The sequence below is a fragment of the Sorex araneus genome, chromosome 1 (assembly GCF_027595985.1).
Source record: "Sorex araneus isolate mSorAra2 chromosome 1, mSorAra2.pri, whole genome shotgun sequence".
In the NCBI taxonomy this organism is placed as follows: domain Eukaryota; kingdom Metazoa; phylum Chordata; class Mammalia; order Eulipotyphla; family Soricidae; genus Sorex; species Sorex araneus.
Window position 1 is genome coordinate 222,875,505 of NC_073302.1, and position 126,242 is coordinate 223,001,746.

A 126,242-nucleotide genomic window follows, 5' to 3' on the forward strand; every position below is an offset into this window, starting at 1 on the left:
CCATATAGTTCCCCGAGTCCTGCCAGGAGTGATCCTTGAGCACAGAGCCAGGAGTAAGCCCTGAGCACTGCCCAGTGTGGCCCAAAAACAAAAAGCAAAAGCAAACTGAGAAAGTATTTTATCTTTTAGAAGAAATACTTGGGGGAGGGGGAAGTTAGGGGCCACACCTAGCAATGCTCAAGGCTACTCCTGGCTCTGTGCTCTGGAGTCACCCCTGTAGTGCTCGGGGACCATATATGGTCCTGGGGATAGAACCTGGGTCAGTTGCAGGCAAGGCATGGCAATTGCATCTCCTGTACTATCTCTCTGGCCCTAGGAAAAATTTCAATTTTAATTTCTTTAATTAAGCATGTGACAAAATAAAGCAAGCATACATAGGAATCTGAAAGGCTTTTATAGATCAGAATATGCCTTTTTTTTTCCTTTTTGGGTCACATTTGGCGATGCACAAGGGTTACTCCTGGCTCTGCACTCAGGAATTACTCCTAGTGGTGTTTAGGGGACCATATAGGATGCTGGGAATTGAACCCGGGTTGGCCGCATGCAAGGCAAACACATTACCTGCTGTGCTATCCTCCAGCCCAGCATGTGCCATTTTGAAAGTTCATGAAGGCTGCTCTGCGGTAGAAAGAGTTAATCTTACAAAACCAGAGGTTTGGGGAGACAAAACATTTACTTGCTTACTGAGAACTAAAATATCAGTCCAAGTGCAAACTTTCAATTATGACTTGTTTTACCTTATCCAACAGTGGGAAAACATTTTAGGAGATCCAAAACATTTTAGACCACAAAAGTTTTATCTTCATTTAGGAAAATTTAAATTTTTACTTATGCAAAAATTAATTGTACTTTTAAAAAACCTCTATAGAATACATAAAACTTGCATAGCAGAAATGATGAATACTACTAGAAGTGTTCTTTTCTCCTAAAGATCTCCAATTTGGGGATCACACACAGTAAAGATCAAGGGTTTCTCTTGGCTCTGCACTCAGGAATTTCTCTTGGCAGTGGTTAGGGACCATTTGAGATGTTGGGGAGCAAATCCAGGTCATCTGGTGCAAGAAAAGTACTGTATTGTCTCTCTACTCCTGAAGATCTTAACTTTAAAAGATTGAAAACAATAGTGCTAGCAGTAGAAATGACATCTGTACCTATATGTTCATTGCAGCACTGTTCACAATAGCCAAAATCTGAAACAACCCAAATGCCCTAGAAAAGATGACTGGTTAAAAAAACTTTGATACATCTACACAATGGGATACTATGCAGCTGTGAGGAGAGATGAAGTCATGAAATTTGCTTATAAATGGATAGACATGGAGAGTATCATGCTAAGTGAAATGAGTCAGAAAAAGAGGGACAGACATAGAGGGACTGCACTCATTTGTGGAGTATAGAATAACATCACATGAGGCTGACAACCAAGGACAGTAGATACAAGGGCCAGTGGGATTGCCCCATAGCTGGAAGCCTGCTTCATGAGCGGAGGGGAGAAGGCAGATGAAATAGAGAAGGGATCACTAAGAAAATGATGGCTGGAGGAATCAGTTGAGATGGGAGATGCATGCTGAAAGTAGATAATGGACCAAACATGATAAACTCTCAGTATCTGTATTGCAAATCATAATGCCCCAAAGTAGAGAGTGTAGGGGAATACAGTCTGCCATGGAGGCAGGGGAAGTGGGGAAAGGGGAGATATACCGGGGATATTGGTGGTGGGGAATGTGCACTGATGGAGGGATGGGTGTTTCATGTTTGTGTGATTGTAACCCAAACATGAAAGCTTGTAACTATCTCATGGTGATTCAATAAAATAAAATAAAAGAGTTCTAATCACTGTCACTATTATACCATTGCACATCGATTTACTCAAGTGGGCACCAGTAACGTCTCCACTGTAAGACTTCTTGTTATTGGGCTGGAGTCATAGCGCAGTGGGTAGACATTCGCCTTGCACGTGACTGACTCGGGTTTGATTCCTCCGCTCCTCTCAGAGAGCCCGGCAAGCTATGGAGAGTATCTTGTCCCCACGGCAGAGTCTGGCAAGCTACCTGTGGTGTATTCGATATGCCAAAAACAGTAACAACAAAGTCTAAAAATTAGAAAAAAAAGAAAGAAAACAATAGTGATAGGCACACAGAGGATGATGTTCCAAATCTGTGCAGAATGGCTTGCTCAAAACAAAGCAAAAGAAAACAAAATATAAAAGCCTCATCTCCCTGGCCAGGTTATGTGAGACCATGGGGTCAGCCAGGCCAGATCAACTACCACCATCTCATCTCTTGGGCCAGGTTATGTGGGACCACGGGGTTAGCAAGGCCAAATCAACTACCACCATAGCAAGCCCTTCAAAACAGTGGGGGAAAGTGGAGAGAATTATCCAAGATAATCAATTATCTTACTATTTGGATTATATGACAAGCCTGTGTTCGAGAATAACTAAACGTTCCTTCAACTCTAATTGGGGCACAGAGCTCTGAATGACCTGTATAGGGAGAAGAATCCCAGAGTCCTGGGTGCACAGAACTCGTCAGCAGAAACCAAAGGTCTCTAAAGCCACTGAAGATCTAAGCATAGGGTCCTGTGTTTAGCATCAAACTAAACACAGCCCGATGGCTTTTCTCCACTGTTTTCTGAGTATGTGGCAAGGAATTATGCATAATTATGTCACTGTGTGCTGTTCCCCCTCACAGTCTAGATACTTTGTCTAGGACAGGACTCAGTATGTGGACTTTGACCTCATCCTAACCCTCCTTGACCTAAAGCCAGACTCCTCTAACTCCTCTGAAGTCTCCTCTGTAGCCTGAGATGGATGGTCAGAATGACTCTCCAATCTGCAAGTCTGTCTCTTTCTTGCGTTACTGATTTGTCAACAAAGTCCTCTTTTTTATAAGCAGTCCCTGTGGCTTCTGGATAATACCCATTATCAGGTATTAGCATAGAATAATCCCCCAGGAAATTTGTTTTATTATAAGTATTTAATACATCAGAAAGTATTTTAAATTATTTGAACCCCCTAAAATTGCAGTTTATAGATAAATATCTTACTTTCCCAGATTCATCAAGTACCATTTTGAAATTTCAAGATGTCCAAGTTGCAGAGAAAATTTATAAAGCAAATCTAAAATGTCTACTATTTTGTTTATGATTAATGAACATCAGAAAGACTCATCAGTTATGTTAATTCCCCACATATATAAAAGCATTTGGAAAACCATTAAAAAATTCTGATCAGGGGGCTGGAATGATAGCACAGAGGGTAGGGCATTTGCCTTGCACGCGGCTGACTTGGGTTCGATTCCCAGCGTCCCATATGGTCTCCTGAGCACCACCAGGAGTAATTACTGAGTGCATGAGCCAGGAGTAATGCCTGTGCATCGCTGGGTGTGACCCAAAAAGAAAAAAATTCTGATCAAATTATGATATATACATACATATATACATATATACACATATATATGCACATACACTCCCTGAGGTGCACAGGCTTACTCCTGGCAGTGCTTCGGAGACTATAAGCAGTGCTAGATATTGATCACGGGTTGGCTGCATGCAAAGAAAATGCCCTGCTAACTGTGCCATTTCTCCAACCCCTATGTCAGAAAATTTCTAAAAACTGGTTAAAGTGGAATTAATATTCCTTTTTTTATTTCTTATTAACACATTTATTTAAAGATTTATCATGATCTTCTGATTGTGAACTTTAAAAGTTTATAATCACAATAATTGTGATTGAAAAATATCAGAATTGATTTTGATTCAGCTCTTCCAAAATAAGGAAAATAAATAGATGGCCAACAGAGGTACAGATAAATCCATAGGGATGCAGCTTTGCAGAAAAGTTTTCCATTCATCATGTAATAAAAGCATAAACATCTTTATACCTGATCATGGACAACGTGGACCTGGAAAAATCATGTTATTTATTAGAAGAAGAAGGAGAAATAAAATAACACAGTGGGCAGAATGTATAAAAAACACATGTGAGATTTTTCAGATTACACTCTTCCTGCCCTTGAGAAATTTTTTTCAGACTGAGCCACATGGAAGAGTGAGTCACAGTCCCAGATGCGCTGGGGTGGGGAAATGGTTGAAAGCCACTGGTTTAGATAAAAAAAAAAAAAAAAGTTAATAGTGGTCATCCTTAGGAGCTAGAATTATGGTTTGCTTTCTTTTCCTCCTTCATGTTTTTCTGACTTTTCCAAATAATAGCACAATGGAATTTTAGCCTAATGCTTAAATGCCAGGGCACTGGAACCAGAGCACTAGATTTGGAATCGGGTAGTATGGCTTGATGGCTTGTCTTAATCATGTTCCACCATTGAACTCTTGTTTTTTTTTTTAAATCTTAGTATAATGTGAAATATTATAAAGCTTACTTCAATTTTTTTTGTGATGATTAGTGAGATGTTTGCAAAGCACATATTGCCTTGAGAAGTAGTCATTCAATATGTATTAATTACTTTAGAAAAATTTTGTACGTGCACATAATTACATATGTTTACATACAAAAGTATACAGAAATACATATATACAAAAGTATGTACATATATGCATATCTGTGTTTATGTACATATATATGAATGCATATATACACAGTTCACATCTGTATGTTTTTATACAGAAATAGAAAAATGAAACTACTAAGTTTCATAGGTGAGCTGATATAATGCTCATATACTGCATTGCCTGATCTCCCGATTTAAGTGAATATTGCTTACTGTTCTTTCTGTACCCTGGTTCCTGTATTTTTCACTCACAACACCCATGGAATCGCCTGAGGATGGGGGTTGATTGTTAAAAGAATAAATCAAAAGATTAGAGGGTGGCACTTCCATGCCAACCACATGGGCAGGGGAAAGGGCCTGACACTGAGTTTACTTGTCAGTGAGGCCAGCAGCCATGCTATGGAAAGAACTACTGTGAAAGTCTCTCAAAAGGTGTGTGTGGGGGCCCTCTGGAAAACTTCCCTGTTAATGAACATGTGCAGACTTGGGGTCAGTGGCACCCTGAAAAATACACAGACTGAAAAATACACAGACTCTCCACCTTTCCCGACACCTTACCTTCTGCACCCTTTCTCTAAGGCAGCTGGTTTGTATCCTTTAGAGTCTTTATAATGAATCAACCTAGTAAAACAGGTTTCTTGAGTTCTACGAACACCCATTCTAGTAAATTAATTGTACACCAAGTAGGCGTCCTGGGAACCCTGGTTCATAGCCAGTTTACCAAAATCTCAGATTACTCTCTGGCCCTCTCAAGGGTATCTGATGCCTGAAGGAGGGCTCAAGAGAGCCTCTTGTGGAGGCTTACCTGGGGCTTGTGACTGAAGCTTCTGACTGAAGTCAGAACTGAGTTAAATTCTTAGAGATCCTGTGGAGAATTTCTCCTTGTACGGCGGGGGCGGCGGGGGGGTGCATACTGCTGTTGAAGGGCTCTGGGACAGCAGACACAGAAAGTCATTTGCTGTAACTAAACATACAACTAAGTTCTAGGCTGGTTTTTAGTGTTGTGTTGGTAAAATGTAAGATTCCTTGGAAACCGACAGGATTATGAAAATAAAACCCATTATTATTTCCCTGAATAGCTCCATTAGTTTGAGAAAGAAGCAATTGAGCATGTTTGGATTTCTTTAAGAATATTTTATTTTTAATTTCCAAAATCAAAATATTAAAAGGCATATATGACTAAGTCTGTCCTTCATTGCTTCCCTTTCATCTGTTGCTCTCACTCATGGCAATCATTTTCAATTGACTTCTTGCTTGTATTTTCTTTATGAGAACTGAAGTACATGTATAGGTCTTTCTCCTGGTCTTCCACAAAAGACAGTATGTGTATTGTTCTGCATTCCCCCCTACACTTCATTTTTCTCCACAATGAAACCTGCTACTTTTTTTGTGTCAGTATATAAACTCCTCATTCATTTTATCAATGTGTATTTTTTAAATGTAGCATATCAAAGATGACCCCAAATTCTTTGTTCCTTTTTGCAGTGAGAGGCTCTATTTCCTGTTTCTGAGTAGACACTTGTCTGACTCACAGAATCCAGTGCTCACGAGGCTGCACCTATGTTCAGGAAGGTGTATTTTAAGTCAAAAATTCATTTTTGAAAAACACATTGGCTTACAACTTCCTGAGGTGTGGAATCTCAAAGTTCAAGAATGCCCAAACTCAGGGTTCCTGTGGATCGGTGTGTCCTGAGTTAGTAAGACTACCCAGGACGTCCCCATCAGAGAAGCAATCAGCAGCAGGAAGACTATGAAGAACCTCCCACCCCAACTTCCCCCCCTAAAAAAATTAAATCAGGAAGCAAATAAAGGATGATCAAATAAACCCACCCAACCAGATTCTTTGCAGTGACCCAGTGCACAGAACATCTCTAGAGAGTACTCTTTCTCTGTCACTCTTTCCAGTTTTGATTATCCTGACTGAATTCTCGCTCAGGAGATAATGATGTCGGTGGGCCCCACGGGTGACTTTCGTGAAGCGGGGAGGAGAAAGACGGTCACTTTTTCTCCAACCGCCTCAAACACCCGGGACCCAGGGTTACTGGGTTCTTGTCTCGCTCGCGGAAAAGAATTTCAGGAGTAGACAAGCAGTGAAGTAGCAGATTTTATTTAGAAGGTCTTAGGGAAGGAGGAAAGGATAAGTGGAAAAAGAAAACCAGTAGGAGTAACGCGCTCAAGAAAGAACGCGGGCTCCTCTGAAGATGGAGAGAACCTTGAATGGACTATTGGGCTGTCTTTTATAGGTTCTTTACAGCTCGTCTCGATCCGGGATGTTCTGGAGTCTCCTTGGAGCTGGGTCACTGAAGTTGATCAGGTTAAGGGAGAGGTCAGAGGGAATGGAGGAACTTCATGGGGAGGGGTCCAACCTCCTCAGGGTCTGCTGACGGTCTTATCCACAGGGTGGGTCAGTCTCAGGATTCTCCTCCCCGGAGACTTTGATAATCTAAGTTTCATTGCCAAGGGCCTTTCCCCATCTACCTGCCTACATCAATAAGAACCCAGATCAAACTGTAATGGTTTAGCATCAGGGAGACCATCTTGTCCTCAGACCATCATGCTGCCTTTTCATTTTTTGCCTTAGAGCAGACTCCAGAAATGGCTGCTTACAGACACGTTTTAGGATTGTGACCAGTGATGACACTTCACGAATACTGGAACTGAAACTATAGCACTCAAATAATCTTTCAACCCAGTGCCAGGGGATTTCCTGAAACAATGGACTGTAGAAATAATCACTTATTGAATAAGACCAGAGACAGGAATATATAAATTGCTGACTGCAGTGAGAATATCCACGCCTCAATTGTGAACGATTGTGGGCAAACTGTAACACTGACCAAATTGCTTGTCTGCTTCTGTACATCTGCTACCCAAGTATCTGACTTCCTGATAGAAGGATGCGCTAAACCCTTTAAAAGGCTGAGAAAACTGATCAGAGGCGCATCAATTGGGTCTGGGATCCCATGCAGTCACTGGCTAATAAATTCTTCAAAGTTTCTTTTGGTTCTCTGAGTCCTTGATTCCCACCCCAGAATAGAATTGTGATTTCACCAGTAATACTTGCATTAGGTATAGCCTGACCTTATATGTTCCAGCTAATATACTTACTTTATGAACTCCCTTGGTCTTATAAGCTAGTTGGCAGAGCAAATGAGATATGGGTTACTGTAACTGCTTGTCTGACCTACAGAATATAGTGAAAATGAGGCTGTACCTACAGATTAGGAATAAATATTTTTTAAGTAAACAATTCATTTCCTAAAAATGTATTTCTTACAACTTTTGCTTTATAAACTTCCTTTTCCATATAAACAAACTTGTGGGCAGAGCAACTGGGAGTAAGTTTCCTGAAACTATAAGCCCACCACTCTTTTTACAAGTCTTTCTCCATGGAAATGTAAATGCTTGTGCTGGATGGATGAAAGGGCAGAAGAGATTAAGTACTCAGTCAGCAATTAACTACCTCTGGTAGGTTTGTTAACAACGGAAAGCTTACTTCATTGGCTTTGCCACCTTTTTTCACACCTGGGTGAAGGAGGTCTCCAGACTCAGTTCAGGCCTGCCTGGGCCTGCTCCACCCTACAGCACCTAAACAGGCTCATGGGTGCATTCGAATCTCCTTGGAGCACAGGTTCCAATCAGAACCTACCTGGGAATTTTCACTGCCACCTCTAAGTCACAGAGAAAAAGTGAATTATTTAACTAAGAGATTACCCAAAACAGAAAAACTGGGTATCCTGAATTCTCCTGAATTTCATGGCATAGCATTTGTCTATGACCATGCTTTCAACTTATAGTTGAGTATTGTGGCGCTTTGGCCTGGCCCATTTTGATGCCAGGGTAGCTCACAGCTTGCCTTGCCCTGGGTCCATTCCGTACCTCGTTGGGACCCTGCTTTTGGGGTGCTAGGAACTAAGGGCAACTGAGTTGAGAAAGCAGATGCCCAGGAGTAAATATTATTAAAGTCAATCAACTCCCAAGTTACAAAGCATAGTATTAACTGTCTTCCTGTGTCCATACAGAAAGGACATTGCTTTAAGGTAAACTAAGTTCCCTTCAGCAAGGCTGAAAGGACACACCCAATGTTATCCTATACCATGACAACCAGAAAGTGACCAAATATCTCTAGAATCTGGGTGTGCTTTATTTCTGAGAAATCACCACCCAAAAGCCCTGCTTCTTCTCTAAAATTCCATGCATGCTCTGCACTTTATTAACTGACCCCATTTCTATACCTCTGGAGCCCAAAAGTGCATGCTCTTTTGAGCACTTGGACTCGAGTGTGTACTTTTCATTTTCTACAAACAGCCTGTTGATCCAACAAACAATGCCATTCTCTTTAGGTCACACTTACACTTTGATTCTTGAGTGTACGCTTTGCTTTAGTGCTACATTTCTGACTTGCTCTTGAACTTCCCTGTGGCTCAGTTAAGAGCCTTAGGTTCTTGGAGCAGCACTAAGGGCTTTTAAAACTTTGATCGGGCTTTTCCTACAACTTTGCAGGATCAGATGGGCCAATGTAAACACACAGCAGAGAAGACAGGAGGTATGGAAGCTGGGGAAAGGTTCTAGTCTATTGCTCAGTTCCTTTCCAGGCCCCGCCCAGCCTCACTTGCATAAGCAACAAAACTCATCTTAGTAAGAAAAAAATTAGAATGGTTTTTGACCAAGCTAAAGTTACCGAATCATTTTTTATTCTGATCAGGGTAGTGGGGCTAGGTGGAGGTGATATATTCTTTATTTGGCTTATAGAGTTGTAGATATACGTTTCAGTTATTTCGAGAATTTTCTCAGGGTAGACTTAGCCCTAGCCTCCACTACTTATTAAGTAGCAAATACTTTGTAAGTTATGAAGAGAGCTTGTCAGGGCATCTCAACCTTGAGATGTTAGGGCATCTCAAGACCACTCTCATGTTTGCATATTTGCTGTAAGGACTCAAAGGAATTGTATCCAGAGATTTATTGCAAAGATAGAGTACGGGACAAAAGGTACATCTGGAACAATCATGCACAAGTTCTCTGATGGTTCCTTTCCCTCTGGTGGAGGGGGGCAGAGAGTGCACGCAGCAGCAAATGTAGCAACATGCATGCAGTGCCAGGGAAGCCAGCAGAGACACCTGCTCCCAGGTAATAACTGGGCACTGGTCATGGAAGCACCTTCTGACTAGCATGTTCCAAAATTCCAGATCCCCAGAAAGGAAGGTATAGATTACACTGCAAACTGCAATCACATCCCTCAGCATAAATCACATTGTAAAAAAAAATCTAGTGAATTACTCAGATCCTATGGAATTTAAGGAACTATTTGTCTGTCAGATCCCCATCAATCAAAGCCAACCTTCAAGAAGGCCTTTCTAAGTAATCTTGGTCCTGTCATACAAGCTCTTTGTATTTTTATACAAATGGTAAACTAAAAGTGTCTACCTTCTTGAAGTTATCTTTGGGTTATTAGGGAGCTAAAAATGCGGTAGCTATATCTTCAAATTTAAACATGCTTCTGATAGACCCAGGGAGGGAACCATGGGAACCACTGGGAACCATGAAAGCTCTTAAAGCAAGACTGGATAGACTTGGATCTCCGGGAATCTCTTAACCATCCCCACTCATTCACCAGGTAAATCAGGGAGAAGTAGAGTGGTAGGTAGATCAGGGCTTTCCTAAAACAGCTCTTGCAAACATTCCACATGAGGAAACAATGTAGGTAATAGCCAGGGTAAGCATGGTAGGAGTGAGGATTTTTTTTGTTGCTTTTTTTTGTTTTTGTTTGTGGGGGGCAGTGGCAGAGGGGTGGGGGTGGAGACTTTCCTGCGGTGGTAGGGGACCCCAGTGCTATAGTTGGTGGTGCTAGGGAAGCCATGTGTTGCAGGGATAGGACCTGAGTCCGTGCATGCCAGGCTCTGTGCATGTCCGACACTTGGAGCTATCTCCTCAGCATCAGAACTGAAGATTTAGAAAGGGAATGTGACTGTAACAGAAAGGGATGTGTAGCAGCAATAGCATAAAGTCTTCCAGATCATGGGAGGATTATAAATTTCATCTTAAGAGCAATTAGAAATTTCTGAAAGATTTTAAGTGAAACTGATGTAGGGGGTTGGAAGACTACAAATCTTGCCATAAAGCTGAGCTACGGCTAAATATCAACAAATGTGAAACTTCATTTTTCTGTGTTCCTTTTATTTTTATTTATTTCATTTCCCATGATCTATTTATTTTACTTACTTTATTGAATTACAATGAGATCCAGTTGCAAAGTTTTCATGACTGAGTTTCAGGCATACGATGTCCCAACACCCATCCCTCCATTAGTGTACATTTCCCACCACTAATATCCCCCACATCCCTCCCGACAACCCTCACCCCCTCATGGGCAGCCTGCCTCAATGGCAGGCACTTTGTTTCTGTGCTCCTTTTGGTCAGTCATTTCTCCCTACCCCTCACTTCAGTTTTGGATACAGAAATTCTCAGTTCTGATTGTGAAATTCCCCAGAGTATCTGCAATGACTTTTAGTTAAAATTCAAAACTAATTTCATTGTCTTTATTCTTGTCAGACAGAGAAAGATCAAAACAAAACATGTATCTTTGACTGGGTAAGGAGTGTCAAAGTCTCAGTGGATGGGATAAGCAACTGTTGAAAGCTTGAGGCAGAAGAGTAATTATCTGATCACTCACAGTATTGCTTACTTACAGTATTTGCTAGGCTAAGCTCTACTTGAATAATGAGAAATATACATTCTTCTAAGGAACTTACTAAAGGAGACTCATGATTTTTCAAGATTATAATCTTGAAAAAGATATTTTAAGGAACCAGTGGTATAAATTAACAGTGTATTCTTGAATTTTTGTATTAATGTACCAAATAATACAACATTTTATAATAAAAACTTTACACAAGAAAGAAAATAAAAATAAAGAGATGCTATGCATTTAACCTCTTCCCCAATTTGCCCTCCCTACTTAATTTCAGTTTTCTTATGAGAATTTCCGAATTTTAGTATTTGATTCTTTGATAAACAAATGAAGTAGATTTCATAAAAAGTGACTACAGAAATGTTGGCTAGAAAAACAGCAGAAACTAGATATTGGGAATTGGATAACTAAAGAAAAAGACCTCATGTAATTTGAGGAGCATGGGAAGGGTAGCATTGGGAATTATTTTTTGTTTCTCTCTTAATAACTTTACTTTTGCTTGTTTTTGCTTTGGGACCACACCTGGCTGTGCCAGGGGTCACTCCTGGCAGGCTCAGTGGATCGAAACCCCAGTTGGCTGTGTGTAAGGTAAGTCCCACCCGATGCACTACCCCTTTAGCCCCACCTCTTTCTAACATCTTGAAGTATGTAAAATGAATCGTGTAAAGAGAAAGTAGCTAATGAATTTTTTTCAGTTTGCATTGAAGGAATTAGTAATTCCTCAAAGTTGAGAGGCCAGTGGACTGGGAGTTTGGGACCCAAATAAGAGAATGGGGGCTCCTAATAACCTCTGAGTCATGATCAGGGTTTAGTGGCTTTAGAGTAATGAGTGTGTGTGTGTGTGTGTGTGTGTGTGTGTGTGTGTGTGTTTGTTTGTACGGAGGAAGGTGGAGGGGAAGAGGAAGAGAGAAGAGAGCCAAGGTCATGGGTAGTAAGGGTTAAAACAAATATTCTGAGAAGTCTTTCTTAGGCCTTGGACCTCTGGCAGGTGAGCACCTTCTGGGTACTCACCCAAAGGTCTCCCGGAGGTCCATCTTCTGAAGGAGTGAGATTTAGGGGCTTGCCAGTTCTGCCCCAGGATGGGTGCTGAGATACTAACCAGTTCGCTCAAGGTCACACTATACTTCACTCAGTAGAACTCGTGTTGGCAACTCATGGGTGTGAAAGTCCACACTGACCTCTGAGGGCAGTGGCGGGGGTGATTTGAGGAGAGGAATGTCTGATTTTAGCCCCATAACTGTATGTACCATGCTTTCGATCCACATCCCAACAGCCTGGATTTCAAACAGGTCATTTCTGTGGGCTGCTGTCTCTGAAAGCCTGAGTGACATGCCTGAGTTCCACCTGACCTCTGGATCAACTTCAGAAGCACAGGCAATGAGGTGTTCTCAGAGGATAATGGAGATGTCTACCTGTGGAAAGGCAGTTTGTAGATTTCCCTGAATCAGGTTCTGTTTCCTGTTGGACTTTAAGAGGGCCAATTATCTCCTGAAGAAGAGGTTTGGGATCCTGTCTGAAGAAGGAAGACCACCTGAACAGCCAGGTGAGCTGGCATGTCAAAAGGATGAGACCACTCAAAGCTCCAAATACTTTTGCATGCTGCAGGCTGTCCTCCCCTCCCCCACCCCCTGGTTCCCCTTACATTTACTTCCTATATCTTGCAATTCCCCACTAAATTGCATCTACTTCCAACCCTCCTTCATACCTTATACTTTGAACTCCAAAATTCTTTTTATTCTTAAAAATAAATCAATTTTTATATGTGCACTGTAGCACTGTCATCCCGTTGTTCATCGATTTGCTCGAGTGGGCACCAGTAACGTCTTCATTGTGAGACTTGTTGTTACTGTTTTTGGCATATCGAATACGCCACAGGGAGCGTGCCAGGCTCTGCCGTGCAGGCAGGATACTCTCGGTAGTTTGCTGGGTACTCTTAGAGGTACAGAGGAATTGAACCCGGGTCGGCTGCGTGCAAGGCAAATGCCCTACCCACTGTGCTAGATTTTAAGACTATTGGTCATCAAGATAGTGAATAAAAGTAATTGCTATGAGCCAAGAAACTAATATGATAAGTCTAGAGTTAACCCAGTTATCTTAGTGTTTTCCAAATCTATGACAGGGATGAAACTATATATGTATATACGTGTGTGTGTTGAGATAGTGCCTCTAGTCCATTGTGCAACTTTCTAAAACACTTCCATAACACACAATTTTAGACAGAAACAAGTCAACCACATAGATGCAAATGATAACCTGTCCTAGGGATGACAGGTGAAATATGTAAGGGTATTTAATGACTGAATCATGTTTAAAAGAGTAAGATATTCATAAAAAGGAGATTGGAAATATGGAGAGGCTTACATGAAGAATAAATATAAAACTGTGCCACAATATAGCATCTGTGTTATTTCACCATGGACAATGAGCAAGCACCAGAGATGAGAGGGAGAAATAGTGGCTAGACCTTGATCAGGACAAACTTATAATGTAAAAGTGAAATTTGTTGAAATTCCACTTCTGTCTGAGACAGAATAAGTCTGTCAGGTATTATCAATTAGAAGCTGCCAAAATTGTTAAAGAAAGATTAGGTAAGTTTTTTCCTTTAAAGCAAGGCAAAAAGTTGTAAAAGGAATCAAATCCTTAGTCTCTGCGTAGATTAAAAGCAGAGTCAGTTGGGAAAGCAGAGGTCAGCATGGCCAGACTTAACTGAGCAAAGACCTGAGCTGTTCATGTGCCTTCGCCTCTGTTTTGAAATGGGAACCACGAACCCCAGACGTGGCACCTGAGAAGGGGAAGAGCTGAGGGGGCGGGAGGGCACAGAGGGCAGGTTCACACTTGGGGTGGGGGTTGCTGCCAAGTTCCACGTGAGAATCCCCTCCAGGGAGAAGCGCAGCCGCGAGCTGGTGGTTCATCAGAGCAGCGAGGCATGCACAGCTAGGCTCAAAAATACATCTTTTGGCATTTGCTGATATCTCTGGCAGGTGCTCAGATGTCACAACCCTTTGGGAATGTGAAGATGCAGCGAAGCCTTGCACATAACTGCTGTCACTTGTCCCTTTTCCGTCTTTGTGCTGCCACCTAGAGAGAAAAGAAAAATACACTTTGTATCCTGCTGAGAGTCACCTGCAACCTCCATGACTAGCCACTAGAAGAGAAAAGTCAGGCCGGCTGCTCTGGTCTCCGTTAGAGAGCTCAGGTGAAGGTAATGGCAGCCTGGTAGACTTAAGCTAAACCTGATTAGAATTAGGACCCTGGAGTGTGAGTAAAAGTAAGCTTTCCCGTCAGTGCTCACAGGCAGCAGGATTCAGAAAACATTAGGCTGCCCAGTGAATGCCATCACTTAAAAAAAATACAAGAAACACATTACAGATAAGTTTGAGGACGAATTACTCTTAAGCCTCTTTTCTTTATGTTTCAATTTTTGGGAGGGTGGGGGTTTGGGCCACACCTGCAGTGCTCAGGAGCTTTCCTGACGACCCCTCCCTCGCCCTGCCCTGAGTTCCAGAGTCAGGCCCAGTGGTGCTCAGGAGACCAGGAGACCATGCAGTGCAAGGCCAGGATTCTAACTCATTTCATATTTTTTAATAGGTAAAGGGTCATTCTCCTTCAGGGACACCTCATTTTATTATTATTATTTTGTATAAAAATAGGATATCTTATGTATACCCCAGCTCCCTGTGGCATATTAAATATGCCAAAAACAGTAACAACAAGTCTCACAATGGAGACATTACTGGTGCACACTCGAGCAAATCGATGAACAATGGGACAACAGTGCTAATACAGTGCTGCCCCAGTGTTACTGGTGGGGGTAATCCCAAATATGCCTTTCAACAAGTTCTAGTTCGTATGAACTGCTTGCAACTGAGTGCCAAGTCAAACATAATTTTTGTGGGAGCTATCAGTCACAAAAAAAGAGAAAAAGTTGATAGAAAAATCAGATTTCTCTGCCACCATGTGGATAAGACATGCCGAGCAGGGGTCCCACCTCCAGGCTCAGCTTTCTCACCAGCTCCGTGCTCTCTTCGGGCCTGTCTCTGCTGCCCAAGCCAGAAGGTGTCCCCAGCAGGGATGCTTGTTCCCCGGGCTGCCTGCTGCACCCCGCTGCGGCACTCACATTTGGCAGTAGGGTGCTCATGTATGTCGTTAAAGGAATAAATGAATTCCAGCTTATTCTTCGGCTTCTTTTTCTTCTAAAAGGGTTTATAATAGGGCTGGGGAAATAATTCAGTAGACGGGACACAGGCTTTGCCTTCCAGAGACCCAGGTTTCAGGCCTAATGGTCCCCAGAGCACCAAGTTGGGAGCAGCCACTGAATATCACAGGGTATGGCCCCGACCAACCAAAACAAGCAACAAAACCCCTAACATAACTAACTTAAAATTTTCACCTACTCTGATTAAAGCACAGGTGTAACATAACAGTACTATGAGAGTTTGTGAAAAGTTCTGATTCCTCTGTACATCACTTGGTGCCTTCCAATCTTGTAGGCTATGTGTGAGCCCACCCGAGTAATATCAATGGGAGTCCGGTTGATATGCTCAAGTTTACAACTGGTCGATATGCTCAAGTTTACAACAGCTTTTTGTTGACATCTGGAAGATCTGATATGCAAATACACCAGTCGAGGAAGAGCTTTTCTGAACTCCGAGTCACACTCCTGACCTGCAGTTCATCACACTCAGGAACATAAACCTGGCACCATTAGGAACTCGGGTGGGCAAAGAGGAGGAGACTGGACTTGATGTTGGAGGGAATCCCTGAGGTCCACCTCTGCAGAACAGGGTTAGAGGATGTTCTAAAGATTATATAGGACATAATATAATTATATATAGATGCCTATCTATCTATCTATATATGGTTCTGCGGATATTGTTAAGCACTGCAACTTTAGGTAAGAAATCTTCTCATCAGTCTACTATCATAACCCTAAGGAGTGTATTCAAAAAGTGAATTAAATAATTTTGTTTTGTTTTGTTTTTGGCCCAAACCTGGCAGTGTTCAGAGCTTACCCTTAGCTCTTTACTCAGGGATCATTCCTGGCAGACTCGTGGGGCCATGTGGAGTGCTGGGAATCAAAGTGAGTCAGCCATGTGCAGGGGAAAATGTCCTATCACTAAGGCCCCAAATGGAATTTGTGATTTTTCAAATGATCTCAAAACCTGGAACATTATCCAAGAACACTAAAAATGCCCTTACACATGCCCTCCTAGACCAGGAACTCTGTCTTCCAGAAAGAGGTTGAACACTATGATGTGGAAATGACAGTGGAGATCTCCAAATCTGGGCTTAGTCCTAGAAAAAGGGGTTCCTGTGAGGAAGTGGAAGTATGATCCAAGGTAGCTAGTCAGGACAGGTCAACTTTAAGATTAGAGAAAGTCAACCCTGACCTTGGGACCAGGCTGTCTTTCTAATATGGGAAGGAGATGACATCCTAAGATGCATAGGCCAAAGTTGTTGCTCATGGTAGAAGGGAATTTGGTGTGCCTGCGAGTCAAAGGTCCTAGTTTTAAGTTTTGGCTCAGTTATTTTATCTACCTATGCAATCTTAGGACGGCCCTATTTTTTCCACTGTAAATGGACATAGTATTGTCAGTTGTGTCATAAGGCTTCTGACAGGATTTGATACAAAAATTCATGGAAAAAAACATTTAGAAATTACAAAGTACTGTTATCAGTCCTTGCTATTACTTCCCAATAATTATGCCCCTTGCATTTCTTTCCATTGTAAAGTAGTATGATCCATGGGAAAGAAAATTAAAATAGATGTCATAAATTCCACCATGGCCAGAATAATCACACTGCTATATTTCTTTCCAGACTTTATGTCAAAGCGTAGTTGTGCTAATGCATCTTGAGTCTGACAGGTAGTGAGCACTGAAAAGGTGCCAACAGCACACGCTGCCTTATGGGGGGAAACAGCAGCTCTCCAGGCAGCAGCAAGGCAGGGCAGTGCACACGCCAGCTGGGCTCGTCTCCCCAGGAAGACATGACTGGGTTAGTCAGTGCTAGTGACTCGCCCAAGGTCACAGAGACAAGGCGTGACTGGGACTCCAGTCAGAGATAAGTTGCTACTAAGATCACTGGCCTTTTTAGGTAAATGACTTTTACTTTCGTGTTTTGGAGAAAACTTTTTAGTGTCACTTGAAACATGACTGATCATTTTTCCTTTTATTTACATTAAAAGATGAAGATAGCTGTTTACTGTTGTCAATGAGTTTGCACCCAATACAGAGTGAACATTTAGTAAGGATATTTTCATTTAGCACTTCCGAATACTCTTTGAGCCTTGCCTAGGTCCAAATAAGAGAAAGATGACTCTGGGAATGGACTGTTGCATACTACAAACAGAGTGGAACCAACAAAATACAAATCTAATTGCTGTCCACATCAGCCCTGATGGGGGTGCAGCACCAGAGAAACACAAACCTTGAAAGATGAAAGAGCTAGAGGACTAGGGGAATTTAAACTGAAGATTAACCAGACATAAAAAGGGAAAGAATAATGGTAATCTGAGATCAGCTTCAGAAATATGCATGGTTTGATGAAAATGATGGAGGCTCTTGTCTGTGTACACAAGTGGTTTTATAGTTTGCAGAATTGTTTTTGAAGCTTTCCCCAAACTCAGCACATTAATCAAAAAGAAAAATGATGTAAGGAAGAGAACAAAGGGCCAAAGGATTCATGTAGGACAAGTTGCCTAAGTTTGGTATATTTAAAAAGGCTATAGTTGGAAATTCCTTCAATCATTGAAACAACAGGATATATCTGTGTATGTGTGTATTATATAGGCTGGTTTCCCAAACTCCCATTTAAACTGAAGTTTCCCAAATTTCCATTTAATCTTTAACTAAAACATGTGAGCACCTATTTAAAGGAATTGAATATATATATAGCATGTTAACTATATAATTAATATGACATGGTAACAAGTCTCACAATGGAGACGTTACTGGTGCCCACTCAAGCAAATCAATGAGCAACAGGATGACAGTGATACAGTGAACATGCAGTTAATATTGTGTTGTACACTTGAAATAATGCTGTTGACCCTAAGTGTTCTAATACTATGCCACTTCCCCCCATACATAGTAGTAACTTGGAAGTGATAAATATGTTGGTTAGCTTGACTGTGGTAGAAATTTCAATGCATGTATAGGAAGAGAGCAGTGTGGAAAGCCTTCAAAAGTGTCGAAGTGGTTAAGAAGACGAAGAACCTCCAGCTCCGGGCACGTCTTTTCGATTCCACTGTTCTTCCTGCACTAATGTATGTCTCAGACACCTGGGCCCTACACAAACAGGATGAGAATGCTATTCGGGTATCCCAAAGAGGAATTGAAAGAGCTATGCTAGGAGTATCACGTCTCCCTCAAGTGAGATAAGGAATCCGGAGTTCCGACCTTTGTCGATGGTCAAGAATCAGGGACACTGTCTGGTTTGCCAAGACATCAAAATTGAGATGAGCCGGGGGGCTGGAGTGATAGCATAGCGGGTAGGGCATTTGCCTTGCATGCGGCCGACCCGGGTTCAAATCCCAGCATCCCATATGGTCCCCTGAGCACCGCCAGGAGTAATTCCTGAGTGCAGAGCCAGGAGTAACCCCTGTGCATCGCCAGGTGTGACCCCAAAACAAAAACAAAAACAAAAAATTCAGATGAGCCGAACATGTAATGCGATTCAGAGATGACCGCTGGACTAGAGCTGTTACCGACTTGATTCCACGGGATGTCAAAAGACCACATGGCCGCCTACCAATAAGATGGTCAGACTTCTTCGTCAAAACCCTGAATGAATGGTTTGAGGCTCTTCCTGTTCCTGGAGTGAGCAGGTATCATTGGGCTATACTAGCACGTGACAGGGACAAATGGAGACGTTACTGGCGCCTGCTCGAGCAAATCGAAGATCAACGAGATAACAAGTGACAAGTATATGTAATCAAAAACATTATATTACAAGCCTTGAATATATGCCATTTAAACTTTTTAATCATCCCTCTATAAAGCTGATTAAAAAAATAGCTCCTGGGAAGACAAAGAGTTTGTATAGTTTACCATGAACATGTTCTACATTTCAATAATGTTCAATATAGAAATAAAGCTCTAAATTCAATAAGTTGTGTGCTTGATAGCTTGAATTAATGAATCCCTAAACTGTATAAGTGATTTTATTAATATTAGCATTGCTAAATAGATATAACAATGTATTCAAACTCTGGATTATGACACATCTAAAATAGCTACACCAAGTACAATTCAACTGACAAAACTGATGGCTCTTGAACCTACAGAGATTAAAGACTTTGATCTACGGAGATTAAAGACTATGTAGACTGAATTTTTAATTTTAATGTTCAGCCATGTTCACTGGTGCACTACTTATAGTAATCAAGAGTTAGAAATAACCCATGTTCCCAGAGACTGGTGGTAGGGGTGGGAGTGGGCGGGGGATGTGGGCGGGGGATCTTCATTCTTGGTCTCATTGAACCCAGAGTTCTCAGTCACAAAGTCCTGCATACCTGGGTTTTTTGGGATTCACTCGTGGGTGAAGCTCGGCCTGGATGTGTGGAGAGCGTCCATGAGCATGGTGGCAGTTGAGTTCTGGAGGTTTTCAGTTGCTGGGGTTGGGTCCCTTGGGGAAGGGAGGACTCTCACCCATCCCCCTCTGGGGCTCTTCGAGTAAAACAGCCTGGTGGGGCCTAGTATGGGGTCCATAGCTGGTTATGGTCAGTTGGCCAGTGTCATGTCATGCTCCCTTCCAGGAGAGAAAGACATGAATGGTGGCTGACAATGAGATTATCTGCACCAGCCAGAAGCTGCTTATGGGCATGACTGCTGAGTTGCCAGAAAAGGGGGGGGGGTGGGAGGTGGAGGGGTGGGGGATACGGGCTGATGATCTCTGTTCCTGGTCCCGTTGAACAGAGCAGTCCTGGAAGGGAGCATAGCATGATGCTCACCATAACCATGCCGCCAGACCCTGTACGGCTGCTTCACTTGGGGTACCCAGAGGGGGGCAGGAGAGAACCCTTCCCGCCTCAAGGGACCTAGCCCCGGCAGCCAAAAACCTCCAGAACTCAACTGTAGCCATGTTCATGGCCGCTCTCCACACGCTTGGGCTGAGCCTCACCCATGAGTGAACCTACTCCTGGACTGCACGGCCACATTTGCGGCCGCATGACACTTCATAGGACATACCCTATCCATACTCCAAGAATACCGCACCATATTTGATGCGGTACTCTTGGAGTATGGTACGGGTTCAAAGTAGTAGGCAACCAATATTAGAGGGAAATGTTTTTTTTAACATATATATATGTTTATATGTATGTATATATATATATATATATATATATATATATAAGCACAAAAGGCTCAAACTTTAACAACATGTTAGCTATCTCTTATAGAAGGGCTTAATGGCCCCTGGGTTAATACAACAATCTTCACACTCTTTCCTCTAAGGAAACTTTTTTGTAGTATTTTCAGCATTTTTTTTAACAAACAATATAAAATATATTATTTGGGTTCGCTTTGGGACAGGGATTAGGATTCGGGATGAAAACATCCAAAATATGGTGGTGGGAAGGTATAATGGTGGTGGGATTGGTGTTTGAATATTAAATGTAAAAATATTGTGAACTACTTTATAAAATATTTTTTTTTAAAAAAAGAAATAACCCATGTGCCTATTAGGTTATTATCTGTGAATGGGCACACAGGTTATTTCGAACCTATCTAATCATTCACGGATGATTAGATAAAGATATGGCATAGGGGTTAAGGCACTTGCCTTGTATATGGCTAACTCCTATTTGATCCCCAGCACCACATATGGGCCCAAGAAGTGATCCTTAAGCAGGAGCCAGAAGCCCTGAGGACCAAAACAAAAACAAAAACAAAAAGGTGTGTATAAATCCACATTGACTATAACTCAGTGATATACAAAACAAAACAAAAAACCTAAGGTAGAGAGCTCAGTGGGCTGGGCTCAGTTCCATGAAAAACAGTGGTCATGGTGACCAAACAGAAAGCCAGGAACAGACACTGAGCAATGCCAGGTGTGGCACTCATTTGCAACAACACGGATGAATCTGTAGATAAGCCAGATGGAGAAAAAAAATAAATACTGTATAATTTCACTCATATAGACACTAAAGGCAGAAGACTAGCAAATAAATAAAACAAAAAAAATCTTATACTAAAAGAACAAAACTCGTTATCAGAAGGGATGGTTATGTAGGTTGAGTAAATCAGGTAAAGGGATCAACTGTGAAGGACGGAAACTAGACTAAGTGCTTAACATAATTTAGGACTGATCTAAAAGGCTGCATACCTAAACTCTATGCATTGATTAAAACCAATGGTTATTCCAGGTAATTCCATTAAAAGTATTTATAAGAACCAAGTGGAGAATTTGGGGGCTGCTCCCAAATGTGCCAGGAGTCACTTTCAGTGGTAGCTGGGGTCCTAGAAACTGGGTATGGGAGTGATGAGACAAGAAGGAGATGAAAGAATAAAATTATTTTGAAGAAATAATGGCCAGAAATTTCCAAATTCCATAAAAATTACTGAAAAAATCCAGTAAGCTTAATAAACTCACAAAATAAACACAAAACCATACCAATATACCACAATGAATTTGCTTAAAACTAATAATACAAGATGGGGGTGGAACAACAGTACAGTGGGAAGGGTGCTTGCCTTGTATATAGCCAACCCAGGTTTGAATCTGGCACCCCACAAGGTCCCCCCAAGCACCACCAGGAGTGACCCTAAGTGAAGCACATGGAGTAACCCTTAAGCATCACTGGACATGCCCCCCCACCAAGAAAAAGATAATTTTTTAAAAAAGCCAGAGAGAAAAAGGAAGCCATAACATGGAAGGAATATAAAAATTAGCATAAATATCTCATCGGAATTCAGATAAGGCAGAAGGCAACGAGTTTTTCAAGGATCCAAGAAGTTAAAACTTTAACTGAATCTTTCATCACCCAAACAAAAGAGCAGACACAAATGACCAATATCAAGTATGAAAAAGAGAGTGTCACTACAGATTCAAACATTAAAAGGATAATAAACATGTGGAACAGCTTATGCCAATAATTTCAACAATCTGGATGAAACACAATATTTTAAAAGATTAAATTATGAAAATTGGCATAGAAAAAAGGAGAAAATTACAAAAGCTTTATATCTCATAGAAATAGTTTGAAAACCTTATTTTTTATATTTATTTATATTTATTATTTTTAATAATTTAAAAACCTTGAGGAAAAAAAAATTTCAGGTTCCCAAAAGCTTCACTGGAAGTTTGAAACATAAAAGGAAGAAACAAGAAGAAACAATACAAATCTCACACAAACTCTTATTATTTCTCAGTCATTTTATAACACAAACTACTTCACTTTGATCTTCAAACCAGAAAAAGGAAAAGCACAGAGTAATTCCTCTCATGAACTGAGATACAAAAACCTTCACAAAGTCCACCAGGGCCGTATGTTTCACAGGCAGAAGATCCTGGGTTTGGGGCCCAAGAGGCGGTAGAGTGAGTAGAAGACTTTCCTGCACACAGCGTACCCTGGTTTGGTCCCTGTCCCCTGCCAGAAAGTCAGTCTTTGAATCTTGTCTTTTTTCATTTTGGCTTCCTTGACAGGCAGTGCTGCTACTCACAAGTGTTTCATTAATAACTAGACATCCACTTAAATTACTATGTCCTTGAGAGGCTGTCTCTGGCACAAAGGCAAGAGACCAAATATTGTGACAAAAGGTACTTCTATTGGTATAATCCTGTTGCTCATCAATTTGTTCGAGCGGGCAGCAGTAACGTCTGCATTGTGAAACTTATTGTTACTGCTTTTGGCATATTGAATATGCCATGGGTAGCTTGCCAGGCTCTGCCATGCAGGTGGGATACTCTCGGTAGCTTCCCGGGCTCTCCAAGAGGGGCGGAGGAATTGAACCCGGGTCAGCCACGTGCAAGGTGAACACCCTACCCACTGTGCTATCACTACAGCCCCTACTGGTATAATAACTCGGGAAATTCTAAACGTTTGTGACCTGATACAGGAATTGTGAAAAATGATAATTATATACAATAAATAAACCTTTATAACTTGACCAATAAAGCACGACTCGTAAAGCACACACACAAATAAATTAAAATGTCAGTAGAAAAGATGTAAATATAGGAAATGATTAGAAAAATCATTTCCTATATTTACAAAATATAGGATTAGAAAAATCCTCAGATTATAAAACTTGTAGGTGAGTGATGAGCAATAAGATACTTCCATGTTCCAGGGCATTTATTTACAAATTACTTAGCAATTATAAAAACATAACCCTACACAGTGCATCAACACACCTTAATCAAGTGATCAAAATTACCACTGCTGATGTTAGGCCATCTAACACCAGCTGACTTCTCTGATGGGGCAGAGAGAAATACAACATTAAGCCCCGGGGGGTGCTCAAAAGTCTTCAGTTGGATCTTATCAAGAAATATGATGCTGACCCAAAATGAGAAATACACTACTGGATAATTATTGCTTTGATACTTCAAAAATATCAAGGTCAAGTAGGAAGATAAAGAAGAAAGGAGAAATTATTTCAGGTTAAAGAAGCCTATAAGAAAATAAAACAAAGACTTCATCTTTTCTTAGAGCTTGGTAGTATTCCATGGTGTGTATCTACTACTGCTCATTTATGTGCTCACCTGTTCTGAGCACATGAACAAGTTGTATCAAACACAACTTGAGTTGTTTCCAGATCTCGGCAATTGTAAATAGCAGAACTTCTGTAAAGTTCAAAGTGCAAAAACCTTTTCTGATAACTGTTTTGTGCTCTGGAGGTAGATACCAAAAACTGGAATAATTTTTTGGTTCATATGGAAGCTCAGAGAGTCTTTAAACTTTCCCAGAAGTTCAATATTTCTGTGCACAATTATTTCCTCTAGAATATTAGCAATGGTAAGGTACTATAATCCCAATGTAAAATCTAACATCAATATTGAATATTAAATATCAATATAAAATAATGTAAAATATTTGAATATCAATGTAAAGCTGCTAAGTGCCTTATAAAGATCTGCCAGTGGCTAAACCGGAGAACACTCATGACAGAATCCTTTTTTTAACGCCAGGTGTGATTTATTTTAGGAACTCAATTATAGTTTAATATGGGGAAAACTGCATAGTCATCTCCATAGGCACCCAAAAGATGTTTGATAGTATCTTTCAAAGATCTAATGTATTAATCAATATCAAAAGAAATTAAGTACACAGCAAAGATGATGCTTCCTATCATACTGACAATTAGTGCTAAAATTAATGTGTAAAGCACATTATTAAAATCACAAATTCTAAAAAGATAACTATTATTACTCTTCAACACAGTTCTGGATATTCTCACCCATATACCATGCTAAAAATAGATTAAAAAAATATACAAAGTTTCTTTAACCAGTCATCTGTTCGCAGGCAGCGGTATTGCTGGGTCAAATGGGAGCTCAATTTCTAGTTTTTTAAGAAATGTCCATATTGTTTTCCAAAAAGGCTGAACCAAAAGGAAAGGGAGTAATAGGGAATGTGCCTGCCACAGAGGCAGGTGGCAGAATGGGGAGGGGGTGGCGGGAGGGATACTGGGAACACTGGTGGTGGAAAATATGCGCTGGTAGAGGGATGGGTATTCGATCATTTTATGACAGTAATATAATCACAAAAGTTTGTACGTCTATAACTGCACATCATGCTGATTCATTAAAAAATTTAAAAAATTAAAAGTAAATAAAAAATAACTATGGGCCGGAGCAACAGTGTAGATGGTAGGGCTTTTGCGTTGCACACAGCTGACCCTGGTTCGATCCCTGGTTCGATCCCTGGCTCACCAGCAGTGATCCCCGAGTACAGAGCCAGGAGTGAGCCTGGCACAGCTGCATGTGGCCCCAGCAAAACAAACAAAAAAGAAAAGAAGTATAACTAGTATATAATTTTTAACTAGCATATAATTTTTCAAAGAATGATATCTATTCATTGAAAATTCAATATGAAACTGTTTTAGATAAATAGTTTATAATATTGGTTGCTTAAAGAGATACATTTATAAAAATTAAAAAATTAAATTTAAAAATGAGAAAATTTACCACAAACCAACCAGTTAGAAGATTTAACAGAAAAAGACATCCTTAATAGTTACTGAAGTCCCTAAAGGCACTTCTGAAAAAGAAGTATTTAAAAGATAAAAAACCAAAAGCTAGTAAAAGTATGATTAGAACCTTAAAATAATTAAATATAAGACAGAAAATTACTATTAAGTTAGAAGAAAGGAAGTGATTAACTTTCTTGCTAAGGGAACACTTTCCTTAGTGGAATCTCTATGTAAAGAGGTTCATGCATACAAAAACATCTGCATGAGAAAAATCAGAAACAAAATGAAGGCACATTACACATTTCATCAAATGCCAAAATCTATGAAAGAATACTTTTAGAGTCATTAATTTAAAATGGACACTAATAATTTAACAGAGGACAGAAGTAGATAATTCTTATAAAATGACAAAGAATAACTAAATGTGATAAAAGCACACTATCATTCACTGTCACTGTCACTGTCATCTCCGTTGCTCATCGATTTGTTCGAGCAAGCACCAGTAATTGATTCCTCCACCCGTCTGGGAGAGCCCGGCAAGCTACTGAGAGTATCGAGCCTGTGCGTCAGAGCCTAGCAAGCTACCCATGCGTATTGGATATGCCACACTATCATTAATGAGTAAATTTAAACCACCACAAAATACCATTACCCCCCTTATTTGCAATAATGATATCCTAAACAAGGTGAACCTGATTAAGATAAGAACTCCTATCCCTATACGCAAGAGTAAGGCATCCTATGACCTTTCTGTGAGATATAATCCCATAAATTAGAAAACTTAGTTCTGAACCAATAAAGCTACATCTAAAAGTCTGATCTAAGGAAACAATAAAAAAAGTACATACAAATTTACATATAGTCTGAATGTTTGGAAATAAATTAAATATTTAAAATAGGGTCATAAAAAGAGAGAGAGAGAGAGAGAAAAAGAAAAGTGCCTGCCACAGAGGCAGGCAGGGATGGGGTAGTGGGAAGAATACTGGGGACACTGGTGGTGAGAAATGTACACTGGTGGAGAGATGGGTGTTGGAACATCATATGACTGAAACCCATCATGAACAGCTTTGTAATTGTGTATCTCAAAGTGATTCAATAAAAATAAATTAATTTAATTAAATTTTAAAAATAGGGTCATGGATACTAAATAATCAAATATGCAAATCACTGAAAATATGATTGTCTTTAAAAAAGCATTAACAAAGAGTAGTAGACTGGAAAATGCTTACCAAACATTCACTGTATCACTGTTATCCCGTTGCTCATCGATTTGCTCAAGCGGGCACCAGTAACGTCTTCGTAGTGAGACTTATTGTTACTGTGCTTGGCATATCGTATATGACACCGGTAGCTTGCCAGGCTCTGCCATGCGGGCGCATTACTCTCGGTAGCTTGCTGGGCTCTCCGAGAGGGGCAGAGGAATAGAACATGGGTTGGCTGCGTGCAAACATTATTGTCATAAAAATCAGAATGTTTGGGGCCCAGTGGAAGAGCCTTGTAGTTTATAATGCATATCCGCACATATCTTATGGTCATGAGTTCACATACCTGGTGTCACCCTGTGTGCCCAGCACAATCCTGGCAGCTCTGCTGTCTGTAGTCCCAGGACACGGTGTGCCTCAGTCAGGTGTGTGTAAATACCACCAGGGCACCACTCAGCTTCGGAGACAAGCTGAGCACCATGGTGGGCAGAAGTGATGCTTCGTGAGCAGCATTCTTCCCGCCACAGTGAGCACTGCCACAGGAGCGCCCAGGCCTCTGTGAAAGAGCAATCTGCTGCAAGCAAGTGTACAAGCACCACCACAGGAGCACACACCTCAGCAAAGAGCAAGGTCAAGGGGGTCTGAACACTGAAGCCGGCAATTCCTGTGAGCACCACTGCCAAGGATCTGTGTGACCCACGGCAACTGCAGTAACACTGAGAACAAGGATTGGATGGGGAGAGGGAGTTATTTGAAAAAATAGATTAAAAAAGAGAAAAAATTATAAAACTACTATGATTTGGGGCTTGACAGATAGCTCAGGGATAAAGGTGCTTCATTTGCACACAGTTGACCTGGTTCAATTCCTAGCATCACACATGGTCTCCCGAGCATCAGCAGGACTGATCCCTGAGCACAGAGCCAAAAGTCAGCCCTGAGCACTGTGGGGTGTAGCCCCCAAACAAAAACCAAACCAAACAACAACAACAAAAAATTGTGATTCCTTCAAAACTATTTTTTATAAAAAAATAATTGTATTATCTATGAATAATAAAAAGAGTTTCCATTTCTGATTTATAATTTCCCACAAAGAACACGTATTAATATAAAAATATTAAGCAGATTTATTTTAAAAAGGATTTAAAATAGTTGTATTTCATCCTATAGGATTATTATCTGATTGGTCTCAGTCTATTGAAAGTCATGGTGTATAACTACCATGTGGTAAAGTTTGTGTAAAAGAACAGACACACGTTTAAATGTGATCACATGTCAGTTTATTGAGGAAACTGTGATGTTATATGTTAATTCTATTCACTTGATTACTTTTCACTATGTGGAAAGAAAATCCAAAGGTCATACGCCATGAAGTTACATGATTACTTTCCCATACTCTGTTCATGAACATAAAAAATCAAATACAAAGAAATGTTGAAAAAATGCATGCCCTTTCCCCTGCAAGGTGGTAATAAGGGTAAGTACAGTGGCATTGGAGGAAGGGGTAAAAATTATACATGTAATGGGCTAGATTTCTTTTTCAAATTTTCAGATCTGTTCAACATTTTTTTTTAGTTTTTGCACCAAAAAAGGAATCGATACTTTTCATTCCACTCTTGTCAACTTTTGCCAAAGCCTTCTGAGCCGCAGTCATTTTGCTATTTTTCTGTTAATGAAAATAAGAGAAAACTTGTTATAAATGTAACTTTCATAAGGCATACGAGCAAATCCAAAGAGACTGTGGGGTGCAAGTCCCTCTGTTCAATGAGGAAGGTAAGCAGTCACTGCAAACGTGCTTCACAAAGGGCTGACTGCTTTCAAAAGTTTAGATTGCTATTCAGAATGCAGGTCTAAGAGACAAAAGTATGTCGAAAGGGGCAGGAGACAAAATTGTGGCCTTCTTAAAAGTGGAACATTACAACCAATGGCTTGCTTTCTGGAGGATAATTCTGGAGGGTGCATTAAGTGCAATAACTTGGAAATGACACAGGCAGCAATTGTCAGAGGGAGGAATTAGAGCCTGTATACACTCCGATGAATAATTCACACCAATTTACCATCTGATTCCCCCTCCCCACCATAATCTCTATGGGAAACCAGGATAATATTCTTAAATTAAAAAAAATAACCTGTGCTACAGAGCACCGGCCCCGGATAGTGGCTCCGTTTTTCCTCCAACGCAGAAATGCTTTCCAAGAAAACCGATTCCAAATATCTTTGCCAATGTGTCTTTTAAGGGAATAATATGTGGTCCCCAAATCTTGCTTCTGTCACTTTTAATTAAGTTATCCCCTGAATCTAATGGACATTCTGACCCAGCCCTTTATCTCCCTGGGGCTGGGCCCAGGTTAGAAGGGTGGAGCAGAAACGATTTTCACAGAGAAACTCAAAAGTGCTCCTGCTTGGAGTAAGCACGGAGAGAACCACCTACTTAGCCAATGCTCAAGTTGATTGTCCTCTGACATGACATGTCCAGATACATTACAAACACATTCAAGAGAAAACAAAAATTCCAAGAGGCATTCTTGTACATGTGTTAATAAATATTGTTGACGTAACTGGAAGTTCACTTAGAACAGCAAGGTCTCAGCATGAAAAATGAGAAATTCATACCAAATTTTCTGTTACTAAATTCTTAGTGCACTAAAAATAAGAAGAAAATTGTAAAGAACAATTTCTCTCCAGATTTACAGAAAAAACTGTTAACAAATCAAATAAAAAAGACTAGGCAGAAACTGGAAAATTATTTGTATCCTAATAATTTGTATTCTAATTTGTATCCTAATTTAAATGCCACAAATTTAGAATGAGCTCTTAAAAATGAACAAGGAAAATATTACTAAATACAAAAAGAGCAAGGGCAATAATCTTACAACCTGAAAAACTTGAAAGGTAATAAGAATGTGGTAATGCAAAGAGTATTTTTAGTTAAAGAAAGGTAGCCCAGAGAGGCAAACATTTTCGAGAGTAAAAATACTCAGAATTGTGAAGAATGCGAGATAAGTATTCATTGGAACTTATGTCAGTAATGCACATTTCTATTGCATTTCTGGAAAGCATTAAATATATATATGCATAGCATATATAAGGACTTACCTATTACCTAATAATACACATATTACATAAATCCATGCCCTATCCCCTTTGACAGCTGGCAGTACCAACCACATGTGTACAAAAATCATGAAAGAACTCATATTTTCTTAACTTTTACTCTTAGTTCTAAAAATTGTGTCTAATGAAATCATAAGAAATGCAAACTATAAAAAAGTGTTTATCATTTTATAGCGCAAACAATTTAAAAAGCAAAAATGATACGTGCAACCAAATATGGGAAGGATGAAATAAAACATGATTCACACAATTATATAAAATAGCACAAATGGGGGCTGGAGCAATAGCACAGTGGGGAGGGCGTTTGTCTTACATGCGCCCGACCCGGGTTCGAATCCCAGCATCCCATAAGGTCCCCTGAGCACCGCCACGAGTAATTCCTGAGTGAAGAGCCAGGAGCAACCCCTGTGCATCGCCAGGTGTGACCCAAAAAGCAAAAAATAAATAAATAAAATAAAATAAAATAGCACAAATGATTGCATGTAATGAAACCTATTAATGACTTTTCAAGAATGTTTCATGACGTGAGCATTTTCACAGTAAAAGGGCAGAATCTGAACTGACATATCTTAACATCCAATTTTAATTTATTGAAAAATATTCTTAACTGTTTTGATTGGGGGCTACAGCAGGTGGTGCTCAGGGCTTACATCTAACACTGCACTCAGAGTTTGTGCCTGGCTGTACTCCAGTGATGCTATGTGGCACCACGGATCAAACGGGTCAGCCATATGCAAGCAAACAGTGTATCACCCCTGCTTGATCTCTCTGGCCCCAACTGCCAAATTTTAAAGGCTACATATGTATGTATTATGTATGTATGAAACAAAGCTTAGTAAGAAAAGTTGTCAAAATATTTGCTGGGGAGATTGCTGAGTGGCGGGGCTAATGAATAATTCAGCCACCAGCATAATTTCCAGTAAAGAAACTACCTGTGTCTGTCTGTTCCCTCTTTCAGTTCCACTGTTATCATCCAATTCACAGCCAAAGCCAGTTACACTCATTACTACACCGCCTTCTGAGGTCTGTAAAAGTCTGCCTTCATTGCTGGGGACCTGTGTGAATCAATTCCTAAGGCCAGGGAAGATGACAATCCCAGTGAAGCGCATTGGTGCTGGCGAGCTCCCGTAGCAGCCGGCACCCCCGAGCTCATGCCACTCCACCTGCACACACGTACCTTTTCAGTCTTCAGATCTTTAGAGTTAAACTTAGTGTAATCTTCTTTGGCTTCTACGGGCTCATCTGATAGCTTTACTTTCTGCAATGTTAGAGCAGTGAAGCGGGGATCAAACATCACCGTGATAGTCCATTGGGAAAAAGGACAACAACATGCCACTTGGATGCATTTTGAGGTCAAAAGAAACAGAAGATTTGGCAAAGGGCACTCTTTTTAGAAGTTCTTCCACATTTGCCAGTTACATACGAAACAAAGCCCTGCTCCCTTCAAAGCAGCGGCCTTGGTGATGGGGGTGGAGATATGATCAACTGAGCTCACAGCCTGACCCTCCTGACAGTTGGTAATACCCACCACATGTTCCACACACCCCCAGAGGGTGGCCACTTAGTGAGCACTGACTTCAAAGACAGTCTCAGGGGTGATTATCGGTGAACACAGAAAAGACATGCATTTCCTCCAAGGGGCCAGGGAGCCAGCCTGTAGCCTCACTTCGTTCACCTCCTAGGTTGGTTAAATGTCCACTTAGGAGAACAGGGGAGCACTCCCCTCTCGTTACCATCTTCATAACTTCATCTTCTCACCTGTTTCAATTCAGTTTTCTCATTTTTATCCACAAAAGAACAGCCTAGCAGAACAGGTAACAGCAGAGGGGGGCACTGGGGTCGAGGGAATAATAACTAGCACCCCACCTAGCAGAGGAACTGCACTGAGAAATCTCAATTTTTGTACAAGGACTCTTCATTAGGCCAAACCCACCGAAGTCAACCTTTATTATCAATCACATGCGTTCACCTTCACACAATCACTTTGAAACAATGGATGGATGAAGCATTTTGAGAGGTAGGTGGGGTCCTTAATGTGCATAGCACTACAGGAACCATGATACATGTATCATGCAAAGGCACAGAGAGGCATGGGCATGATGCTTAATCTGGGGAACTGGCTGTCTGTCAGTCACAAGGACGATTTTTATAGATCTTCAACTAACTTGACAAATTCCAATATGTATTAACCCTAAGGGCTGGAGTGATAGCACAGCAGTAGGGCATTTGCCTTTCACCCAGCTGACCCGTGTGTTTGATTCCTCTGCCCCTCTCGGAGAGCCTGATAAGCTACCGAGAGTATCGTGTCCACATGGCAGAGCCTGGCAAGCTACCTGTAGTGTATTGGATATGCCAAAAACAGTAACAATAAGTCTCAGAATGAGAGACGTTACTGGTGCCCGCTCGAACAAATCGATGAGCAACGGGATACAGTGACAGTGAAGATTAACCCTAAGAAAAATGTATCTAAAGAGCTTCACTCTTCACAACCCAGCATTGGCTAAACCAAGACCATTTAGAGCTTTGTTTTGAAATCTTCACTGGACAGGACAAATGGGCAGTCTGGAATGGATCACATGTGGGAAAATCTTTCTAGTGACCCCACAGCAACTTTGAGTAAATATACCTTCAGAAAAGCAAAAGCAGTTTATCACAAATGAAGTATCTCCCAGCACAAGAGCACAGTACATCTCCATGCAACTTTCTAACGAAGCTGTTTCAGCTAGGGACAGTGGTGGAGGGACAGTGAAACCTCCGTGGTGGGTGCAGTACTGTTTCATTGTGTGACACTAAGCATAAGTGTTAATACTATTGTAATACATGTTACCTCAATAAAAATAAACATGTTTCTGGATCAGGAATGTGACTTAGAGGGAGAGCAAATGCTGACATCTGTGAAGCTCTGTGTTCAATCCTGAGTACAGTCCAAATGAAAAATAAAAAGAGGATTCTACTTAAATTAAGTCTTAAAGGCATCAAGTGATGTGTGTCTGTGCACATCCCTCCCCCCCACATAAAGTCATTCATTATTATGTCTCAGGCACACAATGTGTCAACATCTACCCTTTCACCAATCTTCGACAATGTCCAACTCCCTCTGCCAATGCTTTATCGCCTCCCACGCGCACGTCCGCCTCTGTGAGAGATGCTTTTTTTTTTTTTATAACTTTTTGCCTTTGGTTTAAAGTACCTTTGCTAAAAGGATTTTATGCACAGCATTTTATATTTTTGCTAGAAAAGTATCTTTAACTAGAATGATATAATTCACAAGTAATCGGGATGAAGGCTATTAATAGTTTCAGTTTGCAAAACTTACATTTATAAGTATGTTCACTTTCCTTCTCTGGCAAAATGTCCCTGTGTCAATGCTATTATAAACACTTGTCGTGCCTGCTCTTCACCAGTAAATCAGATAAAAAAAAGTGCTCCTGGTGAGAGCCTACTGCAAAAGGAGTTTTCTCATAAGTATAAAAAGTTAAATAAGATGTTAGAGTAGGGAACCAGAGAGACTGTACAGGGTACAGGGTTTAAGACTCATGCCATGCAAGCAGTTGACCCAGTTTCATCCCTGGAACCATGTAGTCCCCTGAGCATTGCAGGGTGCAACCCCTGAGCAGCAATGGAGTGGCCTGGGTATATCCCTGACATTGCAGGGGCCCTCTAATTACCGCATCTTCAGGCTCGGACACTGAAGCACCAGCCTGGTTTGGTAGACTGAGAATTGTCAGGAGGGGTCCTCAGGGTCCCCAGAGCATTGCTTGGAAGCAAAAAACAACTGATCTGTTCAGGGGCCCATTCTTAAACAAAATCCCCGTTGTACAGGAAAAATAAAACAATTATGATGATCTACCCCTAACTCATTTTTATGTTTATATTCATCCCAGGACACCATAGAACATGTTAGAGGACAACATCCGTTTTAGGAGACCAAGCTCTACACAGTGGGACTAGTGAAAAAAAAAACAAAACAGAGAAGTGTCTCAGAAATGATGACAAAGGCAAAGCCCTGGAAAGACATGGAGAGGACCACAGGAATGAACAAACGCCAGCACGGCGAGCACTCTCCCAATGACTGGCAAGAAGGAACACGGGAACGTCTCCAGCTCCACGGACTGCACTCAGCTTTGCTGGCGGGCAACGATAAATTAGAAAGACCAACGGGGTGAAACTTGAAGCTGAGCTTCAAATAGATAAACATGATAGTACAAAAAAAAAAAAAAGCAATCATGCAAAATATATTAAGGGTGACAGCAAAAAGTTATCCTTTACCACATGGATACAAAAATGCCTAATAGCTACTGGAACCTATTTCCTGAAAACCAATCAACCTTACGAATATAGAAATCAGTCAGATCCTGGACAAACAGGAGAAACCAGAGAAAACACAATTCTATGTTTACTTAAACTATGGCGCCTCGTCCAGTAGAGATTTCAACGTGGACACTGAAATCCCAGGAAAATACAACAGAGTAGACCTTTAAAAAGCAGCTAAAATAACCCAGCAGAGTAGACGAGGCTGAGGTTCAGAAGACACAAGATGCCGAGATCTAAATCAGGGCCTGGCAAACTAGGGTCCACAGGCCCAACGCAGCTGGCCGCCTGTTTTTATAAATGAAGGGTTGCTGGAACAGAGCCGTGCAGGTTGGTTTAGAATATCCGAGGCTCCCTGTGCACTCTCACAGCTGTGACGGACGCCATCTGCTTCACGGAGCTTAAAATATTTACTCTCTGGCCTTTCAGAAGAAGTTTCCTGACCCCTAATCTAAATCACCACAGATGATGAAACTGCAAGTCACTTAAATATGGAAATTAGAATAAGAAAACTGGATCAAAAAAGAATCAACTTAGCAAACACCTTACCCCAGGAAGCAGGAAAGGGTATAGAACTTTCAATAGGTTTAGATCAGCTCGTGAACATCTTCTTAAGTTACTAAGAAATATTTGGGAGAAGGAAATGCAAGTATGTCTATTTTCTCTTTATAGTAAGATAAGTGTTTCTATGTTCCCTTGTGCTACTGCTGGAGATTAATTTCGGGACTAGAAGCTACGTGGGTCAAACCTAGAATGAACCTTCTTGGAGTTTGCAGTTTGTATCCCTGCTGCTCCTCCAGAGAGAAAAACGTAAACTTCCTTTGATGACTTGTTGAAAATAGCCATGCACATATGCATGCACATTAAATTTTCAGACCTACTCAAAATCAAAATTATGAATATATGTATGTATACATGTATACATATGAAGTATTTTTAGACAGCTATTTAGTTAAAACCAAATCTTCCTTGGTTCTCATGGCAATTTATTAGGTGAAATCTACAAAAATTAATAACATTGGCAGAGAGCCTGTTACAATCTGTATCCCATGCAACATGACTCCATGCAAGGTGGATGAATTGTATTTTATAATAGACTAGAATAAACTAAATTATGGTGGTAAAAGTGTAATTTCCCCCCATGTTCTCTAAAGATAACCTCACTTACAGATTCTTACCTTGGATGGATGATTTGGCAATGGAGCTGAAGGTTCTGGAAGCCTAAGGGAATAATAAATAAGCATTGTCATCATGGTTTTTCATAGACAAGCAAAGACAAAGGCCAAGCCAACTGCAGACTTGTGAGTCCTACTTTATCCTGGCAGTTCCACCTCTACCATGTCTCAGGGGAGAGAGGGACATTTCTCTAATGGGAACATCTCATTTCACTACCAAATACCTTGATTTGGAATGAGCAAAACTGAAAAATAAAACAGGAACCCATTGGGTTGGAATAGAACTGCTTTTCTTTAACCTTCATACATTTTCATTTCTGACTGACACATCTTTCTTCACAAATGATGAACTTAGTATATATTTAAAAGTGAAAATAGCAAAGAGTATTTTCAAAGAGCCATTTTCTTCCTTTGAGGAAAAATTTAATTGAAATTTCCTTCTCCCCAAATCTTGAAAGAAGTCTTTTAAAATGTCTGTGGAAAGCTTAGCAACACTGTCACCTGGAAATATTTGTGAAATAGAAACTGAAGCCAATGAACTGGATGATCTAGCTAAAATAGCTTCTGAAAAGTAATGTTGAGGGTACTGATTGGTTTCTCCTTTCTGTTTATGTGAAAGGAGACTGTTAAATGAAACAAAGGACTGTTAAATAAAAAGGAAAAAAAAAAGTCTGGGGAAAGGGGCCGGGGATATATCTTTGCAGTTCAAACCTGTGCCAGGCCACAAACAAGTAAACAAAAACACCTCCTTCCCAGATTCCTGATGACCAAAACTAAATAAATAACCTAATTAATTTTTAGAAACTTAGGTGTGGGGATTTGGACTGGTGGTGCTGTGCCCACCACACATGCAGCAGGCCCTGACTGAAGCCCCAGGCCGTGAACCCTGCACCACAACACATGCAACATACTGGTGGTGCAACAGTGACCACCTAGTTTCAGTGAAAGAAAAATATCTAGAAAATAGATACATTTTAAAGTGCAGAGACACACAGTCTCTACCAAGCAGCTACTAGGAACTGTAGGGAAATATTCACAGAAGCCAGCTTTTCTGGCTGTAGAAACCAGACTCAACTGGTTTTTAAAGCAGGAACTAGGTCATTTGCTAAAAACAGCAACAGGTCATCTGGTCCAGGATGTAGTTCAACAGCAGAATGCTTGTCTTAGATACGTGAGACCCTGGGTTTGATCCCCTCCCTCAGCCCTACCTCCCCAGTGCAATTTTAAAGAAAAACTACTAACTCATCACATGCAGGAAGTCCTAACAGTTGGTCAGAAAATAAATACAGAAAATAAACATTTCTCCAGCCCAAGGCAATCCTTATATTATAATAAAGATCTTTATGAAGGAACACAAATTAACTCTTCTCCTGTCCTCAGAGACAGATAATGCTTCATGCTTTTTTATTTCCAAACACTGGGCATAATAAAAGTAGTTAATGGACAACTAAGGAGAATAAAAATGGGCCAAAGCCTTTTACTGCAATTTTCAAAAATATTCTAAATGCTACTTACTCTTTCCTTCCTATCTTTATTTCACCGAAATTGATGACAAACCCAAATGAGTTAAGTATGTGAATAAAACTTTAAGCTTACATCTAAAGTCATGTTCCAACCCATAAATTCAACCTTAGTACTCACAAGTTCCCACAATCAGTATCCACTAAATCAATTTGTTCCAGTTAGTTCATGTCTATTAAAAATCATCTCCAAACCACAGACTATGACATAACTCATTCTCTTATGAAAAACAACTGTGATAAGTCATAAAGAAACAGTATCACTGGGGACATAAAACAGCACAAAGGTACTCTATGAACAGTACTTACTTTAAATACTTAGCTAAGTCATCACTTAATTCTTGAGGGATGTAATCAGATATTAGACCATAGGCATAGCGAATATAATCTTCTGAAAGAAATAGGATGAAGAGTGAAAGAAAAAAATTTAGTAATATTTACGGTGATTTTATAGTTACATCAACTACTAAGAGTTCAACTTCTGACTTCATCTGGCTTTAAAGACTCACTTAAGTTCATGTTCTAAACTTCTTTATTTGTGAAATGGGGATGCTAAAACTTATTTGTCCCTATAATTGGGTGATATGAAGTATAAGATATATGTGATGATATCAAAGACAATAATTACATAGTATATAGCTAGTAAACAATAGTAAAAAGGAATACTCAAACAGTTAAAACAACAGAAGAGTTGTTTCCTTATTTGAGGCCTTTAAACACAAAAAAAGTTCAGAAATCAGCTTTAACAATAAAAATACTCGTGCCAGGCAAATCTTTTCTATGTCAGTTTCAAAATAAAATATATTCAATTATCAAGTAATAACAAATATTCTTTTTTTTTTTTTCTATTTTAAAATAAAATTTTATTTGATATTTTATTCTGTGAGTCCCTAGACAAGATAATTTCAACACTCTATCAAAAGTTTTTATTAAAAACTAACCTATAGCACTCTCAAAAATTGTGCACCTTAAGTGATTCCCTAACATGTAGTTACATAATCACATGTACCTCTGATTCTGCCTTGAGTACTTTCACAAACAAGGAGTATACTCCAGGGCTTACATCTCCAAAGACACCAAGTCTCATAAATGCAGCCTTTCTTTATAGTGAATATTATTTGGCATTTGTTATTGAGGTATAAACATCTGCAGGTAATAATTTTTCTTTTATATTTATGTGAAATATAAAAGTAGAAATGTTTATCTCCCATTTTTGTATTATAAGTTCAAGTTTGATTATTATAAGGAAATAATTTGTTGGGTATCAACTTACTCTATGAGCCCTTATCTCAATGTTAAGTACCTCATCATCAAATTCAAACAAGGAGTACAAAGGAGCTTATATTAAAACAAAAAAGAATAATGAGGATTTAAAAAGTGCATGCAGGGGCCGGAGTGATAGCACAGCGGGTAGGGCGTTTGCCTTGCACGCGGCCGACCCGGGTTCGATCCCCGGCATCCCATATGGTCCCCCAAGCACCGCCAGGAGTAATTCCTGAGTGCAGAGCCAGGAGTAACCCCTGAGCATCGCTGGGTGTGACCCAAAAAAGCAAAACAAAACAAAAAGTGCATGCAGTTGTCTGAAGTCTCATAGTTGACACAAAAGCTGGAAATGGATCCCAAACTCTTTATAGCATTTTTGCTTTATACTTTGCTTTCATGCTATCATGGCACTATAGCAGGTAATTTGTGAATATAAATTTTTTTAAAAATTTGAGTTTCTGGTTTCCCCCGTTATAAAACTTTATAATAACTTGCTCTACTAAATAAAAAAATCGAGTTTTGGGGAAGGGATGCAGTTGAGTAGTAGAATGTATTTTTACATGTGCTAGATTCTTCTCAGCCCCAAAACAATCCAAAAATACAGTAACCCTCTCCTACCCTCGAGCAAATGAATATATGCCTTCTCATTTAGTTTACAACCCACATCTAGTCAAAGTTTCAAAATTTGTACTGGATTAAAGATAAGGAATCTAGAACTTCAGATTTCGGATATATAATTACATGTTATTAATACTGTCATTCTGTTGTTCAGTTAATTATCATATAATCCTATTAGACATTAATGTTCGTTTTTTGTTTATTGTTTTGGTTTTGGAGCCACAGTTAGCAATGCTCAGGGATTACTTCTTTTTTTTTTTTTTTGATTTAAATTTATTTATTTTTAATTAGAGAATCACCGTGAGGGTACAGTTACAGATTTATACACTTCTGTGCTCACACTTCCCTCATACAAAGTTTGGGAACCCATCCCTTCACCAGTGCCCATTCTCCACCACCCGTAAACCCAGTGTCCCTCCCACCCTCCCCAATCCCATCTCCCCCCACCCCACCCTGCCACTGTGGCAGGGCATTCCCTTCTGTTCTCTCTCTCTAATTAGCTGTTGTGGTTTGCAATAAAGGTGTTGAGTGGCCGCTGTGCTCAGTCTCTAGCCCTCATTCAGCCCGCAACTCCCTTCCCCCACATGGCCTTCGACTACAATGTAGTTGGTGATCGCTTCTCTGAGTTGCCCTTTCCCCGGAACGTGAGGCCAGCCTCGAGGCCATGGAGTCAACCTCCTGGTACTTATTTCTACAGTTCTTGGGTGTTAGTCTCCCACTCTGAATAACAAATATTCTTATATAAGAAATATATTTCTCTATCTAGTTTTTTGTTTATATAATTTATCAAGTTTTCTTGATTTGTAAAATTAATTTATATACTCCCAAACTAACATGTTGCTTGAAAATTTTCAAAAAGAAAACTCAGCAGTATAATTGTTAATTCAAAAGCATCTGGGTATCTAGTGATAACATGAAGTTCTGATAACAATTAAGTATATATTTACTAGACAATAAAATCTCCTCATAGGCACTATTTCTTAATTCAGTATTTTACATAAAATACTAAGGCTAAGTAAATTTAAGATTATTGTAATCTGGGGTAATCATGCAGATACAAACTATAGAAAAAACAGCCCTGTTGCTGGGGTATCTCTGAGGGGTTTCTGTCCCTCTTTCCTGCCCTCGGCTGGAGTAACCTTTCTTGGGTGAGTGCTGCAGCCCAACCTGAGAGACTTCAGAGGAGATTCTCGTGGCCAATGAAGGGAGAGTTATTGCTTTTGTCCCCTTCTGAAAATGTGCTCGTGATTTTGGGTTAGTAATTATCCAGTGAGTCATGAACAGATTAAAAAAAAACCTATTTTGAGAAAGTCATTAGCTTTTCTGGTAATACAACAAGCTAAAGAACTGGATAAAAGGAAATAATATAAAGAGTATAATATTTGTTTGATGACAGGGACATTAATAGCAGTAGAGCTGAGCCCAGGCCCTTGTATTAGAGATTGGAAAAAGCACTGGACTCAGAGCAGAGCCTGGACTGCTGAAGAGAAGAGGCTACCCTGGACCAATCATCTACCTTTCTGAGCACCTCCCTCAGTCCCTCTCCTTCCCTTCTCTCATCCCATCCTCCTTTTGGTCTGGGTCTTCCACGTGGTTTTTCAGGAGGTGCCTAGGGACCCCACTGGCCATTCTTGACCAACTGGGCCTGCAGACCAATGCAAGAGTCCACAGCTGCTCATTCCTGCAGTGCCAAAGATGACCCAGAGCATACCCTGGAGGTCTCCAGCACTGCACCCAGCCAGACAGGAGGCTCACATGGTGCCAGACCCCTAATGGGTTAGACACATGTCGCACACACTGACTGCTGTATTATCTCCCAGTTCTTATCACTGTTAAAAGGAGTAGATCTTAAAACCTCTAAACACAAAAAAGGTTTTCTATCTACTCATCACCCACCCACCCACCCACCCACCCACCCACCCATCCATCCACCCACCCATCCATCCACCCATCCATCTCTTTCCTGCTTTTGTTAAAGTCATTGAAAGATACTGACAACTGCTAAAATAGGACAGTCTGTCTTTTCCCAGCCTAGCAGAAGTCTCCTATACTGCCGCAAAGGAAAGAGTGAGTCAAGCACAAACAGGTCAGTGCTCCCAGTTTTATTTTCTTTTAATGACTAAGCTGGATGCTTCAGAGTTACATATCCAAAACAGAGAACACTGAATTTAATTTTTGTCCTAGCATTTGAAGAAGTTAACTGTATTATGTTGCAATTTTTATTCAACCGTACATATAATAAAATAAGAGGACACTACACTGGAAAAAGTCAAAGGATGTATTTTCATAAACCTAAAAGAAAAAACTTGCCAAAGGAATCAATTTTCACTTAAAACCAAAAAACTGATACCTCTAAGTAGGCTATGTGCTTTTTTTTCTTTTTCCTATCTTCTTCTTTTTTTTTTTTTACTTTTTTATTGAATCATTGTGAGATAGACCCTTACAAAGCTGTTCATGGTTCAATTTCAATCATACTTCCAACACCCATCCCTCCACCAGTGTACAACTCTCAGCACCAGTGTCCCCAGTCCCCAGGTTCCCTCCCATCACCCCCCACCCCCTGCCTGCCTTTATGGCAGGTGCTTTTCTCCTCATCCTCCTCTCTTTCACTCTCATTCTCACTCTCTCTCTCTCTCTCTCTCTCTCTCTCTCTCTCTCTCTCTCCCTCTCTCTCTCTCCCACTCTCTCTCTCCCTCTCTCTCTCTTTCTCTCTCTCTCTCTCCTTCTCTCTCTCTCTCTCTCTCTCTCTCTCTCTCTCTCTCTCTCTCTCTCTCTGCTTCTTGGCAGTAAGATGCAAATATATGCAGATCATTGGAATCACTGGGCTGCAAGAAGAGAACTGCCAAACGCCTAAGAGCATGGACTCAGCTAGCATCCAGCCAACGTCCATCAGTAGTTCATCTCTCCCATTTACCAGCAGTCTGACTTTGGATAGTCTCCAGACTCTCATTGTAAGATGAGACACAGAGGGGGAAGATGAGATCTCGGTACACATAGACCTATGCCAACTTAGTAAAAGGCTTGGCACATAAAACATTCCCAATAAACGACAGTCTGGTTTAGAGGATTGTTATTACTATTAGTGACAAATATTTGTTGAATGAATAATTTAAGACTAATCAGTAACAGAAGTAATCTATGGTAAAAATGTTATTTATTTCTAAAGTAAAATACATACCTGACACAAAATCTGTAAAAGCACTGGCAGGAATACAAAGCCTCTGAGAACTTAAGGTTTTAAAACCAAAAGACAGACATTGATATACAACAACTTACTCCAGACAAAGATCATTGCTGATGAAATGATTTATTTACCTTCCTTTTCACTGGAGTCTTGATCACTAGAGTAAAATGCAGTTGTTGCCTGTACTCGGGCACTCACATTTACATTATTGGTTTTTAAAGCTGCCACAGTCTGATGAACCTATGAATAAACGAAAAGACAAAGAGGAGGGCATTTTCAACTAATTTTAAAATATACAACTTTCTAAATAGCATATGGTTCATTTATAATCAGGACAAACTATCTGAGGACTTAGAAATAGCTTCACCATCTATCATAGAAGAGAGGAGGCTATGTATTTGAAATAAGGTTGAATGGCAGCAATCACACTTGGGGATTATTGCAATACATGGATGCTCAGACACATAATTACTGGTATAATTGAGGCCTCTGACCACCTCCCCACCCCCATGACTTTCCTTTTCCTTCTTTCCTTCCCCCTTGATATCTTTCCTTCTCTGTCCTTCTCCCTAAACTCAGGGGTTAAGCCTGACCTATGCATCCTCCCCTTTACAACACTACATTTCCTTGTACAGTTATTCTGTGTACCACAGATAAGTGAGATCATCCTGTGTTTCCTTTCATTTCCAACCAGGTTGCAGCAAATTGCATGATTTCATCATTCCTTACAGCTGCATAGTATTCCACTGTGTGTATACACACCACACTTCATAAACTATTCATCTGTCATTGGACATCTAGGTTAATTCCCTGTCTTAGCTATAAGTGCTACAATGAAAAATGTTGTTCATATGTCCTTTTGGATGAATGTTTTTTTTGTCCTGGGAGTCGATGCCCAAAAGTGGAACTGCTAGGTGATATGGCAACTCAGCTCTAAGTGTACTGGGAACTCTCCCTCCTGTTTTCCACAGGTATTGAACCACACAACATTGCCACCAGCAGTAACACTCACATTTTAACACATCCTCGCCCGCCCATCCCACTCCATCCTGTCCTCTGCCTCTTCTCGCTTGCCCTATTCTACTCCAAGAGAAATGCTGGTTGTAAATCCAGGAAACCGATTTGGAAAGCACTGCCTGACATCATTAAGGCTGTGCATCTGTGCGTGGGCAACACCAGCCTTGAACACCTGCGAGATCGACATCAGCAGATCTACATCTACATCTATAAACACAACATGGCCTGACATGAAGACTCAAATCTCGGCGAACAAATGGAAAGAACTCTTATTTCATCGTCCTCTTCAGGATCTCTCATCCTCAGTAGCAAAAATCACAAAAAAAAATGAGGAATTAAGTCAACAGCAAAGATCAAGCTTCCTCCAGGGATATGTGGAGGAGAGAGAACAGAAGATTTCTTCTCATGTTTGCGTATTCTTAAGTAGCTTTCCTCTTCTATTGTGACATACAAAAGAGAATTTGGATTCAGATTTACTATCTTCTCTAAAGATTATGGGAAAAGGAGACTTTTTTTTTTGGTCATAAGGCACCAGAGAGGTACTGCACCTTTTTTCCCAGCCACGTCAAGGTCTTCTCTTTGCTGTACTTATAATATTTTTTGCCGTTTATTTCTGGAATTAAAAAGAAAAAAGTCAGCAGAGTAAATTAAACAAAAGCTATGTCATACACAGGTTAACAGTTTAAAAATATTTCATGGGAGGTGGGGGGAATTGGGGACACTGGTGGGAGGCTATGGGCACTGGGGAAGGGATTGGTGTTGGAACATTGTATGCCTCAAACTCAATCCTGAGTTACTTTGTAACTTCGTTATTCATGGCAAGTTAATAACAATTAAAAGCAAAAAAAAAATTCACAACAGGTCGTAACCTTAAAAGCTCATTTTATAAACCTGAAAGCATACTTGATACATTAAGAAAATCCCAAAGAGAATCCTGGTACATCAAACTTCATTCATTCAATGAGTGGGAATTTAAGAAAATAGTCAAATTACACAGACAAGTCTATAGTAAAGGAAACTTTAAAATCTCAGCAAATGAGTGTCAAGCAACCTTCATTGCTCTGAACAATTTTCAACTTATTTCACTGTTTTTTCAATGAGACCATAGTTTTAGAAATAAAAATGAAAATCCCAAGAAAAAAAGTCGAAACTAAAATGTGAACCGAAATGCCTTGTAAGTTAATTGTACATAATCAGGGGAAAAATTATTGCTCACTCAATCCAGTGCTACTGGGATTAGTGGAGTATAAAAGAAATCTATGTTTTAATGCATCACTGATAAGATCAATAGTGATTTCAAGGCAATTTATATTTATGATAGGCTCAACCCAACCCTTTCAATGATAAAAGTTTTACTTATTATCAATTGTACTCCCTTTCCTTTCAATTCCTACATGATGCCATGAATTATTTCCCTGCTGCCACTTCATTTAAGGGGACTCCTGGTTCCTGAGATACCAGCAGAGGTAGCATGACCACTCCCAGTCTGCTGCCCCCAGTGCAGGAGCTGTCTCTGTGAGGGCAGAAGAACTGGGTTCTCTGGGAACCATCCTAAAGTTCTAGACTGACATTTCCTATCTGCTCTGATACAGCAGAGGAAGACGGAAACTGCTTATTTGGGATCATTTTCTGCTTTCTGCTTGAACTGGCTGAGTTGCACTAAATGACTGGTATGTATGAAGAGGTGGTCTTTGTTCCTGTACGTTTACTCCTTCCTTCAGTCTGTGGTGGTCAGCACTGTGGGCAACAGAAGGCAGGGGACAGGGCAGCTGGAGTGGGGCTAAAACTCTGCAGTGACCTCACCAGAACCAAAGAGGGAATGGCTACAAACGATACTGTCAGAAGTCTGAGAATCCCAGGGGCAATGCCAGGTTCCTGGGGCCAGGGCTGCCCGGCAGCAGCCTGCCGAAACACAAGCCCAGCAGAGAAACTGGATGCAACTGCCCTGATAGCACACTTCCGGGAGACACATCCTCGCCCGGGATGCTCAGCGCTCGGGGTTCTCCCAGGAAATCTTAGTGGGCTCTATAGGTCACTTCGCCCTTGCCTCAAGCTCAAAATTTCCTGGAAGTTTTCTATGCTCTGCTCTTGCTTCTCCTGCCGCTTTCCCATTCCCTGGGTGGCTGCAGGGTACTCCGCACCCTCTTAAAAGTGCTCCCCCAGACAAACCAGAGAGGCGGACTTATCCACTGCACTGCTGCATGCCTGCATGCTCAATGACCAGTGGCAGCTACTAGGAGCCAAGACATATAACTGTAGAGCAAAACCCTGGGCAAGCACAAAATACTGCATTAAGAAAACATTACAAATCAAAAAACTGCTAATGAAACAACAGTCAGGTCTGGGCTAAGTTCTGAATAGGCATTTTTCTCATTAAATGCTCAGAATACATCAAGAGATGAAAACTAATTTTTGGTTCCTATCTTTAAAGGACAGGGTTTGAGTGAAGCTAAAATAAACTGCCTGGAGTCACTGATCTAGTGAGCAGCACTGCACAAAAATCAGTGTTTTGGGGCTGGAGCGACAGCACAGAGGGTAGGGCATTTGCCTTGCATGCGGCCGACCTGGGTTCGATTCCCAGCATCCCATGTGGTCCCTTGAGCCCTGCCCGGGGTAATTCCTGAGTGCAGAGCCAGGAGTAACCCCTGTGCATTGCTGGGTGAGACCCAAAAAGAAAACTAAAATCAGTGTTCTTCCTCCTCAGCATTTCTTGTTTGTTTTGCTTTGTATTTGGGGGCCACACCCAGCCATGCTCAGGAGTCACTCCTGACTGTGCTCAGGAATTATTCCTGGTGGTGCTTGGGGACTGCATGGAATACCAAGGATTGAACCCAGGTCGGTCATGTGCCAAGCAAGAATTCTACCTGTTGTGCCAATGCTCCAGCCCCCTCTACACATTTCTGATTCTGCTCTGTATGCAAGACACTCAACCCTGTGGTTCTATAAGACCTCTTGCTGTTTTCTCTGACTCTGATAGCATTCCTCTGATTTTTCTGTTGCCACTCACCCCTGGGGTGCCTTCATCCTATATCAACAAGACTCAACAACCCTTCTTGGGAAATCCCGAGTCCCAAGTTGAGGCTCTATGTGTCTAAAGCCAAACTGTCTGCCTTCCTCTGAAAAATCAGCCTCTTTGTCACCCAGACTCCAATCTCAAGGCAATACTCACTTCCACCTTCTCCCTACATTCCACGATATTATGGGGAAGAGAGGGACAGAAAATACCAAAGACAAAACAATTTTTGAAAACAAGAAATAAAACCCCAACAAACACTATGACATAACCAGGAGACTTAAGTTTCTTGTGTTAGATTGGTAATCAATTCTGTACTTTGGTAATTCTTAGGAAAAAGTTACATATGATTAGTGAAATGATATCAAGTGTACAATTTGAAGATTTTGTACAAATGTACTTGTACAATAGATAACACCCCAAATAGTTACATTGAGATTTTCTGCAGTCAAGACTTATGATAATTACTGTTTGCTCTCACTATAGAGGTATAAAAAAAAAACTTCATAAAACACTTTAGAGAAATGGAATCTCACAGTAAATCGGTGTGTGTGACCAATTTCTTTTGCTCAAAATACTTTCCCTGAGATTCACCCATTTTGTTGTTACTGGTAAAAATTCTTTCTTTTATATACAGAGTAGTATTTTCTATATGGCCATACCACATTTTATTTACCACTCACTCACCTACTGAAGGACATACCTACTTAAAGACATTTAAGTTACTTTCAGTTTTTTAACTATATTGAAAAGACTATGAAAACAAAAGGTGTTCTGAACATTCTTCAAGTCTCTGCAGGAATATACATTACTCCTGAGTAAATATTGAGAAACAGAATTACTGAGAGAGACATAAGTAATTGTGATAAAATACCATTTTATGCTTCTATTAGTCAGGTAAGTGAGTTCTAATTTCCCATTTAGCAATTTTGGTGGATATTAATATGTTCTTGGAGTTTTAATAAAAATTTTCCCATAAAATAATCTGTCACTGTCACTGTCATCCTGTTGCTCATTGATTTGTTCGAGTGGGCACCAGTAACGTCTCTCATTGAGAGACATTGTTACTGTTTTTGGCATATCCAATACACACGGGTAGCTTGCCAGGTTCTGCCGCGCAGGCTCGATACTCTCAGTAGCTTGCCGGGCTCTCCAAAAGGGGCAGAGGAATTGAACTCGGGTCAGCCACATGAAAGGTGAATGCCTAACCGCTGTGCTATCGTTCCAGCCCTCATAAAGTAATAATTAACATTTTTCATTAGCCTAAGGGTCTTCTTTTGGGAAGTGTCATTTCAATCTTTTGCTAACTCATATACTTAGGATACACATATTTTATCATATAAATAATAGACAAGCCTTCTCTTCTATTTGTGACTTTTCTTTTTTCTCTTAACGGTGTTCTTCAAAAAGGAGAAAATAATTTAATAAAATATACTTAAACCTTTTCATGGTTTGTATTTTTCAGGCTATAGGATATCTTTGCCTAGTCTCAAGGCCACAAAATTTTCCCCAGTTTTCATTTTGAGTTCAATAAGTTTGATTTTTGCATTATGTCATGATTCATTTTGAGTTGAATGAATCAACTCAAATTGATTTGATTTGATGACGGTAATGTCAGGGTCCTGTGGTTGCAAACTGACCCCAAGTCTCCAGGACTGGAAGGACTGAAGACCACTTGCTTTCTTCTATTCTGTTTATCCTAATGCCTTATGCCACAGAATTTCTGTTAAAAACTTACTGCTGGGTTTTACATTAAATTGCTATCAATTTGGAAGGAAAGGGTATAATAATTACAAGACTCAGGATCTTATAATTCATAAACATGATATATCTTAATGGTAATTAATTGTTCTTTTATTTCCCTCAGCAAAATTTTGCAGTGTTCAGTGTATCATCTCATATTTGTCACTAAAGTAGTTTACTGATATTATAATTGGTATGTTCCATTGTCTGTTCGCTGCTAGCACAAAAAATGCTACTGACTGGCATATTGATCTTGTATCCTAAGACCTTATTTATTAGTTTGTGACATTTTAAAAACAAATTTCTTTGAGCTTTTTATACTTGTAATTATATTGTTTATGAATAAGGACACTTTCTTTTGGGAAGGGGTTCTCAAGCATTGCCCCAAGGCCCCCACCAATGAGTCAATGAAAGGCCTGAGGATGTTGTGCTGTTCTAGCCTTGTGGTGCAGGGGATTACCAGGCTACCCCACTGGTGCTCAGGGCTTTCCAGGACTGTACCCTGTGAAGCTCAGGGCACAGTGTGGTAGTGGAAATTGAGCCCGGGTCCCATGCCTATCATGATTAGTCCTAACAGGTATACGTCCTGGTCCTGAATAGACACTTTGATCTTTTTACATTTCTATCTGTGTGTGCATGTGTGTGTGTGTGTGTGTGTGTGTGTGTGTGTGTGTATGAGCCATCCTTATCCTTATCTTATCTTGCACCCAGTCTAGGAGAACGTGTTCAGTCTCTTTTAGTAATGTATATTGTTGGCTTAGGTTTGTTAGTCTTGTTGCAATAGTTCCACACATCAGTTTCACTTCCTGTGGTTTCAGATCCATGGTTAACTAAAGCATCAAAATAACATGTAGCTATCTTGAGATCATATTTATATAACTTTTATTGTAGTATACTGTTACAATTTCCATTATATGATTATCGTTGTTAATCTCTCATCATAATAAATTTATAAAATAGAATTTTATTACAGGTGTGCATTACAGCATAGTGTTTGATGTTGTCCTTTGTTGCAAGCACTGTCTACGGGTCCTTCTGAATAAGGAGGGGGAAATTATCAGATTGACGAAGTTCTCTTTGGTCTCTTATTTCCTAAGAGTTTACTTTATAGTTAAATTTTTGCCAAATGCTTTCTCGCATCTATTGAGATGATGATACAGTTTCTTTCATAATATGTTAATACAATGAATTATATCAATTCATTTTCTAATGTTCAGTCAACTTTGTATTACTGGAATAAACTCTTCTTTTTCTTTTTGCTTTTTGAGTCACACCCGGTGATGCAAAGGGGTTACTCTTGGCTCTGCACTCAGGAATTACTCCTGGCGGTGCTCAGGGAGCCATATGGGATGCTGGGATTCGAGGCAAATGCCCTACTTGCTGTGCTATCACTCCAGACCCTAAACTCTTCTTGATTGTAATCCTTTTTATATATTTTATTTGCTAATTTTGCTAGAGGATTTTCAGTTCAATGCACATAAGGGATATTGACCTAGTTTTTCTTTTATGCTATAATTTGGAGTTTGGTACTTGACCTAGGTTCATAAAATTAGCTGGGAAATAATCCTCACCCGATTTCTGAAAAAGTTTTGAGTAAAGGCCATTATTTTGTTGGGTACTATTCCTTCCTTAATTATGGTAGAATCTATTATCTTGGCCAGCAGGGCCTTTGTTTTTATTTCTAGTAAGTTTTATAATTAAACATTTATTTCTAATTAAATATTCCATGGAAAAGATGATCACTAAGAAATATTCAGCTTGATTATCCCAGAATGTTACACAGGGACCAGTGCAGAAACTACTGCTTAATTTGAAACTAAGTTTTGATAAGTAATCACATTTAAATTGCTCACAAAGGCCACAGATTACCCACAATTATGCAAAATACCCTCACTAAGCTCTTCTGTGGCATAAATTTAATATTTGTGAGAGTTAGTGAGTTAAATAATACATGCATATGCTGCAGTTTTCTTTCCCAATGTCTGGTGCCTATAAAACTGGTCTCAACATCTGGAAAGACTGGGTTTACAAAATAAAGATGGAATAAAAGTGAGTCCACAATTAAATAGCATGTTCGGCAATTGGGTAACCGGTTCACAAACTTGAATTTCCCTTATGTACTGTTGTACAGAACTGCCTAGAGCACATTTTCACATCTATTTTCTCAATGTTTTCCATAACTGAGAAACTCATATGGTCTCTTTTTTCCCTGCCTCCTGGGGATAGAAAATTGGCAACTATACATGGGGTATTTTAATCAGGTAAGTTTTCCTGGCTCTTCCTGTTAATCACATCAGGCAGTGCAGCATAGCTTTTGCTTGCAATATGAAACAGAGTGTTACACTCAAGATGAAGTTCATAACCTTATATTAGTTCTTTCCCCTGTCATTTCTCCACTGAATGTGAGCGTCTTTGGCCAGAAACATGCTAAGCCCCAGAGATAGCAAACAGAGACACATCATTTCCTTCACTAAGAAAGCAGGCAGTGCTAACTAAAGTCGCCACCAATCATCATTCGGGACCCAAACAACTGTGGCTGGGTCTACTTGGCAGGGAGCAGGAGACAGGGAAGATTCTCAGAAACTTAGCTGAACGAGATCTTTAATGCCACAGAGTTTTCAAGACAGCATCTGTAGTCTAAAATCAAAAACACTAGTGGGGGAATTTGAGTATTTCAGGTTTCAGTCTCTCTACAAAGTACCTGTAAGGGATGGAAGTTCAAAAACATCAACTCTCTATTGTTTCTTTGTTCTTATGTAATCACAAAAGGGGCAGTGGCACTCTATCTCCTGCCGCCCGTATCACGCTGCTTCCCCCACTCCGGAGAGGTCTACGTCGAGGGGCAGGTGAAGGAAGGAAGGAAGGCCAGGCTGGTTGGTCTCAGTTACAGTTTATTCCATTCCCATCTCCATTCTCCTCTGATTCTCCTCCTGCTTCTCCCTCTCCCATGGTACTTCATTCTCCTTCTCAATCTCTCATCAGTTGCCTTCTGCCTCTCTTATTCTCCTTCTCCTCTGGCACCCCCGAGCCCCCTCTTACAGCTTAGTTAAATCCCAAAGCATGAGGGGTTGGGGCTTATATATAGGCGTGGTCACAATTCTTTCCCTCAGGGGATGCTGCTTCTAGGACAGATTCTCATACAGCAAGATGACCCACCTAAGGGCAAAATACCATCTAGGGGTGCGTTTCTCCTTTCCTTAGTCCAACAATCATACATCGTAATACTTCTTCTTAATATTATTCATTTTGTATGGACACAGTAAGAGATACATTAAGCTTATAGAATTGCTCTCCTGGGGTCATCTCGATCTCAGACTACAATGCTCCGGCCTGAATAGTCTTTCCTAACCCCAGGGGCTGGAGCAATAGCACAGTGGGTAGGGCGTTTGCCTTGCATGCAGCAGACCCAGGTTCGATTACTCTGTCCTTCTCTACCAAGAGTATCCCACCTGCATGGCAGAGATTGGCAAGCTCCTTGTGGCATATTCGATATGCCAAAAATAGTAACAAGTCTCACAATGGTGCCTGCTCGAGCAAATCGATGAACAATGGGACGACAATGCTACAGTGCTACAGCAGGGTCCTAATCTCGTCGCTACTTTTAGATCATGACAGCATTTTTCCATGATCAAGCTCTTAACTTATAGATAAGAATTGTGGCACTTTGGCCTGGCCCATTTCAGTGCCTGGGTAGCTCACAGCTTGCCCTGGGTCCACTCAGTCCCTCATCAGGACCCTGTTTTTGGGGTGCTAGGAACTAAGGGCAACTGAGGATTAAGTCGAGAAAGTAGATTCCCGGGAGGGAATCATATTCGAAGCCAATAAAATCCCAAGTTACAAAAGCATAATACTGTCTTTCTGTGTCTATACAAAAAGGACATTGCTTTAAAGTAAACTATTCAAAAGATATAAGGAGAGGAGAAAGACAATATTAACTTACAATACAAGTTCAGTGTCCTAGAAGGATCTGACCTTACAAATCAACAGAGTCTGATTAGGGGAAAAAGCTGATTAACCAGTTGGGGAAGAGAGCATAGAGAAGTGGTTACAGATAAACAAAGGAATGGAAGTGACTGGGGAGCACTGTGATGGGTATAAACCAATACACCTAAGCTCCTTGTGGCAAGGGAGAAAGGACAAAGCAATGTTATCCTACAGTTCTATGTTATGGATATTACTGACTGGTTTCTAGCAGTCTTCTTATTTAAAATTCTAATAGTAAAATACACAGAATGGAGCAAATGCTAATTTACAAATGGACAATATTCCAAATTCGAATAAGAAGCTGGTATCCAAAATGTGATTTTGTAATTTACATGAAATGCATATTTTGGGCCAAAAATATTTCTCATATACATTTGATCAAATTGGATAACTAGGAGCATTAACCGGTGGTGAGCCCTGTAATCAAAATGTGCAACACCCCCCTTATCACAAAAAAGGGAAGAGAAGGGTAATATTAGAATTCTAATAAAAGGGTAATATTAGATTCTAATAAAAATAGAATCTCACCAGTGAAAATCTAAGAGAATGAAAGCTTCACAATTTAGAACAATTTTGCCAACTACTAATTACAACATATGGCAAACCAAGCCTTGATCCTTCAGATCAAGTACAGGGAAAAATTTGAATGATTTGTTTAAAATTATACAGAAAATACATTTTGAATTTTCCTGCTTGACCAATAATATCCTAAAGTTATTATTTGCAATTTACCCCTATACTTGTCTGTACCTTTAAATTTTTGAGTGAAAAACAAACTTTTTGATATCAAGAGCCAAAAAAAGCAATATTTAGCCGTGAAAAAGAAGGGGAAAGGAAGCTATTTGGTGAGTGTCTTGCATGTATGAGGCCCTATGATCCCTCACATCACAGAAACAAGCAGATCAATTAGATTAAGTCATAGCTAAATTCGGGAGATAGGCTATGTATACAAACATATCATGCCATATGACTGATGGCTATAGCTAAAATTACATATTTTAAAGTTGTTAAGAGACTAGATCTCTAAAGCAATCATCATAAGAAACAAAATTCTAATGGGAGAACTGCTCCACACAAGTGAGTCTGCAGGGAGGGGTTTTTGAAAAAAGGAAAGTTGGGGTCCTTGGGGAAGAGAGGTGGGTATGCTAGAAGGTGTTGGGATTACATGCACAGGAAACCATCATTAGCAGGTTAACATATTGTAAATCAGGAATATTAATCAATAAAATCGAGAAAAATTTTCTATGTGTGGAGATAGTAACTAGACTTATTGTGGTAATCATTTAATAATATATTCATATATTGAATCTTATGTTATACATCTAAAACTAATGTTTTATATCGATTATATCTCCATTTTAAAAAATGTCCAAATAGGCATTTTGACAAGATATTCAAGTGACTAATAAGAATATGAAAGTATTTTTAACATGGTTAGTCATCAGAGGAATATAAATCAAATTACAATGTGTTACCAACTCATCCCTCGTAGAATAAATATATTGATATTTAAAAGGAAAATAACAAAATATTACTTGTTATTATTCACTTAGACAAAATATTCACTTAGAATCATTGCTTTACCTGTTCATGTATTTTCATTTTCCAAATAACTATATAATCAACATATACACATCAACATGTACATATTGATAAATATCTAGGTCTTAAATTTTTCTTTATTTTTTAATGTAGTAAAGCAGAACAAAAAGAAATTCAGATAAAATTTTATAGGGTAAAAGATGTACCCAATTCTCTAGAAGTCTGGGTCATTTCTTCATAAACAAATTTATTCCCTAATGAACTTCAATTTGTAATTCTTAAAATAATGGAAGGCTTAAAACCCCAAACAAACCCAAACCAAACAAAAGAAATAATATCTCTCATGTCTCATCCTCAAAAAGACCTCCTTACAAAAGACACACAATCAATTCTGTATGCCTTGCTTTTCCCCTGGACACACAATACAAATATATTAAAGTTAGGAAAAGTTTTCTATGAATGTGAGATTAGCACACTGAGATATACGTCTTTTCCCATGAAAATCCACAAAGAAAAGCACAAGAACAATTACTTAGAGCTGAATAAGGTATATGTGTAAGAACATCCAATATAAATAATTGCTTACAAGTAATCACATAATAAATAATTATTAATAATTAAAAATGATTACTAAATAATTCAGTCATGGCCAAATAAGGTGTATGTGTAAGCATACCACCAATATAGCAATACTTTTAAAGTTAGGAAAAGTTGAAAAGTGAAAGACTAGAACAAGAGCTCAAGTAATGATTTAATACATAGCCAGTGTTTGGAATGAAGAAGGAATGAGAGAGACAGGGAAGCTCTTGCCCCGAAAGTCAGACTGTAAGCTAACAAATACCAATGGACTAATATTCTCACTTCCGGGTGTCTAGGTTTTCATTTAAGTGTTTATACAACTAACAGAAGATTTTTGGACAATGACTTAATTGCATTTTCAACTTGCACTTACTTGGCAAAATCAAAATGATTTTTGATTATGCCTCATCATTTTAGCTTTCAGGAATAGCTATGAGCTACTTCATTTGTCACCAACAAAAGAGACTGCTGTCTCCTGCCAAGCTCGTCATCAGGGAATATCTTTAATGTGACTGCTTTGACAAAATCCTGGCACCACATTCCCCTTAGATCCAAAATAGAGCAGCAAGTGTGGCCAAGGATGAATTTCGTAGGTCCCTCAGATGTAAAATGCAATCAGTCAGGTTCTTCCCCTTTCGACTGTAAACTTACACTTCTTGGAATCACACTTTCTTGGTCCCAAAGGAACTGTCAGTTGGCCAAACTATTACTCTGGGCAACCACAACATATTAGCTGTTGTTCTGGTTTTTCACAGTGTTTTTATATTAACCCCAAAACTACTGGGATGATTTTTAAAAACAGTGATGCTAAGTTTATGTAGTGTTACTAACTTGTCAAAACACAAGCATTCTCTCACTTCCTCCTCTCAACATTCAAAGAACTATCTAAAACTCATCTCTTCACCATCTCTGGTCTATTCCTCTCACCTATCTCTGTCATCTGGAGGCTTGCCTTTTGTTGGTCAAGATACAAAGCCAAGTCATCCCAGAATTCTCCTTTCCTTTGACTACAATCCAATTACCTCTAAACATTTTCTTCCTAGTTTTTCATCTCTCTTTTTTCAAAGCTCTTATCAACATTTATTTATTTATTTATATTTTGAAAATTGCTACAGATTAAGACAGAACATACTTGGTCTAACTAAACTACCCTAAGCTTCTTTCTTTTTTTTTTTTAATTAATGAATCACCGTGAGGTACTGTTACATGCTTACAAATGTTCATGTTTGTGTTTTAGTCATACAATGATCGGCCACCCATCCCTCTACCAGTTCCCATTCTCCACTTCTCCATCACCAATGATCCCAATATCCACCCCCCCTCCCCCGTCCCACTTCCCACCGCCTCTGTGTCAGGGCATTCCCTTTTGTTCCCTCTCTCCTTTTGGGTATTGTGGTTTGCAATAGAGGTATTGATTGGCCAACGTGTTCAATCTATAGTCCATTTTCGGCAGCTCCCAACCTGTACGGGTCCTACCAGCACCCTTTACTTGGTGTTCCCTTCTCTGTCTGGCCTGCCTTCCTTCCAGCATGTGAGGCCTGCTTCCAAGCCATTGGGCAAACCTCCTGGTCCTTATCTCTACTACTCTTGGGTATTAGTCTCTTATTCTATTATTTTATATTCCAAAGATGAGTGCAATATTTCTATGTCTGTCTCTCTTTCTGACTCATTTCACTTAACATGATACTTTCCATGTTGATCCACTTGTATGCAAAGTTTATGACTTCATCTATTCTAACAGCTGCATAGTATTCCATTGGGTAGATATACCAGAGTTTCATTAACCAGTCATCTGTTCTTGGGCACTCCAAGTTTTTCCAGATTTTGGCTATTGTAAACAGTGCCGCAATGAACATATAAGTGCAGATGTCATTTCTACTATACTTTTTTGCCTCTCCAGGATATATTGCCAGCAGTGGTATTGCTGGGTCAAATGTGAGCTCAATTTCCAATTTTTTGAGAAGCATCCATACTGTTTTCTAAAAGGGCTGAACCAGTCGGCATTCCCAGGAGTAGTGAAGGAGAGTCTCTTTCTTCTCACATCTGCGCCAACACCTGTTGCTTTTGTTCTTTTGGATGTGTGCCAGCCTCTGTGGTGTGAGATGATATCTCATTATTGTTTTGATCTGCATCTCCCTAATAATTAGTGATGTAGAGCATTTTCTCATGTACCTTTTAGCCATTCTGATTTCTTCTTTGAGAAAGTTTCTGTTCACAAAGACACCACAAAGAAAGAAAATTATAGACCAATTTCCCTGATGAACACCGATGCGAAGATCCTCAACAAAATAAGGCAAATAGGATCCAACAACTCATCAAAAAGATCATACATCACGACCAAGTGGGATTCATCCCAGGGATGCAAGGATGGTTTAACATTCAGAAATCAATCAACATAATCCAGCATATCAACAAAAGTAAAGATAAAAACCATATGATCATATCAATAGATGCAGAGAAAGCATTTGACAAGATCCAACATCCTTTCATGATGAAAACCCTCGCCAAAATGGGGTTTGGAGGAACTTTCCTCAAGATAGTCGAAGCCATCTATCACAAGCCTACGGCAAGCATTATCCTCAACGGGGAAAAACTAAGGGCCTTTCCTCTGAGATCAGGCACAAGACAAGGATGCCCACTCTCACCACTCCTCTTCAATATAGTACTGGAAGTACTTGCGATAGCTATTAGACAAGAAAAAGAGATTAAGGGCATCCAGATAGGAAGGGAAGAAATCAAACTCTCACTATTTGCAGACGACATGATACTATATCTAGAGAAGCCTAAAACCTCTACTAAGAAACTCTTAGAAACAATAGACTTATACAGTAAAGTTGCAGGCTACAAAATCAATACCCAAAAATCCATGGCCTTCATATATGCAAACAATGAGGCAGAGGAAAGGGACATGAAAAAAGCAATCCCATTCACAATCGTGCCCCAGAAAATCAAGTACCTCGGAATCAGCTTAACCAAGGAAGTAAAAGACCTTTACAAAGAAAACTACATAACGCTACTCCATGAAATCAAAGAGGACATGAGGAAATGGAAACATATACCCTGCTCGTGGATGGGGAGAATCAATGTTGTCAAAATGGCAATACTCCCTAAAGCATTATACAGATTCAATGTGATCCCTATAAATATACCCATGACATTCTTCAAAGAAATGGATCAAGCAATCCTAAAATTCATATGGAATAACAAACGTCCAAGGATAGCTAAAACAATTCTTGGGAAAAAGATGATGGGAGGCATCACCATCCCCAACCTCAAACTTTACTACAAAGCAGTAACAATTAAAACAGCATGGTACTGGAACAAAGGCAGAGCCGTAGACCAATGGAACAGGGTGGAATATCCCTACACACAACCCCAAATGTATGACCATCTAATCTTTGATAAGGGAGCAAGAGATGTGAAGTGGAGCAAGGAAAGCCTCTTTAACAAATGGTGCTGGCACAACTGGACAACCACATGCAAAAAAATGGGTTTAGACCTTGACCTGACACCATGCACAAAAGTCAGATCAAAATGGATTAAAGACCTCAACATTAGACCACAAACCATAAGGTACATTGAAGACAAGGTCGGCAAAACCCTCCACGATATTGAAGATAAACCTATCTTCAAAGGTGACACGGAACTAAGCAATCTAGTAAAAACAGAGATCAACAAATGGGACTACATTAAACTAAAAAGCTTCTGCACCGCAAAAGATACAGTGACCAGAATCCAAAGACTATCCACAGAATGGGAAAGGATATTTACACAATACCCATCAGATAAGGGGTTGATATCAATGGTATATAAAGCACTGGTTGAACTCTACAAGAAGAAAACATCCAACCCCATCAAAAAATGGGGCGAAGAAATGAACAGAAACTTTACCAAGGAAGAAATACGAATGGCCAAAAGGCACATGAAAAAGTGCTCTGCATCACTAATCATCAGAGAGATGCAGATCAAAACAACCATGAGATACCACCTCACACCACAGAGACTAGCACACATCCAAAAGAACAAAAGCAACCGCTGTTGGAGAGGATGTGGAGAGAAAGGGACCCTTCTTCACTGCTGGTGGGAATGCCGACTGGTTCAGCCCTTCTGGAAAACAATTTGGACTCTCAAAAAATTAGATATTGAATTCCCATTTGACCCAGCAATACCACTGCTGGGAATATATCCCAGAGAGGCAAAAAAGTACAATCGAAACAACATCTGCACATGTATGTTCATCGCAGCACTGTTTACAATAGCCAGAATCTGGAAAAAACCCGAATGCCCCAGAACGGATGACTGGTTGAGGAAACTTTGGTACATCTATACAATGGAATACTATGCAGCTGTTAGAAAAAAGGAGGTCAAGAATTTTGTAGTTAAGTGGATGGGCATGAAAAGTTTCATGCTGAGTGAAATGAGTCAGAAAGAGAGAGACAGACATAGAAAGATTGCACTCATCTATGGTATATAGAATAACAGAGTGGGAGACTAACACCCAAGAACTGTAGAAATAAGTACTAGGAGGTTGACTCCATGGCTTCGAGGCTGGCCTCACGTTCTGGGGAAAGGTCAACTCAGAGAAGCGATCACCAACTACATTGTAGTCGAAGGCCATGTGGGGGAAGGGAGTTGCGGGCTGAATGAGGGCTAGAGACTGAGCACAGCGGCCACTCAACACCTTTATTGCAAACCACAACAGCTAATTAGAGAGAGAAAACAGAAGGGAATGCCTTGCCACAGTGGCAGGGTGGGGTGGGGGGGAGATGGGATTGGGGAGGGTGGGAGGGACACTGGGTTTACGGGTGGTGGAGAATGGGCACTGGTGAAGGGATGGGTTCCCGAACTTTGTATGAGGGAAGTATAAGCACAAAAGTGTATAAATCTGTAACTGTACCCTCACGGTGATTCTCTAATTAAAAATAAATAAATTAAAAAAAAAAAAAAGAGAAAGTTTCTGTTCATTTCATTGCCCCATTTTCTAATGGGGTTGGATGTTTTCTTCTTGTGGAGTTCAACCAGTGCCTTGTATATCCTTGATATCAGCCCCTTATCAGATGGGTATTGGGTGAATATCCTTTCCTATTCTGTGGATTGTCTTTGTATTCTCGTCACTCTTTCTTTAGAGGTACAGAGAAGCTTCTTAGTTTAAGATAGTCCCATTTGTTTATCTCTGTTTCCACTTGTAGTTTCATCTCTCAAGCTCATTCATCATCTCTCATTTAGATCACTACAACAGCTTCCCTGGACTTGGGTTATTCTATTCTCCACATTCTCCCACTGACTTCTAATTTCACTGACACTCACTGCCATTAGGTTAAGTTCAAACACATATCAGGCCCCTCACCCTGTGAACCCCTGCTCACCATTCCTCTATCTGGCTATAGTGAACTCCTGAAATTTCCTAAACATGACAAACTTTTCTCTACACTCTTGCCTCTGATATGCTGCTACTCTGACTTATCCTTCAGGTCTCCTTTAGATATCATTATATCCAGGAAAACCCTCCTACCCATCCTTCCCAGCCATAAGCCTGCCCTACGTGTCCCTAGAAAACCCAAAGTTCACATCCATTACATTCTGCTGTTATTAGCCTCCATGTCATTTAACCATCAGATTTGAAGCAAAGTGAATGAAGGGGTAAAGTCTTATTTATAAGTATCCTCAGAGTCCAGCACCTATACTTATGTTTCTTAGCAAGTATTCAACAAATGCTTTTGGAATGAATAAAGGTAGAGGTTTTGTGAAATTTTGTAATTTAATAGTAATTTTTATAGAGTATGACTCAAAAATGAATAAAAATTATAAATCCAAGGCAAAAATTCATTAAATGCGTTACTTGAATCAAAGATAAGTTCAAAAAAGAACTGAGACTAAAGCCCAAATTTCATGATTCCTGGTCCTGTAGAGACAGACAACCATATTTTCATTGGTTGGGATTTCAAAAACAGAACAATACAGTTGTAATAAGTGGAACAGCATTGACAAGGCAAAATATAGGTCAACTTCCCCCATGTCAGATATAGAATCAGTATTATACTCAGTGGGCCTTTAAAAACACTTCTCATACAAATGCCCATTCTTCCTTACAGCTTTAAGTCTGGTTTCAAAGATCATACTATACCTTTCTCCTGTGTCACATGTTGAAGTAACTTCTCAAGTTCAGGAAGTTTCAGCAACAAGATACAATTCGGAAACATGTCATCCATCACAACTTGATCTATAGGCTGAAATTTTCCCTGAAGTTAGGGTGAAAAATAGATATTACTCAACCAGAATGCAGGCACTCCAATCAAGACATTCACACTTTGGGGATTAGAGCCATAGCTCAGCAGGCAGGGCACTTGCCTTGCATGCAGCCGATCCCGGTTCAATTCCCAGCATCCCATAAGGTATGCTGAGCACTACTGGGAATGATTCCTGAATGTGGAACAAGAAATAACCCCTGAGCATCACCAGGTGTGACCCCAAAAAGAAAAAAAAAACAAACACTCACACATTAAGAAAATGGGTGAGATGTAGTTATTACATTGTGCCTAGAAAAATACCATAAATAATATAAAATAACATAATATGAGACTGACACCCAAGGACAGTAGAGAAAAGGCCAGGAATATTGATCCATGGTTGGTCTCATGAGCTGGGGGAGAAGGCAGCTGGACTAGGGAAGGGATCAATAAGTCAATGATAATTGGAGGATCATTCAGGATAGGAGATGTGTGCTGAAAGGAGATAAAGAACCAAACGTGATGGCCTCTCAATGTTTGTATTGCAAACCATAATGCCCAAAAGTAGAGAAAGAACATGAGGGAAAATTGTCTGCCATGGAGGCAGGGGGAGGGGTGAGGTGGTGGGGGAGGACAGTAGGAACATTGGTGGTGGAGAATGTGCACTGATAGAGGAATGGGTGTTTGATCATTGTCTGATTGAAACTCAAATATGAAAGCTTTGAAACTGTGTCTCATGGTGATTCAATAAAAAAAAGAAAAAAAGAACGAAAAAAAGAAAATACCATAAATAATAATCAGTTTCCTCCCTGAATACTCCTAGGTTATCCCTCAGAACAAGATGCGAGATTCAACTGTCTCTATTAAATCAGACCTCAAACATTTAAGAGGGAATGTGAAATATTTAATTTTATTGCTGCATTAAAAGCATTCTATTTATAATAACATGTAATAGGCTTATAAATTTAATATAAAAATTATTTGAAAATTTCTCAGTTTTGATTTTAATACAGTGGATATTGAGAGAAATTTATACAAGTTCTTTGATATCTTTAATAATTTTTAAGTGTATAAAGATGGCCTGATATCAAATGATAGCAATATCAAAATGAATTGTCACTATGTTACAAAAGATATATTTTATCTACCTGCTATTCAGTAAACCTCCACTAGAGGCGCCCCATTAATAATCACTTATTAGGCACATACTAGTTTACTTGGGCTGGAACGATAGCACAGCGGGTAGGGCCTTTGCCTTGCACGCGGCTGACCTGGGTTCGATTCCTCCGCCCCTCTTGGAGAGCCCAGCAAGCTACCAAGAGTATCCCGCATGCACAGCAGAGCCTGGCAAGCTACCCGTAGCGTATTCAATATGCCAAAAACAGTAACAAGTCTCACAATGAAGACATTACTGGTGCCCACTCGAGCAAATTGATGAGCAATAGGATGACAGTGACAGTAATTAGTTTACTTATTTCAGTCTCTCACATGAAAAAGTAAACGAATGAAGACATAACTCTCTGTCCCTGTCTCTCTTTTGCAGAGGTGTGGGCTTGGGGCCACACCCAGTGGTATTGAGGAACTCTCAGGTCTATTCCTAGAAGGTCTGCCATGGTCCCCCTGAGGTTGGCCACATGCAAGGTAGGTGACTTAATTATATATAATCTCTTCAGCCCAAGAAGACATATCTTCTAAAGTTGGTGGTAACTTTCTTAACACTTGTCTCATATTTCAAAACTGAGTAGTACTTACTGATCAAATCTCAAACAAATAAGGCACACGACACGACGGGTTAGCCGGTGAGAGGTCCAAGTTAAGCTGGTTTAGGAGTAAGATTAAGGTACTGGATCTCAGGTCTACATGTCAGGGCTCTGATCCTACAGAACATGAGGCACATGTGTTCTATACCAACCAAATCAAATCGGAATAAGAAATCAACATTTGGATCATAGTAAGAGGGAGGATGTCAAGCAAAAAATAACCTATTCGGGGCTGGAGCAACAGTACAGCGGGTAGGGCATTTGCCGTGCAAGCAGCCGACTCAGGTTCAATACCCAGCATCCCATATGGTTCCCCAAGCACTGCCAGGGGTAATTCCTGAGTGCAAAGCTAGGAGTAACCCCTGTGCATTGCCAGGTGTGACCCAAGAAGAAAAAAAACAAAAAGTACCCTATTCTGTTCCCTCGAGCGGGCACCAGTAATATCTCCATTGTGAGACTTGTTACTGGTGCCTGCTAGAGCAAATCGATGAGCAACGAGATGACAGTGATATAGTGATACAGTGACTCTGTTTCCTCACTGTCAATATTCCAAACTGGAAAACTCACCACTTTATCAGCCTTTATAAGATAGTAGAGAAGTAGAAACAGAGGATCCATGGGTGTTGCAAAGTGGAGAAGACCACCTATAGAAAAAATAAACAAAGGGAATTAATTGTCTTGGAAGAACAATTCACTTGTTTCATTTCAATTACAGTGTGAAAATAACTTGAAGAAAAATGTATGTGGAATACCAAATTCAGAAGCTTTTCTTACGAAGGCTTCTCTCATGGTTCTCTCAAAAGACAGAATTTGATCCATGAGATTTTACTCCAGAGAATTTCAAATTTCTGTATGGAGAGGTGAATCAAGACAGCAGAGATGATTTTTTAAAGTTCCTATTTCTTTGGTAAAAATTATCTTTAACAGGGGTTGGAGCGATAGCATAGCAGGTAGAGCGTTTGCCTTGCACGTGGCCAACCCAGGTTCGAATCCTAGCATCCCATATGGTCCCCCCGAGCACAACCAGGAGTAATTCCTGAGTGAAGAGTCAGGAGTAACCCCTGTGCATCACTGGGTATGAGCCAAAAAGCAAAAAAAAAAAAAAAAATTATCTTTAACAGAGTTCTTCCCTCCAAAACCAAGTGGGAGTTAAGAGAAACAGTCAAATATTAGAAAAGTTGTACAAATAAAATGTAACCTGTTGTAAAACATTATTTTCAGTGTTACTGGAATTAAAGTATTGAATGCATTACCCTCTCTGGACATAGCCCCTTCTAGGATTTGTGCACTCACAGCTCTGAACTGTCACTGCTTCAGAGTTTAAGAGGCTGTTACCCACCTCAAATCCTAGCCCCATACTTCATGGCCTGAAGCAAAGGGCAAGGGGGCAGGAGACAGAGCATAAGCAAACTATGACATAACAACTATGACAAATTATATGACATCGTGATAAGATGGTGGGTGGAACGCAGGCATAAAGATAAGGGCAAAAAAGTAGAGAGAGACCAAGTGGGATTCATCCCGGGGATGCAAGGATGGTTTAACATTCGGAAATCAATCAACATAATCCACCATATCAACAAAAGCAAAGATTAAAAACCATATGATCATTTCAATAGATGCAGAGAAGGCATTTGACAAGATCCAGCACCCATTTATGATGAAAACTCTCACCAAAATGGGTTTAGAAGGAACTTTCCTCAAGATAAGTCAAAAGCCATCTACCACAAACCTACAGCAAGCATCAATCCTCAATGGAAAAAAACTTAGGGCCTTCCCTCTAAGATCAGGGATGAGACAAGGATGTGCACTCTCACCAGTTCTGTTTAACATAGTACTGGAGGTTCTTGCAATAGCAATTAGGCAAGAAAAAAAACATTAAGGGTATACAGATAGGGAAGGAAGAAATCAAGCTCTCACTATTCGCAGATGATATGATACTATACCTAGGGAAACCCAAAACCTTACCAAGAAACTCTTAGAAACAATAGACTTATACAGTAAAGTTGCAGGTTATAAAATCAATACCCCAAAATCCATGGCCTTCTTATACGCAAATAATGAAACAGAGGAAAGTGATAAAAAAAAAAAACAATCCCCTTCACAATTGTGTCCCAAAAAATCAAGTACCTCGGAATCAGCTTAACCAAGGAAGTAGAGGATCTCTACAAAGAAAACTACAAAACGCTAATCAATGAAATAAAAGAGGACACGAGGGAAATGGAAACATATTTCTTGCTCATGGATAGGAAGAATGAACACTGTCAAAGTGGCAATACTCCCCAAAGTACTGTATAGATTCAATGCGATCGCTATAAGGATACCCATGAAAAACTTCAAAGAAATGGAGCAAACACTTCTGAAATTCATATGGAACAATTAATACCCACAAATAGCGAAAGCAATTCTTGGGAAAAGGATGATGGGAGGCATCACCCTCCCCAACCTCAAACTCTACTATAAAGCGGTAATAATCAAAACAGCATGATACTGGTGCAAAGGCAGATCCGCAGACCAATGGAACAGGGTGGAATATCCCTACACACAACCCCAATTGTATGAACATCTAATCTTTGATAAGGGAGTAAGAAATGTGAAGTGGAGCAAAGAAAGCCTCTTCAACAAATGGTACTGGCATAACTGGATAACCACTTGTAAAAGAATGGGTTTAGATCTCGACCTATCACCATGCACAAAATTCAGATCAAAATGGATTAAAGACCTCAACATCAGACCAGAATCCATAAGGTACATTGAAGACAAAGTTGGCAAAACTCTCCACGACATTGAAGCTATTGATATATTCAAAGATGACATGCCACTGACCAACCAAGTGGAAACAGAGATAAATAAATGGGATTATATTAAACTAAGAAGCTTCTGCACTGCAAAAGATACAGTGACCAAAGTACAAAGACAATCTACAGAATGGGAAAGAATATTCACCAAATACCCATCTGATAGGGGGCTCATATCAAGGATATACAAGGCACTGGTTGGAATCTACAAGAAGAAAACTCACAACCCCATCAAAAAATGGGGGATGGAAATGAACAGAAATCTTCTCAAGGAAGAAATATGAATGGCAAAAAGGCACATGAAAAAATGCTCTTCATCACTAATCCTCAGAGAGATGCATATCAAAACAAGTATGAGATACCACCTCACACCACAGAGAATGGCACACATCCAAAAGAACAAAAGCAACCGCTGTTGGCGTGGATGTGGGGAAAAAGGGAACTTCCTACACTGCTGGTGGGAATGCTGACTGGTTCAGCCCTTTTGGAAAACAGTATGGTCACTTCTCAAAAAATTAGAAATTCAGCTCCCATTTGACCTAGCAATACCACTTCTGAGAATATATCCCGGAGAGACAAAAAAGTACAGTCGAAATGACATCTGCACTTACGTGTTCATTGCGGCACTGTTTACAATAGCAAGAATTTGGGAAAAACCCGAGTGCCCAAGAATGGATGACTGGTTAAAGAAACTTTGGTATATCTACACAATGGAATACTATGCTGCTGTTAGAAAAGATGAAGTCATGAAATTGCATATCAGTGAATCAACATGGAAAGTATCATGCTAAGTGAAATGAGTCAGAAATAGAGACAGGCATAGAAAGATTGTACTCATCTGTGGAATATAAAATAAAATAACAGAATAGGAGACTAACACCCAAGAATAGTAGAGATAAGTACCAGAAGGTTGGCTCCAAGTCTTGGATGCTGGCCCCACATGCTGGAGGAAGGGGCAGCTTGCATAAAGAAGGGAACACCAGGTAAAGTGTGGTTTGAGGACCTGCATGGGATGGGAGATGCTCTCTGAAAATAGAATATAGACCAACATGATGGCCACGTAGTGCCTCTGCTGCAAACCACAACACCCAAAAGGAGAGAGAGAACAAAAGGGAATGCCCTGCCACAGAGGTGGGGTGGGGTGGGGGGGCCGCAGTGGGAGAGTGGGAGGGATACTGGGAACATTGGTGGAGGGGACTGGGCACTGGTGGAGGGATATAAACAAAATGCAAACATGAAGGTTCGTAAGTTTGTAACTGCAACTCATGGTGATTCACTAATAATAAAAAATAGTAGAGAGAGTATGGGGGAAATTGTCTGCCAGGGAGGCAGGGGGAGGGTAGGTAAGAGGGGGGTACTGGGGAAATTGGTGGTGGGGAATGTGCACTGGTAGAGGGATGGGTGTTTAATCATTGTGTGACTGTAACTCAAACATGAAAGCTTGTAACTGTATCTCACGGTGATTCCATAAAAAAATAAATAATTAAATTAAATTAAAAAATGAAGGGCAAATAAGGGAAATTAGCCAGGAATCCTAAGCTCCTTCTTCCATGTAAGTGAACCTGTTTTGTTTTGGTTTTAATCAAAGGGAACAATAAACATTTTAATATGGATATACCATATGTTTTGTTTACTTTAATTATTTGGTTATACTATATTTAGTTATATTATAATTATATCTAATCATTCTGGCTTCAGGAAACATAGTTCTCTAACTTAGTTCTCTAATAAAGCAACCAACTATACAGACAAGAAGTTTCAATTTGGGGCTGGAGCGATAGCACAGTGGGTAGGGCGTTTGACTTGCACACGGCTAAACCCGGGTTTGATTCCCAGCATCCCATATGGTCCCCAGAGCACCATCAGGAGTAATTCCTGAGTGCAGAACCAGGAGTAACCCCTGAGCATCACCAGGTGTGACCCCCCACCAAAAAAAAAAGCAAAAAAAGTCTCAATTTAAAATTATATATCTATGAATCCATTTCATAGTAAATAAATAAAATAAGGAAGTAATATGACTTTGATTGATTTAGGGAGGTCCACACCTGCAGTGCTTAGGGGCAGCTCCTAGTTCTCCTAGCAAAGCTCAGACTCTATGTGGTAACTGGGGATCAAATGTATATGAGGTATCTGTTATATTCAGAAATTAGGAAAGTTTCTTGGTATACAAATAATACCCTGATGGTTATTCTTAAAAGTAGCTGTTTTAAATTAAGTTTCAAAAGACAATGATGAAAAAGCAGGCAGCATTACTGTGAACATAATGTTCCCTGAAGATTCCCCTCCCTGCAGAAGTTGGGTCAGAAAAGCACCTGAAATCCTGTTTCTGTCTGAGTAAATATTACTCTGAGATTAAAGGTATATTTTAAAAACATTCAGTGTTGCTGGATGGTTATAGATGTTAAAGGAAGGAGGGTGGTTGTAATAATTTATATGACAAAGCATGAAAAAAAATCTGTTGTCATCTATTTTAGAAGCCATCGCTGCATACATGTTCAAGGAAAAAGTGTAAAACAAACCTGAGTGCCTCCAACCAGGTTGAACAGCTGAGTGAAGAGTTTCCAGTCAGTGCGGCATGCACAAAGGCCGTTGGACAGCTGACTGGACTAGTGTTTCAGGAGACTGATCAGAGTTGCTAGTTTAAAATATCATCATCCTAAACAGAGAGGTATTGCCCAAAAGTTGAGCAAAGCTTTCCTTTCTTCATGAAAACCTACTCTCATGCCAAGGAAGGCCAAACCATGACAGACTCCAAACCAGATCGATTCCAAACCAGATAGATCCATGCGTAAAGTATGTGCCTAGTTAATGGAGATATATATATATATATACACATATATATATGTATATATGTACATATATTAGCCACTCACCTGATTGAACTGACTGATTTATAAACCAAGAATGGTGTTTTTCTTTGAAAACCTTTATTTCAAACAGCTGCTGCAGACACATATTAAACAAGTAAATGGCTCCTTCCCCTGTTAAAAAAAAAAAATCTGCTTTTTATTAGTGAATTCTCTCTCTCTCTCTCTCTCACACACACACACACACACACACACACACAACTCAAGACTATCCAATAGTTCTAAGGAATGTTCTTGATATGAACATAAACATACATAGATATATTCTATGCAAACCAAATCCCAAAAAAGCTTATAGCTATGACATGCAGATGCTTGTTTTTTAGCTTCATAATTCTCACTGAAATTAAACCAGTAAATTAAAAAGTGCAAGTCATTTATTTTAACTGCTGCAAAGCCTTTCATCAGATCCTCCATCAGACCAGGAAGAAAAAGCTGCTCTGACCAAACACTACCTAAACCTAGAGATTCAGTCAGGTAAACTGAGCAGGCCGTGGGCTCTCGTGGCTCAGGTGCCCTTGGTCCAACCTAGACCCTCAGCTTGATACAAAGCAAAGGCAGCTTTCCGTAAGGAAAGCCGGGCTCGCACAGCCGATATGGTCCTCAGGCTGCAAGGAGTCCAGCTCCACTCCACGAGGATGAATTTTATGCTTTCTCTGAAATAAATAAAAGCTAGAAGTGGGTGAAGACGTGCTGCTGGCTTTATTACCTCAAAGCATGGAATATTTTTCTAAATATAGGGCAACCGAGGACCTTGAGTCTGACCCCATCTCCACCACACGTGTGCTCTTAAGGAACTTCTCTGTGCCTCAGTTTCCCAATATGCACTGTAGGAGCAATAATGAACTCACCTCACAAGGCAACTGCTTGGATTGAAAAAACCTAAAATACAAACCAAGTCCTGAAGGCAGACCTGGTGTCTAGTCAGGACACAGAGAAACGTAAGCATGTGCTTTACCACAGTCAGCAAAACAAGTAAAAACATTTGTTCTGCTGTCTAAACATTTTGATAACACATAAGTTATACCAGTAGACTGACTGTTAAATATCTTTTTCCCCCTTTTAATTCAATACTTTTTGACTTTTTACTGCTTCTAAAGCTTTGCTTGGAAAAAAAAATTTGCCTCAACTCAGTCTTAGTTAAGAGTTTCAAATGGTACAGATACTAAATTGCAATTAAGTTCATGATGAGCAAAATAAGGAAGTCAAAAATTCTTCTGTGCTGTTTTTATTAATATATCTTTCAAACAAATCAAACATCAAGGTAGACACCTTGGTTTTCCCTTACTTCACTATTATTATAATCACTGAGAGATGGCTCTAACTTGCTAATTATTTTGTATCCAGGCAAATCTTTATAAAACTAATAATAACCCGATAAAATAAAACTTATAAAATGAAATAATGCAATAACAGCTCCACAGAGATAAAACAATAAAAACAAGCATTAGTAACTATAGTTATTTTGATTTATTTTGCCTAAAGACTAAAAGAAAGTACAGAAAAATCACTGAATATGAAATTTAATAAAATCATTTCCAGAAATAATGCACAATGTTTTTAAAATAAAACAGACAATCACCCCTTGACAGAGAAAATTTACAGACTACTTTTTGGTCACAAGAAGGAAAGTACAGTTAAAAATGAAACTACTCAAAATCTTGGCATGTCAAGTAAAAGCCTCTTTTAAAAAAACCAAACCCGTGGCTGCACATTTTACTTCATACCATAAAATGAATATAAAAGGAGGCTAATGTTGTATAACTAAGAAAAGTTGGCTTGTGAAAGTCAAAGAAAATTAATGTTTTCTGAGAGAAATCAAACATGGTACATTTTTGTTTTGCCAACATTTCTGATGAATGAACAGTTCTATGGATTAAAATTCTAAGAAGAAATACAAATGTTTACACTGAATGAATTATCTGAGATGCCTAGGAATGTCATACACTTGCCTTTGTCATCCTGCAATGCTGACTTACCTTTACATGGCACTAGGAAGAAAAAAAACATAGAAAGTCAAATAAGTAAATTTCCCTTTAAGTCACAGTGTCTGAAAGAAACATTCAAGTTATTACTGGATAAAAGGAAGTGGGGTGAGACCTACCTGAACACGGGTGAACCAATTTTACAAACATAAGCCCATTCTTCATCTTCTTGGAAGCATTTTTCAGATATTCTGAAAGAAAATGGTGAGTTTATAAAATCACAAAACATCTGCTTTAGCATTTTACGCACTTCACCCTCATTTTGTCTATTTTGGTGGGGGGGCGCTGGAGGGTCCAAGGGGTGCTCTGGAGACCTTGAGGCAGGGTCTTCAGGGGGGTTCCTCTTAGCGACCCACCAACTGAACCAGTGGTGTGGCAAGGGTCCGAGGTTGACATGCTGCTGGGCATCCGCAGGAGTCAGCCTGGGGTCAGCCACACACCAGGCATCAACTACACCCTTGTACTAACTTTCTTTGGCCCATTTTACTGTCCACTTTTTATATGAATTTTCATTCTAAAAAGTCTAAGCAAAATTTTATTGGCTATAGGCTGTGTGGTCAGCAAATGGCTAATCTCCATATAAACTGCAGTAGAACCTTTTACCCCTCTCGGAGAGCCTGGCAAGCTACCGAGAGTATCGCTGCACGGCAGAGCCTGGCAAGCTACCCGTGGTGTATTGGATATGCCAAAAACAGTAACAATAAGTCTCTCAATGAGAGACGTTACTGGTGCTGCTCGAGCAAATCGATGAGCAATGGGATGACAGTGATAGTGACAGTGATTTTTCATATTAATTCACTGCTCCAAGATTCTTACAGGGATAGATTAATATTAGTAGTCCCAAATGACAGAGATTAATAACTTGGTATCTCTTCAGAGAACTACCAATGTGCCAGGGAGGTAGCTCAGAGCGCTGGTGCTCATAGCTTGCATGAGATCACCAGCAGTTGGCAGTCTCCCTGGGCACCATCACTGGGCATAGCCTTAGAGATTCTGTAGCACTTCAGAGCCTGAGCACTCAACTGCCAGGTCCATATACCACAAAGCTGTGTATTGTGGGAAGTAGCCTCCAGGCCCCTGAGTGCCACTGGGAAGCCCCCCAGAAAAGAGTGGTCTCCAAAACATAGGTCTGGAGCTATAATGTAACAGGTAGAGCACCTATCTTGAATGCCACACACCTGGGTTTGATCCCCGGCACCCCTTATATTCCCCCAAGTCCACCACAGTGATCTCTGAGAGAACCTTTTAAGCAGATTTTCTGAGGTTCTCTATTTCTTTGAGAGGTTATGAGACGCAAGACTAATAGGCTGATGTTCTGGGTAAAGCCTTGACTCAAACTTCTACTCATTTTTTTCTCTTGGTCATGTAACTCAGTTGTCACAATTTTTACTGTGGCTCCCTTGAAACATCCTGGGGCCGTATGGTGAGGGGGGTGGACATGTAGTCCCTGCTGAGAGCGCTGCTTTAAAGGTAAGCATTCCCCAAAGAACAAACAGCCTCACGGGGAAGCAGATCTCCCCCCTACAAGAACAACCAGAACCCCTCACAGACAGGAAAGGGACTCTATTCCCTTCTCTTCTCTATGGCCTCCATTCCCTTGATACCACTTCATATTTTCATAAACTTGAATACAGAAAGCATGTTTTGAAAGTAGCTTTCTTGCCAATGATTACCATCTTGCCAATAATTTAAAATAAGTAATATCAAAATATACGAAGAAAAAATATAAAGAGAAAATTTTTTTTTAAATTTATTTATTTTTAATTAGAGAATCACCGTGAGGGTACAGTTACAGATTTATACACTTTTGTGCTTATACTTCCCTCATACAAAGTTCGGGAACCCATCCCTTCACCAGTGCCCATTCTCCACCACCCGTAAACCCAGTGTCCCTCCCACCCTCCCCAATCCCATCTCCCCCCCACCCCACCCTGCCACTGTGGCAAGGCATTCCCTTCTGTTTTCTTAAAGAGAAAATTTTGACCCACAGTTTTATCTAACTTTGACCCACTGTACTATCGCTCCGGACCCTAATTTTGAGATTTCTACTTGTAACCAAATGGTGTCCAGGAATTCAATTTATTCTCCCAGCTGACACAACCAGGAAAAAATGAATAAATCAAAGGATTACTTTTCACATTGCCCATAGAAGACAGGGTGCACAAAAATGGGAGACAGGGGAGGCGAGCCCTCCGATGGCCTCATTTTACCACCTTTTGACTTTCCAGGGCAGGCCACAGAATGGAGTGGCCAGGGGAGCTCAGTAGACCCCTAAGCTGAAGAGAAGAAGCAGAGAGTCCTGGAGACACCATAGCTAGAGTCAGAGGACAAGAAAGGAGAGAGCTAGAAAGAGAGAAAACCCGAGAGACATACAAAGGTACCGCGGGAGCGTTTGGCATGCATCAGGAGAGGCAACGATGGGACTACCAAGGGGTCACGAAAAAAGATCTGAATAAACAGACTGGAAACCTCATAATTCAGAAGTCATGGGGTGACATCCTTCAACATGCAATGACTGTCAACCAGGGCCACAGTCATGAACTCTGCTCTGAGTTCAAACAGGAGTATGAAAGTATACTAGAGAGCTGGTAGATAGCTCGAGGGCTGGTGCACACATCTTGCAATGTAGGGAGCCCTGGGTTTGATCTCCAACACTGAGTGGTCTCCTGAGCACAGAGCCAGGAATAGACTCTAAGTACAATCAGGTGCAAAATCAAACGAACAAGAGAAGCATCCTTTAAATGGGTCAAACTGGTGTCAAAAAACTTAACTGTTGATTTTCCAGAATAAAAATCATCACTCAGATTACTTAGAGAACTATATTACCTGGAAAAGGGAGGAAAACCTTGTACTACCTGACATCTAGTCAAATATCACTAAACATTCAAAGAAGCATTCAAAAAGCCCATGGCGAGAAAAATCACTGTATCACTGTCATCCTTTGGCTCATCGATTTGCTCGAGCAGGCACCAATAACGTCTCTATTGTGAGACTTGTTGTTACTGTTTTGGGCATATTGCCAGGCTCTGCTGTGCGTGCGGGATACTCTCGGTAGCTTGCCATGCTCTCCAAGAGGGGTGGACGAATCTAACCTGGGTTGGCCGCATGCAAGGCAAGCGCCCCTACTTGCTGTGTTATCGCTCCAGCCCAGTGAGAAAAATAAGCAAACCAATTATTGATAGAGGAGTGTTGATATTAGACAGAAATATTAGAACTGACAGGCATTAAAGACTATTCCTTATGTAAAATAAGGTAGAAACATGGAAAATTTATCTTTGTAAGAACTGAAATTGAGCAGAAAAGTACACCAGATGGGATTGATGGCAGTAGAAAATAGTAATGAACTTAAAATAGAGAATTAAATATTAGGTTATCAATTAACTCTGTGGCAGCTTCAAGAATATTAATATATACGCAATTGGAATTTCTAAAAATGAGGTAGAAAATTGAAAAAATATTTGAAGAAAGCACTGCTGAATATTTTCAAATTTGACAAAATCTGAAAATCTATTCATCCAAGAAGCTTAATGAACTCAAAACAAAAACAGAAATAAAACTACACAAATAAGAAATAAAGCTATACACCAAGACCAACAGTTCAAAATCAGTAGTAAAGAGAAAAAAATCTTAAAAGCAGTCATGTGTGGGGGGAAGATATACCATATACAGAGAGCGAAGCTTAAAATGACAAGTTCCTTGTTGGAAACTCAAGTCCAGAGACAATGGAAAAACATCTTTAAAGCATTAAAATACAGTATGATGATCCTAGAGAAAATATGCTTGAAAAATGAAGGCGATATAGTTTTTCAGACATACAAGAGCTAAAAGGAATAATCACCCACAGACTCATACTACAAGGAATGCTAAAAGAAGTCCTTTTGGCAGGAGGAATATGATTCTAGATGAAAATATTATTCTAAACAAAGGAATAAAGAATACTGGTTGGTAATAGTGACTGCAGAGGTTTAAAATAAAACTTATATAAGTATTTAGATCTTTTTAAAAATTCTTGATTAAGCAAAGATAACTCTGAGGCTTATAACATGTATAAATAAAATACATGAAACTCCGAACAAAATCCTGGAGGGGAGAGAAGGTGGCCTAGTATAGATGTAAAATGATATGCTACCCACTATGATTTGAAGTTAGAAGTGACTATTTAATTATAAGCCATGTATTTTTTAAATGCAATATGTTAAAAAAAAGTCACTAAAATTACAAAACCAAACAAAAATGCCATCACTAATAAACAACAAAGGATATGAAATGGAATCATAAAAAAATACTCAATCCAAAAGAAGGCAGCAAGGGAGTAAAAAGAAGTATGAAGAATGAAAGAGATAAACAGAAAACAAACAGCAAATGACAGACTCCAACCTAATCACGTCAAAAATCATATTCAACATAAATGGTCTGTACACCCCAATTAAAGGCAAAAATTGTCAGGTTGGCTAGAATAGCAAGATAAAATTATGTACTGCTAAAAAGGAACATACTGTAAACATGAACGCACAAGTAGACTAAAAGTAAAAGGGAGACTGCATCGTGCCTGGCAACATGAATACTAGTTTGTTTATTTTTAAGGTGAAATGAAGCTTTTTATCCTCTCTGGAGAAGGCTGTGTTCTCTCTTGAAAAGGTATTCCTCCTTTTATATACTCTCACACTTCTCTAAATAAATCTCTTTAAACAAAAACTACTTTAAAAAAACAAACGGTTCTGTCAATACCAAAGAATACTGCCAAGCTTAAAGACGCTCATGCCATATTGATGGAAGAAGCAAGAGGAATGAACAATCCTACATGTTTATGCTCCAAGACCAAGCTTCACCATGCAGGATGAACCCTGACGGAATCCTTTACCCCATTCTGCAACACCTACCAGCACCCGTTCGTTCTTCGTAGCTTTCATTTTGTCATTTGAGAATGTCATAAGAACAGAACCATGCAGATTCAATTTTAAGCATCTTTCAGCATTTTTTATGCTGCTTATGAAAATGAAATTTAGTACTATTCAAAATTTTTCCTAAAAAATCTGAAACAGGTTGTGGTTTTCTCTGCTTTTCCTCCCTGCTGACTATAACTCTTCAAGCCTCACATTTGGAAAAAAAATTAATTAACTCAAGGCATAGAAAAGGTAATCTCTCTATTGCTATAGATCCTTCAGATTATTTCAGTTCTACAGTACATCCTTCAAGTTAAACTGAGAGATTACCTCCTTTTTTTGGTTTGTTTCCTTCTGTTCCAATAGAAAACTTGCCAGTTCTCCTTCAGTTTTCACATTTCCCCAGAATGTAAATTTAAATTTTAAAATGAATTTAAATTTTAAAAATGAGCAAAGACTCAAGGTCCAAAGAACATGTATTTTAGTAATTATGTGAGGAAAGCTGAGTTTCTGTTTTCCCTAGAAAAGCTGAAAGTCCAGAGAATTTGCTATAGCCTAAAATGTCAAAAGAAAAAAACTGGAATTACTAAGTACAAATACTGACATTAATGTATTCCGCTGAAAATGCCAGGGTTTTCTAAAATATGCTGAGACACCACAGCCCCGATAACACTGAAGCCCATTTAGGAGAAAAGTCATCTTTTCTCTCATCATTCAGACAAAACAATTTGCCATTTGACTGAATCCTTCTAACAGAGAATTCTAAATGAGATTCTCTACTCACACTATTTTGCCTCTCATTAACTATAGCGTCCTTGTCAAAACCAACCTTTCTGCTCTCTTCATTCATTTATCTATTAGTAGTTTTGATTAAAAATGAGTATATCCAGTCCCTACCTATATGGAGTTTTGGGATATTACATTAAAGACACTAAATCAGACACACAGGTCGATTTCAAAAGTAACAGCTTCTAGAAGGTGAAAAATAGGACTCTAAGACCTTATAGATACATTGTAAGATTTTTCTTTCTTTTCAACAGAGATTGAACCTGAGGAGGACTTCTGCAAGTGCCAACTCTTGGAGATTTCTCCCCACCCTGGTTAAGTTTCTGCTATGATAGTCATAGAGTAAAAGAAATAACACTCATTACATCAGCTAAATCTGTAGTTGAGCTCCTCAGCCAGGTCACACCTAGACCACAAATGGATTTTATTTGATGTGCATTTGAAAATTCATGTAAGGCACCAATATTTAAAAATCAAGGGATTTTACATAACGTGCAGACTTCAAATATGTCGATAATCTCTAAACAACAAAACCAAGAAAGTATGTAAATCTTTCCTTGCATAACTTTAAAAAAGTCTGTCAACCACAAACTCACCGCCAAGAGTGCACTTTACTTCCCGTAGTCCCCTGGAGTATCTCACACAACTGTTCTAGTGTTGGATGATTCGAAGGTATATGGTATATGTCTGCCCTCATTAAAATGTCTTTTCACTTGCTAAACTCTATGAACTCACAGAAGGAGTCAGCAAATACCAGATGCCAAATCGATAAGCATTTAGTAATAAACACCCTCTACTTCAATCTTTCCTATACCTTTCCTTTCCTTTCTACCAATGATCAGTTTAGGTACTTTCCTAGGCTCTGCAGTGAAAATTGTAAATTAAAAAAAAAGCCACTTCTTCTACAGAAAGATTATATGCAATACATCCCTTCATCTGCCTGCCTACTTCTTGACCCCAGTCCATCAATTTTCAAGCTCCATCCTAACCTATCAACCTGCTCCTGCAGCTCGGGGAATAAATCTGCCAGGATTTTGAAGCCCTAGTTTCAGAATTACACTGTCCAACAGAAATAAGTGCATTATACAAATTTTAACCACATAGGTAATTCAAAAATTTAGCAGTCACAGCAAAAAAGATAAAATACACTTTAATACACTTTAATAATATATTTGATTTATACATATCCCATTTCAACATGTAAAAGCACTTCGTCTGAAATGTGTTAGCATTATGTTAGCCATGGGTTTTTGAAAGCAACCCTTTATAAACTGAGAAAGCTCTCTTCCTGATTTGTTGAATGTGTTTTATCATGAAAGAATATTCGACTTTCTGCTTTTTTCTGTGGCTATTGAGATAATAATGCGATTCTTGGTATTCTTTTTATTTACATGCATTACATTGATTAATATATGTTGAACCTTGTATACCTAGGGTAAATCCCATTTGGCCATGGTGTCTAATCTGTTTATATACTCCTGGGCTTCATTCGCTACTTTTCTTGGATTTCTGACTCTATGTTCATAAGGATATCTGTCTATAGTTTTTTTATGAAGTCTTTTTCTACTTTTGGTATAAAGATGCTAGCAGCTCTCAGAATAACCTGGAAAATTTTCTCTTGTTTTGGCAAATACGTAAATGACTGGTATTAAACTTGTTCAGTGCTTGAATAATTCACCCATGTAGCTATCTGGGAGTAGAGTTTCCCCCCCACCCCAACATTTCTACTAGATACCATGGTTTATGAGACTGCCAATAACTGAGTTTCAGGCATACACAATTCCACAACTATCAGCAGTGTTTGGGGACTGGGCTTTTATTTTAAATTACAAAACTAATATTTTTATTTATTCTATTTAGATTACTTTGAGTCTGCTTTGGTAGTTACTGGCTTTCAAGGAAATTATCTATTTGATCTAAGGTATCTATTCTGTTGTTGGAACAGTAATGATGAGCCAATTTTCATTTTTGTACCTTCAGTTTTCTCTCTTTTCTTTCTTGGTCTGTCCAGCCCAGGATTTTCCAAATGTGTTGATCTTTTCAAAAGTGTCATGTTCGGTGTCACTGATTATTCTCTTGAGAATAGATTTTCTATTCTCTTGTTTATTTGTGCTATATTCTTTTTTCTCTCCTTCAACTTGCTTTAGTTTTAGTTTATTCCTCTTTTTCTAGTTTCTTAAGTAAAGGTTTGGCTATAATTTGAGCTTTCTCTCCTTTAAAAAAATAGGCATGTTAAAAAAAACAGGCATGTACAGTAGTGTTTGCTATAAATGCTGTTCTATCAATATACCATGTTTTTGATATCTTATTATATTTTCATTTGTTTCAAAATGTTTTCTAGTTTCATTTGTAATTTCTTCTTTGACCCACTGTCTTTTTTTTTTTTTTTTTTTTTGCTTTTTCGGTCACACCCGGCAATGCACAGGGGTCACTTCTGGCTCTGCACTCAGGAACTACCCCTGGCGGTGCTCAGGGGACCATATGGGATGCTGGGAATCGAACCCAGGTCGGCCACAGGCAAGGCAAATGCCCTACCTGCTGTACTATTGCTACAGTCCCCAGACCCACTGTCTATTTAGGAGAATGTTGTCAACATTCTTCCACATTCTTCTCTTATTGCCTTCTCATTATTGAAGAATACATTTTATTTACTTTTAGTACTTTCCAATCCACTGAGGATTGTTTTATGGCCTAGAACACAGTCTGCTCTGAAGAATATTTTATGTTAACTTGAAAAGATTGTTGCTGAGTGGAATGTTCCGTAGCTGTTACTTAGGTCTAAATGATTTGGCTTGGTATTCAAGTTATGTTCCCTAATGATTTTCTTAGTTGTTTTCACAATTGAAAGTAATTATTTAAAATCTCCCACTAGTATTACTGCTCAATTGCCTAAATCTCTCTTCAAGTTTTGACAGTTTAGGGTTCAAGCATTTTGGAATTCTCTCACTAATTTCACATATCACCATCATATTTTCCTAATAATCGACACTGTTATCATTAAAATATCCGTCTTTGTGCCCATTAACATTTTTGGTCTTAAAGTTTATTTTGTCTGATGGTACAGTCAGTCATTTTAGTTACTCTTTGCGTGCTATCTTTTCAATCCTTTTATTTTGAATGTATTTGAGTCTCTGAATTTAAAGTGTATATCTTGCACATTGCATGTAGTTGGATCATGGTTTCCCTTCCCACCGTCATTCTCTCAATTTCTGCCTGTTCATGGAAATAGTTAATGTGTTTACATATCTTGTAGGCAGAATTTATGTCTTTCATTTAACTATTTTTACATGTTATAATGTTTTAGTTCTATTTCCCTATTACTGCCTTCTTCTGTATTAAGTATATATTTTCATGCCAGAGCAATAGCACAGCAGGTAGGGCACTTGCCTTCCATGTGACTGACCCATGGTTGATCCCCAGGCCACCGAATCCCTCCAGGAGTAATCCTTGTGTAGAGAGTCAGAAGTAACTCCTGAGCACTGCCAGGTGTGACCCTCTCCCCGCTCAAAAATAGAGTAAATATTTTCTAGTTCTCCATTCTACTTTGTAGGAGGTTATTTTCTAGAGGAGGCTGTGCTGGGAGTTACAATTAATATCTTCACTTAAAATAGTATAGTTCAGATTAATACCAACTTAAAAAATTTCAGTAGTAAATTTTCAGTGGGCGGGATACTCAGATGGGCCAGTCATGTAATGCGATTCAGAGATGACCGCTGGACTAGAGCTGTTACCGATTGGATTCCACAGGACGTCAGAAGACCTCGTGGCCGCCCACCAACTAGATGGTCAGATTTCTTCGTCAAATCCCTGAATGAAGGATTTGAGGCTCTTCGTGTGCCTGGAGCAAGCAGATATCATTGGGCTGCACTAGCACACAACAGGGACAGATGGAGACGTTACTGGCGCCCACTCGAGCTAATCAAATATCAACGGGATGACAAGTGACAAGTGAGAATTTTCAGTGTTTTGTTATGTCGATGTGTCTTAGTTTCTCCCTTGGTTATGAAGGATAGATCTTTTATAGACACAGAGTTCTTACTGCAAGATATCCCACTTCTGGCACTCTGGTTTCTAATAAGTCAATTGATAATCTTCTTATGGATCTTTAAGAGTCTTTTTTTCTCTTACTCTTTTCAAGATTCTATGTCTTCTGTGAGATTTACTACATGATAGGGGCAGTCATGAAGTTCTTTCACTTTATTCTTGGACTTGGTTGAGTCTCTAATGTTCTGATTATGTTTTTCATCAGAGATGAGAAGAAGTTGGTCAATCATTTTTCAAATATGCTTTCTGTCCCCTTATCTGTCTTCTTCCTCTCTAAGGCGCCCCTTATACCTATGTTGATATACTTGATGGTATCCTATAGGTCTCTCAGAATATGTGCAGTTTTCTTCATTCCTTTTCTTTCAGTTCCTCAAGCTGGATAACCTCAATTGATGTGTCTTCATGTTTGCTATTTCATTCCTCTGTCAGTTCAACTCTGTTGAGTCAGCTAGTGAATTTTTCACTTCAATTTTCATTTTCAATTTCAAAATTTTATAATTTCTCTTTTTATTGATAAACTATATTTTGAGATTTCATTGTGATACCATAATTCTTTCAACATCATTTGCCTGTGCAATAAGTATATTTAGAATAGCCAATTAAATCATTGTAAAATAAATCCCAACATCTGGGCACCATCATCATTGACTATTTTTTTCTGCATGTTTAAGGGTCATATACTTTCCTACTGTTTCATAAATCTTACAGCTTCATCATGAAAATGGGATCTTTTATTTGTTTGAATTTGTTTGGGGGCTACACATGGCTACAGTCAGGGCTTGCATTGAATCTGTACTCAAGGATCACTCACAACAGGGCTCAGGGGACCGTATGTGGTGTTGGGGACTGAACCATAGAGGGTCAAAGCAGGTTGGCTACGGTGCAGTATCTCTTTGGATACTACACCAGGAAAGGATAACCTGGGCATTACAGATAGCATAATATAAATGTGGCAATTGTGGAAATCAGACTCCCTTTCCTCCTTTCTCCAAGTTTGTTATTGATACTTTTTGTTGTCTTTGTAGTTGTTACTGTTGGTTAAATGCCATTTAGACGATAATTGTGAAAAGTCTATTTCTATAATATGCAATCACAGATGTTTTGACTGTTAGTGTTTAGTTAACAATTAGTCTGAGATATTCTAAAATGTTTTAAACTAGTAAATAGGGGATATGACACCTGTCTTACATGAAGTCTATGTGGGGTTCAATCCCCAGTACCATAGGAGTGACCCTGAACACAGTCAACAGTAAATGCTGAGCACAGCTGGGTGTGACCCCAAAACAAACTAAAAGTTCTGTCTTAGCTGGGTAATTCTGTATCTATGTTGGGATATGCTTAGACACAACCCACTAAAAGGTCTGCCTCAGTTCTGATTTATTGCTTGCCTTGTGCTAAAAGTAGGGTATTGATAAGCCACTAGGGTCCTCTCAAGTCTTTTTTCTCTGAGCAAGTACTCAGCCCTTAGTAGGTGTGCATAACCTTCTAATTTCCTAGGAATGTATCAAAACTTCAAAACTCCTATGGACAACTTATCCTTATCTTTTTCATTTTCTTTCTTCTTTATTTTGTTGTTGTTGTTAGTGGTGGTGGGAGTGTGGAGGGGGGTAAGGTGGTTTGGGTCACATACCCCTGGCTCTGCACTATAGGGTCATGTACACTTAGGGAGCTATATGAGATGCCAGTGATCAAACCTGGGTCAGGCGCCAAACACAGTTAAGGTGTGTGCAAGGCAAAGTACCTTAGCCAACCTGCTGAGCTATCTCTTCTGCTCCTTTTCCCTATTTTAGTTCTTACTTGCTTAACTGGCACTGCCTCCTCCGCAGCTGTACTGTTAAACAATTGCCACTTACTCTTTTTGAGGAAGACCCCTGGGGAAAAGGCTTTTCCCACAAAAATTCTGAGCACCAAATCAGATCAAATGACAATAAAGCCCTAGAAAGGAGCTTTTCTAGGGACCTGAGAGGGGTCGCACAGGGACAGTGCTCTGGGGCCCTCTGGAGCTCCCTGCAAGGCACACCCCATTCAGTGGTTGCACAGCGGCTGATTTTTACAAGCATCACACTTGCAGGGCTGCTGGCTTTCAAGGTTACTGCAGACCTGAGGAGGAGGAGATGGGAGCGGCTCAAGTCCCAAGGCCACAAACCCACTTCATGAGACTCAGCAGTTTTTCCTGGATAAACACTTCTCAGCTTGTTGGAAGCCTTTGGCCAATTTCAAGGGTTCTGGAAGAGTTGATTTTGGACATCTTTGTCAATGTTTTCACTACTTTTATGGAGCGGTGGATTTACCACCATCAGGTTTTGAAGGTTTACACTGAGTGGAAAAAAATACACTGCTATGAATACTTGTGATAAAGTCCTCATTCTTACCTGCCTTGGGGCCATAAAACCAACTGTGATTATAAATTAAAAGCTCTATCAAAGTTAAAGAGTTTCAAATTTTTCATGTAAATATTCAACTTTTGTATTTTAAAGTTATTATTTCCTTCATATTCTTTGGTCTTCCCATATAGTTGGGAAAAAAATGGATGGTTTTTTTTTTTTTTTTTTTTTTTTTTTGCTTTTTTAAGGGAGTGGTCACATCTGGCGATGCACAGGGGTTACTCCACTCAGGAATTACTCCTGGCAGTGTTCAGGGGACCATATGGGATGCTGGCATTTAGTACGAAAAGTAGCTAAGTTGTTTTGTTTTCTTTTTTAAAACCTGCTTTTAGGATAAATAAGGATCTGGGGGGGAAAATAGAAAATGCAAGTATAGATAAAAGTTATCCCTGAGTCCATTTTTAACTATTTTAAGTTTATTTTTACTTCTTTAATAATGCTAATACAGAAAGCACAAAGATCAGGGGTCAGACAGACTCCATACTCCAATTCCATGTCCTCCCTTTACTCAGAGGGGTGATCCTGGGGGAGATACTCTACCTCTCTGTGCTACCATTTTTAAACAGACTTATTAGTTATTATGTTATTAGGTTTCATTAGGCTAAAATATAATTTATGTGAAAGTATCTGGAACATGTATGCAATAAAGACTCAGTTAAGAACATTTTTTTTCCAGGGCTGGAGCAATAGCACAGTGGGTAGGGCGTTTGCCTTGCACGCAGCTGGCCCGGGTTCGAATCCCAGCATCCCATATGGTCCCCCCAAACACCACTTGGAGTAACTCCTGAGTGCCTGAGCCAGGAGTAACCCCTGTGCACCACCGGGTGTGACCCAAAAAAGAAAAAAAATGGGGCTGGAGCAATAGCACAACGGGCAGGGTGTTTGCCTTGCACGCGGCCGACCCGGGTTTGATTCCCAGCATCCCATATGGTCCCCTGAGCACCGCCAGAAGCAATTCCTGAGTGCACAGCCAGGAGTAACCCCTGTGCATCGCCAGGTGTGACCCCCCCCCAAAAAAAAAGCAAAAAAAAAAGAACTTTTTTCCCCCAATTATATTGGAAGACCAAAGAATATGAAGGAAATAATATTAAAATATAAAAGTCAAATATTCCAAGCACAGATTTACCTATAGGCCTAGAAATAGGCCTAGAAATTAGCTGTACAAGAAGAGACTAAATTAAGGTTAATAAATCCTTTTCTGAAAATCAATTTATTATGCATTTTATGTGAAAAAATTAAGGTACAAGTTAAGTAGTTAAAATATAGTTTAGTAAGTAGACAGCAGAGCTTCTGGTGCATAGAATACACCCAATAAAGGCGAGCAAATGTGTTCTTCAAATTCAGAAAAAGCTCAATAAGAAATGGAAAACAATGCAAACCTAATTTTTCTAGAAAACCAAGTCATATGAAACAATTCCCTCTAAAACTATGATTGAAAACAAGATTTTGTACCAACCTTTTAAGAGAAGTTTTATATTTTTCTCCTTTTGACCATTTTTTGTGTTTAAAAAAATGACGAAAATAATGTTCACTAAAAGAGAGTTTTTATGAAAACAGAAAAATTTTGGACAAAACAGAAGCAAGTCATAAGTTTTTCTGGCCACTTTAGAGTCAATATATCAAAAGCATCTCAATGATCTCAAGCTCCACAACTATAATTTCTTATATCTAACTAACTCAAAGCAGTTTTCTTATGGTCTCTGTGTTCTCTATAAAAATCCAGTGCTTTGTCCCACTTGTCAACATTAACTCTAGCAGCAAATCTTCCATCTGTTTACCATCTTTATCTGAATGCCTCCCCTGCAAAACAAACAAAACTCAGACTGTACATCCCTGACATTTGAACTTAAAAGAAAACATACAATGACCAAAAGAAAATTATGTCCAATAAAATTTAGTAATAGCTATAATGTACCTACCAGACATTTACAATATACTAGGAAATATCCCTTATAAAGGCTACACAGTATAATCTTACCATCTCTCTGAGGTAGTTACTATTTTAATTTCAATATTTTTTTTAGATGAGAAACTTATCCAAAGGAACCTGACCAAGGTCAAAGAGCTATTCAACTACATGTGGATTCAAGATTTAGACCTAGGAAATGATCTTAAACAGTTACACTGTAGAGAAACTTAATTTCAAGTTCCACTTTTTTAACTCAAAAAAATAACTGCAGCTCTGAAGAACAACCATTATCTTAGTATGACAAATGTCTCAAACCCATCTGTCCCCTCCCCCTCAGCTTCAATGATCCAAGAGTCACTTATTTATCAGTTGCCCACACTTCAATCCACCCAGCATCCCACACTGCCAGGACGTCAAGTAAAGAGGAAGGAGGGGGAGCAGGAGAAAGTGGGAAAGAAAAAGGGCAGGGCGAAAAAAAAAACATATAAAAGAATGAGAGACATTTAATGTAGGATCCAAGAAATATACAGTGATTAAAACAATAAAAGTCAAGTTTGATTAATGGCAAGAAAATAGATCTTCTGTAGAGATGACAACGTCCTAGCTATACACAGCTACACTGCACCCCTCCTCCCACTTCCACGGTGCTTTGACTTTGTAGTGCTTAAAAAATTAGGGCACCGAGGTAAGTCTCAATGAACAGATTTAACCACTTTGTACTTTTGCAAACTTCATCATAAAGCAGTCAGTATGCCAGCCAATGCAGAATAAGATTTTTCACCTGAGACTACAGTCAGGGTGTATGACAGGTGATATGAAGTTATTTACTAGCCAGTTCTTAAACTTTTCTTAATCCTGTCTTGGTTAAGAGAAGTTTTATATCAAAGATATAAGCAAGGGGAGGTATAGAGAGTGAGAGAGAGAGAGAGAAAGAGAGAGGAGAGGGAGGGGGAGGTCAAGGAGAAGGAGAGGGAGAAGGAGAGGGAGAAGAAGAGGGAGAAGGAGAGGGTTCTTTGTTCTTTGCTAAATTTTCCCATAACTGGAAGCAGTGATCATTTGTTCACAACCCTGTATGATTTTGCACACAGCAGATAAGCTCTGAGAAACATATACTCAGTGTCAGAGAAAAGAAACATCAAAGCAGCCCCCACATTCATTTTAGATAACACGGCATGGCTCTCTGGGCTTCTTAAAATCCAACGGGTGAGGGTGGTAGGGCAAGATTAGCCCCACCACCCTCACCCGTTAAGCAAGGTTGTAATCCAAAGAGGTTCACTTTCTTTAGACTTCAGTCACTGAAAATATGTGGAGGCCGCCGGGTTGCCTTTTGCCTCATCGGCAGAGATAGCTCCTTGGAAACATTGCTAGGACACAAAAACAGAGAATGCAAGAAAATTCGCATCATTTCCAAGGGACTCGCTGCTTCCAGGAATGCTAATTTCAGTGATAATTCTCTGCCCTTCCTTCCCAAGATGTGAGTGCTATTATCAAAGAGATCTGGGCTGTTTTTCTGGTGGTGAACTCCTAGCTTCCTCAAACACTACAGAGTTAGTTTTAACCAAGAAAGCTAGGGAGGCCTGCATTAGAAAAACAGTTTCCAAGTAATGGGTTCCTCTAAGAATATCGTTCTATCATGCAGCCTTAAAGAAACACTAAAAACAAGCCTAGTGAGGATAAAAATCTCCATTCTGGCAGGTTGGCCTCAACAACAGTCATGTTTCTGAAGAAGACACCGATACACACGTCAGATCTGCACCCAACTCAGACCCACCAAGGCCAGGAACATATAAAGGTGGAGCAAAGGTCTCAAAGTCTGTAAGAAGCAGGAAACTAGGAACATCTGGAAAGAAGAAGCTTAACTGGGATGTGCAAAAACAAGCAAGTGGTTCAAGGGCAGAAAAGGAGGTGAGTCTGGTCCCTCATCACCACGTTGTCTATACCCAAGGGTACCACTGCCCTTCCCAGGCCTCCATCCCACCCCCACCTCCAAACACACAAACTGGCAGACAGGCCCATTCCATCAGCAGCACACACAGAGGACATGCTACACACAGCTCCTCGGCACACAGCACGGGCTCTGGAGGACTCAGGGAGCTGCAGTCTTTTGACACTTATTCCATTTAGTACTAAACAGATTAACTTCTCTGAGTCATAAAAACAGTGATGTATGCTTGCCTACTGCCCAAGGTCATGTGTCGGACATAAGAGCACTTGCAGAGTTACACTCTCAAGAAGAGAGAATCCAGCAGATGAAATCCAGGAGCTAAAGCCTGGTAGAATATAGAAGACTGGCTACCTACAAAAAGTACAAAATGCTCAGGCAAATGGAGAAGAGTCCAAACTATGGCCCAAAGGCAACTATGCAAATAAACCAAGTGCCCATGTGCCATCCAGCCCGAGGCCATCAGGAATGGGAAACACCAGTGCACCAGCACAGGCCACGTCACACGTGGTGCAGGCTCCCAGCTAGAGCTCGGTCACGCTGGGAAGCAATGGCAGTGCCAGCACGCTACCCGCCTGCTCCGCTTGTACCCCACACCTCTGGAGCCCTTGCACACTCCAGGAGGGGCATCACTTGGGAAGGCAGCCAGGTCACTTTTCGCTCTTGAAAACAGTACCACACTTGGAGGAAAATGTAGGCAGAACCCTCCATGATATCGATGCTAAAAGCATCTTTAAGGATGGAATGCCACTGACCAAGCAAGTGGAAACAAACATAAACACATTTGTCCCATTGGACTACATTAAACTAAGAAGCTTCTGCACTTCAAAAGAAACAGTGACCAAAATACAGAGAGAGCCCACAGAATGGGAAAGAATATTTACCCAATACCCATCTGATAAGGGATTAATATCCAGGATGTTCAAGACACTAGTAGAACTGTACAAGAAAAAAACCTCCAACCCCATCAAAAAATGAGGAGAGGAAATGAACAGAAGCCTCCTCAAAAAAAGAAATACAAATGGCCAAAAGGCAGATGAAAAAATGCTCTACATTGATAGTCATCAGGGAGATGCAAATCAAAACAACAATGAGATATCATCTCACACCAGAGAGACTGGCACACATTCAAAAGAACAAAAGCAACTAATGCTGGAGTGGATGTGGGGGGAAAGGGATGCTCTTTCACTGTTGGTGGGAATGCTGACTGGTCCAGCCTTTCTGGAAAACAATATGGACAGTCCTTCATATGGAAGCTCAATTTCTAATTTTTATTAGAAATTGAGCTTCCATATGACCACTTCTGGGAATATATCCCGAGGGTGCAAAAAAGCAAAGTAGAAATGACATCTGTACCTATATGTTCATTATAGCAGTTCAATAGCTATATATATTGAACATCATATGTTCAATAGCCAAAATCTAGAAACAACTCAAGTGCCTGAAAACAGGCAACTGGTTAAAGAAACTTTGGTACATCTACACAATGGAATACTATGCAGCTGTGAGGAGAGATGAAGTGATGAATTCATGAAATTTGCTTATAAGTGGATAGACATGGAGAGTATCATGCTAAGTGAAATGAGTCAGAGAGAGAGGGACAGATAAAGAAGGACTACACTCATTTGTGGAATATAAAATATAACATGAGACTGACATCTAAAGAAAGTAGATAAGTAGATACGAGGGCCAGGAAAATTGGCCCATAGTTGGAAGCCTGCCTCAGCTAGAATAGAGATCGCTAAGAAAATGATGGTTGGAGGAATCAGTCGGGATGGGAGATGTATGCCAAAAGTATGCCAAAAGTAGATAAAGGACCAAACATGATAACCTCTCAGTATCTGCATTGCAAACCATAATGCCCAAAAGTAGAGAGAGCGTATGGGGAATACTGTTTGCCATAGAGGCAGGGGGAGGGTGATTAAAGGGGGGGTATTACTGTATCACTGTCATCCTGTTGCTCATCAATTTGCTCAAGCGGGCACCAGTAACGTCTCCATTGTGAGACTTGTTGTTACTGTTTTTGGCATATCAAATATACCACGGGCATCTTGCCAGGCTCTGCTGTGCAGGCGGGATACTCTCGGTAGCTTGCCAGGTTCTCCAAGAGGGGCAAAGGAATCGAACCTGGGTCGGCCGTGTGCAAGGCAAATGCCCTACCCGCTGTGTTATTGCTCGAGCCAAGGGATATACTGGGGATATTGGTGGTGGGGAATGTGCGCTGGTGGAGGGATGGGTGTTTGATCATTGTGTGGTTGTAACTCAAACACGAAAGCTTCTAACTATATCTCATGGTGATTCAATAAAAGAAAAAAGAAAAAAAAGAAAACAGTACTGCTACAGTGAAGAGAACAGGCAGCCTCTTGCCCAGGAGGTGAAGGCAGCTGGAGGGAGGGGAGGAAGTGAATGTTCAGAGAAGAACTCCCGAGTTCCAGATCCCCATGCTGTCTGGCACCTCGCGCCCTCTCGCCCCAGCACACAGCCAGCACTTCAGAAACCATGTGGCAGTCCTAGAGGTGTACAGACAGCCCTGCAACACACGGAGTGCACTAGCCCATGTCAAACAAATAGTCATTTTTGCACATGGTCCATTCCGAATGATGTCCAATTTAAAGGGATGCTTGCAGAGGCCAGGGTCATCCTCATGGTTAGGAGCCCTGGCTTGTGCCTCAGAGCAGGACTGGAGTATGAGAGGCCCTGAATTCTTCCCCAGACACTGCCCCTTAACACCCAGGTGATCCCTAACCGAAAGTGAGACCTCTCCATGTGTAACCTCCTCACAGGCAACAAGGCAGCAAGCCCCAGCACTATCACAACAAAAAAAAACAATGAAAATCCAAAGTTAGGGACTGGAGCAATAGCACAGCGGGTAGGGCGTTTGCCTTGCATGTGACCTACCCAGTTTCGATTCCCAACATCCCATATGGTCCTCTGAGCACCGCCAGGGGTGATTCCTGAGTGCAGAGCCAGGAGTAACCCCTGTGCATTGCCAGGTGTGACCCAAAAAGCAAACAAAAAAAAAAATTCAAAGTTAAACAGCTTCCAAACATACAAGCTTGCAATTGTATCCACTATGGTTCTGTGAATTTTACTTCCCCTCTCTTACATCTCTTTCTGTTTCCTGCTTCAGTCCACTCTTAAAAGATACTCCATTCCAGGTGTGTCCTGTCTAGCCTGGGAAGCAAAAGCTCTTATTTGGAATACTGTGAGCCACAATTTCTTTTTGTCAGCTTTTCTGTGTCCCTGTGAATTTCTCTTCATAGCAGAATTAAGAGAAAATTCTCAGCCCTTTACTCATCGTTAAATCAACTTAGTCATTCTTTTCTGACTCTACATAGAAGTACTACGAACAGAGTCAGAGTACTCTGATATAACCCAAATAACTTTGAGCACCAGTGAGTATCAGAGGAAGAAAAAGTGAAGTGAGGGTCACTGTCACTGTCATCCCGTTGCTCATTGATTTGTTCGAGCGGGCACCAGTAACGTCTCTCATTGAGAGACTTATTGTTACTGTTTTTGGCATATCCAATACGCACGGGTAGCTTGCCAGGCTCTGCGGAGTGGGCTCGATACTCTCTGTAGCTTGCCGGGCTCTCCGAGAGGGGCGGAGGAATTGAACTCAGGTCAGCCGCGTGAAAGGCGAACGCCCAACTACTATGTTATCACTCCAGCCCGAAGTGAGGGTAAATACTGAAATCAAGGTGGAAACATGGGGACTGGGGTGGGAGTGAATGAGGAAAAAAATTAAGAACCCTGGAGTTCATTTTGTGATCCATACAAGATAAAAGAAAGGGAGAAAAAAAATTTCAAATTTGTCTCTTCTGCGAAGCAGGATGATGAACAAACTCTTTTCTCCTTTATGTTTGTCTACATTATTAATATTTCTATATTGGCATGCATGCTCTTCTAGTAAAGTTAGTTTTTAAAAGCTGGAAGAAAGAGGTGGAGAGAGTTAACTGGTCAAGATGAACCATGAACAGGTCCAAACTGAGATGAGAGGAGCCTTGGACCACCGCTGGGAGCCTTGGTGCTGGCAAAGCAGAGAGCCCCGCCAGCTGGGTCCCAGTTGTTTCAGAAGCACAAAATAAACAGACAGCAAAACAAGCAAGTCTGACCTTTCACCGGCAGCTCATTCCACTTTAGCAAAACCCTCAGACCTAGAAAAGAAAGTGACTTTTAAAGAAATTTAAAGAATAAAAATAAAGGGCCTGGGTACAAAAGAAATCAGAGGCTGGGGGCAATGTCTGGCATTGAACCTAAGGCCAAGGTGTTCACGCCTGAAACGCCAACTACCTGGAGTTACTCAGAAGACACCTGCATTCTTGGTAGATGCTGCTTTTAAGAAACCTTGTAATACCAAATTCTTTGCTCTACTTAAAATAGTTAGCTCCTTTGTTGTAGATTAACTATCCACAAACCTGGAGGTTTAACTCAGGACCCTCAATTCTGTTACCTTAGTCTGCATGTTTATGGCATATCTGGGAGCCCAATGTGCATTTCTATAAAAATGAAAGCAAACTGAATAAGCACGACAAAACTTGCTCACTCATGGGAGAGGAGGATCTGGGAAGGCTTTCCTGGAGGAGGTGGCACCTGAGACAGAGTTTAAATGCTAAGTAGGTACTTGCCAGGCACAAAACAAATGTGCCTGGGTCAGGCTGACACAAAGCCCTTGACATTCAGAGAAAGAAAAGTTGGACTAGAACAAATGGCTTAGCATGATAGAAAGGAAAGCTGAGTGCATCCTTGAAGAAGTAGTGTTTGAGAAGAAGAGGAAGGGAAGGAAGGACAGTGTAAGAAAAATAAACTGCAGGAAGAAGTAGAATGTGGGACATTTATTTTTGCAGCAAACATTTGCTCAATACCCGTTCAGTTCCAGGCCCAGGGCTAAGAGCCCAGTGTGAAAGATAGATCTTATGAACCATCAGACAGTAGCCCCAAGAGATTAATATTATTCCTTCTCCCCACCCGCGCCAGTAAACATTGAGGAAATAGAGGAAGCTATCTCTCCAAGAACTAATAGCTAACAAGTAACATAAACCTAATGTGAGGTGTCTGATAACAGACAGGCTCCAGAAAAATGCTGATGAATTGCTGGTTTCTTAATACTGTGTTAAAGCTCCAAAGACGGGAAGAATGTCATGCAGTCCCTGTTACTACTTAAATATGTATATATGTATACATATACATATATATATGAATACTTCTTTTTAAACCTTGGAGGATAAATATGACAAGTCATGAGTTCCACTGTATCCAGGTTTGGGGGAACAATTACCAGCAGGACAAGATCAGGGCCTGGAAACAGTCTGATCATAACAACTGGCAACCAAATAGGTGCATCTACTTCAGAAAGTGTTTGAGTAGGAAGAGGAGCAGATCCAGGGCATCTGAGGAAGATCTGTTTGCACCAAAAGAGTCTCATGAGCACAGAGCCAGACTAAGATCTGTGTGGAAAATGTTAAAGAAGCTCCATGCCAGAAACACAGACTCCCCACTCGACTGACGACCCGCAGGAGACGGCGCAGTAACTGACCCATCTTCCAAGGAGCCCGGCTTAATTACTCAGCAGTTGTCTAAAATCAGCACAGGAATTGGCCAGGCTTCCCATCCAGACCAAGTCAAGTTCGGAGTCCTCCCATGGGAATCATCTCTCCCGAAAATAAGAAAGCTTTTAGCCGACAGCATATGTGTCTAAATACAAGCATACACACAAACTAATGGTCTTGACAAAGAACAAAATATTAGCTTAAATTTTCCTTCTGTGCATAGTCATGTGAATTTAGGTAAAGAAAGGAAAGGGTGGGACAAAGAGATAGGGCAGCAGTGACAGCACCTGCCTTGCTCATAGCAGAGGCTGGTTCCATCCCCAGCACCACAAATAGCCCCCTAAGCACCACCAGGAGTGACCCCTGAGCACAGAACTAGGAACAAACCATGAGCACTGCCAGGTGAGCCTCCCCACCCCCCCCCACACACACAAAAAAAAAGGAAGAAAAGAATTTTTGTTGTTGTTGTTGATTTCCATTGTTGTTTTGTTTTTCAGGTGATGGAAAATTTATTTTAGGTTTCTAGTAATTCTTCCATTGCTACCTAAATTTAACATCCCCTACCCCCACCCCGGGAAGGCATGGTTCTTGTGGACTTACAAGAAACTACAAAACTCTAATCAGAAATTCTATAAATCTTCGCAATAACTAAATACAAAATTAAATTTTCCTCTTGAATTTATTTCATGTATTAAATTCTTTAGAACACTGTTTCTCAACCATTTTTTCTGACTGCAACTCCTTCTGAATTTGTTTCCTTCCTACATTCTTCCTGTCCTATTGTTCGGCCTCCTAGCTTCCTGCAGCAGGTCCCCACTGAAATACTTTTCACCTCTGGCACCCCTAGAAGATCCCAGGGGTCCAACAGGAGGCCACATCCCACAAGTGAGAAACCCTGCTTTAGAATAGAATTCTGAAGATTGTATTCATATATTGGCATCTCATTTTGAGAGGAAAACCTGATGTTGTTTATGATTAAAGGAACGTCACACAAAAAGTTCCTTCCTATGTCTGGAATGTCTGAAGTGGGCTGGCAGGCCCGGGACCCTAAGCACCACCAGCAATCCAGCCTCTGCCCACAACCCTAATATCCATTATGCTACTAGTGTAAAATTAAATTTAAAATACAGCTTTTCTGAAAAACTTCTAAACATGTACTTTCATGAAATAAAAGATAACTATTGCAAAACATGTTTACAACTGAAGATGCCAACTGCAGTCCAATTTGATCTAAGAGCTTTTTAATCCAGGAGTTGATTGAGGGATATTTGCAGTATAAGTAGACCTCAGTGAGTTTTTATGTTTGGGGGTTTTTTTGGGGGTTTTTTTGGGTTTTTTTTTTTTTTTTTTGGTTTTTGGGTCACACCCAGGGATGCACAGGAGTTACTCCTGGCTCTGCACTCAGAAATCTCTCCTGACGGTGCTCAGGGAACCATATGGGATGCTGGGAATCGAACCTGGGTTGGTCGCATTCAAGGAAACGCCCTACTTGATGGGCTATCTCTCCAGCCCCTCAATGAGTTTTAATGACCCTGAGATCATTTCTGTCTTTCCTGTTTTGCCTCACACAACATTAGAGTTTCCCAGTGTTTTGACATTTCCTTAGAGATATCTAAGTAATAGGACTCACCTAACAAGAGCAATAAATCTTCCCTACTATAATGTATGAGTCTGTTCCAACTGCCCATCATTTTAAAACTTACTCCAACTCAGTACAACTGAAAACTGCAAAACATGGACTAAAGAAAAATAATTAAAATATGACCTAAGGCTATAACCTAAGTAAAATATACCTAAGGATAAAGTACAGGAGATAAGGTGCTTGCCTTGCATGCAGCCGACACTGGTTCAAACCCCTGGTGCTACACGTGGTTTCCCATGCAACTTCAGGAGTTATCCCTGAGCGTAGCCTGGGTTAGCACTAAATTTGTGGGTGTATGTGTGTATCCTGAACATTAATATTTAAGGCAGCAGAGACAGATGGCAACTTCTACCACATTCTAAGAAGCAGAAATGTTGATGGTCCTATAGTAACTAAAGCTGAAAATGGGACAGTACTCCATATTCCAGATATATTTAAACCATCCCACTATGGAAATGAAAGGCGGCTCTATATCTAAAATCATGAAAGTCATGCCCTGCCCCAGATCTGCCTACCTCACAAATAACCCTTTTCAACTTCTAGTCTGTGTTTATCTATGACATTTCCCCAGAAATGAACATGAGACCAAGAGACCTAATATAATATTCTAAATAGATTCTTCAAGAGGTACCACATGATAAACAGTTATACAGATAAGATTTGAAAATTCCGTGGCCTATTGGTTAATGGACTCACTTTTTAGTATAGAGAGGAAGTTCTTTGGATTGCTGAAGTTTTCCTAGAGCTGATTTCAAACTGCTTCCTCTAGATACTTCTGGAAAATTTTCTACAAGTTTGCTTTCTTCCTTCATGACCCCACTTCACTATACGTCTGGTGCTCATTCAGTCAAGGTGTCACTTCTGCCCCTCAAATATGTAAGTTAACCAGGGTTGATTTCCTATCTACCAGGAAAAACAACAAATACATCTGTGAAGATGCAACTGACAGGCACTTTCAGGACCATGGAAGATCTGGCCACAAAAAATTGAGCTCACTAGTGACTAGCCACCCTGGTCTCTGGCAGAGTTAGCATCATGTGGGCACTCAGTAGAACTGCAGGTCTTCTATTCCCACTCCAAACCTACAAATTTAGAGGGGAGGGAGAGTGGGGTCTCGCCAGCTTTTCAGGAGGCCTGCGTTCAAGCATTTGGGAAGACAAGCTGTAATGCAGCAACCATCTAACCACTAGTGTTGGACCCTCAGGCCTGCAGGTGGCACCAAAGGCCAGCAGGCAAGGGAGAGGAGTAGGAAGCTCAAGGGGAGTGGGCCAGACTATGGTTCTTTTTTTCTCTTTTTCCCTTTTTTATTTTGGATGGCCACATCCGGCAATGCTCGGGATTTACTCAGGGCCCTGTACTCAGGAATCACTCTTGGTGGTGCTGGGGGACCATATGGGATGCCAGGGATAGAACTTGGGTCGCTATGTGCAAGGCAAGGGCTCTATCTTCTGTACTATCTCTCTGGCCCCTGACTATAGTTCTTTGGAGGAGGGGAGGCTTCTAACTCTCTGGGGACCCCAACTGCAATGATATTGACTAGACTGTCAATTCAGCGCAAAGGCTGGAGGATATGATATAGCTTGGACCCTATGTGCTGGGAACCTCCAGGGTAATACAGCAGTACTCAAGGGTCTTTGGGGAAGCACCTGGTGATGCTGGGGGATGCTGGTGGGGGTGGGTGGAGGAAGGGGCCATGTGGTGCCAGGAATCGAACCTAGAACAGATAACACCCAGATCATGGTCTACTTCCCAGTTCCTGACTATGTGGTTCTTCCTGTCCATCTGTTCAACCTCCCCTGTCCTAAGGGTCACAGAGCATTTCAGCTTTGAGGAGGAACTGAGAGGATGAAATGCCTCTTCTAGGCCTGCATATTTCAGCTGTGCAATCAATTCTGATTTCAGGTTCCTGTTTGTTCAAAGTGTTTGTTTTAGTACTATGAGGATACAAACACCCTTCAGAAGTCAATGCTGATTAAACAGAACAAAATAAGAAATTCTAAAGATCTCTAACCATTTCGTGTATCTGAAAAACAATTCTGTACTTGATTCTGAAAGAATGATTGGAGTTCCTAACCTGAAAAACTTATTGAATGTGACAAAATAAGATTTTTTTTCCTAGTGAAAGCATGTATAAAGGTAACCCTTTGCTGGATTCCTCTAGGAACCTTGAATTAACCATTTCACTAAATAAATATCTCTAGCATGGGCTGGAGAGATAGTACCATTGGTAGGGCCCTTGCCTTGAATGTGGCTGACCCAAGTTCAATCTCCGGCACCCCATATGGCCTTCAGTAGCCCAAAAAACAAACAAACAACAACAAAAAACATTTCTAGCAAAGATGTGATGCAACAGGAACTCTCACAAATTACTGATGGGAGTGTAAATTGGTACAACCATTTTGTAAACTTGTTTAGCTGTCTCTATTAGAGTTGATCATGAAGCACTTGAAATCAGCAATTCTACTTTTCAGTATACACCCCAGTGAAATCACAGAATTTTCTTGAAAATACAATTCACTAGAGTCGAACCAGAAGTACTCTAAATACCTACGTACATTAGAAGAATGTAAGGTAATATACACAGCAATGAAAAACCAAGAAACAGAATCACTGCAACACACTGTACTTACAAGTCACATGCACTTAAAAATGAAATGGGGGAGGGCTAGCAATAAAGGAACATATACTTATACAAAGAGGCGAAAAGAATCTCTGATGACGAGAGTCAGGGTAAAGGAGACGGGGTCCGCAGAACAGCGGCATGAGAACCTTGCTGGAACAGTCTGCATCCTCACTGAGCAATGGCTACAGGAGTGGGCACAAGAAAACTTCTCTGAGCTGAATGCTCAACTGCATATATGCCTCTGTACAGAGCGAGTGGGGTGATAAACAGAACACAAAATATTTATGACAAACTCTCATGCAATAATGCTCAGTATACGCCCTAACAATCTGGGTGCCAGAAAGATGGTACAGTGAGGAAGGCACTTGCCTTGCACTGACCACCGGGGTTCAATATCTGGTCCCCCACATGGCCACGGGTTCACCACCAGGAGAAATCCTTTAACTAAGCCAGGAGTAAGCCCTGCGTACCACAGGATGTGGCCCCAAAACTAACAACAAAACACGAAAAAGCAACAATCCAGACGATCAGGCCAGAGAGATGGTCCAAGGGCCACGCACAAGTGAGGTGCTGAGTCTTAGGGGACACCCAGTTCTCTGCCCCGCCCCCCCCCAGCAGGTGTAACGCTGGTAGCCCGAGGGGGCACTGCACAGGTCAGAGAACACTGAGCAGGAAGAGGAGAGTGGATCCAGTTTTTAAAGTAAATGAATAAGTTTACTGGCGAAGTAAACTGCCAGTATTGTTTGCTGTAAGATACGCTGCGTTTCCTGTTGACTCTCAACTGTTAGCTGAGTCCGCGGAGTGGCGGCTTTTCTCCGCTTTTTCTCTGAGCCCCCAGGCCAGAGACGCTCCCTCGCGGAGAGCGCCTGCGTGGCTCAGCTTTCCAGCTCCCCACCCTGAGCGGGGCGCCCCGGACTGCCGCCGCCCCACTCCCGCGACACGGGGCCCTCCCACATCCCACATCCCGGCGGCCATCCGGAGGGACGCAGAAGCGGGGCCGCGGGGAAACCTGCCCCCCGGCGGGCCGCCCCGCTCCTCACGCCCCGCCCCGCCCCGCGCGCGCGCCCGTCCGAGCCCCGGGAGCCCCGGGAGCCGCGGCGACGCGCGGTCTGCGTGCGGAGCGGGCCCAGCCCGAGCGCGGGTCCACAGCGCGGGTGCGCGCGGGCCCAGGTGCGGGTGCGCGCAGACCCGGACGGAGCGCGCGTAGGCCTGGGTGCGGGTGCGCTCAGGCCCCGGTGCGGATGCGCAGGCCCGGTGCGGGTGCGCGCAGGCCCGGACGGAGCGCGCCTTACCTGGCAGCAGGACGACGCGCTGGCCGCCGTGCGCTCCGGCCCCGCGCTCCGCGCCGCCCTCCATGCCCCGCCCGGCCGGCCGCGTGCAGGCCGCGGGCCCCACGCGGCTGAGCGAAAGTGACGCGAGTAGCGGCGGCCCCGGGAAGCGCGGCGGCCCCGACCCCCGCGGCGCGCGGGCTGCGCTTTCGCTTTCTGGCGTTTCCGGAGCCGGCCCGCCTCCCCCGGCGAGTTTGAAATTTAGCGCCAAGCCCGCCCGTCCGAGGGTGGCGCCACGTCGTCCGGCGGCGGGAAGGGTCGCGGCCTCCCCCCGCGCGCACGGCCAGTGGTAGGTGCTGGTGACGCGGCGCGCGGGGCGGCGACCCTCTCCGGGGCCACCTGCGAGCGCGCCCCGGGGCCCGGGGACGCCGGAGGAGGCGGGGCCAGGCCGGTCCCCGGCAGTCTGGGACGGCCGCGACCCGTGACGCCTGGCGCACGCCGACGAGGCAGAGTCGCCCCCCAGGGCTGAGACCGCCGGGGACTGTCCCCCTCCTGCTGTCACTCTCAGCGTCGGGGGCTGCGACCCCGGAGCTGCTCGGAGTCTGGGCCGCCGCGCTCCCCGCTGGGGCCGGAGGGAGAGTAGCAGGATCTCAAAGGAGATGGAACAGGGAGGAAAGAATGTTGCGCTTTATGGTTTCTCGGGCTAACTCTCTGTCACCAAACAGAGATGCGTAGTTGGAGTCACAAAATGGAAGGCCCGGTACTAATAAAAAGTTTCACAAATTTAAATTTTCAAAATAATGTTAAGAAGAAATTAGGGTCACCAAATGTGCAGGTTAAGTTTAATGAGTTATGAGAAGAGTTACGTGGGCTCGATTTGCTAAGTTATCAAGGAGCCATGTTTTTTAAAAAGAAAAATGAATAGTTCTCGTACGTTAAAAAGCATTTCTCCCTCCTAACGCAGATCCCGAATTCTACTCCCCTCCCTAGGCGCAATTACTATTAACAGGGGTTGGATTTTTTTATTTTTTTATTTTTTTTTTTGGTCTATTCCGGAATTTTCCCAAGTACATACAAGTTTCTGTGGTGTGTGTGTGTCTTGCACAATAGGAAGAATAGTATGCATAATTTATGCGATCCTTTTTGTTAGTTTCATCTTGAAGATAATTCAACAGCACTCAATCTGTCTCAGTCTTATGAAAAAATTTATTTCAATCCCACTTCCCAGGGGAGAGAGTCAAATGCAGCTGAAGTTGACTGCAGGACACACCTGCAGAAAAAGAGGCCTGGCTGAGGGCACCCCGAGGCTGAGGCAGACAGCAGATTGGCATTGCTCCGTTAGCATCTCTCCACGGAGATTATACTATCTGAGAAGCTGTGTCTTCAGACCAAATCCCCAGGCATACCACAATCATTACTAAGAGCTACAAGAAAAATGTTTGCTTGCTCTGACATACAAAGCTGTTTCCATTTTTCTCTGATCTGTTCCAGGCCTTGGCTGCAGGAATATGTATTTTTATGTGATTGTTCTTACAATGTAAAGACAACTTTCTCTGATTTTCTCCCTTAACATTGTCATGTGCTTGTTTCCCATGATACACGGAATAGAGTTGTTAATAAAGATGTTATTTCCAGCACTAAAGAACCATTATCTACTTAACCACTTCAATATTTTGGTTATTTCAATCTGTTATTAGAAATAATGCTACAATGTGTACAATATATGGACTGTGTAGCAGTTTGAAGCAAGATGTATGAAGAGAAGTGGCTGCCTTTTTTAGCAACTAAGAAAAGACAGGAAGAGATTTATAGCAGTATACCACTTAGGTGAATTAAAAACACACCATACAACATATACATATGACAAGGATATGCTTATTTAAGGCCATGTATCGAACACATAAAACATGAATGTCTTTAAAATGGTGGCAAATAAGGGACGGATAACGAATGAGAAGACAAGAAAAATCAAGAACAGAGCCAGGGCAGATAGCAGTCACTGTGTTCTAGGAAGTAGAATTTGGTTATCTCTGATCTTTAGAGCTAAGGACAAATTAATTGCAATAAGAACATAATAATAATAATCTGTATTAAATATTTCTAATTGTTTTCCTTTATCCTCCTACTGAAAAAAAATGTTTACCTTCTTGAAAGGGAGATAAGACTTTTATCCCTGCAGTTTTCAGCATGAAGGCCCAGGTACTAAGCTTCAGACATAAAGTCCTTCAGAGTCCTTCTCACTTGCCTCTGACCCCTTCCCACTGCCCCTCCCGCGCAGCTTCTCCATATCTGGCCAGAAGGAACTGCCCAGAGTCTTATCAGACCCTTGACAGGGTCCCTACTGTCCACTCATCTCATTCCTCACACTTTTCTAATATCCTCCATCACTGCCTGAAAACTGCTCAGGGGGTACCCCTGTGTAAAAAATACAAATGTGCGAGTGCGAAAGGGGTGATGTGATGTGTGTTGTTCGCGGCGCCCCGGGCGGCTCTCTCTCTTTATCGCCACACACATTCGGTGGTCTTGAGTCAAGCTGCTGAGTATGGACCGAATTGGGATGGGACTCCTTTGTGCTCTGCTTCTGTGTGTGCCGCTGTGATCTCTTCTGTCTGTCTCTCTATCTCTGACTCTTTCTCTGTAGTCTCTCCTCTTGTCTCTTCTGACCTCTGTCTCTGTCGTCTCTCCTCTAGTCTCCTCCAATCTCTCTGGATCTCCCTTTCTGGAGCCTTTCTGTTTCTCTCTCTGGAGCCCCACTCGCTCTCACTTCTGACTCTGACCCAATCGATTCTCGCTCTCGCTTCTGACTCTGTCTCTGACTCTGATTCTCACTCGATTTGTGCTTTTTCTTTCCCCTGCTTCTGGCTCCGATGACTCCCTGATTCTCTTTCACCTTGTGCTCTGCTTCTGTGTCTTCTCCCCCTACCTCTCTTACAGTCTTAGTTTATATAGCAATCATAGGGTGGTGACACAAAGGTGGGTTGAACATTAACAAATCAACAAAGAAAGGTAAGACCACTCCTCCAGGAGAGTAACAAAATCTCATCTAAGGAGATTACTCCAGATTACTAGGAGATCCGCTTAAGGGCAGGATCCCATCCAGGGTGTGCTGCTTTCTTCTTTCCTCAGCTAGTAATCCACTTAAATAGCTGTAGTAAATCTACTTCTAATATTTCTAGCAAAGTCATTCTGTATGAGCACAGTAAGAGATATATCAGACTTAAAGTTTGGTTCTTCCTGAGGACATTCACTATATATTCCAGACCACAGTCCTCAGGTCAGGTTAGTCTTCCTAACCCCAGCAGGGTCCTAGTCTCGTCGTTACTTTTGGATCATGACAGCATTTGTCTATGACCATGCTCTCAACTTATAGTTGAGTATTGTGGCACTTTGGCCTGGCCCATTTTGATGCCAGGGTAGCTCATAGCTTGCCCTGGATCCATTTCATCCCTCGTTGGGACCCTGCTTTGGGGGTGCTAGGAACTAAGGGCAACTGAGTCGAGAAAGCAGATGCCCAGGAGTAAATGTTATTGGAGTCAATCAGCTGCCAAGTTACAAAGTATAATATTAACTGTCTTCCTGTGTCCATACAGAAAGGACATTGCTTAAAGGTAAACTATTTTCCCTGTGACAAGGCCAATGTTATCCTACACCCTTGATTGTATGTTTTTTCTCCTTTTATTACTTCCATTGAGGACTAGCTAATCCCTTGCTTTGTTTCTTTTTACTTCACATATGAGCAGGGTCATCAGGTATTTGTCCTTTTTTTCTGACTAATTTCACTTGGCTTAACTACATCCAATTCCATGCAGACGGCAGTGAATTGCAAAATTTCATCTTTTCTCTTACCTGAGTAGTACTGTACTATGTATATATACCACAATTTCTTTATCTACTCATCTGTTGTTGGAGAATTGGGTTGTTTCCAGATCTTGGTTCTAGTGAATCATGCTGCAGTGAGCAAATGTTCTTTTAAATTAATGTTGATACACAGGAATAAAATCATAGGATCAGATGGGTGCTCTAGTCTTAATTTATATAGAAGTCTGAGCCATTTTCTAGAGATACTTAACCAAGAAATAGTCCTACAAGCAATGAATGAATCCCTTTGTAGTTTTTGTTTGGGGTCACACTTGCCAGGGCTCAAGACTTACTCCTGGCTCTGTGCTCAGGGATCATTCCTAGAGGGCATGAGACCATATGGGGTTCCAGGGCTCAAACCTGGTGAGCTGCACGTAAGATAAGTGTTCCAGCCCTTACCATTGCTCCAGCCACATGAGTCTCTTTTCCCAACCTCCCTGCCCCCCTCCCCTGCACTTTTTGTTCCCAGACTTTTTGACATAAGCCATTTCTATTGGTTTCAGGTGATATCTCATTGTTATTTTGATTTGATAACCAGTTATGCTGAACAGTTTTTATATGCCATATTGGCCATCTTTATGGTATCTTTGAGGAATTGTATGTTCATAACTCTCTATTTTATTTGATGATGAGTTTTTTTTAAGGGGTTTGTTTTTTGTTGAGCTTTTTCCCTTGATTTTAATCCTTTGAGGTGCGGATGTTGTGTCTCGATCAGTAGGACATTTTTTATTTTTTAGGCCTCTTTTCTTTCACATGCAGAAGCTTTTTTGTTTGTTTGTTTAACATTCTCCCATTTGTTTATATCTGCTTTTGTTTTCTTTTCCAACAGGGCCTTATCATAAAAGACTCCTCTGAAGTCAAAATCTTAGGTTCTACACCTTTTCCTGAATGTATTTTGTGTAAACAGTTTTGATATCAAGGCCTTTAGTCAATTTTAAATTAATTTTTGTCTACCATGTGAGATAGTTATGTAATTTTACTGTTTTACTTGTGGCTATTCAGTTTTTCCAGCACTGTTTCTCAAAGAATCTCTCCTGTTTCATTTCAATCACTTAGTTCTTTTTGTTTTAAATTAACTGCCCAAAGACCTGATGGTTTGTCTCTGAGTGCTCAGTTCTATTCCATCAGTTTCAGAGTCTGTCCTAATTCTAGTTCCACATGGTTTTATAAAAATCTAAGGGTAACTTGGATATTCTGGAATTTTTATAGTTCTATACAAATTTCAGAAATATTTTTTCTAAGTCTTTGAAACTTCCATTGCAATTTTGATGGAACTTTGTTGCATCTGTAAATACAGCACAGTTTTTTATTTGTAGTGAATGTTTAGGTTGATTTCATGTTTTGGCTATTGTAAACAATGCAGTTTTACACACAGAGGTACAAATATCCTTTCAAATTAGTATCCTCAAATCTTTTGGATAAATGCCTAGGCATGATATTATTGGATCATATGGATTTTTTTCCGTTTGTTTGTTTTGGAGGGCTACACCCACTGGTGGTCAAGGTTTACTCCTGATTCTCTGCTCAGGGACCACTCTTAGTGGGGCTTGGGGGACCATTATGTGGCTTCATGGATGAAACCCAGGTTGGCCACATGCAAGTGTGCTACCTGATGAACTCTCTCTGGCCCATATGGTTTGGGTTTTTTTTTTTCTTAAGAAAATCTCCATATCGCTTTCTATAGAGATTGTACAGTTTATATTTCCATGAGCAGTATACCAGGGTTTGTCGTTAAAGAGGGAAAGGCCTCTCAACATCCTCAGATTTGTTCTTTTCAAGCTTTTGTGATCCAAGCCATTCTCACCAGTATGAAGTGTTATCTCCTTGTGGTTTTGATTTGCACTTCCCCTGTAAAACTGTAAATTTAAACATTTTTCCAGGTGTTGGTACATGTCTTTTTTGAATAAGTGTCTGGTCATATTTTTTTCTCAGTTTTTGAAGACTGGGTTTCAGGCTGGAGAGATGGCTCCACGGCTGGGGAACATGTTTCATACACGAGGAAACTGACTCTGTCCCTCCCAGCACCAATGGCCCCCTGAGCAGAGAGCTGGAGTAACAACACCCATGTTCCCAAAACCAAACACCAAAACAAAAGGCAAATGAATCAGGTTGCTTGTTTGTTAAGTGGTGTGAGTTCTTTAAGTGTTTTGAATATCAGCTTCTTGTTAGATATATGAATGTATCTTCTCCCAGTTGTCAGGTTGTTTTCGTTTCTCTGTTGAAGGTGTTTGCTTTGAAGTACTCCCATTAGTCTCTTCTGGTTTTGATTTTCCTTGTCAAAGAAGTTGGGTTTTCCAAGTACATCTCTCTGGTTGAGGTCCTAGAGAATATCACCTATGTTTCCTCCTATGGATTTTATGGTATTTTTGTTTGTTTGTTTGTTTTTCATGGTTTGACCTAATCCCAAACTTAATTTATTTTAAGTTAATTTTTTCATGTTGGTGTTAAATAATAATGGTTTTTTTTGTGAATTACTTTTTCCCTCTATTTTAATATAAACATTTTCCTCTATTTTAGCACATGTTTTGAGGTGGGGAATTTGGTCCATACCTGATGGTGCTCAGGACTACTGGTGCTGCACTCAGAGATGGCACCTGGCTCACGGGAGCCCTAGATGGTGGTGCCAAGGGTGGATACCAGGTCAGCTATGCACAAGGCAAGTGCCTTAAACTCTATATTATCTTTTGAGCCCCAGAAAACACATTTTTAAAAATTCAACAGATCTTTATAAAAACAAATGAGTCATTATAAAATATTTCTTATTACCTAAGAAATAATTACAGAGACTGGGGGAAGAGCTCAATGGTTGACATCATGCAGTCTATGTAGTAGGCTCTGAGTTTTGCTCCAAGGCACAGCCTGAGCCCCTGAGCAAAACTGGGAGTAGCTGTTTTGGTACCTGAACACTTGAGGTCTAGCAGGGAACCATCAGGGCTATGCCACCAAGGCCACTAAGCATTGGTTGAGTAGCCTCTGGTTCCCAGCACCATATGAGAATAGACATAAGAGGAAAAGAAATTAATAAAATAAATATCCTGTAGAATGCTTATAAATTTTTATTTTTATTTTTATTTTTAGCATATATATGAAACACACTAAAAATATCTTTCAAAACCTCTAGACAGATGAACCCAATTTATTTCTTACTAAAATCAAACCCAAAGTAAAGAACTGGCAAAAAACAAAGTACCCCAAGTTGTGAAAATCCAATAGATTTAGAAGAGATTTAATATTGATTTATTTATTTTAAATGTGAAAAAATTGCCCTAAACTTGTAGCCACATTTTTTTTATAGTTTGGGAAATAATTGACTAAATTATCACTTTACTAAAAACTGACATACCTATAATGAATTAGTCTTTCTCATATTCCTTGTAGATGGATACTGTTCATACATGTTTTCACTGATTTAAAATATCACTTAAGATTTAAGAATGTGTTGAAAGAATGAACAAGATACGGTATAACATTTCTGACTCTGCATTTAATACTGAGATAAAAGGGAACTTTAAGTTGAATTTTTTTACTGCAGTGCTCAGACTATATGTACAAGATGTATCAATTTGGGAATAAAAAAAGGAAAAATAATACTTCTTTCATTTTCTAATCAAGTATTTTTTAAAAATAACAGATTAAGCACTGTAGCACTGCCCTGTTGCTCATCAATTTGCTTGAGTGGACACCAGTTACGTCTCCATCATGATACTTGTTACTGTTTTTGGCATATCGAATATGCCATGGGTAGCTTGTCAGGCTCTGCCTTGCAGGTGGGATACACTCAGTAGCTTGCCGGGCTCTCGAGAGGGATGGAGGAATTGAACTCGGGTTGGCTGAGTGCAAGACAAATGCCCTACCCGCTGTGCGTGCTATCACTCCAGTCTTAACAGATTAAGAAAATAACTAAATCTTTGAGCTTCTCTGTGCTTTTGAGACATTTGATGGCATTGCTTTGTTTTGTTTTGTTTTTGCTATTTACATGGTGTCTAAACTTGAAATCTGGTCCCTTTGCTATTTCAAACATGAAATGTGTTTTCTGTGTGCCAAATTATAAATGACATTCCTAGAGCAAACCCGTATAACTCAAAAGTGACTTCTCGACTTTTTCTCCTTTGGTGGAGGGGTGGGGATCTCTGGCAGTTCTCAGGAGACCCTGTGGTCTCTGCGAGTAATTCTCAGCCATTCTGGCAGGTGTGTCAATGCTCTGTGTAATCACAAAAAAGGGGCATACAGGGCTCTATTCTCCTGATACCTGAGTTCAGTAGTCTCACACCACTTCCCCCACAAACCAGTGATATCCTACAAATGCAGGGACCTAAGGTATCGCTCCAGCCCTGTAGTGTAGAGATTACCTAGGCTATCCTGGTGATCATGTGGTGCCAGGGAAGGAATTGGACACATAGAAGTCTTACTCTTGGACCCCTGTACTCTTTTTCAAGCATGCTACTATTTCTCAGAAAAATTTATTCAGAAATCATCTAAATTCTTAAGAATTAAACAGTTGCTATGTTTCTTATAACAATGAGAACAAAATACCCTTTTTAGAGAAGTACAGAAAGACTTTGTTGATTTCACTAGAGCTACTAGAAAGTAGTAGCTCATATGTAGGAAAACTTGATGTGAGAAGTAAATGAAGTGTGTTAAGTATATAATACCGGCCTTGTGGTGTGGATCCTATTATTTCCCCACCCCACAAGTTTTGTATTGTAAATCAATTGACCCCAGGATTTATTTTCTGACCTCCTTCACTATTAATTTTCCATGTTAGATAAATTCAGCACAGGCAAATGTTTTGATGCTTTTGCCTAGATTTGCTGTTTTTAAATCTGTAAATTGTAACCAGAGGCTTATTTCAAACATATGCTAAACTATTCTGGAATAGATTCAATTAGAAGTTAGTAGAAATTATTGCTCTAATGCCTTGTAGAGGAAGATGAAGAAAGAGTCCTAAAAGTAAAAAATGTAAAACAGAATGACTCTTTTGATAAATAATTATAATTAGTTTTTGTTTTCCTTGTGGTGAATCCATAATACAGCTTGCGGAGGATCTTGATGTACTGAGTTTGAAAGCCCTGTTTGGCTAGGGCTTCAATGTCCACTTCAGTCTCAACAGAATCAAAGGCCTTCTTTAAATGGATGAATGTTAGACAGAGCAACATCTTGAACTCTCACGAAACCTCAATGACCTTGGCTACTGTGTGGATATGATCAATCATGCTGAATCCTTTTCAGAACCTGGCTTGCTCTCATGGTTGTCCTTCATCTAGTGTTCTGCCTACTCTATTCAGGATGACTCGAGTGAACAACTTGTAGACGACGGACAACAGGCAGATTGGGCTATAGTTGCCAATGTCGTGGATGTCTCCCTTCTTGTACAACAGAATGGTCCTGCTGGTTTTCCATTGGGATTGAACCTTGCATTCAGACAGGTAGTGTGTGAAGAGCCGAGCCAGTGTATCGAAGAGTACTGGTGGCAGATTCTTCTCAGATTCTTCTCCATCCTGCGGAATTTGGTATGTGGGCAGGTGGACATGAGTAGAAGTCATGAATAATCCTCTCCATTGTCTTCCTGGAAGATGTGATAGATCCATCAGGACATCAGAGGGCGGTCATCTTGGTCTTGTAGTTGGCAAAGGACAGGCAAGCATTGTGAATCCTTTTCCCGGCTTCTGCTACATCGGCCCACACTGCTGCTCTTCTCTCTTTGAGGTCTTTCTTTATCACTTCCCTGCACAGCTTTGCAAGTTCAAACGTTAGCTTGTGGTTGCCTGAGGCTCGTGCCAAACCACGCTGGTTAATGAGCTCGAGAGTTTCCGAAGACAGGCGTCTGTTTGTGGCTTTTCAACTCTCCGGCATTCTTCGCCCAGTCATGGAGGTGCTGAACCAGTCATTGTATTCCTTGTTGATGTTGTCAACGATGGCATCTTCCCATGTTGCCGCAATAGTGCCAAAGAGTTCCCAGTTGGTGGTCATTCTGGGAGTTCTCTTCTTCTTTTTTTTTTTTTAATTGAATCACCATGTAGAAAATTACAATGCTTTCAGGCTTAAGTCTCAGTTATACAATGCTAAAACAACCATCCCTTCACCAGTGCCCATATTCTACCACCCAAAAATAAAAAACCCAGTATACCTCCCATCCCTCCCACCCTGACCCCCCGGCCTGGGTAACTGATAAATTTCACTTTACTTTCTCTTTACTTTGGTTACATTCAATATTTCAACAAAAAACTCACTATTCTTGTTAGGAGTTCCCCACTAGAGTCAGACACAGCCATGCAGTTTTGGATTTCTGTATTTTAGCAACTAAGTCCAGGGAAATTTCTTCCAGAAATTGGATCATTGCAAGCTTGTATCTCTCATTAGCGGTCCTCATAATATGGCGGTCGTCAGGCCCTCCCCGCTGCCCCTGCCCCCCCCCCCCCGGCAAGGAAAAGGGAAGAGAGAGAGAGAAAAAAACCTTTCCCCTCCTGGGCAGGCATGGGCCATGGCTTAGTTCTCAGTCTGGAGACATTCTGCAAGGAGCTGCCAGGATCAAAAGTAGTTTAGCTGGCCTCTGGAATCATGCTCATGCAGCTGCGGAGAGACCGCACACGTGCAGTCCCCGGGATCAAATCTCAGCGTCTGCGAGTTCTCTTCTTAAACTTAAACTTTGCAGATCTTTCTCCCCTCTCTGTGAAGTAGAATTTTGAACGAAGGAGATAGTGGTCCGATCCTGTTTGGAATTTTGGGACAACAGCAACATCAGTCAGGAAAAACTGTTGATTGAATATGACCACTCATATTTGATTGAATCTCACCATTCTACAAGGAAGTGATCATTGACGTAAAGAGAGGGGTTCGGCAGGGTGATACCATTTCACCAAAACTCTTCAGTGCCTCTCTCGAGAACATCATGCGACAACTGGAATGGGAAGGAATGGGAGTAAAGATAGACGGTCAGCAACTACACCATCTCTGCTTCGCTGATGACATCGTTCTCATAAAACCAAATATTAGCCAAGTGGCACATATGCTGGCCAACTTCGACCGTGAGTGTGGAAAGGTCAGACTGCTTCTGAATCACACCAAAACAATGTTCATAAAAAACGAACTAGTCCCTGACTTTCCATTTGCTCTCAATGGAACAAACATCTCTCAATACAGCAGTTATGTGTACCTGGGTTGAGAACTCAATATGAGGAATGACTTGGCGCCAAAACTGCACAGGAGGAAGAGAGCAGCGTGGAATGCCTTCAAGAGCATCAAAGAAGTGGTTAAGAGGATAAAGAAACTCCGGCTCTGGGCACATCTTTTCAACTCCACCATTCTTCCTGCACTAACATACACCTCAGAGACCTGGGCCCTATGCAAACAGGATGAGAATGCTATTCAGGTATCCAAAAGAGGAATAAAGAGCTATGCTTGGAGTATCACGTTTCACTCAAGTGAGAGAAGGAATCTGGAGTTCCAACCCTGTTGATGGTCAAGAATCAGGGACAATGTCTCATTTGCCATGGTGTCAAAAATCAGATGGGCCAGACACATAATGGATTCAGAGACAACCACTGGACTAGAGCTGTTACTGACTGGATTCTTGGGACTTCAAAAGACCACATGGCCACCCACCTATGAGATCGTTAGACTTCTTTGTCCAAACCCTGAATGAATGGTTTGAGGCTCTTCCTGATCCTGGAGCGATCAAATACCACTGGGCTACCCTAGCACATGACAGAGATGAATGGAGATGTTACTGGTGCCTGCTTGAGCAAATTAAAGATCAACAGGATGACAAGTGATACAAGTGGGTTTTTTTTGTTTATTTTGTTTTTGGTTCACAGCTGGTGAGGGTATGTAGGGCTTACTTTACTTCATAGTTTCCTAAGCACTGCCAAGAGTCACTCCTTATGGAACTTTATGGAGTGCTGATCAAACCTCATGTGCAAGGCAAGAACTTTAACTTGTGTACTATATATCTGTTCCCAAGAGCTTCGATTGTTTATTTTTTTATAAATGTATAAAATACAGGAAATTATTTTATATAATAATTGTATGAAATAGCAGTAACAATCTCCCAGTATAGTACTTGTACCCTACCCCCAGACTCTGTCTCTCTGTCTCTCTCTCCATGTTCTCTATGGATGTGCAGGTCTAATGGAGTGACCAAGAGGGAAGAGGTAATAGGAGATGACACTGGAGCAGTGAGGACCTTGTATTCCATTGAGATGGAATCTGCCTGAGAGGGCAGACCAAGCAGTAATAATTGAACCTGATGCATAGGGAAAGGATGTTGCTTGATATACAGCCAAAAGAAAAAAGGGCCACCAAGAAGTGTTGCAACTAAAAGCCCAAAAGAAGCCTGGTGCTGTTCAAAATATTTTCACCATGATCAGCAGTAAAAATTACTCTTTACAAACATAATTAGGAAATAACAAATTCCCGAGGCAATAGAAACTAAGAACTGCTCTTCAGTAGGAACTTGTCACAATAAGGGAGGTGAGGGTAGGAGTAGATAGGAGACAGTGGGGCCGTGGTGGAGGGAAGTGGATACTGGTAGAGGGTGTGGTGCTGGACTGTTTATGCACGAAGCCCTATCATTAACAGATTATAAATCATGGTGCCAAAAACAAAATAAAATAAAATTTTAAAATAATACTTTTTACATTATGACCCAGCAATCATATGAATATCAATATCACATATACAATTGGAAAAAAAGTTTATTGATTAATAGGTGTATTGTGTTCAGTGTACTCAAATTCTAGCCTTTCGTTTTTTTTTTCTTTATTCGAATGCTGCAAATATTGACTGAACTGATTTCACTACCTAGTAATGGGTTGTGATCTGCAATTGTAAAAGCATTGCTATGGTAATGCGATCATTTTGGCTACATTCTAACACATGGATAACATAATCAACATCATTGTCAACTCAGATCATGCTTTAGCTAAACACTCCATTGGTTTGATGACTTTAAATAAGGACCCACCATTAGCTCATTAATCAAAATCCAATGTATATACAAGATATTCTGCTTGCATGACAGCTGTCATCATATAAAAATATTGTGTGGGCTGGGTCCCTATTAAGAAATGTAAAACATGTGAAATTTGGGTATATCTTTTCTGACAGGCAGCCAATATTCATTGTAGTTAGCTAAAAAGATTTTACATCAAATAAATGTTTAAAGTTCCCATAGAATCGTAGATATGATCCTAATTAATGTGATAATATAGTTTTATCTCCATAATGTCTTTGTATATATTTGTTTTCAGAAACCAGTTTGCAAATTTTAGGACTGTATCTCAAAATGTTTCAAGAGTTTCTGAAAATGACACAGCTTGATTTTATGAGGATAAAACCACTGGTACTTTATTGAACTCTTAAATTGACCTTTCAAAACGTGAAGTTAACTTTTAACTAGCTTTTAAATTTAAATAGTTTTTTTTACTGCAAGAGTGCTTATATTTGCCATGGGATAAGTTCAAGTTTTATAGTGCACTAGAATCATGTCCTCTGACACACTTATTTACTATTCATGCACTGGGAAAAGTTCTTTTCTTCACTGCTATCTTTAGAGCTTCCTGAAATGAGGCAAATGTTCTATATCTGTATTTTCTGTTAAGGTAGCCAGCAGTTCCATATGACTAAAATGTGGATTGTACAACTAGGAAACCAATTTTTAAAAATGTATTCTTATAAAAAATTTATTTTGTGATTTACAAAGTTGTCTATAATAGAATTGTTTAAAGCATGCAATGTTCCAACATCAAACCTACCATCAGTGTAGCCATTCCTCCACCAAGTCCATTCCACCCCCAAGCCTGCCCCTTTGGCAGGCAAATAACAAATAACAAATTTATTTCTTATCTTACTCCAAAAACCTTAGGTAATGGAAAAATGAATTATTATAAAATAAACCAATAAAAGTCAGCTTGTGGTTATTGATTGCTATGTGGACTTAGCCTTTCTTAATCAAGTTGAGGGCAACCATAAGCACCACGAGTGAGTTCCATACTCAATGCCATGTGCTTAGAAGTTTGTGCTATCATTTAAATTCTTATTTCAAAACTGAATTTATAGTTTTGAAACCAGTTTTGTAAGAAACTAAAATTTTTAAGTTGTTTAGTCTGAAATCAAATATAGGTAGCCACGTGGGGCCAACAGCCACCATATTTATTGGACAAGTCGTTTCAGAAAGAAAAGTTGAGCAAGCAACTTCCCTGCCTAAACTTATCCTATGCTCCAACAAGCTTTCAAATTGAATTGTCAGTTCTCAGTTTGACATTCAGAGGCAAGATGAATTGGCCGCTGTTCACCAATACCACTCATAAATTTTTTGCTTATTTGCTATACTTTCACTTATTCAACAAATATTAATTGAGCTCTGAAAATGAGTCAAACATTGTGCTAGGGGCTGACCTATAACAACAGAGAATAAAACAAAGTAGGAGAACACCTTGTGGAGCTCATGGGCTTATTAAGATGATAGAGTTATTCATCTTTGAATGATTAACTGAGTCCTGTTAGGGTGCGTGCAAAGCAGACGTACCCACTATACTATCATTTTTTGGCCCCAAGCTCCCTTAATTCCTGTTATATGCTTGGGCCCAAATGATAATCATCTAAAAATCAGTAAAATTAATAATAATAATTTTTGATAATCATCTTAAATCAGGATGCTGTCTTTGACCATAGAATAACAGTGAGAGGATTCTCAGAGAATATGATATTTTCAACAATAACTTAAAGAGAAAAGGCGTCACATGTGTGGAAAATAAGAAGGGCCTAAGAAGATATGATAGTAGCAGTGAAAGCTCATGCCTGTGATTACAAAGTTGCTTAATGTTATCAGCTCAATGAGGGAAAGGACCTTCCTATCTTATAGTTTTATTTATCATTCTACAGAACCTGATACCTAACCAGTGCTCAGTAAATATTTTAATGTTTCAATAAGTAAATCTTTTAAAATGTAAACAATAAAACAATAGTGTAGCATAACAATAAAGGAAAGTAATTCATGATTAATAATTGTTATGACTGGCTTGTGAAGATAATAAGCCCTTCCCAGCTTATTACCTTCAGTAAGATAATAAAGGGGGGAGTCTGGTCAAGATGGTGGTAATAGAGCGGCAGGGCCAGGGCTGGCGGGGGGTCAGCAGCTCTCAGCGCTCCGAACAGCTGATGGGATCATAACATTTCTGTTTGAGTGAATGTGGGTGACCCTTGCATATTCTGTCTTGGGGACAGCACCATTAAATGAAACTAGCAGGTCACCTGCTGTAGAGCACCAGCCAAGGAGGGGACTTATGCAGATGGCGGTGGCATGGCTGGCAGTGGCTGGAGCTACTGCAGCTCTTGGGGCTATGGGCAGCAGCAGAGTTTTAACGTGTCTGAGTAGGGCTCTTTGGGTCCCACCCGCACGATTGTGGAGTGCAGGTCTGGTAGTTGAGGGAGCGCCCCAGGTTCTCTCCATGGGGCCCAGGGATTCGCCACTGGCACTGTAGCCTCACTGACATTTCTTCCCCAGACTAGCCCATGCTACCCACAGCATAGTATAAAGGAAAACTTCCCTGAGCACCAACTGTCAGAGACCCAGGATGGGGCATGTCCCCTGGTCAGGCTCTGCTGGACTGGTGGCTGCAGCCTGCTCAGAGTGCCCAGGCCAGAAATGTTAGCAGCTCTGGAACCATTCCTGGTTCCTGCCAGGTCATTGCTGCCACCACTACTGGGGCCCAGGGGACACAGAACTGGTCGCAGTTCAACCTAGGCCTGGGAGAAGAGTGTATCAACAGCCTGATGGTTCAGACTTCCTGATACTCTCAAATCACCACTGTGCCTCTGCCAGATGCCAACATATTAGAGCCAAGTTTCCTGAGAAATTAAACCGTTAAAAGTTAGGTATGTGAGAGCCATGCTCACAAACACCTCTGGCTCAGCCACACAAGCTTATTTTTTGGCCTTGCTTCAGAGACCCTTAAATAAATCTTGAAAGGGACCAAAAGCCACAGTTAATCTTGTACTTGCACAAGGCTGAACAGAGTGGGGTAGGTAGGAGGGGGGGTGGGTCAGCCTGGGACCCACCCAAAGAGAGCCCCTGTAGATACTTGGTCCCGGAATCCAAAATTGCTGCTATGGCCCCGCTAGACTCCACCATCTTGGAATGGACCTCACCAATATATTAATCTGCTGAAAAATTGGATATGTGAGTCTTGTGACTGAAATCTCCAGAATTTCTCAGGGGTCAGAATGGGCTATCTCCCCCCACCTCCTTATACTTCCAGAAGTCCTGGCAGTAACATCCACACCCCAAAGTCCCACCCAGTAAAAAAAAAAAGGCTACTCCAGTTATGCCTTCCCACTAAAAATACTGAATGCCCTGAACAAACACGATGACTTCTTACTACTTGTATTGCAAACCATAAAGCACAAAGGCCGACGGGGAAGGGCGGGGGTTAAAGGGGATGGTGGGAGGGAAACTGGGGACATTGGTGGAGGGATGGGTGTTGGAACATTGTATGAAGAGTTTTGTTATGGTCTGTCTCACGGTGATTCAATTTAATAAAACAAAAGGAAAAAATAGTATAGGAGCACTATATGAAGAACCAGATTCCAAAGGCAGAGAAGAATTTCTTTCATCCTAAAACAGTTTCTCTTTGTCCTCATGGTGAGACTGCCTCTGGCAATGAGGTTACCTGCTTTCTTTTTACACGGAAGCATAAAATACAAATGTCCTTTTCCATTCTGTTTCTATTTCTCAGAGGTGGTGACTCTTAACCTTGTTCAATGAGGAAAGGGCTGCATAACTTTGGTGATGCACCATGAGATTTGTGGAAGATGGATAGGTTTCTGGAAAATATTTTGGTTCTATAAGGTACAAATGAGATATTTTTCTGGTAAAAACAACTTCCATGACTCTTCTAGTGTTAATGGAGAGTTGAAGGAGGGTGTGTCCCTTTGAATGGAAAACCTCACATTGAAGGCATGAGAGCAGGCAAGTCTGGGTTTCTGTGAGAATTTTGTGAGTTGAAAGATATATATTTCTCAAACAGACACTTCAAAAATGTAGTTTTGGTTATTCAGTTTCCAGTCTTTAATATGAACTGTGTTTCTCCTATGCTGCTATGGATCCCGGCAGAAAAATCACATCTCTGCAGCTGGAAGTTCGTTGCCTATGAGCAGTTATCAAATATGTGTGCAGATTAGAGACTCTAAGACACTGATAGCTGATGAGCCTGTGGGATCTGGCTAAGCTGGAGAATGGGAGAGATTTTAAATAGGTCTTTATTGATTCCAGATATAATTATACTTTCAATGACAAATTCAGTCTGTTTCTTCATCAGTGAGCTTGAACAATTGAAATTATAGTTCATATTTACCTCTGCTGATGGCATAATTTTAACATTAATCTTAGTTGATATGTGCCTCCTTTCTTTAGTAATATGACCTTTTAGGGCTTATTGGGGGAAGAAGGGTGACGGTATTTCCTACTCTTTTAATGCATCTACTACTCATATAAAGGCTATGTCTTAACTGAATTTCTATGCATGTAACCGTGATTTCCTGAGAAAGAAAATAAATCCCTGTCTACATATCACTCAGTTTAACATGCATGCTAACTTATTTTTTATTAAACAGTGCATCTGATTACATTGAACAATCCTATTCCTATTCCAAAGGGGGGCCATTAAATTTATGTTACATGACTGTAAGACATTTTAAAGTTAATCAGACCCTTTGGGCCTAATTTAATTTGTGTAAGATTGCTGTTGATGATTAGAATAGCTATTTAAGATTTTTATTAACAATCTGTTACATGGACTTAATGGAAATACTCCAAAAGCTGTCTGTTCACTTTTCCCTGTCAAATTCAGGTTACAGAGACTTTACAGATGTTGTTAAATAGACAACAGTATGAAAAAGGGGGAGAACACAAATTAAAATCATAAGTGTACTCTAACTGCCAATGTTGAGCTTTGGTTAAAAACATCTGTCACATAAAAGCAAATACTCAGAACTATTGCGTCTTATATAACAATTGTCTTTTATTTTTCATATCTTAGGCATTTCCATCATTTTATGTCATTGCTCCCTTTGGAATTTTTCTTATATCTGATTGCTTTTTAAACAACACTAACTGCTCAACATGGGCGACGCTGGTAAGCCTTTGGTACCATCATATAAAGTGAGAGACTCCAAGCATAGCTGGAAATGTAATGATTGATAGAATCAGAAAAGTTAACAAACTATTGCAAAACTCTTTGGAAGTGGATATGTTTAACCTACATAGGCCATATTAAGTCAAATGAGCTTTCTGATTCCTCTTACAGTGTAATTTTTATCATTTGTAAATGGATAGTTTCTGGGCCAGGAAGATAGCTCAAATGGTAAAAAATACATGCCTAGGCCCTGCATTTGATTTAAGTATACACAACAGATTCCATCCTTACAGCCACACAAAGACCCTGAGAAATACTTTGGTCCAGTGCTCTCTTTTGTACCAACAAGAACGTTCAATTGTGGAATACTACTACTTGGTTATAAGAAAAAGTTAAATCATATAATTTGCCACTTCATGGATGGATATGGAGGGTATCATGTGGAGTGAAGTTAGCCAGGGGAGAGACAAGAGACAGATACAGAATGATCTCTCTGATATGTGGGATATAAAGAAACATAGCATGGGAGTAACAAATAGCCAGAGACAAGGGAACCTGAGAACTGGTTTACAGAACTGGGCATACCAAAGGTAGAGGTTGTTGGGAGGTAAAGTTGAAATAGGGGAAAGTAGATGCTCTAGTGTGACTTTCAAAAAAAAAAAAAAAGGTGGCATGTGTGGTAGCATTCAGTGGCTAAGAGCTGTTCCCCTGGCCAGCCCATGGCAATGGACGGATGGATGGGGCAAAGGACCAGGAACAGAAAAACAGGGCCCCAGGCTGGTCAGTAGTCAGTTTATTTCTCTCTCCTCCCCAGCAAAGTCTTATCTCTCCCCTTACAACACAATCATAGTCATAGTTTTGGTTGTAGTCCCAGTCATCAGAGTTCTATCATCCTAGTCTCCTCGTAGTTCTCAAAGTCCTCTCCTAGTCCTCATCTTCTTTGTCCTTGTTGTCCTTATATTCCTAGTCATCCTTCCTTCTTTCCCCTTACAGCATAGTTATATAGAAATCATGAGGGGTCGGGGTACACATAGGTGGGGTTGAACATTGTCATAACAACAAACAGAAGTAAAGCCCCTCTTTCAGGGGAAGTTCTAGGGGATTGACTCAAGAACAAAATCTCACCTGAGGGTTAAGCACTCCAGATTACTAGGAGATCCACTCAAGGGCTGGATTCCATCCAAGGTGTATTGCTTTATCCTTTCCTCAGCTAGTCATATGTTTAACTAATCACAGTAAAATTACTTATTATAATATTTAGAGTCATTTTGTATGAACACAGTAAGAGATATATTAAGCTTAAAGGTTGGCTTTTCCTGGGGACATCTTGCTATATATCCCAGACTACAGTCCTCAAGCCAAGTTAGTCTTTCCTAACCCCAGCTGGGTCCTTATTCAGTTACTACTTTTTGGGTCATGACAGAATTTGTCCATGACCATGCTCTTAACAACTTATACTTATGGTGCTTAGCATGTCCCCTTTTGATGTCAGGTAGTTTACAGCTTGCCCTGTGTCCATCCAGTCCTTTCATCGGGACCCTGCATTTTGAGTGCTAGGAACTCCTTAATTGGGGCTTAATTCAAATAAATATGGATGCCCAGGAGTAAATACTATTTTGGAACCAATTAACTCCCACGTTGCAAAAGCATAGCATCCACTGTCTTCCTGTGTTTATACAAAAAGAAAGAAAATTGCTGAATAAACCATGTAAATGACATAAAGGAAAGAGAAAAGCAATATAGGATTATTAGTCCTTGATGGAATTGGGTGTGCTTCAGGGGCACTGTTGTGGGAGTAACTCAATAAGCCTAAGCTCCCTGAAGGAGGAGCAAGGATAAACCCAATATTATCCAACACTCTAGCATAGGGTGTGGTATTAAAATGTATACATGAACACTTAGCATTGATAGTATTATAAATCACAGTGCTCCCGATAAAAGTTAAATAAATAAATAGAAAAGATTGTCAATCATCCTACCTCAAACCACTCCTATCAGACCAGACTGGTCACAACTCTCCTGACTCTTAAATTTGTCATTCACATCATCATGAAATTATATCAACTTTTACTTTTTAATGAAAGGTTTTCAATCTTATTTCTCCCATACCATTTTATATCATTTTAAAGTTTTGTTCAGCCTTTGTAGTCCCCCAAATATATTTTAAAGGACTTTTAGACTTCTTGTTTCTATCACTCCCATAGTAATAGAAAAGCTTCTTTTACCCATTCCCTATTTCCACATGTCTGTCACATGTTCAGCACTCTTAATGAAAACATGACATCACTACGATTAAAATAGAAAGATCTGGAAGCCTTTTCATAGTGACTTAGGTTGTGGAGAGTTAATGAATATGAGAATTTTTTCTAACAGTCCTTCCTGCATGGAGCTTTACTAGTTCTGACTCTTTCTCAGTATCTCTGTTCACTTCTCTGTTGCAAATCCTGGTTATAGCTATGTTAGTGCATGGCTGTTGCTAAGCATTGACTCTCACATAGGTGAGGGAACAATCTGTGACATTTTCCCATTTCTGTGATATAAATAGCCCCAGTAATGCCAATGTCAAGCTCCAAATTTTGTAACATTGAGCCCAAAATTAGGAAGGGATATAAAAAATCGGTGATGGGAACAATGGGTGATCTCTAAGTAACAATGTATAATGGGCAATCCTCACTCCATAAGCCCAAATTCTGAATGCTATATCACGTGTCTGACAGTAAAATTAAATTTCATGTGTGTCTAGAATGATCTCCCTCCCTCATCTGAATGGCAAACAGTGACTCTTTAAAGGTCTAATCACTGGCATCTTTTCCACAGTCTTCATACCTTCATACAGTGTTGAGGGTTTCTCTTCACTACATTAAAATGCCTTGTTCAGCCTTTTCAATAAAAAATGGACTAAATCTCACTTATTATTTATTTTCCATCACTTTCTTCATTAAACTGTGTGCTCTTAAAAACTGATATTGTTTTCTAACTTCTTTATATTTCTAGATCCTAGCATGATAAGAACAAAACATTGCTAAAAAGATCAATGACTTGAAGTGATCTTGCTCTAATTATTTCTTATCCAGAGAAAAACTATTACACCCGAGTCTATTGAGAATCTATCTTTTTATCTACCATTAGATTCATGGTTATTATACATTTATGTAACTACTCATAAATTTGCATAGTAAATTCATTCCTCTCCACAATGACGATGGACTGGAGCAATAGCACAGCAGGTAGGGCATTTGCCTTGCACGTCCGACCCGGGTTCTATTCTTCATCCCTCTCGGAGAACCCAGCAAGCTACCAAGAGTATCCCACCCTCTCGGCAGAGCCTGGCAAGCTACCTGTGGTGTATTCAATATGCCAAAAACAGTAACACAAAGTCTCACAACGGAGATGTTACTGGTGCCCGCTCTAGCAAATCGATGAACAACGGGATGGCAGTGCTACGGCAGTGCAGTGCAGTGCTACTCATAAATCCCATCACGTAGACCTACAAATATTTCCATGATCCTTACTATAGCCTTTTGTGGACCTATATGATTTATGTATAACTTCTAAATTCTTCTGGAGAATATGATTATAATTACGGTGTACCCAACGCAGGGAATGGTACAATCCACAGGAAAAATTAACTTGGTAACTTTTTTAAAAAACAGTTTTATTGGTGCAGAGCCATGCTAATTATTTACTTATTCTCAGTGTTTCTCAAGTAGGCAGTATCCCTATCCTCCTCTGTCTCTTTGGGGGATGGGGGAGCACACTGTGATTTTTCAGAGGGTGAACTTTCTGTTTCTTTACTTAGAAGGTGACAGTCAGCAATTTCTTTTTTAATTAGGAAAAGGAGACCATGACCCCAAATGCTTTTGGGAAACTCTAGTCTAATAGGTTTTATGCTACAATAACAGAGATCAGTAAAGTTTATGGAACAGAGACAGTATAGCTTTCAAACCTTAAATTACTCACCATCTAGATCTTTAGATAAAAAGTTTGTAGAAACTACTTTAGTTGATAAGTTAAAATCTTAAGGGTAAACATGATTTCTTGTATTATGATATGTTAGGGAAATACAATCTTTTGGTTTAAACTCAGCATATTTTCAAATAATGTTATCCACAAGGCTCGCTTTTCCATTTTTCATAATCTCAGGTGTTTAAGTGAAAGAAATAAGCACTATAATAGAATTTAGGATGTTAATATATATATATTTTTTTGCTTTTTGGGTCACACCTGGCGATGCACAGGGGTTACTCCTGGCTCTACACTCAGGAATTACCCCTGGCGGTGCTCAGGGGACCATATGGGATGCTGGGATTCGAACCCGGGTTGGCCGCGTGCAAGGCAAACGCCCTACCCGCTGTGCTATCACTCCAGCCCCTGGATGTTAATATTTTTATATTAGCTTTTTGCCTCCTGTTCTTTATCTCAGACACATATACACACAACACTCTTAAAGTTATAGGCAAAGATTACTTTAGCTTATATTAGTAACTCCTGTTAAATTATACAAGATTGCTTATTGAGTGAGCATTATGATCTACATTAAGTCTGTCACCAGTGAAAAAGTTACACACAGACAAAAGTGCAATCCCCTCATTAGCCAAAGACCCAAGGGCATTCCTAAATATGCTCAGAGGGCTCAAATACTCACTTTTCCATGTGAAACTCTGACTTTGCTGAAAGATGTCTAGAAACTGGTGTAGGCAGGCAGCTCCCTGCTGACTGCACATCTGTACAGAACCCAGAAGCATTGTTTATTTCAGGAGATATCTGGAAAAAATTATCCTTAATAATTTGGCTCCCAAAATAGCTGTTTCAAATGATGACCTTGCAAATTATGGAAGTGCTCACATCTAAATCACAATCCTTTAATTTTCCCCAAGGTCCATAGAATGTAAACTCTATGGAAAATGTTTCCTTTATCTCTAGGCCCTGAAATAATTCTTAACACGTATCGAATACACAATAAATATTTGCTGAAAAATTATAGGCATTACATAAAAAATGCAGAAGATTTTAGAGAATATCTCTGAAGACAAAAGGAAGTTTTTTTAATATTTAGTATGGATGCTTTAAAGGATTGTATATCCCCTTTAAAAAGGCATGTGTGCATGTGTGTGTGTATATTTTAAGTAATTCTGTGATAGGCATACAGCTTGTAACTTTAAGACAATATCAACATCTGATGAGCAAATAAGATTTAATTCTCATGTAAGATGCAGAAATTTATGAAGTGTTTGAGCCATTCAATCTTACTTAAATAAGGAAACAACCCTCTAAATCACAGTGTGATCAATTATTGCCTTTGTTTGCACATTTTATACCCATCAGAGAATTTATGGGATAAAAAACACAAAATTTAGTAATTTTAGAAAAGAATTAAATCCTTCCTAGCAGAGTAGTCACTGGTGACTTGTATCCTGCAGGATATGTTGGAAGGAGCATAAGCTAAAGGGAGAAACCAATCTCTCTTTAAACTAACATTCAGTGCTTGAATATGACACAACAGACAAGAATCAAGTTGTGAGTAACAGAGCAACTAGCCTGTGCCCAATCAGCCTGCATGGAATATGTCATATTAGTATGTGTTAAACTCCCTAGGGCAAGAATGCTGAGAAATAATCTACAGAGCTACACCAAATCTTCCTCAAGGACAATAAAGTGTCTTTGATGAAAATGAAACAAGATATGAGACAGTCTCCAACATGCAATTTTTTTTGTTGTTCAAAAGCGATGACCCAGTAAAAGTTGGAAACAGGACAAAGAAAGCTGAGAGAAGGCTCATCTATGAGCCTGAGACTTTTCCTTTAGAAGTTAGCTTCTTAAACTGTGGGTCAAGACTCTAATAGATGTTAAATGTGGGAGTGGGGGAGGGTCACAAAAAAGCTTCAAAATTTGTTTCAAAATAAGTCTATGATTTTTTTATCAGTAAATATTTGATTTGTATATCTATATTTGTAGGGTTGTATAAAGACATTTTGGGAAAAATGATGTTGTGAGTGGTAAAAGTTTAAGAAATCCTGGTCTATTCTAAAATAGTGGCCTGTTAAAACCAGAACCATATTGCACACCTTACATAAAAGTTAATTCAAAGTGGATCAAAGACCTTAAGATCAGACCAGAATCTATAAAATACATTGAGGAAAGTATATGCCGAATGCTCCAAGATTTGGACCTCAGAGATGTCTTCAATGATACAAAGGCAAAGGTGACTGAATCAAAAAACAAATGGAACTGTATCAGATTAGAGTTTCTGCACGGCAAAAGAAACATATGCTAAAAGACAGCCAACTGAAGGGAAGAAAATACTTGCAGTCAACACACTAGATAAAGAATTGATAGCCATTGATAGCCACGATATATAAAGTATTCACCAAAATCAGCGACAAAAACCCCAAACCCACAAAAAATTAGAGCAAGGAAATGAACAGTGTCTTCTATGAGAAGGACCAGTAGATAGCCAATAAGCACGTGAAAAAAAATGCTCACCATCACTTATTATTAGGAAGATCCAAATTAACATGACAATGAGAAACCATCTCACACCAATGAAAATGGCATATATCAAAAACAATGGGAACAATCTGTGTTGGTGAGGATGTGATGAGAAAGGAATTCTCATCCACTGCTGGTAAGAATGTTGTCTAGTTCACCCCCTATGGAAAATGGTATGGAGGGGCCGGAGCGATAGCACAGCGGGTAGGGCGTTTGCCTTGCACGCGGCCGACCCGGGTTCGATCCCCAGCATCCCATATGGTCCCCCAAGCACCGCCAGGAGTAATTCCTGAGTGTAAAGCCAGGAGTAACCCCTGAGCATCGCTGGGTTGTGACCCAAAAAGAAAAAAAAAAGAAAAAAAATAGTATGGAGAGTTATTAGTAAACTGAAAATTGAAGTACCCTACAACCAAGCAATCTACCTCCAGGACAGAAAAGCATTTATTCAAAAGGATGTATGCACATCACGATTTACTGAAGTACTCAGTACAATAGCTAAGACTTCAAATCAACCTAGGTTGATTTCAAACAATGGATCAGTGGACCATGAAGATGTGGTATATATATATATATATATATGTATATATATACATACACAATGTGATGCTAAGCATCTGTAAAGAATGATGAAATCACACAATTTGTTGCAACAAGAATAAAACTGGAAGATACTGGGTAAATGAAGTAAGTCAGAAAAAATAGGATAAATACAGGATGATATCACTTATACATGGAATTTAGAGTAATTGGATGAGAGAATGCAATGGTTTAAAGGGGGTATTCCTAGATCACCCTTGGCCTCAGATTCTAGGGGGGAGAAAGAATGTATAGATTGAAGAGAAAGAGGGGAATAAATAGATGAGAAGCAATGTGGGCAGGGGTCCAGGAGACTCATATCATTGGTGGTGTTAAGGAATGATAGAGATAAACATCAAAACCAAGAGTCAACAACATTAAAATCAACTAGATCAAAACTTTAATAACTACATTTAAAAGGTGCCTGTCAAGATGACATGCTAGGGCTGGGGTGGGCGTAGGTTGTAGGAGAGGGAATCTGGGAACGCTAGTAGAGGGAATTGACACTGGTGGCGGGATTGATGATGAAACAGTGTATGTCAAAAAATCCAACTCAGAATAATTTTGTAATTCACGGTACTTTATTTTTTTAAATTTATTCTTCTATTGAATCACCATGTGGAAAGTTACAAAGCTTTCAGGTTTAAGTCCCAGTTATACAATGCTCGAACACCCATCCCTTCATCAGGGCACATATTCCACCACAAAGAATCACAGTATACCTCCCCCCACCCCCACCCCCCAGCCCCCCACTCTGCCTGTGTAACTGATAAATTTCACTTTTCTTTACTTTGATTACATTCAATATTTCCACAAAAAAAACAAACTATTATTATTTGGAGTTTCTCCCCCCTATTCACGGTGCTTTAATAAAATAAAATTTTGAAGGAAAGAACAAGAAGCTGGAGCAACATGGCAGAACTGAGAGAAATGTTCTCTGAGGGAAACCAGACTTTTACTGAATTGCTGTATCTGTCTACTGAACTCTGGGTAAGGGCACTAGAGTGGAAAAATGTCCCAAGTCTCCATCGAGTGGAAGCAGAGTTGCCACAGCAAGCAAAAATACCACAAAAAATTACAAACTACGAGGTTGGTGGCTATAAGCATAAAGAGGTTTCCCACAGTTTGGAAAGTTGGGAACTGGGTTGTGAAGCTTGGAGAAATTTCTAGTCTTACTAAGTCTAGGATTCCAAGACACACTGGAAAAAATATTTCGAAGCCACATTTAAAACTCACAAAACTGAATCTCAATAACTGGCATCAAAGTTGAGCAGTCTGACTGAAGATCATATAGACCAGTTCCTCAACCAGAGGAGTGCATAATATTTGCCTGCACCTACATTATTCTTTTAAACTCTACGGCCAATGTGTAACCACAATGAGAGAACAAAAAACAACTGTGAAATACTATGAATAGTTGGATAAAAAGACTCATAGTTAAGAAGAACAAATATCACGAAAGCAGATCCACAGATGGGGCAGATTTTAGCAGTAGGGAAACTGTCTATAGGGCATATTGAAACATATCATCTTTTCAACATTGTTGTAACCTAAAGCTATGTTTTTAAAAGACTAATTTCAAACCACTTGTGGGACAATATCAAATCATGGAATAGTAATTGTCTACTGCATTTGAGTAAAGTGAGTAGAAGAAATATTTGGAAAAAATAATGGCCAAGAATAATCAAAATAATTAAAAAGCACCATTCCAAATATTTAATTTAATAAGTGCAGTGAATATCAGGTAGGATTAATTAAAAAACCCTTACACTTAGGTATATCATAGTCAAACTGGTGACAACAAAGATAAACAACAAAATCCTGAAAGGTCTCAAAGAAAAATCCATGTTACATTCATAACACTGATAAGAATGGGGGTTGATTTTCTTTATAGAAAGATTAAGACCAAAAGAAAATGGGAGAATATTTTTATGGAGTAAAAATAAAAGAAAATTTAAAAATAAACACAGAAATTGATGCTTAGCTCAACAGTATTTATTGTTTTGACAATATTTAATGCATATATATATCTGCCATTAGTAGCTAGGTAGACAGATATTTCAGTACCAAAGCCATCCTCTTGATTAAGTTGTTAAGATGCCAGTTATCTCCAAATTGATCTATTTATCATAATTCCAGTTAAAATGATAACAAGGGGCTGGAGCAATAGCACAGTGGGTAGGAGCAATAGCACAGTTTGCCTTGCACGCGGCCGACCCGGGTTCGATTCTCAGCATCCCATATGGTCCCCTGAGCACTGCCAGGAGTAATTCCTGAGTGCAAAGCCGGGAGTAACCCCTGTGCATCGCCAGGTGTGACCCAAAAAGCAAAATAAATAAATAAATAAAATAAAATAAAATGATAACAAACCTACTTTTTATAGAATTTGGCAATTTAATTCTAAAGTGCATGTAAGAATGCAATTATACTTTAAATGGATGCAATTTATTGCATGTAACTTACTTTTGTTAAAAAATAAAGTCTCGGGGCTGGAGAGATAGCACAGCGGGTAGGGCGTTTGCCTTGCACGCGGCCGACCCGGGTTCAAATCCCAGCATCCCATATGGTCCCCTGAGCACGGCCAGGGGTAATTCCTGAGTGCAGAGCCAGGAGTAACCCCTGTGCATCGCCAGGTGTGACCCAAAAAGCAAAAAAAAATAAAAAATAAAAAAAAATAAAGTCTCACAGTCATTCAATAAAAAAAGTTAAACAAAAATAAAGTTCTTTATAAAAAAAGATATATACCTTTGTAAATGTATTAGTTAATAATGTTTTAGAGGGTTGTTATTTAATAGGGATGTAGACTGCTGACTACTTTTTACTTTACATAGTTTCAGAGTTTAAAATTTTATTATAAATATATGTAACTCAAAAGATAAAAGTGCATAAATTTATACAAAAATGGTGTATAGAAATCTTTAAGGAAAAAAACATATACTCCCCATAACCTTATCACTCAGAACTATTCTTAAATTTTTGATTCAGTTAATCACTGTACCACTGTATCACGGTCATCCTGTTGCTCATCGATTTGCTCCAGCAGGCACCAGTAACATCTCCATGTGAGACCTGTTACTGTTCTTTGGCATATAGAATTTGCCACGGGTAGCTGGCCAAGCTCTGCCATGTGGGCGAGGGATTGAAGATTTGAAGTTTTGATTGAAGGGCGAAAGTTTTGCCAGGGATTGAACCCACCTCAGCAGAGTACAAGGCTAGTGTCTTAGCCCCTGTATCATCTCTCCAGTCCCAAAACATGATTATTTTGGAAATACACGGTTCTTCTGATTGAAAGTAATATAATTTCCTTAACCAATTTCTTGTTGGATACATGGACTATAAGTAATACCCCCAAACTATGTCTTTATGTTAATCTTTATATGCATGTCTATTATTGAAAAATAAATTGCTGGCAGAGGAATTATTAAATCAAAATAACAGACACTCCTCATTTTGCATGCTTCTACTAAGATTGAGTTTCAGTTACACAGTGCCCCATGAAAGAGAGGATCGACTATGTATTTTAGGCTATTGAGGCATACAGTCATGTTGCAATATCAAGAATTGTACTTGTGGGGCTGGAGAGATAGCACAGCGGGTAGGGCGTTTGCCTTGCACGCGGCCGACCCGGGTTCAAATCCCAGCATCCCATATGGTCCCCTGAGCACGGCCAGGGGTAATTCCTGAGTGCAGAGCCAGGAGTAACCCCTGTGCATCGCCAGGTGTGACCCAAAAAGCAAAAAAAAAAAAAAAAAAAAAAGAATTGTACTTGATCTTATTTCTAGTAATTTATGCTACATACCAGCCAAACCTAATTAATGTCATTTAAAAAAATCCTTGATGTTTTAACAGTCAAAAAAATCTGACATCTAATATTTAATTTACTTTTTCTTGTGCTATTAGAATGACTTGAGTTTTGCCATATGTTTATTAATCATGTATTTTTCCATCTGTGCAATCTCACACCTATGAATATATATGTATTCATGAGATTTGTAAAATTGAACATTTTGCCATACCTTCATTAGTCATGCATTTCTCTCTTAGAATGGAATTAAAAATTAAAGTTTATTATCTCTAATAATCATCTCTCTACTTCTGTTAATTTTTCAAATTTTTAAAAATAATCTAAACAAAATATTGAAAACATGTGTTGGATGGTATCAGTAAAGGTGAAACAGTGAAAAAAATATTCCTTGGTAGATATGTGCTGTCATATAAGTGCAAAAATATATATATTTCATTATCTTCCCTTAATTTAATCTCAAACTTTCCAAAATCAAAGACTTTAATAGACATAGAATTCTAAATAAAATAATTTCTTAGGAAATCACATTATCTGTAAAGATAATTTATATTTTGTTTTTATATTGTAGTAATTGCACATATGTGTAAATAAAATTCCCTGTAACTTCTCTCTATTTGTGTAATAAAGATCTGTTTGAAATGTTGAAATTTGTCGTTGAGGAAAGGAAATGACTGGTTTTAGCACATTGATCAGATAATAGGATAGAGAATTTCAGAACAAAGTATCTTCTGTTGTGAGGGCATGACATAGGACTGCACAAACAAGCAGCTGGACCACTACATTATGAGAGTCAATGCTCACTAAATAAATACTATTCTTGAATTCCATTCTTTGGTGATCTTTAGTGAGATATAGTTTATAATGGCTTCTAAAGATACTGCAGATAGAGAATAACTTGTTTTTAATATTCAGTATCACTGTATCACTGTCATCCCATTGTTCGTCGATTTACTCGAGTGGGCACCAGTAAAATCTCTATTCTTCTCAGCACTGAGATTTTAGCAGCCTCTTCTTACTCGTCTTTCCCAATGATTGGAGGCTCTCTCAGGGTCAGGGGAATAAGACCTATTGTTACTATTTTTGACATATTGAATATGCCACGGGTAGCTTGCCAGG

The 126,242-nt window shown here is 40.1% G+C and overlaps 1 protein-coding gene across 4 annotated transcripts; it reads right to left on the reverse strand.

Annotated features, from left to right (window-relative positions):
* Positions 1 to 12,852: 12,852 nt before the first annotated feature.
* Positions 12,853 to 96,881, reverse strand: RNASEH2B (ribonuclease H2 subunit B). 4 transcript variants are annotated; one of them, XM_055123894.1, is made up of 12 exons: positions 96,291 to 96,881; positions 69,356 to 69,427; positions 67,258 to 67,365; positions 62,154 to 62,230; positions 59,948 to 60,019; positions 59,724 to 59,838; positions 43,287 to 43,351; positions 41,853 to 41,961; positions 36,966 to 37,044; positions 35,140 to 35,182; positions 30,828 to 30,908; positions 27,800 to 28,202 (listed from the first exon to the last, which is right to left on the reverse strand). In XM_055123894.1, exons 1-12 carry the CDS (start codon positions 96,352 to 96,354, stop codon positions 28,095 to 28,097), a joined length of 993 nt encoding a protein of 330 aa, XP_054979869.1. In that variant the 5' UTR covers positions 96,355 to 96,881; the 3' UTR covers positions 27,800 to 28,094. The 4 variants fall into 4 exon arrangements, with proteins under 4 accessions (XP_054979871.1, XP_054979869.1, XP_054979868.1 ...); XM_055123893.1 differs by having other exon boundaries at positions 36,966 to 37,047; XM_055123896.1 differs by lacking the exons at positions 27,800 to 28,202; positions 30,828 to 30,908 and adding an exon at positions 12,853 to 14,274 and having other exon boundaries at positions 36,966 to 37,047.
* Positions 96,882 to 126,242: the final 29,361 nt, after the last annotated feature.

Bases quoted from the DNA above. Each gene is read 5' to 3' on its own strand.
- RNASEH2B (XM_055123893.1), bottom strand. From the start codon at position 96,354: ATGGAGGGCGGCGCGGAGCGCGGGGCCGGAGCGCACGGCGGCCAGCGC. The intron at 69,428-96,290 runs GTAAGGCGCGCT...ATTTTCTTTCAG, and splicing joins GCGCGTCGTCCTGCTGCCAG to AATATCTGAAAAATGCTTCC. The intron at 41,962-43,286 runs GTGCAGTACCTC...GTTTATTCATAG, and splicing joins TGACGTGGCTGGGAAAAAAG to GTTCATCAGACTGTGGCAGC.